This window comes from Mauremys reevesii, linkage group 3 (assembly GCF_016161935.1).
Source record: "Mauremys reevesii isolate NIE-2019 linkage group 3, ASM1616193v1, whole genome shotgun sequence".
In the NCBI taxonomy this organism is placed as follows: domain Eukaryota; kingdom Metazoa; phylum Chordata; order Testudines; family Geoemydidae; genus Mauremys; species Mauremys reevesii.
Window position 1 is genome coordinate 37198839 of NC_052625.1, and position 136445 is coordinate 37335283.

At 41.1% G+C, this 136445-nt stretch overlaps 2 long non-coding RNA genes across 2 annotated transcripts; both read left to right on the top strand.

Annotated features, from left to right (window-relative positions):
- The first annotated feature begins 16638 nt into the window (after positions 1-16638).
- Positions 16639-78403, top strand: LOC120400252. Its single transcript, XR_005595645.1, has 3 exons — positions 16639-16734; positions 32223-32274; positions 77542-78403. It is a non-coding gene; the product is annotated as an uncharacterized LOC120400252 (long non-coding RNA).
- A 33275-nt stretch (positions 78404-111678) lies between these two features.
- Positions 111679-120983, top strand: LOC120400255. The gene is made up of 4 exons (XR_005595649.1): positions 111679-111833; positions 112878-112990; positions 120678-120783; positions 120905-120983. It is a non-coding gene; the product is annotated as an uncharacterized LOC120400255 (long non-coding RNA).
- The last annotated feature ends 15462 nt before the right edge of the window (positions 120984-136445 follow it).

A 136445-nucleotide genomic window follows, 5' to 3' on the forward strand; every position in this document is an offset into this window, starting at 1 on the left:
CCATTAATTTTGGTTAGCTTAGTTTTTGGGGACCCAGTTGGAGACGCCTAAGGTGGGATTTTCAAAAGTACTTGGTATTAGCCTAACTCTCCTCCCACTGAATTTCACCATTGACATAATTAGGAGCAGAGTCAATCCTGAGCACCTTTTGAAAATCCCAACTTTACTGTGAAGGACCAGATTTTCAGCGTGACATAATACAACAGGATTGCCAATAAAATGCCCAAAGCTCAGGGGGTGGGAGTTGTGCACACATCCCTTTTTGCCTTTTTCTTCCTTTTCTCACAAGGATAAAGTGAAGAAAATAGGGAATGGTGGGAGTGGGTGTGGGTGTTAAAAAATGAAACCTCAATATTTCATATATTGGTTTGCCATCAAAAAACATTTGACCAAAATGAAAGATTTCCTCAAAAAATTAATTTAAATGAAACCCTATTCTTCATTTTAAAAGTTTTCATGAAACTATTTTGACCAGTTCTACTGTCTACTGTGAATATTTTCTGTTGTCCTCTAATGGATAGTGACACCTGCTCAACTATTTGCTGTCATCTCTCCAGCTAGTGGCTAGCCCACAAAGACTATATAAACCACATTACTGCTGAGAGGTGGTAAAGATTCTCCTTTTGCTGAAGCAGCAAACATGGTTTGGGAGCTAAACCACTAGTTCGAGTTCTAGTCCTTGTGCTGTATGTGTGCTTAGGCTAACAGACATGATGAATGTATATTAATGTGGCTGATGACATTAGCTAGTTGTTTTCATATTCCTTTATGATTCACTCTTCCCATCCAACAAAGCGTTTGTTCGTACCAGTGTTTATTAAGCAAAAGCTTATTTAGGGCCTATATAGAAATTTGTTCAACCAACAAAGTAAATCCTTTTAGTAACCAAACAAATTTAGCTTCAGATGAAAGCAGAAGTAGTTTATAAAGCGGTCAGATTATTCAATTAGTGGACAGAAACAATCCCCTGTGACAAAGATTATGTCCATGCTTTGAGCAGGTGATATGATTCCTAGCTTGAGGAGACACACCTGTGCTAGCTCTCATCAAGCTAGTATCCTAAAGTTAGAATGTAGCAGTGGGAGGCCCCTCAGTATGTGCCTGTTTGAGACCGTTGGCATGTACAAGTGGTGGCTAGCACCTCCCACTGTTTGAGCTGTCACAGCTAGCGCACTAGCTCAATGAGAGCTAACATGGGTATGTCTCTTCAAGCTGGGAATCACATGCCCACCTTGAAGTGTAGACGTACCCTTGGGTAATCAGTGACACAGCTCAAATAGCAAATTCCTAATATCACATCGAGTGACAGAATACGCAGTATAAACAGCAGTTCTGCAAACAGAAGAAGAAAGGACTACATTTGTTAATTACCTTGTTTGGGATGAATAGTAGTCTGACTACCTCTTCAAGGGATTCATTAGAATGCTAGAAAACTAGACTATACAGGTGGAAGTTTGAGCGTAAGTAGTACTACCCTATGGCACTTCATCACTATTCATCCAAGGATCTCTAAGGGTTGGACCTTGAACACAAAATGTGTGCAATATTCTGGGATGCTCCTGAGAGTCTTGTCTGACTAATCACTAATTTCTGAATCATTCTGACTGTGTAGGTACTTAGTCCTTGCCACAGTGTTGCATGTGACCACAGTGTGAAGTGGCAAACAGGCTGAGGAAGAATCAAGGTGGGGAAGGAGAAGTAGTAGAGGGGAGAGCTATGAATATAAAGCAGGGGTAAAATGGCAAGGAATGCAGAGTAGTATAATCAAGGGTGAGATACAGTGAGGAATAATGGGAAGAACCATTTTCACTACTTAGACACGTTGCTGGATTCTAAATGAACTGTCAGCACTTGGGTGAAAAAAAAAAAAACCCATTGTGGGCAGCATACTGAAAAACTTTGGTCAGCATGCGACAGAGGTCAAGACAGGAACTAAGATGTAAGCATGTGGTTTTTTTAAAAAAAAAAGTGAAAGAAAAGAATGCAGCAAATATCATAGTTCCATTATATGAATTAATGGTGAGCCTTCAACCAAACACACTGTTCAGTTCCGGTGCCTGCCTGTCAAAGAATATAGGAGAACTAGGAAAGGTCGAGAGGTAGGCCACACAAATGGATAGAGCCATGGAACAGCTTTCAAAGAAGGAGAAATTTTAAAATGGGATGAATTAAGAGGCAACATGAGAGATATGTAAAATAATGAATGGCACAGAGATGGTGAAATCAGGCACTCCTATTTATCCTATTTCATAATACAAAAGTAGGCGGCCATGGAATAGACACTGAAAGGCAACAAATTTAAAATTGATATAAGAAAATACTTTTTCCACACAATACTTAATTAACCTGTGGAACATCCTGATGTAAAATATTACTGAGCATGATAATTATTGGTCTTCCTAATCCAACCACTAACTTCTTGAGGCTGGAAGGAAACTTTCTCCAGAAAGGTATCACTTCACACTTGTCCGTTATGGGGAGGTTTATGTCTTTCTCTGAAGTACCTGGAACTGCTCACTTTCATAGACTGTCTGAGGGATCAGGTCTCTGATGCAGTCCTGCAATTCCTAGATTCCTATAACCTTATAAAAGTTCTCACCTGGATCAGGAGTCTCATTTTCACACACACTTTCCTTATCCTTCTGCTGTATCCATCTCCTCTTTCACAACAAGGAGATGACAAAATAATGTCCCATCAGTTTCATAAGTATGTCATCCCAGAGTACCGCTCAAGCCACTAGACACTTTCACTTTCTTGTCATTAATTTCAAGCGTATGAATGTGCATGTATTTGCTGACTACACCTCTGTTAATAGTAACAGGCTGGGTTTTGCAGCTACAGTCCAAGCTCTTTACAATCCTCCTGTCCTCCAGGGTGAATTCCATTGAATAAAAATTGTTTATAGTTGGAACCCCAACCGAAATCAGGACCACATTGTGCTAGGAGCTGCACAGAGTAGTAGATGGTCAGGTCTTCAGAGCAGGGACTATCTAAATAGATATGAGGGGAGACTTGATGATAGTCTTCATATATTAAGGGTTGTTATAAAAAGGATGGTGATCAATCGTTCTCTATGTCCACTGAAGGTAGTACAAGAAGTAATGAGTTTAATCTGCAGCAAGGGAGATTTTAGATTAGCTATTAGGAAACCTTTCCAACTATTTAAGTTTTAGTTAAGCTCTGGAAAAAAGCTTCCAAGGGAGGTTGTGGAATCCCCATCAAAGCTGGTTTTTAAGAACAAATTGGATATCACCTGTCAGGAATGATCTAAGTTCACTCAGTGCAGGGGGCTGGACTCAATGACTTCTTGAGGTCCCTTCCAGTCCTACATTTCTGTGATTCTATGTGACAGAGTTATAACAGAGTTCCTGTTATAAACAACCTCCCTCCCCCCACAAAAAACCCTTTCTACTTGCAAGAGAGGAGGGATTTTTTAACAGGACACATCTGTACTGAAACATCTGCACTAAATAACTTTGTATCCATCCACTCTGAACATTTTCAGAGCTCAAATCTCATCCAAAATGCCACGTTCTCTGGATGAGGTAGAGAATTTTAGGAAAGTGAATCCTATACACTATGGAATTCTAAACAGCCTTTCCACACCTCTAATACTTTCGTCTATTGAAACAACCATCAAAAACACAGAAAATACATTTCAGAATTTAATAATAATAATTGAATGGGTTTCAGAGTGGTACCTGTGTTAATCTGTGTCAGCAAAAACAACGAGGAGTCCTTGTGGCACCTTTAGAGACTAACAAATTTATTTGGGCATAAGCTTTTGTGGGCTAAAACCCACTTCATCAGATGCATGGAGTGGAAAATACAAAGGCAGGTATAAATATACAGCATATGAAAAAATGGGAGTTGCCTTTCCATGTGGGGAGTCCTTGCTAATGAGCCAATTCAATTAAGGTGGAAGTGGGCTATTCTCAACAGCTGACAAGAAGGGGGTCAATACTAATGAGACCAATGCAATAATTGAATAGTAGTTAAAAAAAAAAAACCCACAGTATCAAAACAACATAGAAATGCTTTTAGAACACTTGTGAGCTGGGTCTGCATTTCACCATTGTTATAAGTGAATAAATGTCTGAAAGGACAGGACAGCATTCATTAGATGAGCACAATATCACCTCTCCTCAAACGCCAACGTCAGGAGGGAAGTTTACTCTCAACACGCCTGGTATGAGAAAGTTACTGACACTGCAGAATAAACTGAACACACTCCAGGACATTGGCAAGCTTTTGTCAATTACATGAAGTCTCCAACAGCTCCTCAAATGGCTAGTTACTGAGTGCTGAACCTCAAAAGGTTCAGAGAGACTGTTCAGTTTGGATATGCATCCAAAAGTTATACTGCTTAATCAAAACCTATCCAAGCCTCTTTGGTCTGGAAATAAGGCTGGAAATGTTGCAAGATCTTATGAGATTTCCAGTGCTCACTTCTTGCTGCCAGCATAAGGATCCCGTGAGAACCGTCTCTCACAATATTGTATGTTGGTACTGAGGCTTCTGCTCTTGGCTGAAACAAAAATCAGTTAACCAAACTTTTTGAACCTCAGAAGAGGACTGGGTTTGGTTCAAAGCCCATCCCTAATAATTACATGGGGCAGATAAACCATACACCCTTATGCAATGAGTTATGTATACAATTAGTTTCTTGCAAGACTATAAAGCCACTTCCCCCTCCCCCCGCGCTTTTTTTTTGTGGGATTTAAATCCAATACAATTTTGTTTCAAAATCCAGCTTGGATGGAAATATTGTTCACTCATAAATGTAGTTGTGACTAACTTTACCACTACAAAACTGGTTTATGGAGTAAGTGTATAATTATTTCTGCTTTCTTCCCCTCCCCATCACACGTGCAACTTTTTGTGTGATATAATCATATTTTAGTCTACAATGTATATTTTTAAAATTAAAACTTTACTAAAGAGAGACACTTTGGAGAAGTCTGTCATGCATTAGGAAAGCAAAGACCACGTGCTCTGACAACTGCCTGACTTTGGTAGGAAAAAGAATTATAGGAAAGAAAGATTTTAAAAACTGGCAGAAGAAAAACAAATGAAAAGAAATACAGCTCCAGATTCTGATGTCAGTGACACAGATGACTGTTTTGTCTTTTCAGAGTTCAGATGAAGTGTTAGGGCATGAAATCTTTTAGACTCAGCTCCTGTGACACCTCATGATTGGACTCAAGAATTTCAAGTGATTGGAACTTAATGAATGAACTGTGAACTGAAGTGTTGCTCTCAGATGTATGTGACAGCTGGCTGCAGTAACTCAAACAGTTGCTAAAGGCTTGATGATGGCCAGTGATGTTTGTCTGTGTTCTGAACACATGAATGCACGTTTGTAATTCAAAAAGTGTTGATTCCTGCGCTGACTAAAAATAGGAGGAAACATAAATCACTGAGGCTAACTGATTTATACTTAAAGGTATGCAGTGTTATTGTAGCCATGTCAGTCCCAGGATATTAGAGAGACAAGGTGGGTGAGATAATATCTTCTTGGCCCAACTTCTGTTGGTGAGACAGATAAGTTTTTGAGCAACACAGAGCTCTGGGAAAGGTACTAAGTATGTCGCAGCTAAATACAAGATTGAACTAATTAGCATAAGTAGTTAGCATATATTCTAAGGACCCTTCTAGGTGAAGTGGGAGCATTAACAATGCTGTAATGATAGGCCAAAAAAGGAGGTTATGGCAGTTTAGCTATAGGATAGGGAATTTGAAGCCAATGCAAAATTAACTGGTAGTGGAGGCTCCACCGAGCCAATCAAAATACCCAAATATTTAATACACCGCAAAACCATTTGTGCAAAAGACAGTGTAATAAAAATACTTGGATGCTAATATCTAATCTGTATTAAATTGATACACCTAAATTTGGGTGATTGCTGATTACGCACGATATGTATCTATGACTTTATCCAAACTAATCATAACAAATAGAGTGCATTCTAGTTTAAATAGAATTAATGAGTAAGAACCTCACCCCCCACCCTGGCCCCTTTATGCCAGGTAAAAGAGCCAAAGTAATGTAAAGGTGTCCAAAAATCTCCTGTTCTGGCCGGGGAGGATTTTCCCCTGGTTCAGGTGCTGGAAAGACCACTTTACACTAACTTCTAAGGACCCCCTCACAAGCTCTGGTGTAGTAGCCCAAGGACAGTATGGGGAAGCCCAGGGAGGCTACTGTGACTTAGACAGACACCCTCTCCTCTTCCCCTCTCCTGCAGGCTGTCTAACTTATGCCAGGGATTTCTCCAGCCCACTCAGGAAGGTATAGAGATGGCTTTAAAGTTGCCTCAACTCCACTTCACCTGGGCAGCCAGTTGTGTGTTGCGCTTCTTAGAGGTGCTGCACAGAATCACCTTATGCACCCTTAGGCACAGCATTTTCAACGCCCCCCCCCCCCCCGCCTACAGCTGACCTTTATGGAATACACAAAGTATGAAACTTTTAACCCACTTTTAGGTGCTGCTAGAATGCCAGCACCCCAGGCATGTGCCTTCTGTGCCTAATTGGAAATCCGGCTCTGCACAGAATAATATCCAATATCTGTGAAAAAGTCAATGGAAAGATTCTCCTTGATCTCCACTGACATTGGATTGAGATGCTAGTATGCTGGATGATGAAGTCAGAACTCTTGCATTGAAAGAAATATCCTAGGCGTTTGAATTTCCAGCACCTACCATATGGTCTGTCCCACTCTGCTTTTCCCCCTGGCTTCCCCCCGCACTGTGCAACTCACATAAGTAAGGGCAGCCTTTATTTCCAAATATTGTCACTCCTAAGAAAGTGTTGCACTAGCTAGTCTAGACAGCATGCAAAATGTGGCCCATGTATATTAATTTGCCATCCTTCATGTCTGTTTCAATGTCATAGGCAATCTAAAACTATGGAAAAGACCTTGCCCAGACATTATCACAGTAAAAGACATTTATGTGCATATCAAAATGACATAAAAATGAAACTATTATTTCTGTCTGAAGTACATTTTTTTTCCTCTGGGAAAGCACATCAAAGCACAAAGGTACCATTCCCTCATGCCATTTCCTTCAATAACAAAGGAATGGCTGGCCCAAGATATTATGCTGCTTCTGGTCAAAACCAATATTTATAAAACTATGTTAATCCACTCTGAATCTTGGTAGAAGATTTTCACCATGAAATTCTTTTTTAATCTCTGAGAAAGAGAACAGAGATCAGAAATGCAAATACAGAATATGATATGGGTAAGATTAGTCCCTAGCTAATGTACCTGACTAATCACAGAATCAGCAGCAACAAAAGAAACAAATTACTAAGTTTCCTGATTTGGTCTCTATGGTATGGGCCAAATCCTGCTCATGTGAGAAGCTGATGAAGGAGCCATTTGGTACCTAGGAGGGATTGGCAGCTTGATTCCCAGTAATAATTGTTGTATTTATTTAAATCCATTGGTGGGGGGGGGTGTTGCATTTTTCTTGAAAAAAATCAATACTTACGCTTCAGGACTTCATCCCATCTCTGTAAGATAGCCAAAGAGAGCACCAGATACAACAGTCCTTAGACTTTGGGGAAGTTCAGAAATGGATCAGAATCCAGACCTGAACAGCATGGCTCATTCCCATGTTCTTGAAACCTTCTATCACTGACTCTAAATAAAATTGAAATGGACTCTGGTACATTAGCAGTTATGGCAGAAGTGGGCTCATAATTACTCATCTGAGCAGTTCCATAGAAGTCAATGAGATCACTCCCATGAGTAATGACTACTTATGTGAAGAAGGATGGCAGAATCATGTCTCTTGTAAATAAAAGCAGCAAAGAATCCTGTGATCTCTTTAAAGCCATGTGACATATGTCAGACTGAGTATTTTGAGCTGTATTTCCATATTGTTTCATCCATGAGGTGCTTACAAATGAGTCTAGTGCATGCATTTCACTATACAATACTGATACACAAAATAATTTTGATTGAGCTGTTTTTATATCACTCATATGGTTTTTTAACTGTAACCAACATATTGTGTGAGAGAAAGGAAAAGTGCCTAGTATGCTGAGCACACTTAAAGAAATATGAGGTTCAGAGGTTCAGTTCAAATAACCTTTCCCCCACGTTTGAATGCTTGAACCATTTTAGACCTCAGGACAGTTACTCGGCTTACGTAAATGTTCCGTTGTTTGTAATGGAGCTACCCCAAACCCAGGCAGAGGTGGGGAGGGGGGCAAAGGAGGGTGTTGCATCGGGGCAGGCAGCCTGAGTGTGCAATGCAATGAGTTCTGTAAAGGGGACAGGAGACGTGTCACGTGTTGCTCCTAGTTTGTGCCCCTGCAAGTCTAACACCAGCCCTGGAGACCCCATTAAAATGGGGTTGTGACCCACTGTGAGGTCTGACCCACAGTCTGAGGACCACTGGTCAAACCAATAGAAGGCTGAGAGGAGATGTGATTACTCTGTATAAATACATCAGGGGGATAAATACCAGGGAGGGAGAGGAGTTATTTAAGCATTAATGTTGACCCTAGAACAAATACATATAAACTGACCATAAACAAGTTGAAATTAGTTGAAGGTTTCTAACCATCAGAGGAGTGAAGTTCTGGAGCAGCCTCTCAAGAGGAGCAGAGGGGGCAAAAAACCTAACTGGCTTCAAGCCTGAGCTTGATAAGTTGATGGAGGAAATGGTATGACAGGACTGCCTATAATGGCATGTGGCCCATTGGTGACTGCCAGTAGCAAAAATTCCCAACAGCTGGAGACAGGACACTAGATGGGGAGAGCTCTGAGTTACCTCATAGAATTCTTTCCCAGCTATCTGCCTGGTGGGTCTTGCCCACTTGCTCAGGGTCTAACTGATCACCATATTTGGGATCAGGAAGAAATTTTTCCCTGGGTCAGATTGGAAGAGACCATGGAGGGGTTTCACCTTCTTCTACAGCATGGGGTATGGAGTCACTTGCAGATTTAAACTAGTGTAAATGGTGGATTCTCTGTAACTTGAAGTATTTAAATCATGATTTGAGGACTTTGGTAGCTCAGCAAGAAGTTAGGGATCTATTGCAAGAGTCAGTGGGTGAGGTTCTGTGGCCTGCAGTGTGCAGTAGGTCAGATCAGATGATCACGTTGGTCACTTCTGGCTTTAGTAAGAGTATCTGAGCAAGAATATACATTACAGTTTTAAACCTAACCAGTGTCCCTCAAGTGACTTGCCACAAGATGTCAGAATATATTATTAGAGCTGAGTGGGTCAAATATTTATTTAATTTTCTTTCTTGATATAAGAATTAGATAGTGCTCCTGGCATATACTTCTAAGTTATCTGCAAAAACACTAGAGTTTTCAGTTGCCTAAATAGCACCTGGAATCATAGCTAAAGTTGCCCCAATGGGCAGGCATAGAATTTGTCCCACTCCTATGCACAACCCCATTGGCCTGACCTGGAGCCTCCCCTCCAAATATAGAAGTCAAATTATGCCTGTGACCCCAAATTATACCAGCTGAGGGATATGTTCCCCCAGATAAATTTCAGGAGACACCAAAAGTTAATATTTGATAAGAATCTACCTCTCATGTATGTAAAAGGAAAGGGTGACTGATTTAACTATCATCTATGACAGGGGTTCCCAAACTTGGTTTGGGGCTTTTTCAGGGTAAGCCCCTGGCGGGCTGTGAGATGCTTCGTTTACCTGAGCATCCACAGGTATAAATATATGGAGACATACCTATATCTCATAGAATTCAAAGGGACCCTGAAAGGTCATTGAGTCCAGCCCCCTGCCTTCACTAGCAGGACCAAGTACTGATTTTGCCCCAGATCCCTAAGTGGCCCCTTCAAGGATTGAATTCACAACGCTGGGGTTAGCAGGCCAATGCTCAAACCGCTGAGCTATCCCTCCCCTGCTCACAGCTCCCAGTGGCCGCGGTTCGTGGTCCCCAGCCAATGGGAGCTGCGGGGAGCGGCGCAGGCTGAGCCACCCCTTCCCGCAGCTCCTATTAGCTGGGAACGGTGAACCACAACCACCAGGAGCTGCAAGTGGCCGTACCTGCGGATGCTTAGGTAAACAAAGCATCTCATGGCCCACCAGGAGCTTACCCTGAACAAGCTGCGAACCAAGTTTGGGAACCTCGATCTATGAGAAACTGGAATGGCAAAGTCTGGAATATTCTTTATTTTCTCCATTTTAACAATAAGATACTCATCTTGACATAATGAGGCTTGGCAGCACATACTTCTCTAATGGCATTCGGGAATGGTTTCAAAATACTAAAAATGTTTCTTTATGGTCCTTTGGGTAGGATGAACAGTCATTCTCTTCCCTGGTTTCATTTTCCATGAAGTACTAGCTCATCAAAAACATTCATGTAATCCGGTAGGTAGATTTACATTCAGGGTCGGAGAAGTGGAATGTTTTTATTCTAGGCTGAATTCAGGCAAGAGTCTAACAAGCTTTTGTATGATGACTAAAGTAGGTGAAAAACATTCCTAAAAATCTGTGTCTGTATTGTGACCTGGTAGATGCCTTTTCTAGAAGGAAAGGCCTAAATGAGTGGCCTAGTATGTTTTCCTTTTACTGGCAATAAGGTTAAAGACACTGCTTGCATTTGTAATTCATATCAATGAAGAATTTGTTAAGAATTACAGTTAATGAAACCAAATGACAGCTGGTAAATGGTGGAATCTGAGGGAATGTGTCTGAAGACAGATTATATCAGAATAGAGGAGAGATCATCTTCCAGATAAGGCAATGAACTGGGTTTCAGAAGATCTAGGTTCAGGTCCCAGTTTTTCCATCGATTAAGTTGCTTGCCCAAGATCTCTCAAACATCTCTCTGTGCCTCAGTTACCCATCTGTAAATTAGGGATATTATTTCCTTTCCCCCGTGCTATATTATATTGTCTATTTAGTTTATAAACTCTTCAAGGCATTGAATGGCCCTCTGTGTATAGCAACTATTATTATTTGCATTGTCATAGCATCTAGGAGGCCTAGTCTTGGACCAGGACCCAATTAGCACAATGGAGCCTTTAGATGCTACCATAATACTAGTATTATATACTAATATTACTTCTACTAAAATATGGTCACTAAAATAAGAACCCTGGATGGGTTTTTTTCCCCCTCAATATAATGGTGACAAATACAGATGCAGTAGAGAAGGTCATGTTCTGTAACCTACACACTTATCATATTAGGAAGGAATCTTACCAGACCTCCATAAACTAAACAGAATTATGCCTGGACAATACTTGGATGGAAACCCAGAGTGTTTCCAGAGCTGGATGAGTGTGATTTTTTTTTCAGTTCAGTGGCCAAAACCAAAAACTCTAATACACTTCATTTTCAGGTAGGGTTTTATTCCCCCCTGCACCCCACCCCCCGCTTTTTTTAATTAAATCTTGTTAAATTTCTAAACCAAGTGTTATTTTGAAATGAGAAGTCAATAAATATTTTAGTTTCTAAAATGATGAAACAAAATGTTTTGACTTTTTTGGAAATAATTTTTCCCATTTTTTCCCCAGACAAAACAAATTTGCAAAACTCAACAGGAATTTTCAAACAGTTTCAGTTGACCCAAACTTCATTCTTTAGTGAACAAACTAGTTGTCAAGAACATTTTGCCCAGCTCTAGTGCTTACAGAATGAGTTTCTGGAAATTCAGGAGGTTGTACTGCTCCCTCTGAGCGTCGGGCTGGTGGTGAGACCTGATAACAGATAACAAGGGAACTGTGATCAATTGTTCTCCATGTCCACTGGAGGTAGGACAAGAAGTAATGGGCTTAATCTGAAGCCAAGGAGATTTAGGTTAGATCATAGACACCCACCAGCAGCCAAGCTCCCCACCCGACCCCAGGTCATCTCCTCCTCCCCTGAGCATCCCGCGTCCCCGCTTCTCCTCCCAGTGCTTGCTGCCGCGAAACAGCTGTTTTGTGGTGTACCAAGCTGTGGGAGGGAGGAGCGGGAACACGGCGTGCTCAGAGGAGGAGGCAGGGAAGAGGCAGGGCTGGGGCGGGGATTAGGGGAAGGAGTCCAGTAGGGGCAGGGAGGGGGCGGAGTTGGGGTGGGGACTTTGGGGAAGGAGTTGGAATAGGGTGGGGTGGAGTCTGGGTGGGGGCGTCAAGCTCCCACCTGCGCCAGGAGAAGGCACCTATGGGTTAGATATTAGGAAAAACTTTCTAACTATCAGGCTCATTAAGCTCTGGAATAGGATTCCAAGGGAGGTTGTGGAGGGTTTTAACAACAGGTTAGATGTTGAGGGATGGTCTAGGTATACTTGGTCCTGCCTCAGTGCAGGGGGCTGGACTTGACTTCTTGAGGTCTCTTCCAGCCCTACATTTCTATGATTCTATTATATTGATTCCCTGTCTCAGCATAGTTTTTGGGGATTATGACAGGGTAATCTGCCCTTAAGGGTAGTAGGGCCTCGTGGTCAGCCCAGCCCACCCCACCACATGACCTGACCGTAGGGGTTTGAAAGGCCCTATCTAGATAGATCAATCAAGATAGAAGCACATAAGTGGGAAGCACTTATGGATCGAGAGGAAGAGGCCCGGGAATGAATGATACCTGGAAGGAAATCCTGTCCCTGTATCTTTAAGAGGCCAGGGCCAGGAGCATTGCAGAGAGAGCAAGGCAAGGTTCCCCTCTCCCCAACCAACTGGGAGGATGAACTGTGAGAAAGAGACCACCATAAAGGCTGCCTCCAACCTCCTAGCAGGGCAGACATAGGCTGGCCTGCTGAGCACCCTGAAATCTGATGGCTAATTTGTTAGATATATAAAAAAAAATCATCCCTTAATTTGGGCTCGCAATTAAGCCCCGTCCCCTTCTTTGGGTTTACACCACTTTACCAGTGGTTGGTGGGTTAGGCTCACTCAACTCAAAACATTTTGCATTGTCGAATTGAATCTAAACATTTTGTTTTGAGTTAGTTCGACGTTAATCTGTGTCCGCCCAAGCTGCTCTGGTGCCTCAAAAGAAGTGCCTCATGCCCCTTGTATCCTCTATAGCAGTGGTTCTAAAACTAGGGCTGCCTCTTGTTCAGGGAAAGCCCCAGGTTTGTCTACCTGCTGAATCTGCAGGTTTTGCCAATCGTGGCTCCCACTGGCCGCAGTTCGCCGCTCCAGGCCAATGGGGGCTGTAGGAAGGGCAGCCAGCTCATCCCTCAGCCCATGCCACTTCCTGCAGCCCCCATTGGCCTGGAGCAGCGAACCACAGCCAGTGGGAGCTGCAATCAGATGAAACTGCAGACGCGGCAGGTAAACAAACCGGCCTGGCCCCCCAGGGGCTTTCCCTGAACAAGCGGCAGCCCTAGTTTGAGAATCACTGCTCTATAAGCCTGGACTATATCTCCCATGATGCACTGTGTTTTCCCCTCTGGAGGAACTGTCATAGTGCATCATGGGAGTCACGTAACTGTGACAGAGCTTCTCCTCAGGAACTCAGAGGATTTTTTACGGTTGTGAGAGGGTGAAAGTGGAGGGTGAAAGGAGTGAGCAGAAAGAGCCCATCAGTTCAGAATGGCTCAGCTCCCTCCTCTCAGTCTGCTTTGTTGCCCCTTCTCCTCTCCATCCCTACAACACCAGACCTGAAAAGGAGGAAAATAGAGGTGAAGGATCCTTGGAACTCCCTGCCTCTGCCCCAGGCTTGAGCAGGGAGAGAAAAGAAGGATCCCACTGCAACTGTCCCCTTCAGGCCTAGGAGAGAGAAATAAAGAACTGCTGGAACTACACACAATGCACTGGTGGGCAGGGGGAGTTTTAAAAAATCAAAACAGATCAAAAGCTCAAGATAAAATTTAAATTTCTTTAAAAAATTTTGGCATCAACCTCACAAGGTCAAAGACCATGAGTCAGACAATATTGTCAACATGGAGTTTAAGTAGGATTTAAGTGCTGTAGAAGACTGTGCATTGGCCCACCACAACGAGGTGAATTATGTCCTGTACTTTTATTTCCAGCAGTTTTTAAAAACAGCTACAAATAGTGAAAATAAATGTACAGCAAATATTTCCAGTTCTACAGGATATCACAGGAATCACAAAGTGCCACTGAAGCAGGGTGGGGCTGTATCTTGGGTCTTCCACCACCTAGATGGGTGCCAAACTACCAGGCTACAGAATCCTCACCACTCAATGACTCTTTAATTATTTATCCACTGTGAAAGAACTTCAACAGGAGAGATTGAGAGCCTGTAGAGGGCAGGGCTCCCCTCCAGACTCCACCTCAAGTCCTTATACTGTCCTTCTCTCCCTGCCATTCTTGGAGCAGACAAACAAAAGAAAAGTCCTTTCCCCTTTTCTGTCTCTTATGGGAGAGGGGAATCTGTGGGAAATTAAAGAGAATAAGGGTGACCTGGAACTCAGGCAGTCTTCTTGGTCAGTCCTTTGGGCTTAGTCTAAATGAGGTCCACCTCCAGCCCCTCCAACTCCTCCTTGTGGGGCATACGGCTCTGAGGCTGGGTCCTTCAGCTTTGGGGAACGGTGAGGCTTGTTGCTGTCTCCCTCTCAGCAAGCCTGTCTCAGCTGTCTGAGGCGGGGCAGTCCTCTTCCTGTTCACAGCCCCTTCTTGTGGCAGGTTTTCTCTTTTAAGCTCCCCCCATCCAGGCAGAAAAAGCCTTGCAGGTGTGCCTCATTGGTGTTGAACAGGCCCAGAAGAGCTCGTTAGTCTCCTCTCTGTCAGCATGAGGGCATGTCCCTTCACAAAGCCCCACATCAGAATATCCCTTAGCCCAGTGGTTAGAGCACTCTCCTGAGACGTATGGGAGAGCCCTATTCAAATCCTTCCTCCCCAGCAGGCAGAGAAGAGAATTGACCGTCTCACCTCCATCCAATGGGAGTGCTGCATCCACTGGGCTAAAATTTATGGATGGGCACTGACGACAGCAGTACTTCTTCTCCAGCCATTTACTGTAGAATTAGGCAGGTGCCTTTACTTATTCGCACAAGAAACAAACGTAGGCGACAAAGCTACCTGACTCCGGGAGAGGAGCTGATTGTGGATCACAAGCAGAGAGGTCAGTGCCTCCCTGGACTTAACACTTCACTCTGTGAGAGGGGCACAGCTTGGGGCACACTTTCTTGTTGGCATTTCCCATTGGTTATCTTAGGTGGCTTCCCATCTAGCAGGCCGGCTTTTGTGGATTGAATTCTTAGGTGCCCATTTCTTCCCATTCATTTTACAGGAAGCCTACATGCTTAACTCAGGCTTTGTGGATTGCAGTATTGTTGCAGGGATTTTCTGGGCAAATGTAGGTGTTCCGATGCTGAGAATCATAACACCTCAGTCCCTTTGTGTTTCAGGGCCTCTATTACCTCAACATTTAAACTGCACATGCCAACTTCTGTGCCTCTCTTTCCCCTCGTCCTTTGTCAGTCTTGTCTATTTAGACCATAAGTTCTTCAGAGCAGGGAGACAGGTTTCAGTGGTAGCTGTGTTAGTCTGTATCAGCAAAAACAAAGAAGAGTCCTTGTGGCACCTTAGAGACTAACATTTATTTGGGCATGAGTTTTCCTGGGCTAGAACCCACTTCATCAGATGCATGGAGTATAAATACACAGCACCTGAAAAGATGGGAGTTGCCATATCAAGTGGGAGGTCAATCTAACGAGACAGTTCAATTTAACAGTAGGATACCAAGGGAGGAAAAATAACTTTTGTAGTGGTAATGAGAGTGGCCCATTTCAAACAGTTGACAAGAAGGTGTGACTAACAGTAGGGGAAAATTAGTATGGGGGAAATTAGGTTTTGTAATGACCCAACCGTTCCCAGTCTTTATTCAGGCCTAATTTGATGGTGTCCAGTTTACAAATTAACTCCAGTTCTGCAGTTTCACGTTGGAGTCTGGTTTTGAAGTTTTTTTGTTGAAGAATTGCCACTTTTAGGTCTGGTCACTCAATAACAGAGGTATTTTCTACTCCATGCATCTGATGAAGTGGGTTCTAGCCCACAAAATCTTATTCCCAAATACATTTGTTAGTCTAGAAGGTGCCACAAGGACTCCTTGTTGTCAGAGCAGGGACTCCTTCTCATGCTGTTCATGTACAGTGCATAGCACAAAGGGTCCCTGATATCAGGTGGGTCTCAGGTGCTATTCTAATACAAATAATTAATAATTACATAACACCATATTTTTCCTTCTAATCCTGAATATAATGAAGGAAGGTATGACAATGATCCCAACTATACATCAACAATGTATTGTTATTTATTGTGTTAGTACTGAGGGGCTCTCATCAGGAATCAGGAGCTCATGCTAGGCTTTGAACAAACATAACAAAAAGATTGTCCCCGATACAAAGATTCATTTTTTTTTCTCCAGTTTATCTAGGTCACCCACTTGGTATCATTTCTATTAGTGAACACATTCCCAACACTGAAGAGATTCCAATGCCTAGGGATTTTTTAATCATTCAAATATTTTTTCTTAACATTAAATTTAAACTAAATTAGCCCCATTTGCGAACTGGCCTATTTAAAATTCCTAATTGTAGTAGTTTCCAGTGTTCCAGTTTGAAACAATGTGTTGATCAACAACATATTTCAGAATCCAGGAAGTTGCTTTTCCATCCAAAAAAGAAGACAATGACCATGACCAAATTGTTTATATTCTATTGCCTAATGATTTTTCTCTCAGAGGAAGGTTTTCTCTGTAAGAAAGAATTGCTCCCTGCACAGCTGATGTCTAAGAGAGGCTGTGTCCTGATGACAAGATTCAGAAAGGTCGTGTAAATTATACTGGTAAGGCTGTCTCAGAAATGATTGCTATTAAATATGTTCTAAACTTAATATTCCCCATAAGACTGACTGCCTCCTAAATGACATTTTGACACATTATTTTAGATGTAAGTGTGCATGTGTTGAATTTTAAGGCCTCCCTGTTAACTTTCAAAAAGCCTCATGAACTGAAATGAGTCAGGTTTATCTTGCCAAGCCTCTGGTACCTTTATGGTTTCAGGGTCTGAGGAGGTAGGGATTTTGATCTTGGGAATGTAATTGGTACTGCAGAACCAGCAATGCTTAGGGCCAGATTTTTAAGCATTCAGCACCCAGCAGCTCCTTTTGGGACTGATTTTCAAAAGAAGGCACCACAATAAATGGCCATATTTTCGCAGAGAGAGCAATGTGTTGGCATACTTACCTCTTTTCAAAATCTGGCCAGAAGTGTCACAAAGGAGCTGTTGGATGCTGAGCATTTTGTAAATCGCCTTAGTTAGTTGCCTAATTGTGAACAGAGCTCTCTTGAAAATCTGGCTCCAATTGTGGGTGCTTTTGAGGTGGTGCCTCAGTGCAATGGCTCAGCTCCTAGGCTCACATAGCCTAGTCTGTTCCTGGGCCCAGGAATCTGAACACCCTTTCTTCTCTCCCAAGTCCATCAGGAGGTTAGTAGGGAAACCCGAGCCTTCCCACTCCACTGGATTCCAGCTCAGGGCCCTTGAGATAGATAAGTAGGATCAAGGTGTTTTTACTTTGACTGCGCCCCAAGCTTCATCCTATCTGCCCCTGGATCTCTGCAGGCTCTCCAGCCTATTGATCAGTTTGTCCCCTCTTGGGCTATTGTGAAGCTGTTAAGTAGTTTGCTGGCAGGGGCGCCTTTCTCCAACCTGCTCACTCCTGCAACCCTGCCCCTGTACTTCCCAGCCCTTTTATCCTCCTAGCTGCTGTGAGGCTTCCAATCAGCAGTGGCTGGAAGTACCTGTATTAACCCTTTGGTACCTGGGCCAGCGTACATACACCCCATGACAATGCTGAGCACTTGAGAATCTGGCTGATTGTGACACTAGTGACCTTTTTTTTTTTTTTTTTAAAGTGCATCTTCCAGAACGCTGATCTCTTTTGACAATCTGGCCATTTTCCAAAAGAAGGTCTGAGCTCTTTTGAGAAACTGGGCATTACTGTATGTATTTACTTTTGTAGCTCTGAAGCTGTGGAATGTCCTGTCTCCTGCCTGGCTTTTTAGAGGGAGCATGACCTGTAATGCAACTAATTTCTCCTTGTGGGGAAAGATGGCGAGCAAGAGGTAGATGCACATAGATCCCAACAGAGCAGGGAGACAGAACAAACTGCTGGGTGTTTGGCAACAGCAAAATAGTCAATTCTATAGCAACAAAGCTAAATTTTGTAATATCCTGGCGGGGGGGAAAAAGCTAAACTCCATGGCCATGCAATCACAGAGTCCATAGGGCCCTGTGTGAGATGACTGTGGCAATGCACACCTCTCAGGCTCTTTGCAGACTCAGACAGGCATCAGTTTACATTTTCAAGGTTGTCTCTGCAACCATAAGGTAAGGTTAGAAAAATAATTTTTATTTAAATGAAAGTGGAGGTTCTGAATCATGGTTCTGTGTCAGGGGGTGAATTCTGCACCAAATTCTATACAGGGGGAATCACAGACTACACAAGGAGCTGAGGATATCTTTCTTACCTCGCAGGGGTGTTGTGTGGATCTATTAATGTTTGTAAAGCACTTTGTGCATAAGGACTATTATATGGTGTAAAATAGTAATCCTATTTTCATCATCAAGTTGTAAACTGAGTACTTTTCCTAGTGTTGAAGGAAGATATCATGTAGGAGAGAGATATGGGCTACATATGGAGGTAATCATGTGGTCTTTAAGTAATAGAGAAATCACTACCCAGATGAAAGAGTTAAGAATAGCTTGTTTGTCCAGAATTTTTGGTCATCACAGCACTAAGAATCCAACCCAGATATTTTCTATCTTGATTACTAGTTAGGAATGCAAATAGCAACTACCAGCAACAATCTTACCACAAGTCTTACTAACCTGTTTTTTTGAGGTACCACCTCTCAGGGTGAAAGGATTGTTCTGTGTCTGTGCTCAATTCGGTCATTGGCTTGTTAGTTGAGACTTACAACAAAGGTGCCAATTGTGGTAGTGGTGTGGATTCCTGTCCATTAGGAATTGGGCTGAGACCACCAATTCATTTCATGCAGACCACTGACCAACCATGAGTTAGTAATGACTTTCCGTTAGTGGTGACCTAAGCTATATTTGAACTAGTGACCTTAATGTGAAAGGCTCTGTATCCCATTTCTAATCTCCCGAGGATTTCAGTTCTAACTTTTATTTTGTAATAAACTCTCTTCAACCACAGGTTTCTTCCTTAGTGGATGTTAAGGCAACAATATGTTCTTCTTCACCTAGAATATTCTGATACCTCTCTCACAGTACTAAGTGGCATACCACATACTACCTTTTCCATCATTTCATTCTGAAAGGATCTGAATATATTTTAATTAAAAAAACAAACCAAAAAAACCCTATAGACTCTCAGGGTTCTAATCAACTTGTGTTCAGGAGAGCAAAGAGAAGGTTCGATAAGCTATATTTTTATTACCGCCAGATAAAACAGTGGGCCCAATAGCACAGGCACAAATTCTGTGATCCTTACTTCAGCAACAGCTACATTCCTGTGAAAATCAATGAGCTCTTTACTTCAGTAAAAAAATTCAGAACTGGCCTAAAGTGTTTTGACACTTGTGCTGGTGCTAATAGAAAGTTAGCATGTAACAAAAGCAAATAAAAGAAAAAAACATTCAAAATTTCAAAAAAAAAGTTTGTTTTTGGTTCAGTCTGCAGAACAAGCAAAGATCTGAGTCATTTCCTACAGTATTTTATCATATCTGGTTAGCTCATCAAATTAGATAGGCCAAATTATCTAAATTAATATTCAGAAACCCACACTGGCCTGTTTGTCTAGAATCACATTTAAAAGCCCATATTGTCCAACCTTTTTTAGATTTATTCATATATTTATTAAAATGGTCGATTTTCTTTATCAAACCCTCCTGCGATTTGTTGATTACTGAAGAGGAATAAAACACTTTATTAAAACAAAAACATTAACATTTCCAATTTATATGAGCTTCTTCAAACAAAGAAGATCCTGCAAGAAGAGTAAGCGTCTCCAGTTATAAACAAAACTTGTTGTTCTTATGGTTGTTACAAAATATTTAAATCAGTACTTTTTTTTTTAATCAAGGCAAAATATTTTAAGGGTAAAATTTAATACTTTTTGTGGCGATTTAGCCATACAATTCCAATAACTGTTAATGAGAATAGGGCATTGCAATAAAAATGTACTCTTAAACTTTTTCTATTTTCTATTTGCATTTGGTTTACAAGAATTTAGGAAAAGATGAAACATAAGAGTTTGTTATGAAACCCAACTGCTTTGGTGGATGGATGATGTGTCCAGATCTATAAATCCGAGGGGGAAAAACCCACACCAGCATAAAATTACATTAAAACAGACTTAAATAAATAAGTGATCTTTGCTTAAATAGGGGAAGCAGTCTGCAAAATAGTGAGTTTAAATCAAGAAAATGGCACTACTCCCTTTCTTCTCTGAAGCCAGTGCTTTGTTTAAAAACATTTATGTAGCCAGACATAGAGTCCTACTTTTGTATAAATTATAACACAAACACTCAGATTCCCAAAGAGTTCCAGTACTCTCTTCCTCTGTTAGTGCTATTTCTCCATCTCTTTGATCAAAATGACCAGCCTTCAGTATATGGTCAAATACTTAACATATTTTGTATAGTTCATTCAGGAAAATACATGACTTTAATTACAGCTCCATGAGTCCCTTGTGGTTTAAAGGAAGAAATAATCATAAGCTTTACCTGAGCTCCTGCTGACAGGCAGCTGAAGGAAAGTCGGATGTAAAATAAATACTTACATATTGTACTGTAAATGTACTATTATTAACATCAGTTGTGGAAAACTGTTGCCCGAGTTCAAAGGTTGTAAATGAGCCTGGCAGTGGGACGTATGGCCCAAAGATTTGTTCTGAAGTCACTATTATTATGCACCACAGCTCCCTTTTCCAATATAAAGGGCAAACATTTTCCCTAGACACCAAAATGTAGTTTGTGTTTTGTGTTGTGCTTCTGAAAACATTTCCTACTCTATTGCTGCAATTTTGCCTTAATTCAATGTCTACTATACCCATCATATTAGAGCTGGTTGATTTTTTTTAAAGGCCTATTCTCAAAATAAAAAATATTTTGCTGAAAATGTTTATTTTTAAAATAATTTTTCAGTCTTTTGGCAGAAAAATCTCAAGCTGAAATTTTTGACCAAAAACGTGTCTTGCCAGTTTTCATTTCTTTCCAAAATTTTCATAATTTTTTTACCATTTTCTGACCAGCTCTATTGTGAAAGTTTGTTTATTTTAGGTCAAAAAGTGATGTGATGTTCTCAACCAACAGAACAACTCTAGCTGTAACATTAGCTGTATATACATAACAAAATCTCTTTTTTATTCATAACATTCTTGGGCACATCTCCTGTGACAACGTCTGAAAAATGTTCCTATTTTAGCTTACATTTTGCTTTATTATTTTCAAAATTGTTGTTTTCAAGAGTCTGGCTAGAGCTCATTGAAAGGTGAAGAAACTTGCCCCATATTCTGCCCTATCTGATGAAAACATTTTCTAGATAGTCTTCTATTTCTAGATGTTAGCCTGAATTATCCTGTGCCAAAGCGTCTGTATTTTAGTTCATAGTATTGTGATAGCTAATTGCTAGCTGGTTAATAGTTAAAGGAACCCGGTAAATAGTAGAACTCACAGGGTTCTTTCTCAGCTAATTGAGCTCATTAATAGTAAGAAAGCAATAACTATAGCAGAAACAACAGTTGACCAGAAGTCATTTGCGCAAAAGGAGCTTAGGCTCAGGCAGCTATGTGGTTTAGAGAATTAATAATAGGACACAGATCCTAGACCAGGGGTTCTCTAACTTCATTGCACCATGACCACCTTCTGGCAACAAAAAATACTACACAACCCCAGAATGGGGGATCAAAGCCCGAGCCCAAGTCCCTCCACTGTGTTTTGGTGACTTCCCCGCTGACCCAGTGGTGGAACCACCCTCAACTGTTAGGGCCCTTGGCTGTGACCTGGTGGAGTAGGGTGGACCCGGGTCCCCCTACCCCCTGCTCCCCCCCACCTTTGGGGGCTGGTGGCCTACTCACATAGGCTAAAGACTGCCTATTGCTCTGCCCCGCCCAGAGGGCCAGAACTTCAGACTGTGTTTGCTCCAGCCTGAAGACTGTATCAAAAGATTGCTCATTGTCTTGCCTCCCCCCGCTCTCCCGAGAGTCAGGGCAATAGTCTGTGTGCTGCTTTGCTCTGACCAGAGGATCAGAGTCTTAGCTTGCTAATTGACTCCATTACTGTGTTGAGGTAGTGAAACAGAGAGGCCTCCCTCCGAGCCTGATGAGGACCAAAGAACCACTACAATGGCTATGTATGTAAGAACTTCTCAAGTGTGTGACATCATGTCATTGTCTATTGGCTGGCCTACCCAGAGGACATAAGCCTAAATGCTTCAGTAGTTACAGATTTTCCTTTAGCTCAAGTGATAAAGGCCTGGGGGATATTGGCAACAGAAGATTTGGGGCCAGATCCACAAGCTGAGTTACAGCCCCTGTGTGCCACACTAGCCCAGTTGCACCACTTTCATATGGCAGCTTAATTAATACATTAACAGTGAGCACAGTTTTGCACTGAATATTATTACAAATTTTGGATAGTGCCACAAGTGTGAGATTGGTGCTGTAACTGTCTGGGTACAGTATTGATATAACATGTAGTCTTACCTAAAGTGCAAGTCCCACAATTAAAATTAGTGGTGAGTGAATTAAGAAAGAATTATTCACTAATATTTTATTAAGAACACTTCCATATTCAAAGATATTCACAGCTAATTCACACAGCTCTATATTAGTTGCTCAGATAATGAACAAAATGTTAACTGAATGATTTCTAAAAAGATAATAAAATATGTCTAGAATAAGTGTCAGTCTGATCACCAAAATGTCAGTGTTTTGAAACATTGCCAGATCTGCAATTTCTTTTTATCTGAAATATAATCAGTGTGCTACAGCATTTACTGTAAACTAGAAAATGGAACTGGATAAGCGCCCAGGTCTCAGAGCATTGAAAAAGAGTGCCATTAGAGTACAGGTCCTTTTGATACAGCAAGCCTGCCTTTATGTGGATCAGAGAGACTGACTGACTGACTAAAGTCACTTCATTCAGAATCCAGTTTGCAGATGATGCAACAATTTTCATGTTAAACGATAACTTAAATATTTTCTTTCTAAATGGCTTGTGTTTGAAATATCTGCTTTTATAGTTCAACTGGATTTGTAACTGAGCTGACTTTGTCATGGAAAATTTAGTTCTGTCTATCAATAGAGTCATACATGGTGCCTATAGTTTAGACATGATCTTTCATCTACCCTCTCAAAATTAGGGGAATGACTTCCATTGAAGTCAATGGCAAAACTCCCATTGACTTCAGCATTCCAGGATTGGGTCCAATATTACATCACCTCTCACCCTTCTCCTATAAACTGCTGTATAGGTGCAGATGATTTCTTAAATACTAATTTAAAATAAACCAAAATACTTACTTACTATTTGATCTTATAAATGTTAACAGAACATTGATGATTAAAAGCTAAATTAAGTGTTTGTATAACTCTTCTCTTTATATGCCCTGATAACTTTGTTCCATTATATTTTCACCACATATATGGAAATAGTAAATAACTATTGACAATTATTTTATACAGCATAATTCAGAAAATATTTTTTTGCCATAAGTTTAATATGAATCCCTTATATGGATTTACCGTGTGCCATTTAGCTCCCAACTTACGGTTTATACCCACATCTATTTTGCTATGAAGTTAAATAGGAAATCTTTTAATGTGCTCATAGATTCTTGGAATATGTAATTACATAGCAAGAAAGGGGTGGAGGGGAACTCATTACAAATAAATATTTGAAGCAGAGAAGGACTCATTCTTCAGGCACTACTGGTCTTATAAAGCATTTTTGGCACGACATTCTCTTTGAGGGAGTCAGTACTAAATACATAGAAGTTCAGAAAACCAGGTATGTAACTTTTTTCCTCTGGCCGTGATATTTCTCAGAGATCTGCAACTCCATTGGTCCGCTGATCCTGTGACCATGGGAAGATGGTGGGAAAAGAAAACACACTCACCAAACAGCAACTTTTCACACAGACATTTATTTCTCATGCCAGTTCAGGATAGTGAGAATTTTGTCACTGATGGTAGAGCTTGCTTTGGACATTGTATCTTTTCTCTAGCATTACATGAAACTTAAAGCTGTTCTGTACATGTCTCTGTCTCTAGAGAGAAACTTTTCACAATGTTGACATTAGTTGTCTCTTCCTATTATAATGGCTCCTTAGTTGAAACTGAAATTGATTTCCCTTAGCAAATCTCTCCACTCTTCACCTGCATGCTCACATCGATTTGTTATTGCTCTATAGGGTTGTTCTTCAATGCTGAGCTTATAATACTGAATATTTTTTTATTTTGTTTATGAAGACTATTGTGTACATTCTTTTGGGAACCCTCCCCCCCACATAAATAAAGCGTTTGCATATTTTGCACATAGAAAGGAAAAGTAGGTCATAATTGGGGGGTTGCCTGTCTTAATAGTGTCCCTGTAAGCAAAACAATAGCACCAGTTACTAATAGGCAGTTTTCTTAAAAGGTTTCACTATGTGAAATGAAACACTTTCTACAGAAGGATCCTTGCGATGTTCCAGCCGCCTTTCTTGCTCTTTCTGTCTTACTCCCTCTCCTATATGTAACCATTGTTGCATCTGACACTACAGTTTCTCTTCACCTATCATGCTGGTTTATCTGCTGAATATCAGGTGCATCTTCTACTGGGGAGTTGCTTTATCATCTTGTAGGAGAATTGACTCCATGATGTTCAGTAAGGGATTTTTTTCCTTTCTAGTTGAACCCTGCTATATTTTTTTCCCAACTCTACTATAATCCAAAATTGCTCACATGGTTTAGCATAATTGTGTGCTATAATCAGGACCCTATGTACTCTATAATTCTGTGGTCACAAAATCTGGTGCAGAATCCACCCCACTCCTTCAGTGTGAATGGGCTGCAATGAGGACAGGAGTGGCTACTGCATAATCTCTCAGTTGCGGGAAATGACAGAAAATGTCTGGCCATGCTATTCTACACAAGTGTACCAGTCCCTGGAAGATCATTACAAGCTGTCACCATTTAGAATGATTTAAGAATGTTCTAAATTGTGCCGGGGCTAAGGCCCAAATTAGAGTGATGTAAAGGTGAATTAAAGCCACTTTCCATCTCCCCATCTTGGTCCTGCACTTAGACACTCTGTCCCATTATCTTTATGGAGTTACGCCTCATTTACACCAGTGCATCTGAAATTGGAATTTGGCCCTTTATCTTTGCAAAATATATTCTGTACTTTCTTTTATATACTGTATTCCCAGGTCTAATCCAAAATCACGACGTCAGAAAAAGAAGTCTATTTTATGTCGCTGAACTGAAACCCTTTATATTCTCCAGGATATTTTTCTTTAAAAAAACATTGCATGCCAAAGAATCTGAGATTCATATACTGCAGGATATGGTCTCATCACACCCTCCGCCTACTCATTTGGAAGTGTCTCATGATTTTCCTACATCATTTGACACATCTGTAGTTGTTTAATTGTTCTAGCCTTTTAGACTACATTGTGAAACAATTGCTTACTGGACTCTTTTTTTGTTTGTTTTTGGTTTTTTAAATTATAAATATAGCTTTCCCATGCACAGCACCTCCTCCACAGCAACGCAGACCTTGGAAACTTGCATGTTATCCAAAAATATGATTTTCTAAACAGGACATTTAGATCTGCATCGAAAAAGGCAGATAGAATAGTCTGTGTATATGAACAATGTTTCTGTATGTTTAAACAAGACACTTTTGGAATGGGAGTGCATTGTATTTCTGGTTTACTTTCTTTTTTATTCAGTTATAGTCATTTATCTCAGTTTTGGCTGTAATTCAGGGAAGCACTTAACTACATGCTTAAGTCCACCTCTATCCAGGAAAGCACTTAAGCACATGCTTAAAATTATGCATCTACATAAGCAACCAGTGCTGTACAGGGATACTTGCTTGAACTGGGATCTTGGTCTTCATGAGGTGATCAGCATTTTAAGCCACTCAAAAAGAAAAGGTACCAAAGTGCACTTATTTCTCTTCACTGGTATTGTGTCATACAGTACAAAGCACTTCACTCACACATTGCCAAATGCTTGAAATTCCGCTTTTCCCAGCCTTACTCCTCAGTAGTGAGGAGAACTCCCCACTTCTCAGACAAAGACACCAAACATCTGTCAGATCTCTAAATCCCCATCTGTGACTCAAGGTCACAGGACCAGCAAATCAATGCATTATGGTGCTAAACTAGGACTCTAAGATCCCGTAATGGATGTATTTAGTTGCAAATGTTTAGAAATGGTCACAAAAGAATGTTAAACAATCTTAGTTGAAACAGGGGCTTCTGCAGATACAGGCAGTGAAAGCAATCAGAGAGACTGATGAAAGAGCTCCTACACACTGTATCACAAGAGGTCAGTAAGAACATTATTTGGTTTTTGAGAGGGGAAACATATGAGAGTCAAACTAAAATTAATTGATCTATAGACAAATCTAGATCACCAGCCTGTTTGGCTGGAACTTGTTTGTAAAGCAGTGTGGACTGTGGAATAGGTAGGGAAACCTGAAAGTGAAATAACTAATGGAGAAGGAGGAAAGGAGAAGTTTAAGCCCTTCACTGATATTTTCCACTTCCCACTTTGTGTGGTGAATGAACACAACAGTTTTGCTTGGGGTGTCAATGTTGCTGGGAATGTTGGTGCTTTGGAAAGGCCACACCAGGCCTGACTCTACTGGTGTAAATCAGGAGTATCTCTAGTGAAATATATTTTGTATATAACCAGTGTTCCAGACAGTAGAATCAGGCACACAGTGCCTGGTACTTCATGTAGAACTGGATGTATAGTTTTCTCAACTTACCAGGCAGAACCCAAATAATGAACAAGCTTCTACCAAACCAAATGTCTTCTTTAAAACAGATGTAAAGTGAATTGTGTTGTCGTTTAAGATGACAGATGGATGTCTATTCTACTCTGTTCATATTCTGATACCATATTCATTGTCATCATATCTAAGTGCCTGGAGACTTTGGTTCTCTATTTCTCCATAGAACAGGTACAGCGCTAGGAGCCGTCATACAGCCAGCCCTGCAATCCCAATAGTGTGTCTCTATTCTGCTCTGGAGAAATCACTTGTAGGGGTGAGACTAGTTCAGTTTCCATTTCCATCCAACCCTTGGCTGCAGCACACTGAGGCCGCCAGCAGTTTGTGCCACATGGGCCAGCACACGGCCATTGGGTAATAACAGCTTTTGATCATTACTGAATTAGGCTGCGTTTGATCCAGCAGAAAGCTTCGTATCCCATGGAAAAATCCTCTGTAGGTACTCAATTTCCAAATGTGTCTTTTAACATGTCCACTTAAGCTGAAAGACTGTATGAGCAACTTTGTCCATTTTATTATAAAAGAGAGAGATTTTTCATCACTTAACTTATAAATAATTAAAGTCTGTGGATGGACTTGAACAGCCACAGGAAAGTAAATACCGTACAGTGGCTTTAAAAATCCTTCCCAATGAGCCATCAGTTTAGTAGCATTTAATTACACAGTCACTTAATCATAACATAAGTGGCTTTTCTTTATACCTACTGTTATACCCTGTACATTATAAACTATGCCTGAGTGTTTTCAGAGGATAACCTAATTTCAAGTGTCAGGCTCCAAAGGGGGAATATTGTGTAGAGCACAGAACTTATTTTACTTCCTGTTTCAACTAGCTTTCCAACAGAAATGTGATGGAGACACTCTGATGATCAATTTGGTTATTATATTCAAGAAACATATTTGCTGAAAGCTCTTAGCCCCATTTGGTTTGACTAGTAAAACAATGTATGTTACAGAAGAAGAGCTAATATTAAATAGGAAAAATGCAAATGAATGTAGATGATTCAATCTTATGGCCATTTCCTGGCTGCAAGACTATAGAAAGAAACATCATTCTCATTTAAATGGAAAAGTTCTGAGCGGACTACAAAAGCCACTGGAGAAAAATGTACAGGTTGGATGTACTCAGCATTAAATGCTTTTAGAATACATGGAGTCTAGTGCTCTACTGCAATAGCAATGGAATTGCTTGGGTGTTGTCTAAAGGACTAACAAAACACAATGGACACACCTGCTGGAAGTGGCGTGGAGGGACCAGGGTGCATCAAGAGTGTCCAGGAATAATGATGATTCTGCCAGCACTTCTCTTGGAGGCTGCCAGGCAATGCACATCGTCATTAGAGGGTACACTGCTCTCCTTCCCCATCCAGCCAACAAGTCGAGCCAATGAGGAGGGAAGAGCCTTGGCCTCACTCTGTCCCCTTCCAGTTAGCCAGAAAGGCCTGAGCTCCCAGTCACATTGTGGCTATCTGTCTTGTTTAGGTCAGTGGCTCTCAAACTTTCATACCCCTTTCAGGAGTCTGATTTGTCTTGTGTACCCCAAAGTTTCACCTCACTGAAACTACTTGCTTACAAAATAAGACATAAAAATACAAAAGTTTCACAGAACACTATTACTGAAAAATTCTGATTTTTAACCATATAATTATAAAATAAATCAACTAGAATATAAATATTGTACTTACATTTCAGTGTATAGTATATAGAGCAGTGTAAACAAGTCGTATGAAATTTTAGTTGTAGGGCTGTCGAGCTATACAAAAAAAATTGCGATTAATCACATGATTTTAAAAATTGTAAATAACTGCATGATTAATTGCACAATTAATTGCACTGTTAATAGAATACCATTTATTTAAATATTTTGGATGTTTTCTACATTTTTCAAATATATTGATTTTAATTACAACACAGAATACAAAGTGTACAGTGCTCACTTTATAATTTTTTATTACAAGTATTTTCACTGTAAAAAAACAAAAGAAATAGTATATTTCAGTTCCCACATTACAAGTACTGTAGTGCAATCTCTGTATCATGAAAGTTGAACTTACAAATGTAGAACTATGTACAAAAATAACTGCATAGAAAAACAAAACAATGTAAAACGTTAGAGCCTACAAGTCCATTCGGTTCTACTTCTTGTTCAGCCAAACGCTCAGACAAACAAGTGTGTTCACATTTGCCGGAGATAATGCTGCCCACTTCTTATTTACAATGTCACCTGAAAGTCAGAACAGACATTTGCATGGCACTGTTGTAGTTGGCGTCACAAGATATTTATGTGCCAGATGCGCTAAAGATTTATATGTCCCTTCATGCTCCAGTCACCATTCCAGAGGACATGTGTCCATGCTGATGACAGGTTCTGCTCAATAACGATCCAGAGCAGTATGGACCAACACATTTTCATTTCGTCATCTGAGTAAGATGCCACCAGCAGATGGTTGGTTTTCTTTTTTGGTGGTTCGGGTTCTGTAGTTTCTGCATCAGACTGTTGGTCTTTTAAGACTTCTGAAAGCATTCTCCACATCTCGTCCCTCTGATTTTAGAAGGCACTTCAGATTCTTAAACCTCGGGTTGAGTACTGTATCTTTAAAAATTTCATATTAGTAACTTCTTTGCATTTTGTCAAATCTGCAGTGAAAGTGTTCTTAAAATGAACATGTGCTGGGTCATCATCCAAGATTGCTATAACATGAAATATATTGCAGAATATGGGTAAAACAAAGCAGGAGACATATAATTCTCTTCCAAGGAGTTGAGTCACAAATTTAATTAACACATTATGTTTTTAATGAGCATCATCAGCATGGAAGCATGTACTCTACGATGGTGTCGAAGCATAAAGAGGCATACAAATGTTTAGCATATCTGGCACATAAATACCTTGCAATGCCAGCTACAAAAATGCCATGTGAACGCCTCTTCTCACTTTCAGGTGACATAAATAAGAAAAGGGCAGCATTATCTCCTGTAAATGTAAACAAACTTGTTTGTCTTAGCGATTGGCTGAACAAGAAGTGGACTGAGTGGACTTATAGGCTCTAAAGTTTTACATTGTTTTGTTTTTGAGTGCAGTTATGTAACACAAATCTTCATTTGTAAATTTCACTTTCATAATAGAGATTGAACTACAGTAGGTGTATGAGGTGAATTGAAAAATACTATTTTTGTCATTTTTACAGTGAAAACATTTCTAATAAAAAATAACATAAAGTGAGCACTGTACACTTTGTATTCTGTGGAACTGAAATCCATATATTTGAAAATTTAGAAAACATCCAAAATATTTAATAAATTTAAATTGGTATTCTATTGTTTAACAGTGAGATTAAAACTAGGCATAAACTCATAGACCTGGAAGGGACCTCAAGAGGTCATCTAGTGCAGTCCCCTGCCCTCAAAGCAGGACAAAGTATTATCTAGAAAATATATATAGAAGAGTTAATGTGCCCACTGGAAGACTTCTACGTACCCCTGGGTTACAGGTACCCTTGATTGAGAACCACTGATTTAGGTGTATGAGGCTGGAAAGTAGCCTTTCTTGCTTTGTACACTCACAATGGACCCAGTCTCCATATGACCCAAAAGTCTAAGCTGCTACTGCAGAACTGCTCTTGGATCAGTTATGTGTTTGTAAATTCAAGTCTACTCCTGTTCCTCCCTCTATTTCCTTACTAGACAGATCTTATAAGGAATGGTGTGCTCTCTTGCATGCTCTCTCTCTCCATCTGGCTAGGTGTTCGGGTTTTTTTTGAAAACGATAAAAATAGAGATGCTAGCCCATTATTTCCATCATGTTGAACCTCCAAAAGAACACTTCTAACACACTTTATGTGAGCTGTGAAGGGGCATTTCACTTTTATTGAAGGTGACACAAATTGGATTTAGTGATTTTCACATCTGCTAGTCATTAAGGTTACAAATTTAAAAAAAAAAAGTTGGTCAGTTTGCCAAGAACAGCCTTCAGCTATTGAAAGTCTTAGGTGTGCCAAAGAAGGGTCCACATCCAGTTTACCTCTTCAAGGACACAAAGCCAAATATTCTTTTTCTGGTTTTCGAGTCTTCAAAGTACCACTTTCTTGGATCGTGAGGGAAATGCCATGAGAATGAGTGGCTTTGAGGGTTTCCTGTTTGAAATACTACAAAAACATTATTCTTTCAGCATTTTGCTGAGATGCAAGACCAAAGGCCTCAGGGAGATTCCTAGATATAGGAGACTAATGCTTCTCTCACTCCACCCACTTGCCTTCTGTGCTTCAGCACACTCAGTCCTGCCCTGGTTGGTCTAGAAAATAGCTGAACAATTCTAAAATGATTAAATTAGTGGTAAACCACAAAGGTTTACCAGTTTCCACAGACTGAAGATGATTACTCAAGTGCCTACAATAGTATCTTTGTAAATCAAAGTTATTTGTGTTCCTCTTTAAATTGTAGTCTTCATGTCATATTATGCTGTGTTATATTGCATCATCAGTAACATAATGGGACCAACCATACAAGGTGCTGAGCTTCATTAGGTCACTCAAGTCAGCGAGAATTGAGGGTATTCAGCACCTCATAGGATTAGGCTCCACAACACAGGTTTGAATGATAAAACCAATAAATAATTAATTTTAAAGCAGGACATTGGTGTTTTCTGGGCTGATAGCTATTATGAGATAGCAGCTGCCTCCCAGAAATGTCTAGCAAGCTAAAATAATGTCAGGATTAATTGGAAAACTGGTATTTGTGGAAAGTGGCTAGCTGCCAATGGGTTGAAAAAAAGCAAATAGTGTGAAGTAAGTTGGCATACCTAATTTTATCCTGTGCAAGTAACTACATTTCTTTACATAGTGGCTGCTTTATTAAAATAATAGGATACTGGAGAGTGCATAGGTGCACAACAGCCATACATTTATTAGTAAAGCCCTTTTCTACTTGATTCTTGATTATTTCATTGAAAGAAAAAGCTACATAATGCACTTCTACCCACTCAGATCTCCTTAGTGGATAGCTTTCTATTACTTCTCTCACTTTCCATTGTTTACTGCTTGTCTTTCATAGAGCTATTTACAGGGATGGTACTCAATAACTGGAGGACCATTCTACCCATGGTCTGATTTGACATTAAGATCATCTGTTGTTTGTAAGGATGGGGTGGGAGAGAACACTGTAAATTAATTGCACAAGGTGTTTGACTAGAAAAAGTCCTCCACGCGGTATGTAGCCAGAAAAGAGGCAGGAATGGGATGATGTTTTTTCACATTGGGACACAGAGAAAATTTAAAATCCTTTCCTATTCCTGTCATAGAGATGAAGAAGGCCTTCTACTTCTATCTGCAAAGCCTCAGCCAATGGATCTGGTGAGTGTCTAGGAGGAGGATAATTTGGTGAATCTGATTTGCAGTCTCCAGGCAGAAAAAGCTAAGTATTTTTTGCTGTCATGAATTTTGGAACACGTTCAGATGGAATTAACCATATCTGTCAATCTAGAACATTCATTTCTAAAAGAGTTAGATGCCACATTAGCTATAGCTGTGTTTTGTATGGCTGTACTCACTAGAGTTCTTGATATGCTGGGGACACTTTGTTCTGGTCTATGAGCGATGAACCCATGCTTCCCATGGCTAGTAAAATAAAATGGGCTGGGGAGACAGTATTAGTTCTTCCCCAAAGGAGGACAGCATCCCTCCAAAGAGATGGTCATTTAAATCCTGGCTCAAGAAGGAATCCATTAATGTTGACAACCTCACTGCTAGCGCGGTCTCTAACATGCCTGCTTGTATTCAAGGCAATTGATAAGATGCTGTTAGAACAAATGTGGCTGTGTCCCAAGTCCTTACATTTTCTTGATCACTGTCAATCTGGTTTCATGCCTGAATATAATACTCCTGGGCACCACTGCACAATGCAGAATTTTGCAGAAATTAATGTTGTTCGCACAGAATTCCCTTCCCCCACCCCTGCCAGAAATGGGCTGCAGTGCTGCTAGCCGCCACTAGGGGCTGCTGGACCCAGCAGAGCCCAGCTCACACATAGAAGACATTGAAGAAGGGATGGCAGGGAGCTAGAGCAGTGGTTTTCGAACTTTTGTACTGGTGACCCCTTTCACATAGCAAGCCTCTGAGTGCGACCCCCACCCATATAAATTATAAACACCTTTAAATATATTTAACACCATTATAAATGCTGGAGTTTGGGGTGGATGCTGACAGCTCATGCTTCCCGCCCCCGTAATAACCTTGTGACCCCCTGAGGGTTCCTGACTCCCAGTTTGAGAACCCCTGAGCTAGAGTGTTCCTAGCAGTTGCAGTTCCCAGCATTCCCTGAGGGAAGGAGAGGGAGGCGCACAGGAAACTCTGTGCAAGCCTGGGACTGAACATCAGGCTGTTTCTCCTTCTGGATCCCTGGGCTCAGGGGTGGGGGTTGCCTGGGCAAGGGGGGTCCCATGAATAGGCTCTGGGGAGGGCAAGGGGGTGGTTGTCTGGGCTCTGCAGGGGAGGGATTGTGGGTGTCTGGGCCCCCGGCTGGACTCTAGGGCGGGGGGGGGGAGAAGCAGAGAAACAGGAACTGGGTTATCATAGGGGTTTCTTTAATTCTCTACTCCTTGGGGAATTTGTGTGTGTGTGTGTGTGTTGTTACAGACATACTTGCTGACAGGTATTTTGAAATTAATTACCAAAATATATGAAACTGGTGTGATTATGCAGTGTTATTTGGACAAATAAAATGTGGACAATTTTTAATTTTTTGGTACAGAATACCCCAAGGAGTAATATTCTATGGAAACTGAACTCTTTTCACCAAATAAATCTGTTTTACCCTGTATAAAGCTTATGCAGGGTAAACTCATAAATTGTTGGCCCTCTATAACTCTGATAGAGAGATATGCACAGTTGTTTGCTCCCCCAGGTATTAATACATACTCTGAGTTAACTAATAAGTAAAAAGTGATTTTATTAAATACAGAAAGTAGGATTTAAGTGGTTCCAAGTAGTAACAGACAGAACAAAGTAAGTCACCAAGCAAAATAAAATAAAATGCGCAAATCTGTGTCTAATCAAACTGAATACAGAGAAGATCCTCACCAGTTCCAGAATGCTCCCTTTTACAGACTAATCTCCTTTTAGCCTGGGTCCAGCAATCACTCACACCCCTTGCAGTCACTGCCCTTTGTTCCAGTTTCTTCCAGGTATCCTGGGGTGTGGAGATGCTTTCTCTTTAGCCAGCTGAAGACAAAATGGAGGGGTCTCCCAGGGGTTTAAATAGACTTTCTCTTGTGGGTGGAGACCTCCTCCTGACTCCTATGCAAAGTCCAGCTCCAAGATGGAGTTTAGGAGTCACCTGGGCAAGTCACATGTCCATGCATGACTCACATTTTTTACAGGTAGCATCCATTGTTTACATGCTACCTTGAACGTCCTCAAGTAGACTTCTTATGTGGATTGGAGCATTCCAAGATCCATTGTCCTTTGATTAAGTACTTACTTTCAACCTTCCTTTCTCCAGGAACCGAACAAATGCTCTACTAAGGTTATTTAGAAATAAGGTGACCAGATAGCAAGTGTGAAAAATCGGGACGGGGGTGGGGAGTAATAGGAGCCCATATAAAAAGAAGTCCCAAATATCGGGACTGTCCCAATAAAATCGGGACATCTGGTCACCTTATTTAGAAATCAAGCCAGTACACAGCCAACATTCATAACTTCGAATACAAAAAGGATACATGCATACAAATAGGATTAATACATTCAGTAGATCACAACCTTTATGTAGATATGTTGCATTGTATATGTAGCATAAAACACATTCTAAGCATATTTCCATAAAGCCTTATGGGAGGTACCATCACAGAATCCAGGACCCATTTAGTGCTGGATTCTGTTTTTTCTCAAGGGCAAAATGTTTTTACAAGAAGCTTCTTTCTCTTGGGCCCTTAGCCCAAAACATAACCTGGACTTGCTGCTCCCATAAGCACAAGAAATCCATTTACCTAGTACCGAGAACAACATTTCCTTCTCCAGACTAGCAGGGGAGGCACCACACCTTTGCATAGGGTGGTGCAGTAGCCACTGTGCAGAGCTGTGCATTAAAGGACTTAATCCAACCCTCTCACAGGGAAAGCAGAGCAATCATTTGTAAACTTGCCAAAGGTTTGGAATTTAGGAAAAGCAGAAAAGCAACAAAGCTGCAGATATTTATCCAAAGCTTATCAGAACTACTCAAACATTTTAAGACTACAAAATTAGGTTAGAGAGGCATTCTCCCCATTACTTTCTGCACCTCTGTTTCCCATTCTAGGTAGATTGGGGAAAAAAAACATTTCTTCAGAAATTCTGGGATCACAAGAACATTTGGTTTGAGTCTGGTTCTTAAAATGGACACAGATTTGGGAGGGTTTATGGTGGGGTCATATCTAACCTAAACTTGTGTGCCTATCTCTGTGACTCCCATTAAATTCAGTTGGATTTTTTCAATTAAAATACCACGAAACACTGAAAAATGACCTTAAGAACAAATGAGCTTGTTTCTCTTTCCCAGCTGTCTGTTTACATACTGTGCATGACATTAAGGGTCTTGATTCAGAAACAAATTCTGATGGCTACTTATTGGTTAACACAGCTCTTTGATTGAACATCCTAGAAAAGAAAGAACTCAGTAGTCTGACAGCTGTGAGATTGCAGTGTCAGCCAGAGATTTGAATTTCAGAATAGTAGAAAATGTAGTCCTAAAGCCTTGGTATTTCGTATGGGTGAAGGCTGTTTACAGTATCACATGACAAAGCCACGGGCTAATTCAGTCTCTGAGGGGGGAAAAATACTTCAGCTTCTCCTATTAAGTGATACAGAAAACCACCTTTGTGTTGTACTGGGGAGACTTGTTTCCTAGGCCTTTCTCTGCTGCATGCAAAATGCTTGTTGCTACTTGAGGATGACTGCAAGAATGCTGGGCCCTCGCAGCAACTGGTTCATCCTTTATGCTTATAGTGTGTAAGTAGTAATTACAGTACAAACCACATGTTTGCCCTCACAGTTTACTTGTGAGACCAGTTTCTGTGACTCCAAAATAACAATTGAATTTTTATTGTCAGGCACAACCCCCTTCTCATCTCCCAACCTCACCTTGCCTTATATAAATCTAAAGGCCTTTTAATTTGTGTCAGTTCTGTAAAATAGGTCACACACAATTTTTTTCCCCTTTGATGATGGGAATTACATAATTATCAGTTTCCACTATCACTGCAAAGGAACTAGTTAGAAAGCAAAACACATCAACCACATAAAAAAATGTCAGGTATGTAGAATTAGCCAGGCTTCTGCAGAGAAGAATTACAGATCTGCTTAAAAATCTCTAAGTTCAAAGGTGTTTGGATCTGGGAAGCAGGGGAAGGGGGTTATTCTGCAAGTAAGGGTAATTTGTGACATTCAGATCTGGATCTGGGTTCAGATTTTAACATCTCTAAAGTTCAGAGGTGTTTATATCTGAGTCTTGAGTTTGAATCCATTTTCATGATTTTGTGTTGAATAAGAATCCTTATATGATCATATTCATTGCTTTCACTATACCATGCTGATGCTCATCCCTTTTTGGTAGCGTTGTTCAGCAGCTGATCACAATCGCAGTCCCTGCACTCTCCAGGATATGGCAGTGTGTGCTTTCCCATTTCAGGCCAGGCAGTTCCAAGCGGTGTCCATCCTTCCATAGGCAGAACTCTTCCTTGAGCTTCCCTAGGGGTTGACTGGCACCTAAACGGCATGAGTGAGCCCCAGGTGATCTTGGGCAAATTGCTTATGGCCTAATCCTGAAAGGTACTGAGGGTCTCTGAATTCTGTATATCCATTTTGAGGGAGAATTGGGAGGGTGGAGAGATAGGATACTTAATATCCAAGCTACTTCAAGCTTACGCCATTATAATGACGATTGTATTCTGCCCCCTCACTTACTCATCTCTAAAATAACTACACTAATACTTACCTCCCAGGGTATTCACAAGGTTAGTTACTGTTTGTGAAGTACTTGGAGCTCCTTGGATAAAAGGCAATCTAAAAATACAAATTAGTAGTACTGTGTTCTTGGGTTGCCCTTCCTCTTCTTCAGGACAGATAACACTCAGGAAACCAGTTTGGTTTAATGATTGTGAATGGTAAGGACGTCTATGTAATCATTACAGAAATAGTAACATTCTGTGTAATAGGGATGCATTCTGAGCAGCTAAGTGGTATTTCACCAGGTGTTTAAGTGCACAATTTTAAGCTCTGGACATTTAATATAGAAGATACAAAATAATCATATTCTGAGTAAAATTCAACCCTCGCAGCTGCAAACTAAGGTGCTACTTAAATCCTACCTAAGCTCTCAAAACAGGAAATCAGGAGGACTTTAGTGGTGCATAGCTTTCATTTTGACTTTCATTTTTGTTCCACGCGGTATTTTATTCCACTTAGTCTTTTCAGACTTTTGTTGAATAGCCTCTTCTCTGAGTTGAGACAATAATTAGGATGACAGTCTATGCAACAGGGTTTCCACTGGACACAGAATAAAAATCCACATTAAAAGAACATTATTAACATTGGAAAGTCAAGCACTCACAAGTCAGGGAATGTCAAAATTAAGGTTGCCTGTGCATATGCATTGCAGCACAGTCTTTAATTATATGATCATATTCTTTTTTTTTTTTTTTTTTTTTTTTTACAGAGCCCCTACCTCATTCAGTGCAAACTATTTTTTGGCTAAAACTATTTTGCAAATTCTTGACAAATTCATAAATAGTTTTGAGTCAACGAAAAGTGCATTTTTCAGCAAATAACAATTCATCTGAAAAATTGTGCCCACCCCTAGTTGGGAGGGGAATGGGAAAGGTTTGACGCAGAAGTTCAGTGATGAAACAGAAAGTGAGAAATACAGTCCAGCATCAGAGGAAACACTGTTTTCCTTTCAGTAAGAATGTTTCTTGTTCTGCATTGGAAGAAAATGATTCTTTTTGTGTTCTTTATCATTGGCATATGACACTACGACGGGGAACGGGAAGGGAAAAATGAAGTCAAAGGAGGACAAAATAGAGACCCGCCCTGGGAAAAGAAGATAAAACCTTAACACAACTCACAGAATTCCACATATCTCCATATTCACATTGTCCTGAACCAATGGGGCTCAGTTACAGCCGCTTATAGTATTCTGCTGGGCCTTCAGCCAGAACTCTTCCCTTCAGAAAGGACAAATGGTCCTACAGATCGCTACCTTGTCATCCAAACCTCTCCACAATCTGATCCAGCATTCCAGTGTATAGGAACTGAGCCTGAACTGCCAAAAAAGAGAACACCCACTGGAGTTAAGTGATGGGGCTTCTCTTACAGAGACTTAGAAGCCATGGGATTGAGATTTTACCCACGATCCTTCAAGTTACTGTAGGTGGGTGGATTTCTTCACAGATCAATTTGCAGAAGCAGGGCATTTGTTTGCACACATCTAGCTTAAACGACCTGGGGTCTGCTCTGTAGCCTCTCTTTTTTGTGATGTGGGATTTATAACCAATTGTTCTCTTGCTACAGTATTATCCTATTATATGTATTTCTATTATTAAGGACTCACCAACCCTTTCCCTGAACATGGGGCTACTCAGTTTTCCCAAGGGAAAGTAGGGCTTCCAAAACCGTTAACTATGCTTACAAAAGACTACATGCCAAGGCCTCTCGTGCGGGTTGGAGGTGAGAAGAAGTCTTGTTGTTTCCCTCATCATCTGATTGTGTGGTTGACTTTATTAATAATTCCCTTGTTCCTCCATTTTCCTATTCCTTCCGCACTTAGTTCTCCCCTTAATTCTGGGGGGGAGATCTGGAGTGAGAATGCACAGGTCTGAGGGACCTGAAGAGGTGAGAAAGCACCATGCGAATGCACAGGGCCTGCAGCTGCTCTGAAGGAAACATCAAGAAAAGAATAAAAGAAAGATTGGGAGACACATCCCTCTCCAGCAGGACTTTTAATATCATTTTGTAGGACGTATTTTACATCATTATGTTGGGAGTAACCAGGTGGTGCTGTTACACATTAGCTCCCAGTGTAAATGTAGCCTCAGATGTGATTTCCAGCCTGCATAGACTACTCAGGCTACCTTGATGCCATGGTAGCATGATCAGCACAGGCTAGCTGTCCTGAATATGTACCCAGAGGGTCCAGGAAGGTTTATACTCAGAGTGGCTAGCCAATGGCGCCGCTTGCCACTGCCCATGCTATCAAGGATTACTACTATTTTTAGCACACTAGCTCGATGGGAGCTAGCTTGAGTATGTCTACTAGAGCTGGTGTAGACATAGCCATGGTTTTCTTAGCTTTCAAGCCATTGTTCAATCTATGAAAAAAAAATGCTGCATTATTGTAAGTTTTGTGGCGTATGTTCTTTTTTGCGGCGCTGCTGCAAGCAGCGGGAGAGTTTGTGTTCCACCTTAATCTCTGTAACTAGTGTCAATCCTTGCAGCAGACGTGCTCCCTGGGAACCTGTTTTTGGTGCTTTGGCTAAGGCAAAGAATTGTTTATACAAATATTTAGCTTGCAACAAACTGGGGTGTAATTCTACCCTGCACTAGCCTGTCACTGTTTCTGTGGACTCTGCTGACACTACTTTAGCAGTTTCTTCAAGTGATTTGTTCTAGTCCGGTCTCAAAGAAGCCTGATGATTACTGAATGAGGGGATTACCTGTGTGCTATTTGACTACCTCCATTCAAGCACTAGCGTATATTTATACTAAAAGTGTACCCAGACTTTGCATCACTGATTTCTCCTCTAGTGAGAAACAACCTGAGTCACCAAAATCTGCTACTGCTCGGCAAAGGAGTGACAATTTTGAATGTATTCACACAGGCACGGTGGCACTCAGAGTGTACATGTCCCAAAGCAAGGTTTATGTCACCATAACCAAAAGTCCCCTCTTACACAAGCTAGGGGCTATCTAATGGGATTAAACAATGACAAATACACTTGCTATAAATAAATATATGTATAGACATTTCTATTATGTATTCTATTTTGCTTGCCAATTGTAATTCAATGTTTAGTCTGTTTGGGCACCAGGATGTATTCCTGAAGAAAATATGCATATATCCACCTGGTAGCCCTCTGTAAATAGAGAGAGCAAGTGGTGTTCTGGATTTGTGCTTCAACCTTGCATGTTTTTCTGAGCAGTAGTGTTCAGGAGTAAATATAATGTGTACAACTAACAAAATATATTGTTGAAGTTGCATTTCCATAAGCCATAGTCTATATTTTGCTATTTTAAAAAATTACATAAACAAAAGATGCTTATGGCAACAAGTGGGTGTGTACAAACTAACCAAGGAGCTTTGAATCCAGCTTTGAATCCAGTGCGCTGGATACTGGGTACAAAAATATAATATCACCATGTAGCATAAGTGAAAACTCTGAAGATATCTTGTTTGTTTGTTACTATTTTGTTTAATTTCATGGATACACATGTTCTTTTCTGGGTTCTTATAAGACTGCAAGATACGGTATTGCCACAGTAGGTTTTTTTTTCTTTTTGACCACAAATTATACTGTTTATCATGGTTATGAAGCAACAGTTGGTGGACAAATATGATATTAAAAATAGACTCGGATTTCCCAATCACCAGGAGTGCTGGCTTGCATGCCTATGCAGCAGTGTTGATTTGGGAGTAGTTAATTTTCTTGGCCTTTGTTTTTCTACTGTGTGATGCTCTGAGGTTATTTCTAGGCAAAATGAAATATATAGTTATACATAGTAAGAGAATTGTAATTGTATAGTAGAAAATGTTCTTGGCACACATGCATAAGTTAGGATGAGCGCATAACATGCATTTGAATGGAATAGCTGTTTTTTGTTTGTCCATTGGAAAGCCATTTTGAACTTAATTTTTACATTTCTTTTATTAACACACAGTGAAACAGCTTCAGATACTTAAAGCATCATTGGGCCAGAGAGAGAGAGGCTGGGGAGAGGAGAGAATGACTATGTAGCCTGCTGGTTAGGGCACCCTCCTGGGAGACGGAAAACCCAGGGCCCAGTCCTCCTGTTCCAATCACTCTTTAGTTATTTATCCAAACTAGAACACCTTCTATGGGAGAGAATAAGGGAGCCCCCACCAGAGCCATAGGGCAATGGTTAGAGCTCTCTTGCTGAGTGGTGGGACACTCCTCTTCAAATTCTTTCTCCCCTTCAAACAGAGAGGGGATAATTCAACTCTGGTCTCCCACAGTCCAAGCAAGTGCTCTAACCACTAGGCTAAAAGTTGAGGTGGGCACCATGGCCACTTCCTCCAGTGGCCAGATTTTGATTGGGACCTGATCCAGTTGGTGGCCTCTTGAGCAGATTGAGCCCCTCACACAGCTTAGCATCTGAACCCCTATCTTTCCCCATTCTGCAAATCTCTCTGGAGCTCAGGTGGGAGACTGGCATCTAGAGGCCCACTGGGAGGGAGCAGTGAGGAGGCAGAACTGTGGGCACCTAGGGAAATTTTACCCTGAAAAATAAGGTTTGGGGTGAGTCTAGGCATCTACAGAGTTTGGTGGGAGTTTGTGAGTTGCAGTAGAGCCTAAAATTAGGACTTAGGCACCTAGGCCAAGACTGAGATGCCTAAATTTTGGGTGGAGGTACCTAAATTTGTTAATCTGGGCCCTTCTGCCTACAGGATGAAGATCCTCTAGTTACCTTACAAGGCTTACTTCTACCCTGCTGAGTATATGATTTTCAAGAGTAATCACTTAACTTGCATGCTGATACAACCTGATACATCCTCTTCTATCTTATGTTAGGCACAGGGAGTCTCCAGCACAGATCAGGAAGAGTCAATGTGGAGTAAGGACAGATCTTTGTATCTTTTGGATTCAAGCCCCAGGCTGGAAAAAAAAATGTTAACAGGTTGCAGATGGCCAGATGACTGTTGTTGCTGTGATAAAAACAGTGCAGAGTTCTGTCTGCCCCTGCTCAGGCTGTCAGACAGGTTTTCCTGAGATGTAGGAAACAAAAGAGTTTAAGCAAACAGGTAAAACAAGGAGATCAAAAAAACAAAGGGAAATGGGAGTGGTAAAAATAAGGGTGAAATACCACCCTCTCATCATTAACTCAAGCATAAAGTGTAATGTATAAGATAAAGCCATAACTGGCCCATTAACATGTATACTGTGCACAAAATGTTGTAATCCCAGTCTCCCCTCCCCCACAACCAGCTCTTCAAAATTAGCTGTAATTTGCATGGTTCAGATAAAACATAACGTGAATAAGGTTTGGTGGATAGTACTAGCCCTAGAATTAAGGATGTTTCTCAATGAAATATGCGTATTATGATCTTAAATAAATATCCATGGCCAAAAATATACGCTAGTGCTTGAATGGAGGTAGTCAAATAGCACACAGGTAAATAGCCAGGTCAGACCAGATGATGATAGGTAAGAGAATGGAGAGGAGTGGGGGGATAGTTTGGCTCATTCTAGGGTGTGCAATACAAGGGAAAATTGAGAGAGAAGCTTGAGAGATAAGATGGGGGAAATAAAATAAAGGATTAAGGCAAGAAGGATGAAGGAAGGTTATGCTTAACTCCCATTTTCTTTTCTTTTGTACTCCCTGTTTTCCCCTCCCTCTTCTTTGTCTTGCACTGTTTTGCACTCAGTCTGTCTCCAAACCACCCTTTAATGCCTCCTTCTCTTTTTCAGTTACCTCCCATTTTTCTACCTTTCCTCCCCTCTCCTTTTCCTTATTCCTCCTCATTTTTTCTCTGTGCCCCTTTACCAGCCATCTTAATTAACAATAAATGTTCCTTTTCCCATAAACTGTCTTTCCATCTAACAGCACTATTGCTCTGCTGGCAGAGTTCAACTCTGTTTTCATGTTGCACTCCTACTGAGAGAAACTGGGTATTGGTTAACACGCTGATACAGCAAAGTATTTAAACACATGCTTCAGGGCCACCTGGGGTGGGGGGGCAAGTGGGGCAATTTGCCCGGGCCCTGCAGGGGCCCCCACAAAAGTTTTTCGGGGTCCCTGGAATGGGGCCCTTCACTTGCTCTGGGGGCCCTGGAAAACTTTTGCGGGGCCCAGGCCCCCAGAGCTGCTTCTGCTCCAGAAGGACCCCCCGCCGCCAAAGTGCCCTGAAGACCTGCAGCGGGGGGTCCTTCCGCCCTGGGACCTGCCGCCGAAGTGCCGGGTCTTCGGCGGCAATTCGGCGGCGGAGGGCCCCTGCCGCTGAAGACCCAAGGCCTCCTGAATCCTCTGGGCTGTCCTGACATGCTTAAGATTATCCCTGTTCAGCAAAGCACATGGGCACATACTTAACTATAGGCCTGTGCTTAAATACAACATAGATGTTAAATTCATATATGCCTATTTCCCAATGAAGCTTAAGCACATGCCTAAGTGCTTTGTTGATATGGATGAACTGCTAAATGAGGATCTAAACTAAGTGCCCCAGCAGGCATCTTTTTGGGAATTCCTTTGCATTGATCACTGCATGGGTGGCTTTTTCCATGTTAGTGTGGATATTTGATTTTGACTGAACAATGATATCACATAAACTCATATGACCTTTGTAGATTCATAGATTTGAAGGTCAGAAGGGACCATTGTCATCGTCTGGTCTGACTTCCTGAATCTCACAAGCCATAGAACTTCCCTCAAATAATTCCTATATCTTTTAGAAAAACACCCAATCTTGATTTAAAAATGGTCAGTGATGGGGACTCCATCACCACCTCTGGTAAATTGTTCAGATGGTTAATTACACTCTCCGTTAAAAATGCATGCCTTATTTCCAGTCTGAACTTGTCTAGCTTCAACTTCCAGCCATTGGATCGGGTTATACTTTTCTCTGCTAGATTGAAGAGCCTGTTATTACATAGTTGTTCCTCATGTAGGTACTTATAGAGTGTGATCAAGTCACCCTTTAACTTTTTCCTTGCTAAGCAAATGTGTACATAATAGCTTATTATTCCATCTATCGCTTACATTGTTTCTAGTCTGTTTAAAAATGGACATCTCACAAATTACACTCCCCATACTGCACAGAGGTTCAGCTTTTCTCCAGAGTGTTCACAAACGTTTCCTTTTGCATCTGCCAAAACTCACTCAGGGACTCTCATTCATCCACCTCTGACTCTCCCCACCTGCCAGCCCTTTCCTTTTTGCTCCCCTTTGCTCTCATCTCCTTCAGAAGTTGAGAAACACAGGAAGAATCCTCCCTTTGTATTCTGTTCTTTCCCTCTCTTCCCCCTCCCTTTGTTTTTTCCCTCTGACCTCTCTGTGGTTTTCTTGTTCTGGTTATGAAGCCTTTGGGGTCTTTTCATTATGAGTATCAAAGTTCATTGTATGTTCAATGTACTATACTAGTTTAAGACGTTTGGGGCCAAATCCACAGCGGGTGTAATTGGTATAGTTCCACTGAAGTCTCTGGAGCTATGCTTGTTTATGCCAGCTGGTGATCTGGCTTTTATTTTGTATGGTGTATAATATGCAGAATTGCTAGTCCATGATCTTAGGGAACAAAATGTTATTTATTTAATAATGACCACGGGAAAAAATAGAAAATCTATGAAGAAGTGACCAATAATGTTCCCCTTAGCATCATAAGAAGCAGTTATAATATCTCTCCCACTTCAGTATCATGATCCTGACAAGTGATTAACCATATAATCTAAATGGATGGAATTTTCAAAAGCACCTAAATGATTTGGGAGCACAAGTCCCATTGAATATCAGTGAGACATGTTCATAAGCCACTTAAGTCTTAGGCTCTTTTGAAAATCTCACCCTACATCTTTAAACCTTGTTGGTTTAATTTTCGTGAAAGCTGCTTTATATTTTTCAAAGATGCTCATCTATTTTATCTTTGTATTTGGCACTGGTATGATGGCTACTGGAAATCGTGTGTCCAGTTCTGGTGTCAACAACTCAAGAAAGACATTGACAAATGGGAGAAGGTTCAGAGCAGAGCCATTAGAATGATTAAAGATTTGGAAAACATGCCTTAGAGTAATAGACTCAAGGAGCTAAATCTATTTACCTTAATGAGAATTTTAAAGGTTCAACTTGATCACAGTCAATAAGTACCTACAGTGGGGAAGAAATATTTAATATTGGGCTCTTCAGTTCTAGCAGATAAAGGCATAGTATGGGACAGTCACTGGGAGTTGAAGCTAGACAAATTCATACATACATTTTTAGCAGCAAGGATAATTAACCACAGGAACAATTTATCAAGGTTGATGGTAGATTGTCCATCACTGACCATTTTAAAATCAAGATTGGATCCTTTTTCTAAAAGATCTTCTCAAGGAATTAGTTTGGGGAAGTTCTATGGCCTCTGTTAAGCGAGAAGTCAAACTACATGATCACAATGGTCTCTTCAGTCTTGGAGTCTATGGATCTATAATTTTAACAGTTATCAGTATGATTTAATTGTCACCATGCTCGCTTCTGGACCAGAGTTTGCTGACTTGAAGTCACAACAAGTCCTAGACCCATACCTAGCAGTGTGTTTTTAATTTTCCAGGTAAAAGCTTTATGATGCTTCATTTCCCTACACAAGGCTTGATCCAGTATCTCTGTGCTCTGCACAGACCTGAGAAAGCTTCCTTCTGCAAAGGAAGTGTGGATGTGACCCTCTGGTGTGAATGTAGAGAATGTTGCTGATAGCCCTGCACATTTCAAAGGCTATGCAGCCTCCTTTTTTGCACAGTTCTGACTGGAGTCCTCAGTTACTGTCACAATTTGCACCATCACGATTTAGCTCCTTGCTTTGTCAAACACTTTGAGATTCCAGTAATCTGAAAGATGCTACATAAAACTATTTCTTTGTAGAATAATTGTCCTTTAAATCCAAATCCAGTATTAGGATCTGGTAGACCCTAAATCACAATTTTTACTTCGATAATGTACAAAATTAGCCCTTAGTGATGATGTAAATATGCATAACATGAATCATTTTGCAAAATCCTTTACAAACATTAACTAGCTAATCTTAACAGCACTCCTGTGGGTTAGGTATGTATTAACCCCATATCATAGATAGGGAAAGTGAGGCACAAATTACCTAATTTGCCCAAGGCCACAGCTCTTGTTTATCAGAACCATGATAGCTAATAATGAAAGTAAATTGAGAGAGTTTCTGGCTTCCTCCTCCATTCAGATAATGCCTCTTTCATACTCACTATCCCATAGTCAGAAGGCATTCAAGTCCAAACCTGTAAATACTTAACCCAATAAATAGTCCTTAGTTGAATGGTCCATTAAGCTATCCCAACTGATCTTGGGTGAATTTGCCTTTACCGGGTTCCTTTGCTATGGGACTCAATAGGATATTTGTGTGAGCAAGAACTACTCTTCAGTTGGGGTTAAAGATCCCATTTGTGGTTTTATAAAACCACAATTCAAAGTTTGCATCTTGAAATGACTAGGATCTTTTCTAATTTTTTTTGAAGCCAATAATCTCATCCTATAGTTTTGTTTCAATTAGAGTTAATCCCATATTACTGTTAATTGACATGGTGTTTGCTTTGTAAATGGTGCCAGTAAATCAAAGTGGTAATTTCTGTTGTCCCCACTGTTTAATTTTGTTTCTGTCAGATGACTATCTGCTCCATACATGCCAATGTCATTTCATATCTTGCCATTTGTCTCTGTCAGAGTTACAAGGCCCATAGCAATAACACTCCCCCGGTCCAAGATATTTGCACTGACATTTACTGCAGCAAGTTTTATGGTTTTTAAAAAAAAAGTCTAAAAGATATAGAGTTGCAAAAGGGAAGAAAACTTTAAATATAACTGTACATTAAATATGGTTACTGAGTCATTGTTTCGGTTTTATACAGGACATATATCTGGCCTGTTTAAAATGCACTGAGAACCAAAGCTAAAAACCATCTGCACCTCCTGTTTCCGTCTGAGATGTTATTTATGTTTTTGGCTTGGTACCGTGAGCTAAATACAGAATGTGTAAAGACTGTTAATTAACCCTTTGAGAAATGAGTTTCCCACCAGCATATGGAGCAGGAATATGTTTTTAATCAGGTAGTAAAACTCCCAGGATTTATACTGTTTCAAATGTTGCTTCTTAATGAAACCAAAGGGAATACATGTTAAATACATTAAAAGAATTAGCCCCAAACCTATTTTTAAGCAAAGTTAAATTTGTGACCCACACCAACAAAAGCCAGGAAATTCAAATTTAAGGCCAATGGTCCAACATTAACCTAACGTATTTTGGATAAAATGCTCAGTGAAGTAAATTTTAAAAGGACAGTGTCTCTCATCTGTTACATTTTCTTTTCTGTCTGGTTGCTTCATTCCAATGTTGTTTAAAGATTTGTTTATACATATACATTAATTTTTGAAAGTTGGCTAAAATGCCCATTATTTTCCTGATACGATAGATTGGAACATCAATTAAAGAAGAAATTCAGACTAAAGCTCATTTTGGCCCTGATTCAGCAATGTATGTGAACGATTGCCTAACTTTAAGCAAGCAAATAGTCCTGTTGAAGCCAGTGAAATTTCTCCTGGGCCTAAAGGTAGTCACATGCTCAAATACGTTGCTGAATTTGGGCCTAAAAAAATTATATTATTTAATGAATAAAACAAACCATCACGGCTGGAATGTGATTTAACCTCCTCCAATTGAAGTCAATAGGAGATGAACCCCAGACTTTAATGGGAATTCATCCCGTAGTATTATTTCAATCTCTAGCATAAACTCGTGTGTGTGTGTGTGTGTGTGTGAGAGAGAGAGAGAGTGAGTGAGATAATAATTATATGGATACCTGCAATAAAAAATGTTATGAACAAAAATGTATTGTCCAAGCACGGGGCCTGTTTGTGTGCTTTTCAAATATGTGCAACTTGGCCAGTTTAATTGAAGGAGGCATTTTTGGAACCGATGGAATTAAGGGCCTGGAAAATATCATGGTTTAAATCAAAGTCTGTGTGAATTATACAAGTGCATGTACACACACACTCAGACAAACACATTTCAAACTGGGAACTCTACTGGTTTGTCCTTTGCACACGTTTGACTTAAAAATAGTCACAATGGATTTTTTTAAAAGGATTAAAAAGCCAACAATCTTTAACAATCCTGTGCCATAACTTTATGTGCCAAGTTTCAGGCTGAGTGAATTTTTATGGCCAAGGGATAAACCCCTAAAAATAGTAGTTTAAAATATATGGCCTGAGTCCAACTGAAAATAGCCTTGTCAGCATAACTTCTGGCCCAAAGAAGCTTTGTAGTCCTGTTGTGCTGTAATGCTATAGAGGATTTTTACCATCCCTTGGAGAAAAAAAACAGGCTTTTCAGTGGCTGAGCCTGTAAAATATTAGTTATTATTAATTGTATTACACCAGTATCCAGAAATCCTGATCTGAAGTAGGGCTCCACTGTGCTAGATTCTGTACAGATAAATAAGAAGACGTAGTCCACGACCAAAGAAGCTTACAAACAAATATTCTAATCCTGTAAAGATGTACGCGCAGTCCCATTCAAGTCTATAGGCCACACTGTGCACTGTGCATCATTTACACCAACACCAAACGGCCTTAAATCATTACCATTCTATTTTGTATCAAGTTTACACCACCTGTGCACTGCTGTAAATGACACCACAAGTTGCAAGAATCCAGTCCAATGGAACTACACACAAGGTGAAATATGCGTGTCTGAAACCTGGCGCATAAAGATTAGGGTCTAATATTGATGTTGATTCTGCCTTCAGATCTGCAAATGGGGATTCCTTCACCAATACAGAGGCCTACTAGAGAATCAGGATCTAAGGAATACCAGGTGTTGGGCCCAGTCCTGTTCTTGTGGAAGTTGATGATCACTCCTTTTTTATGTGCCAAAAAGATTTTGCGAAACGAACAATAATAGAGGACCTATAGGAGAAGTATTTTAGGGCCCAAAATTCAGATCTGGAAAAATTAGAAAAACTAATGTCACTTAATGAATGTCTTTAAGGGACTCAGGCCCAGATCCTCAAAGACATTTCAGCTTCTAACTTCCATTGAAATCAATGGAAATTAGAAGCCTAAATATCTTTGAGGATCTAGGGAGAGACAATGGAGAAAGGAGTGCTATTAAGATGGAGACAGGATAGAACTTCATGAAATTTTGCAATAAACATTTGGAAATTTAAATAGCTATCTCCTAGCCCCCAAATTTTGTATTCTGCAGAATGTTTGCAAATATGGCAGTTATTGCCTTAATGTTTTTCTTTAAATATGAAGTTCCATGAAAACTAAACAGATCTATTTGTGAGAGAAAAATGTGCGATTTGTCAGGTGTTGTGCAAAACTTAAGTGTTTGTGTAATCAAAATGAAACATGAGACCTCAGATTTAAAAGTTTTCTTTGCAATTTTGTATGGCCCTGTTATTAACAAAATTTGTTTAAATAAAAACATTTTTGTTTAGATTTAAAAATCTGCTCCAAAATCTGGATATTAAATACTGAAGGTGAGATTCTGATATCCTAACTGCAGGTTATTAGCACATTATGCCAGAAATTTTCCCATTGGCTTCACTGGATTTGCCTGTACAGTATATAACCTTTCTCACATTCAGTAGTTATCAGAATCTGAAATATTTTGCTGCTACATGAAAACTGGAAGGTGAAACTGAGAGGCCATTGACTAGTGGCAAAAGTGCCGTTGACTAGTTATTTTTATTGTTCAAGCCTAGTGGAATTTAAAAAGGAAACAAAGCATAAATGGTAAATTCTTCCCATTTTGATATGCAAAGGTATTATTAGTAACACAAATATGGATTTGTAAAAGATATCTAAATTTAAAACAAGTGCATATTTAAGTGCTTGCCCTCTTCAGACACACACAACCCTAGTACATATACACAAGTCAGGGTTTTATGCATGCATGGAGATATACATGTGCACAACACCAACCTGCACTCTTACAATGAGGGATTGTCACACCTAAATCAGGCAGATTTAAAGTGAGCATGTACTTGTTCTGAAAATTTGAAACAAGACTTTAATCTGAGACTCTCTTACACTGTACATAATTTCTTGGCAGATATTTTTATTTCTGTTGTTGGTACTTCAGGTTGTTGTGTACCTTGCACATCATTTGTAGCCTGTTTATAAACATGGATACAGTTTCTTAGATGCAATCTTTAGAGATCATCACAGACCTAGAAGAGCAGTAATTAAGCCATCTCAAATGCGAACTTCAGGGGCCTCATTCTCCAGGGACTTTTTCTTGCATGCTCCTTTATACCTATCCAATGTGAGTGCAAAGTAGTTGCAAAATGCTACCAAATCAAGTGGTAATGTTTGACACTCCCTTTGCACAACTGTAAATGATCACACAAGTGCAAAACTGCAGAAGAAAATAATAGTTGGAAATGGTGGTGCTTGTTTTTTCTGAACTGTGCATGTTTTCTTTGCTCAATGCCTATAGAAGGCATTCACTATTCATGGAGTATAAGGGACCATGGAGGAGAAAGACCATGTATTCTGAAGGGATGACACAGTGTTTTATGTTTACTTGGGGTACTACTCGAAAGGCCTCTGAAGTGAATGGGAGGTTTTCCATCAGGCACACTGTGAAAGTGTGGTATTGCACTGTCTCCATTTGTCCATTACTTTGGGTTCCAATTTCAGTGGCTGCAACCTGTCAGGGGATAGGTGAAGGAGAGCAATGGTTACTTTGCCATTTTTTTCTTCGTCTCTGACCTGAAGACTGTTGATGGACATGCAAATCTGAAAGACTACAGTTTGGATCTTACATCCTGGTATTGAATTTGCACATTAGAAAAACTATCATGTTCCTTGTAAACTGAACAAATTGGATTTGAATACAAGCAACAAGCATCCAAGTCCATGATGCCATTTTTATCAGATTTCTTCTGAATGGAACAAGATCTTAAGAGCCTGGGTAGTCAGAGGATTTAGAAGGGAACAGTACTATTGTGATTGGTTAGGGATTGTTTGCAATAGGATGCCTTGGAGTTACTCTCTACTCCCCCTACCTCAAAATACACCCGTGTTTGTATCCATTTCCTGATTACTAAATTCCCAGAACTATACAACTACTTTAAAATGCATTCAGATGCTAATTGAGCCTTTGATTCCATAGCATTTTTATTAGGAAAGGAGAAAGAATTTCAAGGTACCCAAAATATTATTTATGAAGAATCGGAGAAAAGAATCTAGGCTATAGTCAGCACACAAGCAGATCCCAGAGAGGGGTCACTTCTCAAACATTGGAAAGAAGTGTGTATTTAGAACACTGCTATGTCCTCTGGAGTTCTTTAGGTAGATGGATAACTGGGGCTCAGAGAAAAATTGCAGTTTAGAGGATTAATAATGGGATACGGCGCTGCCTCTAAGTCACATGTTCAGTTCTGGTCCAGGTGGGCAGGGTTCAGAAATTGTTCCCATCAGATGACTGTTTGGTGGCCTATGTGAAATGAGTAGGTGACTTTAGTCTATTCCCTGATGTCCATGTAAAATCACAGTTGGCACCTTTGATGGCATTATCAATGAAGATGTCAAGGGCTAAATGAATGAGTATGGGGAGCTGTGCTTTAATCCTGAACTTTGGTCATTCTGTGAATATGAAAATGCTTCCACCACTACTTGCTCAGCTATACTAATTCTAGGACTAAACAGAGCACTCTGGTCTTGAAGATTGTCAATCCATTTGGACCTTGCACTGCTGAATAGTGCCACATTCACTTAAATTGCCTTCAGAGTTAATATTTTTTCTTTGTCAAATTACATCACATAATGAAACATATATCATAGTATAATATTTCATAGGCCAAATTAAAGAACAGGGTGTAATGTCATGTGTCACAACCTGTTTGGAAAAAAAAATAATACATATAATATATGTAATTTTACAGATTCATTGAAGTTACACAGAAAGGGGAGGAATTCACCTCCACATGTTTCCTTGTATAGGAACATATTATTTACAGCAGGCAAATCAATGTACAGATCTAAAACATTTTTCCAGAGAAAATAAATAAGTAGAATGAATAAACCTTACTATAAACAAACTCCACATCATCCACCAGTGTCTTCATACATCATATCTTTGTCAGTGGCAGTGAAGCATAACTAAATATGATTATCCTAATAAATCCAAAATCAATATAGGTCAGTATTGAGAAATTAAAATCTCATAAAATGTTCATCTGATGTTTTTAAAACAACTAAATTCTATCAAATACTACCACAATCTATGTAATCTGAACTAATCCATATAATGGATAGCCAGATTATTTTTATTTTTTTTAAAGAAGCCACTGACATTTTCAAATAATTTCAAGTCATTACACAAAGGGAGAGGGGGGCCGTTTAAACCTATCACAAGATACACTGATGTTCTTTTTGCAGGGTTCATGTCACTTCTTTTATTTATCCCCATGAGTCGTCACTAACATCCTTTGTTTTGCAAATAAATATGTGTAAATTGAGAGGGGTGTGTGTGTGTGTTTGTGTGTGTATGTGTGTGCACGTGTGAGTGCATGCACACACCACAAACCAACAAATGTAAGGCAGGTGGTGGATATACTGTATGTGTGAATACAACAAACGGACAGGCTGTGTGGTCTAGGGAATAGGATAGTTGACTGGAAGCCAGGAGATCTGTGTACTGTTCCTGGCTCAGCTACTTACACAGTGGGTGAGTTTGGTCAAGTCAATTAACATCTAAATTTTTCCATCTGTAGATTACCTGCCTTTGTAACCTGTTTGGAGAACAGTGTATGAAAAGCATTATTTAAAGTGCTAGAAATTATTAGTATGTTAGTAGGATTGGATCAGCAATCAACAGGGATTATATATTACTTTCACATGTTGCCACTGGGACAGTGGAAAAAGGAAACTTCTGAGAGCGCCTACAGCTATTAAAGCAATATTAATGAGAAGTGAGCCAAACAGGGCTAGGAATAAGCCCTCTGCTCTCTTTCTGGACCTAAGCTTCATATTATCTTACATTTTCTCTCCTACTTGCTTTATCTTTTCATGAGCTCATGAAATATGGCCACCCTTTCTCCCTTCCTCCTTCAAGACTTCCCCAGGTGCCAGCCTAGCACCCAGCCCACACATCGCATCCCCATAGCCAGGTTTCCCTGCCAGGTCATGATCCATTCTGGGACACATTTGAACGAGAAGCCTCAGAAGCAAATGTGCTTTTGAACGAGTAGCTGCCCAGCTCAACAGAGAGATGAAGACCTAGTGGTCTCTACAGTGAAGCCTTTGTAAAGGCCAGAGGGCCTAGATAAGTGTGTTTGTGGTAGGATGCTGCTGAGAAAAAGTAGTGAACATAATAACATAAGACTGGCCAAGGTACTAGATGTTTCAGAGGGAATGAACAGTACAGGGCAATTACTGAGTGATCTTTCTTCTCTTGTCCAGTCCCAGCTTCTGGCAGTCTAAGGTTTAGGGACACCCAGAGCATGTGGTTTTGTCTCTGACCATTTTGGCTAATAGCCATGAACTTATCTAATTCTTTTTTGACCCCTGTTATGCTTTTGGCCTTCACAACATCCCCTGGCAATGAGTTCCACAGGTTGACTGCATGCTGTGTGAAGTACTTCCTTATGTTTGTTTTGAACCTCTTGCCTATTAATTTCATCAGGTGATCCCTCATTCATATGTTATGTGAAGAGATAAATAACACTTTTTCTCCATACCATTCATAATTTTATAGACCTCCATCATATCCCCCCTTAGCCATCCCTATTCTAAGGTGAACTGTCCCAGCCTTATTAATCTCTCCTTATATGGAAGCTGTTCCATACCCCTAATCATTTTTGTTGCCCTTCTATATACTTTGTCCAACTCGAATATATATTTTTTGAGATAAGGATGACCAGAACTGTACATGGTATTCAAAGTGTGGGCATACAATGGATTTATATAGTAGCATTATGATATTTTCTCTTATTTTCTATCCCATTCCTAGTGGCTCCTAACAAACATAGTTTTTTTGACAGCCACTGCAGATTGAGCAGATGTTTTCAGAGAATTGTCCACGATGACTCCAAGATCTCTTTCTTGAATGGTAAGAGCTAATTTAGACCCCTTCATTTTGGATGTATAGTTGGGATAATATTTTCCAATGTGCATTACCTTGCATTTACAAACACTGAATTTCATCTGCCAGTTTGTCACCTAGTCACCCAGTTTTGTAAGATTCCTTTTTAACTCTTTGCAGTCAGTTTTGGACTTAACTACTTGGAGTAATTTTGTATTGTCTGTAAACTTTGCCACCCCACTACCGCTTTTTCCAAATCATTTATGAATATGTTGAACAGCACTGGTTCCAGAACATATCATTGGAGGACCCCACTATTTACCAATTTCCTCTGTGAAAAATTCCTACCGTTGTGGAGATGGGCTATAACAATATGGTGAGGACAAGGAGCTCAGATCAGACCCTATCTGTGAGCCTTCCAATTGAGCCCATCCTCCACAGTGAAGGATGTACTAAAGTATTAGGTGTGATCTTAATTTTTTTAGAATGAAGAGTATACTCACTTTTGGCGGGAAATTCTGAGGAACAAGGTTTTAAGGATTTGGGGCCTGATTCTCTCTTCACTCATGCCCACTGTACACCAGTGTTACTCCATTAATCCCAACTGAGCTACTCCAGATTTATGGACTGATCCAGGGCCCACTGAAGAACTTCAGTAGTCTTTGGATCAGGCTCTTACTGTGGTGCATGTGAGAGGAGGGTTGGCCTGTAGATTCTGGTCTCCTCACTACCAGATATACCCTTCTGCCAAGATGACAACTTGCAAAAAAAAAAAACAGTTTCCCCCAAATAAGTCATGTTCCATTGATAGGACACGGGCCTGCAAAGCTTCAGTGTTAAGAACACAATATAAAATATACTCACTTCCAAAAGTACAAGTTTACACGGGCCCAGGTGTATAGTCCTAGTTCCTGATTCTCCACAACCCTGTACCTTGTGTAGTCACGCTACCATTGGTGTCATTCTGATTTGGTAGCCTTTTACAGCGACCTTGCATTCACTTCACAGAGGTGAAAATGATTACACAAGGAGCCAGGCAGTAGGGAATGTGGTTCCTAGATCAGAAAAGAAGTATCTAAGTGGGAAAGAGAACAGCTTCTAGAGCTAGGAAAACAACCTGTCTGTTTTTGCTCTATAAAATGTTTTTACATTTTGAAAATTTGCAAGAGGAAACCAAAGTTCACTGACAAAGGTATTTCATCAAGCCCGGGCCTGTGAGTCAGAGTCTACCTGATGACAGAAATGAGCCAGCTAACTAGCTGCCCACATTTCAGGTTAAAGTGCAAATGCACCACAACGCTCACCAGCCACCTCTGGCAAACTCCACAATCTTTCTTGCAATTATTTTTGAGTAGAGCTCTAGGAGTGCCTTTTCTTTCCCTTTTCTCTCACCCACACAGGAACATGTTGTATGTTGAGCTATTGTCGGAGTGGAACTCTGTTTGAACTTTTGTCTAATCCAAATGTGAAAACATAAGTAACCAGGAATTCAATCGGCAACTACAATAAGATAGTTCCAGTTATGCAATCCATTCAGTTATGTGCCAAAAAGATCTGCAAAAGCCTATGTGGGAGAGGCATTCAAAAGTTTTTCCTTTTAATAATTAATAGAAACTGCTTTGTTGGTATCTGATATGCCAGTAAAGATTAACTGACAAAATTTATTTATGCACATTGTGGACCAAATTCAGCTCTGGGAAAACTAGATATAACTCCATTTGAATCAATAGGAATTGTGCCTGTGTAGTTTAGAGCTAAACTTCACCCTATATGTATTATTTTTACTCTTATCAGTCACGAGTACAAGCATATATGTAATCCAAACCTTGAAATTCTAGCAGGAGTATTTTCATTATCAAGTAAGATCATCACTGTGTCTCCCGTTTGGATTAATCAAAGCTTTATTGTTGTTCGTCTGCTGCCACAAAAGTCATTGTCACCAACTTTAAAATGTAGAGCTATTAGAAATGCCAATCTATATTAGACTAATGGACCATCTGGTTCTACATATATATCACACAGTACATGTGCCCTAATTAACTGGCTGGTTTCTAGTAGGTGTCACAGTAAAAGTGGGCCTTCAAAAGGGATTTAAATGCAGAGAGTATAGTGACCTTGCAGGCTGGCTCAGGAAAGGCGTGATTTGCATGGGGGAAAGCATAGAAGATGACATGGAAATGTTTATGGGAGAAGTGGACAAATGGGGTGTTGAGGCTGGCATTGCTGGCATAGGAGATGAGGGTCCAAAGATGTAAAAAGAGAGAACCATTGTACATAGTAAAGTTGTCCTGCGCATCCCTAAAGCCACTAATGGTACATCTATACTGCAATTAAACACTCACGGCTGGCCTCGGTCAGCTGACTGGGGCACACAGGCCTCAGGCTGCAAGGCTAAACATTGCAGTATAAACGTTTGGGCTTGGCCTGGAGCCCAAGCTCTGGGACCCCATGAGGGGGAGGATCCAGAGCCTGGGCTCCAGCCTGAGCCTGAACAGCTACACTGCAATTTTTAGTCCCACAACCTGAGCCTCATGAGCCCAAGTCAACTGACGCTGGCCACCCGCAGCCATTCACATGGGTCCCTTAATCCAGTGTGGATGTACCCTAAGGGAACTAACTGCTATACTTGCCATTTAGCTGTTTCGAGCAACGCTATCTAACGTATTAAAATACTTTGTTCTGAACCAATGCTCTGGGTCTGAATATGCCCAGAACTTTGAGGAAGTTTTGGATCCAGATATGAACTGTTTAGCTCAAGCCCATCCCAAAATGAAAGTTGTGCACTCAATCTTCAATTGAGCCGTATATGCTCGGCACAACTGAGGTGGTGTTGTGGGATAAAGGTGGTTAAAAGCCACCTTTCTGCTCCATCAATCCTGGGCTGTCCTTTGCCCCAAAAGGCCTCCAGAATAACTTAGAGCAACCCTAGGTCTACTCATGGCTGCAGTAGTGAATTTCAGATCATTGTCTCTGCCCCAATCCCCTCGCTCCTCTGGCAAATTCTTTATGTTCTCCATCTTTTATGGGAAGAGGGGTAGCATGCGACCAACTTTGCACAACTTGAGGGTTTCCTTCATCAGGGGAATCTTCAGTTGCTCTTTTGGGACAAAGCAACCAGAACCAAAGCCAAGAATTGATGCCATTAAGTGTAACTTCTATTTAAATTGTGGGGAAACTGGTAAAGTAAAACAGAAGATACGTCTTTCCCTCTTCCTCTCCCCCTCCCTGCCTTTATATTATTCTTCCTCCATGAGTGTGGATATGAATGGATCTATTCAAGAGCCTCACTTTGGTACTGCCTGACATAACTGCAGCATTTGTGGCCTAGATGTATTTGTGTGAGAGGAGATAAATCAGCATTTCTACAAAAGCAAAACATTCTGGCATAGATGAGTCAGCTACATAAGGTGACAGCACGCAGTAGCTTGAATTTAGTGGGAGAAAGGCCTGAACTACAAAGTTTATATTTGTACTTTCCCAAAGTTCTGGGGTCTGTAAATCTGGCATTTTGCTCTTGGCCCATTTTTGTGTGAGACATCGTGAGAGGCCAACCAAAGACAGCCTACTCTGATGAATGCACAGTGTTGCTAGTGTACTCGGTAATTAATAACCTTTTTATTAAAAATCATTTGGCAACACAATTGCATGGGGTTTTTTTTGTCTTCCTCTGCAGTGTGTGGGTGCTAGTCACTTCCCAGGATTATTTGGGTAGATCTCACTTAATCATTTCACTGCCACTGCAGGGGGCTCAGGCACTGGTGCACCTCGGTCCCGTCTAGTCTCTTCCTGGGACACATACTAGTCTAATCTCCTGTCAGCTATAATATTTTGTTCTAATTTTGATTGTTGGGTTTATTGTGTGGGTGCTGGGTGATGTTGGTGGCCTGTGAGATCCCGGAGGTCATAATAGGTGATCTGATGGTCCTCTTCTGGCCTGAAACTCTATGTTTCTGTATCTCCTGAAAAATGAATATCTAAAAACAAATCAATAAAATAAACTAATCCTATTGCTAGAGTTTATTTTGCATTTATTTCAGAATGAGTATCTTTGTCTGACAATATAAAAGACAATATTTCCCATTCTGATGTCTACTTCACTAGTTTTCCTGTATTTTCTCCTCTTGGTGGCAGCACTACCGAAGTTCCTGGAACATATCCTTATTTAGGCAGAGGGTCTGTATACTTGTCATTACCTGTGGGGGGAGGGAGTGGATGAGAGAACTATTTCTGTGGATTGTTGTCATTTATTTTCATTTTGACACAAGTTTTCTTTCATTGTACTAAGTCTGATCAATTCCTCTGTGCACTCAAACAAATGTATGTGAAGAGTAAGATGTCTGGGCTTTCACGTGGACTCCTAAATACCGGTTGCCTATAGTATACCTAGATAGATCAGGTTGCAGTCTCTAAATTGTAGGAATCCAACTTTACTGGCCTGCGGTTTCTAACCTGTTTAGAATGAGATGCAAGGATCGATCGACAATATGGACTTTGTTCAGATCAAACAGATTTTTTTATTTGTATCCATTATGTCTCCTTTCCCAGTTATATTGTGAACTGAGTACTTATGCACATTGCTAAAAGAGGTAGTACGTTTTTTTTGTTTGTTTGTTTTTATATTTGTGGCCAGATCCTCAGCTGGTGTACATGGATGCACCAAGATCTGATGTCATTTATACTAGCAGAGGATCTGAGACATTTTCCTCCATTTAATGCTGCTAATTTTTATATTACCGCTCAATATTTCTCTCAACAATTATTTTATAATTCTTAGCTGACTTATATGTGAAGAAGAGACCAATATTATTTGCTCACTTAGATAAATGACCACAGTTTGAAGAGTTCTTTTCCAGGCGTCTTACTGAATCAGGTACACAGAACATTATGGAAATAAATCAATCATATATATATGTGTGTACAGTATATAATAATACATTATTTCTTTTTAGCCCTACTGTGATTAAAACAAACTCAATGTAAATGTAAAATATATTTCCTGAGTCTGTGAAAGTAAACAGAACCTTCTACACAGGGCTGGCAATTCATGCAGAGATGAAAATACAGATGAACTGTAGAAGGTTCTGTTTACTTTCATAGCATTTTCCACCAGTCTACAGCAGAAGTTTCTGCTGGAGTCATGATTCATGTGTTCTCATATTTAGATGGCAGGAAAGCCTGTCTGTGAGCCACATGCACACTGTCCTGATTTTGGAGAGTGTCTGTGTGTGTGTGTGTGTGCGCGCATATACACATATACAGGTTTATGTGCACACATATTTCTAGGTGCATTTGTGTATGTGCATGCGCGCGCGCACACACACACATACACTAACGCATGTCTTAACACTTGATGTAATGCTTACACTGAATTTAAAAACAGCCACTCCCACAGTGGACATAGACACCATATTGGGACAGTAATAATAAAACTGATTTATTTTTACATATATACATTTTTTTCCAGGTTCTAGTACTTACAATTTAACAAAGTAGACTACATATATAATCTACACACACACACCCATATAGCACACATACACCAATAGCTTACTTTATTAAACTATCGAAAGAAAGTAAAAACAAATTAAATATTGAATGGATTCCCAGTATTGGTTGCTGTAGCTTAAATCAGTACCCCCTTGCAACCAGTGCTATCCCCATTAAACCCCAAATACAACTTCACAGCCATAGAGGTCCCTCTACTGGCAGATCCAAACTCTTCCGGAGCTACCTGTACATCAATGCACTGAGAGCAGATGTGGCTAGGAAGGTGAGGGATAGGACTTTAAGATCCTCTATTTATGGATCCTTTTGTATTTCCCAGACCCAGCTGTGAATTACTTACACAGTTCTGCTTAAATCTAATTTTCTTCTCCTTTTATCTTTAAGGCCCAATATGGTTGCTTGGGTTAGGACTGAATGATCCAACCATAATCATCCCCCTAGTAACCAATGCATAGTAGACTTCACTTATGTACTTGACTCATGAACTATACTCAGACAGCTGAACATGGAAGATTCTGAGATGACTCATGACTGAAACCTGTAAACAGAGAAATTGAAGTACTTAAGCTGTTGTTTAAGCTCCCCAGTCAGGTTACACTCTGGCTTCCTGTGATACTCTGGGTATGTCTACACTGATACACAAGCATGTGCTTGAGCCCAGGCTCAAGCCTAACCCCCTTTGAGTCTGCACTGCAATTACACTAACCCAGGGCTTGGTCCCAGGACCTGCAGGGCTGGAGGGTCCAAGCTCAATTTAAGCTAATATCCAGGGATCCTATAGCTTTGCAGCGTAGGTGCCGCCTCGCTTGACTTGGGTCCTTGGAATCAGCCAGAAATATCCCGCAATTCCAAGGGACAATTCCTTAGTTCTCTTCTATCCCAACAATCTGCAACCCACTCTATTGAAAATGGAAGCCACCCTACCTGTGCAAATGGCAGCAGCTTGGGTCACTGTTAACCCATTCTCTTCTGATCACTGATCTGCAAGCACACTGTCCGAGAGCCTTTGGGGTTTGCAATGGAAAGCAAACCCAATCAAGCCTTTTGCAAAAGTGAGCTGCTTCAAAATTTCAGTGTAGCCATACCTTCTGTGGTCATGAGATTCTAGGATGCACCATGGTGGATTCAGTTATGGAGGAGCTGTGCTGCATCCTGGGAGATGTAGTCTAGTTGGGAGCAACCCATAGAGGAGAGGAGGGCATGAGGCACGAAAGCTGCAACTCCCATGAGCTATAGTTCAGGCAGACACAGATTACCGTTGAACTGACCCAAAATGAAATATTTCAGTTTGGTTCAACAAACTGAAATGTTTGCCTCAGCTTGACCCAACCCAAGCTGAAATATTTCATTTATATTTTCCCGATGGAAAAACAAAATAAGTTTGCAAAATCGCTATTTCTTTTCCCTCTTATCCTGCCCCTACCAATCCTTCCACTTTAAACTATGAACGGATGTTAAAGATAAATCCTCCATACTTGTTTTTCCTTTCTGAACATTTCTGGCCCTTTCATAAAGCTTTTTTTAGGAACCTTGGAAGCCCTCACTGACTCCAGATGGTACTTACTGTTTGTTAGATTCATTGTTAAAGAAACAAGGAATATTTGAAGCGATCAAGGCACAAACTTTAAGACCCACCTGTAAAGATACAAGGCACAAACTTTAAGACCCACCTGTCCATGCTACACTCTGTGTGGGCCAGACTATGACCCCCTTACTCACCATGCTAAGCAGTTACCCACCCAAGACTTCAGTGGGGCTACTCATACAAGTAAGTGACCAGCGGTGAGGATAACAGCTCACAATAATGAAAAAAGGAAATATTGTCATTTATTAAAATTTCTCATTCCTACTCTTTGTTCTTTGTTAACAAAAATATATACAAAGAATTTGAGCTCCCACCTTTGGATGCCCCTGTCAATTCTCCAAAGGAAGATTTCATCTAGTAGAAATGGCTCCAGCTGACTGAAGGTTTATTTTTCTATTTTTAGAGTGTTTACAAAAATGAGGGTTTTTTTTGTGATTTCATTTTTTCCTTTTAATATACCATCTCCAGCAGCAAGTCTTTCCTTTAGAAAATTCTATTGCTATAGCTTGGCAAATCTGGAGCAGATCTATTTGGACAAAAATAGCTTTATATGTGTATATATATATATATATTAAGTAAGGAAGCAAGTTAATGTAAGGTGGCTATAAATAGGTTTATCCATAAAAAATATAGTGACTGTTGGCCCACGCCTTGTTTGTGCATTCATTACCAAATCTGAACATTTAAAGACAGGACACAATGGGAGAATTAACATTTTTGGAGGCTTGACTGTTGCACTTAGTTTTGAAAATGTAGCTCTAACATGTTTATTATTCTGACCCAAAGGGACATTGTGATACCATGTTAATAAATATGGTATGGGTCTGATCCAGCTTCCATTAAGGTAAAACAAAGGCTTCCATTGATTTCAATGACAGCTGGATTGCATGCTGTAAGAAAAATGTAAATTTTCCAAATGTTTGGTGAATTGAAAATCCTGAAAAAGTTTTGTTTCAATTTTTGGCATTTTTCTTTAAATATAAAAACAAAGGAATTTTGGAAATGAAAGGTTAGAAAGGGGACTTAGGTGCCATTCACAAAAACAAAGAGGAGGAGGTGCTCCTGGCCCTGAGCTGCCCCTGGTAGCTCAGTGAATTGGGCTTTCACCTGGGACATGATGGAGCTGTGTTTGAATCCATGCTCTGGAGTAGGGACTTGAACCAACACCTCACCCTCCTTAGGTGCCCTTGTGACTAGGCTATCGGGTATTCTGGGGTGGTTCTCTCCTTTTGAAGCTATTCCACTTTGTATAAATATTCAAATATTAATAGGACTGGGCTCGGGTGTCCCTCCTCGCCCCGAGGTGAGTGCAATGGGACAAGAAGTCCTACTGGGAGTATTTAAATGAGTAAAGCTATGCACAAAAGGTGAGATTTTTCAAAAGGGCCTAAGTGACTTAGGGACACAAGTCCAAGTGACTTTCAGTAGCACCTGTGTTCCTAACTCCCTTGGGCTCCTTTGACTATCCCAGTTACATGTCATTGTTTGTTGGATCAGGCCCTTATTTGGCCTTGCTGATTCTTTAATTGTGATACAGTGGAGAAATTCAAACTGGCACGAATGAAAACACTGGCAGCTATAAATAGAGACATTTGGGGGCAAAAACATAAAATTTCATTAAAATGCATTTGATTGGAAAATCCGTAGAAGTCAGTTGGAATCTTGGTACTGACTTTCATGGGAGATGCATTCAGCCCAAATTGCTGTGGAATATCTGTGGTAGAATACTACATAAAAGTGAAACTCCTCACAACAAAACAATAAAACACCTTAGTGTGAGGCTGCAAGTGAGAATCTCATCAAATGACTCCAGTGTGATCTGAAAAAAAAAATCAGATTCAGTTTTGATCTGTTTCCAATTTATTCTTACAATACTGTTAGTACATTTCTGTTAGCACAGGTTTTCAAAATGGACTCTTTTTAGTAAGAATAAGAATAGTTTCACTGATTTTTATGAAAATCCTTCTCCTTCCTCAGCAGAAAAATGATTTGAAAGTGAACTCTCTGACCATCTATGAAAAAGATATTCAGAGTTGCCATTGCTCCAGCACTCGCTGTGCTATTATCTCTCAACTTTTAAAATTCCTTATTGCATAGTCACAAAAATGGAGCTTTCAGTGTCAATGCACATTCAGTAAGAGTGACAAGAGTGTAATTCATGTGTCCTGGCCCTGCCACCATACTTTTTAAATCAGTGGTCATTCTTCTTTGTGGTGTCAGACAATATGCTCTAAGAAGCAAAAAAAAGGCAGCAAATTTCTTCAGACATGCTTTGTGTGAGGGACTATGTTCCCCTCACTCAGGCTTACACAAAAGGACTTTCACATCACTCACACAGGAAAGTGACCTCCTGATCTGGTGCTACGGCCAAAAAATAAACCAGTGTTAGCCCCTAGGCAGTCCGTGTGTGAGTACTGAGCAGACCTTCACTCTATCCTTTCCATGGTTTATTTATAGATAGCCTTATTTGTTTGCATTGTCAAAAAGCAATAATTCGTAGATTATTTCTTAGAGTCAAGAGAATAAAGATCAAATGCTGCCAAGTGTACACATGACAGATAAATGAGAGTATAACACCAGAATCCTCCTTTATCATGGAAATTGTGCTGGTTTCCTGTTAAGCAAATGAAAAGCAGATGTTAAAAACATAGCCAGTTGTGCATAGTTATGCTGCATTGAGATGACTAAGATTACAAGATGGTAAATGATTAGGGGTTTTTTTTGTTTTTTTTTTCTTTAAGTAGAAGGGTAAAAGTGAAAGATATTTGCCATTCAGTCGACTTTAGTAAGTCTAGAATCTGCTGTTTTCAACTCTTTTTTACATGAATGTGATAGGAGGCACAAATTAAAGTTAATCTTCCTTTTAAAGTGTGTGCGCTTACAGTGGTACTTGGAATTTTTGGTTGTATATCTTTAGTAGTACCGTTGTTCAGAGATTTTACCCTTGGGCTACCTTTAACTGGCAGTCTTATTCCCAGGATTCCACATTAGCTTGTTGAGAAATGAATCAATTGTGTCTTGCCACTGTGTCTCCCTCATAATGTCATCTCAAGGTATGAGGCTGGGGAAAAAAATGTAAAGCCTGAAGGGGGAAGGTGGGGGAAGACAGATGATTTATTACAAGGTGCCTTCCTTGCTGGAAATGTTCCCAACAAGTAAAGAATGCTTGAAACTGTTTTGTGAATTGACTCTGTGTGTGTGAGAGAGAGAGTGTGTGTGTGTGTGAGAGAGAGATCCACCCCTAGGAAAGGGCAGTGAGAAAATGTGTTCATTTACAATGCCACTCACTGGGATAGTTTCATAAAATATACATTTCCCTGTTGTGACGATATAAAGCTATGTGGGATGTAGAATATTCCGATTTTGTGGGAAAGTCCTGATTTCCAAATGATTCCAGGTTGGTCTGCAGACTTTTTAATGACTTGTTTCTGCAGTGCTGCTTCCTGTTTGTACAATATGCTGACAGTGAATTTTGAAAGAGTGCCCAGTCTTCCCTGAAATTGATATTTAAAAAAAAAAAGGGAAAGAAATAGCGAGGATGAAGCACACTTCTGCTTCAGCTATCAAAGCAAGCTGCCAAAAATACTGAGAAGTTTCCCAATAATGAACGATTTCCAGGGACATCACCCCAAAAATGAAAACGCAATAAGATTTTGCAATGGGCAAAATGGCAGACTTGAACGATAAATAGGATTTAAGAGAATAATTAATAGGCTGACCACATCTGCTGTTTGTTATGAACCATGTAAAAACCCCATCAAGGCAGTGCTTTCTCAGTAACATGGTGGGCATGAAATTCACACTTGACATGAACTGCACGAGTTTTCTTTGGCTACCAATACTGTGGCTAATCTGGCAGTCATTGAGGACCCAGTCCTGTCCTCCTTACTCAAGCAAAACTATCAAAGTCAATGGATGAGCAATCCCACTGAAGCCAAATGTACAACTAAAATGAGAAGTTACTGGAACTAATTACATGCTTAAAGTTAGGCATATGCTTAAGCAACTTGAAGAACTGGAGCCTTAAGTCCTGGAAACAGATGAAGAGGATATGAAATATAATCATGCTCCTGGACTTACCCATTAACATCTGTCATTATTCAGGAGTTTAAAAAAATCACATTATCTCCAAGGTAATTTTTTTTCTGACAGATAATTTTTCTCCCCTTTACAGCTCCCTTCTGTGTGTTCCTCCCCATGTGCTCCCCACAATTTTATCCCCACTGTATGTAACACAATTCTCAATCAGTTGCATTCCTCAGTGGGTTCTGGTAGCAAGAGGCAGGTGGTCCATTACAAGTTGGAGTTGGCTCCTACAAAAGCCATTGATCTAGGTGAACTACATATCTTGACTAAATGTTTATAACACCAGGTGGAGAAACAGATTTAACAGCATTATCCACAACACTAGTTTACAAATTCACTTATTTCCCTATGGTAACATACAGATGCTGACTGCAACGTGCAGATTCTCCCAGTTCCAGTTCTTCTGTTCTTCCTTTACTTTTTCTTATCCCTTCAATACATGCAGTCAGGAGACTGGAATTCCAGATTAATTGATCAATTTAAGGGATCATACCCTCTGGAATTATTGCCATTTCATTTCTAACTTCAGGACTGCAGAGAAGAGCAAACCTTGAAACGTTCAGAAGTTTGTTTCTGATGAGCACCCAGAAATGTTTGTTTGAATCAGCAGATGCTCTAGCATCTGCAAAACTGGACTGGAAATTCTTTAAGAATGTTTTTTCATTGTGAGATTTTTCATCATGCTTTCTACTTCTATTCAGACCACAAATATATAAAGAACTGCTTTAACCTTTCAGCACTTCTGCATCTAATCCAGGTGGAGACTGGAAGTGGAGAGCTACATTAATCTGGGTGTGACTTTTTGTTTTTAAAGTTATCTGGTGGCCTGTGTGAAATGAGTTTGGTGACGATGAGAAACTATTGTGATGGGACCATTATTGTTACAAAATATTATAGCCCTTCAGATACAAATTCTATCAAATCTAAATACTATAAAATATTTTACATGACCTATAAGAAATGATTTTCTTTTAATTCCTGCTTTAGGCTTATATAGCTGTGAAATTACTTTTATGAAAGAAACATTTTGTCTCTGGTTGAGTAAAGATGCCAGGAGAATTAATTTCCCTACATCAAACCAAGCAATAAAGTAAACTCATTTTCTGACTAGAAAAAGCTCTGAAAACTGAAAAATAATATTTCCTCGTTGAATATTCTGCTCCCTGTGTGGTCAAATTAAATTAATTTTAAATCATTTCCATGAATTATAAAAATGTGATCTTTGTGTCCATCAAAGAAGACAGAATGTGTAGATATAGCATGTTTATGGAAGTGAAAAGAAGCTGACTGATTTATCTTTTACTGCAACTCAGGAAACATAGGAAGGACTGGTTGCCAGGAAACATTAGGATGTGGGACCAGTCCACATCAGCTTCATAGTCCAGACTAAAATGCCTTTGGTGCTGCTAGCCAGAATTCCATGCTGCACTCGACATAGGCAGACACTAGTATTCACTGTTATTTCTCAACAGTTTCAGAAATTGCTACTATCCTACTTGACAAGAAGGTGGCACCATCACTCTGAGATTGGTATTTCTCAAAGGTTGCAACTGCAGATCCACATTGGTACCTTTAAAACAATCTCCATAGGATGCATCAAGTGAATAACAAAATAGCAACTTCCCTGCAGCTGCCTTATGTGTTTTTTTTGTTTTGTTTTGTTTTTTAAGAAACTGCCACACTGAAGTCCTGCTCCCTTGAAAGTAATGAGTCCTCCTTTGTGCTTTCCATGAGAGATGTACTGCTTCAACTGGATCACTTCATACCCCACCTTCTTTGTATCCCACCACAAAACGGCTTTCCTTGGTTTCCAACTACAATGAGTTTCTTTGTAACTAGGGTGCTTTGCTGGTGACCTGCCTGAGCAGAGTTTCACTTCAACAGCATTGAAGGGACAATGCAATGAAGAATCAGAGCTCCCCCACATTTGTATCAGCACTCGGCTTATTGGTGCTGCTGTGACAGATGCTCGATGCAGAAATCTGAATATAATTCTTAAATGCCTTGGCTGTACTTACAGATTACCCCTTAGTGACCAAATCAATATATTAAGCTAAACTTCATAAAACTACCTTCCTTTCTGAGCCGCACGTGGACAATGTTTATGCCAGAAGATCATGTGGACCCACTTTCATGACTAATTTTATGCTAATTGTAAAGGTGCAGGAATTTATCCTCCCCCTTAATGTGTGGGCATATAACTTCCCATAATGTTAGTGAATGGTCTGCACATGCATCAAAGGGTAAATTATTGTTCCTTGTTGTTTGCACTGTGCCATAGGTGTGTATGGTGTTCTACAAACAAATAAAACTCATGCTCCTGCTTGTAAAGGCATTCAGTATATTAAGCAGTTATTATACAAAAGCCCTTCTCTTAAGAATCACATTTGCATCTTTTGTAGTGAATACATGTGACAACTTTCACACACCATAAACTAGAGCGTATAGAGGAGATGAAAGGACTAAGGCTTCTTCCAGTCAGTGGCCAAATGTTCTATATATATGTCATATAGATACCTTTTTTTTTCCCAACCAAAGATTTTGAATTTAGCTAGGGAGCTTTAAATATCAAAGTTCTCTTTGAGTCCTGGATTTGTTTCACAAAGGCAGTGGTTTAATAATCAATGTGAAATGCTATCCTATTCATAGATCTACCCGCGCTACCTAATCCCTGTTACTTTCTCTTTTAATAAACATGGGGGTGAAAGGGGTGGGTAAAGTTTTTTCAGAACTAAAAGCTGCTCTCTGCAACACAGCCAAGCCCTTCCTGACAGAACTGTGGTTACACTGCTATGTAATTTGTGCAATACAGGGAGGCAATTTTCATCCTAAGTGGTAAATACAAAGGCCTCACCATGCTGCCCACTAATTGCTAAATACTCAAGGAGTTTTTCAGACATTTAACACTAATTGCATTTGTAAATATCCTTTAGTTTACAGTGTGTGAAAGTTGCAATGAATGCCTGTGACAAAGGATGTCAAAGTGACACTTCATAGGCGGATATGACTGCAGCAACGTTAAGCTCCTTTTCAATAATATTAATCATTTATTAAAACTCAGCCCAGCAGAACAGGCCAACAAGTAGATGATGAGCTCTTAATTTCCATGAGTGATCTGTAGAAAGCAATCTCCCCCTCTAAAATTTTCAAAATATGTAATAATTTTGCATATTAAATAAATGGTTTTAGCCTATGAATTATCACCTTAACATGTTAGTAATAATAATAAGGTGACTACAAGTGGGGAAACCTTGCTACAGGTTTTGTTTTACTTACACAAGGCAAAGAGCTCAATGAAAAGACAAACACCGGAGGCCTTTTGGATTGGATTGTTGTCAATTAAATTTAGTATTGTGGCAGTGCCCCAGTCATAGATCAGGGCCTCATTGTGCTCAGCACTGTGCAAACACATAGTAAGAGAGTCCCTGCACCAAAGTGTTCAGAATCAAAATAGATGAGTTGTGGGAAGGGAAACCGACTTGGTAGAAAGCACTAGAGCAGGTCAGAGGCAGAGCTGGGAATTAGGTCTTTTGACTCCGACTCCGAGTCCAGTGCCCTAATTGCTACAGCACACTGCTTTGCCTTAATGGGCTCTGTGCTCCAATCCCAGCACTGCTGGGAAACACAGCTGTGAGGTGGAATGCTGGGCATGCAGATGAGAACACAAAAACCATTCTGGCATCTGAGTACTCAAGGAACAACCCTAAAGTCATGGGTTCTCTCTCTGTGTCATTACTGAATTTCACATGGCAATATAGCTCATGAAATCACACAATTAAAGGAAATTATATATTGTGTTTCTAGAACATATAATCATGTGACATATGTTTATAGATGGGCTTTGCTTCATGGTGCTTCCTTTTCAAGCCTTGTAGTTGGAAACCAAGGAACAGGGTCTAACAAAAAGGGTGTGTATGGTGTGCATGAAAAGGAGGTACTAAGCCAGAGTGCAGGCAGGCTATATTCAGCCTTCCTCCTTCAAACTGGCCAGTAAAGCTCATCTGCGAGCTGAACTCACACACTTTACCCTGTTGATGCCCGCCAGGGACTAGGATGGGATGTGACCTAAAGAGAATTTGACTGCAAATCTGCAAAGATAACAGTTGTGTCTGAACTCATTGTGCCACCTAGTTCCCCTTACAAGATGTTATTAACTATAAGAATAGGGCTGAGTGAAGCCAAATGTTCAGAGAGAGACAATTTAAATGTTTATCTGATTGATTCATTTTTAAAAATTTCATCCTGAACTCCTCTGTCATTCAGTTTTGATTATTATCTACATGTACCTAATCCCTTTATTCAGGAAATCAGGCCAGAGCTTCTGTGAAACGGAGTTCCCTGTGGGACGTTTCAGCCTGATTGGTTTCAGCCCTGTAAGGAATAGCATGAGATCGGCTTTCCGAAAGGTCTGCTGAGCGGTTAGGGCCGTGGTTTGGGAGACCTGGGTTCAGTTTCTTGCTCTGCCACAAACTTCCTGGGTGGCCTTAAGCAAGTCACTTATCAAACCTTACACTTCTCACTATTGAATTTCATCCTGTTACTAATCCAGTTTACAAGGTCATCTAAATCTTTTAAGATTTTTCATGACTTTTGCATACTACAGATGTTAGACTAACAGGCCTATATAAAGATTATCGCTAACGGGCTAGCAATATCCTCGCCAATTTCCTTAATATTCTAGGATGAAGATTATCTAAATATGTTATCCCAGTCCACTTCCCTAACTAGTCGCCTTAATTTAAAAAAAAGCTTGCTTTTGAAAATCATAGTCCCTAGTCTCAGATGCACTATTTTATATCCCCATTGTCCTCAACAAGGTCCTCGTTACTCACCAAAAATCAAATCTAAAATGGCATCCCCTCACGTTTCAGCAACCACTTGAGAAAAGAATTTTTTAGCTATCACGGTCTAGAAAAGCTGCCCCTATTATTATTACTAGCATTTGTTTCCCAATCTATATCCGAAGTTAAAGTCCCCCATTATCAGCAGCATTAAAGAGCTCTCTATCCATCTCTAAGCTAGATCCTGGCGGTCTATAGCACACACCCACTACTCCGTGAGGTCTGGCTAGTTTTTTTCCCCCCCAATGTGACCATTGCCCAAACAGACTCTGTATTGTCCGTTGCAGTGCTTAGTTATTTATTTTCATTATTATTCATTATTGATATACACACTACTCCACTTATCAAATCCTCAGATCCTCAAAGATCCTTAGGCATCTACCTCCTATGGATTTGAATAGGTTAAATACCTTTGAGGATCTGGGCTTTAGCCCCTCTGTTCCTCAGTTCCGCGTCTGTAAAATGATGATGATTGTACTTCCCTACTTCACAGAGGGGTTGTGGGGATCTTAATGTGGAGAGGACCACATTAAAGATTGTGAGGTGCTCAGTTATTGTGGTAATGGGGGTCATATCACTACCTTTTGTAGATGGCAGAACTCTGCCCTCATGTGTGTGGGTGTATCAGAGGGGAAGGAACATGCAGGGTGCTGCCTGTCCACCTGCATGGAAATTTGGTAAAATATAGATACGGTTCTAGCTCTCCCTTGAAAGGTAGACTGGAGGCCAGCTAATGCACCTAACAGCATATCTGTGCCCTGAGGGTGGTGAGAGGGTGCTCTCCTTAGGAGTATGGCTAGACCATATGTCCCGCTGTGCATACAATTCCAGCCAGCAGCTGGTGCTCCCACAGCACAGGCTGCTCCCCTTTGGAGCAGAATCAAGGGGCACTGCTGTATGTGCTATCCAAGGCTTATCTGAGCAGGCAGAATGGCTCAGGAACCATGTGCTTGGCTATTCACACTACATTCTCCACTCTTCCATCCACATGTTTCAGAGGAGCAAGGGCTGAAAGTACAACAGAAACCAGGACATGAAGAGGGGCATGAAAGTTTAAAAAAGAAAAAGAAAAAGAAAGGAAGAAAAAGAAACAAAAGAAAAGTTCACCAAACTTATTTCAGCTTCAGAAAATGTTTGTATGAACTTTGGGCTAGGATTCAAGCCAGCTCTTTTGTTAGTCTGAAAGGGTTCACCCATCCCTACATAACAGTCTGTTAAACAGAGCTGTAGGAAGAGCTTAGTACATATGGTAACGAGAAGCTATCACATTTGCGGCCTGATCAAGCGCCCTTTGAAGTGGAAAGATTCTCATTGACTTCACTGGGTCAAGCTCTTATCTTTTTGTCAGTTTTGGAAAAAGGTGGGGTGGGGTAGTGGGGAAATCACTGGTGTACTTCAATTTTGCAAGTTGTAGCAATCAGCCCGTTCCCTTCTTTCTCCATTCCCTCAAATCCGTGTTTGAAATAGAGAATTTCTTCACATTTTGGGAAAAAAAAGAAAAATGACTGAACAATTTACAAGATATAAAATACACTTTGGAAACTAATTGCAGATTTGTGAAATATTATAGAATGAACTTAAGCACAGAAAATATGCTTGTGCAACCAGCTCAGCTTTAATGCATGTTGGTGGTGTCTGATGGCTGCATGATGGTCTAGGTGGAATAAATTGGTGGTGCCAGTCCACTTACCAATAGACATGGATTTTCATTGCCACTGGAGTTGGCATTAATTGGCAGCCTCAGAAGAGACCAACAGTTGAAAGGGCTAGGAATGGAGAAAATAGGTCAGTTAAAATGAGAACAACCCAAATCTTTGCACAGTCCTGGAACCAAACTGAATTCAATCATTTCAGAGCTTTGTGAAGGGCTTGTTTGTCTCCTCACTCACTCCTTTGGTAGGAGTGGAGTGCACTGAATTTGCTATTATCTGGGGCTTCCCACATAATGACACCCCAGAGGCTATAATCCACACAGGAAACTGTACAGCCTAGGTTCTCTCTACTAAAGAAGCCCTAAGGTGTGAAATTCCAAAGGGTCAGCAGCAGCTCACATCATCACCTTGTATTGCTCAGAAAAGGCCATAAACCAATGCCTTCCACAAGGCGAGCACTGAAGGTGGTAGAAGAGAGCTGAGCATTCCCCAAGGAGACTCCAGGGTGGGAGGATACATGGCCACTTCTAGAAGAATTACTGCCAGTATGGGAAGGAGGGCAAAAGTTCTGGAGCCTCCCCCAAGAAGACTACCTACAGCATTGCCAAACATCCTGTGAAGAAATGCTGCTGCCACCAAAAAGGAGAAGAAAACCGGAGTGAAGGAAGGAAGTATCAGAGACAGGCCTCACTCAGGATGGTCACTGAGTTTGGATAAGGTTCAGATAGGCACTCAAACTTCCAAGTGCGTCCTCAGACTGGACCTGGGAACCTTTTAATCACTAACAGAGATTTAATTCTCCCCTTGTACAGAAAGGCCATTTGTTCCAAGTGAGGCCCACTTGGGCTTGATTCTCCACTGCCTTACACAGTAACTGGTCATTTCACCTGCACAAAGTGGTTGTAAAATGCTCTCAGGTCAGAATTCTCCACTCACATGCAGATGTGGCAGCATTTTACCTTCCCTTTGCCTTCCACAGGTATAAATTAGTACACTAGGTGCAAAGCAGTAGAAAGTCAGGCTCATTGATGGGAGAGACTGAGAAAGCTTGCACCACTGGTCTCTCTCTCTCTCTCTCTCTCTCTCTTGTTCATTCATATGGCATCTACAGAGCAACATGCTGTGGATGCAATTGTAGGTCCATAAGCCATTTCAAGGCCTCCTCTGCGACATTGTTGATATCATCCAATTCACTTTTGAATCCATATTTGAGGCATTGTGTTATATGTTCGATGGTTTGGATGTTCTCACTGCGGTCCAAAAAGGGGAGTCTCTGATTTTCCACTTGTGCATCAAGTAGCCACATCATCCATGGTTTGTCCAGATGCAGTTCAGTGTGGTCCAATGTCTGCGTGGCAAGTCTAAACTGTGAGGGCGGCTGGTTAGGTCAATAATAATGTGCTTGTTTGGAAGAGTAGATGAGGTCCAGATACTTTGTTATTCCTTGGCCAGATCGAGAGACATGCCAGTGTTGTGCTGTAACCATTCAGCAACCATACAAAGGCTTTTCATGTCTAAGGCTGTCAAACCAGTACCATTCAGATGTATTCCATTCACTTTTCAAAAAGTAGCCAACAATGTCTTTGGAGTTAACAATATTTTATGCCTTTAAAAGGATACTGTGAATGTCAGATTGTCCCAAAATGTCAGGTTTATAAAAACAGGTTTTTAAAACCTGAGATCTATAAAAATATTCCCATAATTAAAATTAAAAATGCCAATGAAAAGAAGTGTTTTAAAATAAACAAACATTGCCTTGTGATGTTTTTAACCCAAACATTCCATCATCAAGAACCTGAAAGAGAAATTAACTGCCCTGATTTTCATTGTCCAAGACAAAGGAAAATCAAAATGTAACATAGATCATAAATAGTGACACGTTCACTGGATTTTTGAAATTCCTTTAATTTGTAATAATCTCTGGTATTAGTAACACAAGCAGACTGTTTGTTTACAACATAGCTACCTATCTTTGAGTCCAGTTCTGCTATTCTTACTCCCCTTGAGTAATACCTCATTGCAGGACCTATCCCATTGATTTCAGGGAGACTACTCCTGGAGTAAAATGCTATTCAAGCTGAGTAAGGATATCCAAATCAGGACCATAGTACTTTCTAAGACACCTAACACTGTGGTATCTTAGCCAATATGATTAAGTTGTCAGTGCTCCTTTAATGTCATTATTGAAATGTTATGAGCTATATACAATTTCCCAATGCTATGGCTAAGTACAACTCTAACATAACAGGGTAGGAATAATTAGGGGCTTTAATGCAGGGCTTACAATGGAAGAAGCCTTAATTGATACTTGATTCCCCCAGTCCCGCGCTGGGCCAGGTCCTGAGATGCGTACTCAACTCTTACCCAGGCAAACTCCTATTGACTTCTATGGGCTGATTACCAATTCAGGAACTGGCCCATTTTTTACTGCTGTATTTTAGGGATACATGTAATCAAGAAAGATCAGCAAAAAGAAGGAAATTCCCAGGATTCATCCTTCTCTCCTTCCCATGCACACCACAAGTGGGGAAGGGGAATCACATTTCAGATAGTAGGAAGTCACACTTGCCCTGTTTGTTCTCTGATATAGACCTATAAACAGAGCCATTCAGTCTGTAAATAAGTCAAACTTTCAGAGTGGCTGAAAGATAACAGTCCTGGTGTGCGCAAAAAAAAAAAAAAGGTTGGGGGAGGACTGACAGAGGTTGCAATAAAAACAGGAAGGTCTCTGTTGGTCCTCTTGAAGTCTGTGGTTAAAAACATCAAAGCATGATTTTTTTCCAACCAGACTGTTGTGTCACTTTATAATTCTTCATAAAGTAGCCCATCCAGGAACTAACATACTGCAACTGTTAGCTGAGGCTCTGCTTTGATTTAGAGAAATTGTAGCTAGCTTCAGGCAAGTGAGGTTTAGGAATCTCTTGTAGGTTTACTTGGCATGGCGTGTTTCGTTGAAAAACTAAAACTTTTCAGAGCTGACAATTACAAGCTCTTCCTTTCTTTTTCATTTTTTTTTAAACTCCCAAGACCGTAAGAGGTTTTTAATGATTTTGAGAATTTCTTACCTTGAAACTTCAAACAAGCAAGTTAGCTGTAGTGTTCATATCAAAGCAAAAAAGTATATATTCTCTGCTCTGTTAATTATTCAGCAGCTGTGGGGGGAGGTGTGAGGGAGAGATTTTCAAATTCTAAGCCAGCAGGGTGCATCAACCCTCTATCTTTGACAGAGGAAAGAGAGTTGGCTGTCATATGAAACTAATTCTTATAAGACATTCAGAGAACAGCATTGAGTTTTGTTTCTTGGCTGCCCTTGGGAAAGTAGCCAGATAGAGAGAGGTGGGAAGAGACGCTAATCAGGAAAAAACTTGTAGAGTAGGAAAAGAAACAGCATTGTTCTGCAAACGGGGCTAGTGAACTCTCATGTAAACAGGGTTAGAGGCTTCTCTGTACTACACAATACAGACAAAAACAGATTGATTTATTATGATTCCAGAGCTGACATATTTAAATTAAGCAGCATTTGTTTTCAGATCTAGCGTAAAAAGGACAGGCTTCCATTTGCTGAGCTGATACCAGTAACAACAATTCTGTACAGATGGAGCTTCAGAAAACAGAGAGTGATCCGACTTTCAAGCATAGGGCTGAATGTAAGGAATATAGCCCTACAGTAGTGCAGACTGGTTTTGGAATCAGAGGTTAGGTTTTATCATCCCTTATAGTGGAGTTGACAGTATAAAACTGTTGCAACTACCGTAACTCAGGCGATTTATTTAAAGCCGTGAAGAGTTTTTGTAATGCCTTTGGCTTTCCATGGCAACATATGCTTGTCCTGTGTCTGTCCACGCTTGCTGTTGACTACAGATGGGTGTGGACAATAAATAGCTCTCCCAACAGGAAAAGTATCTCAAAAATAAAGACTGGACCCAAGCTTATCTATATCCCTATAACTGTTTTTCACTTGTGCCCACCACCAGAATTATCGATTTACTTGGGTCCAATTGAAGTCAGTGGCAAAATTCCATTGACTTAATGAAAGCAAGATTTGCCCATTGTTGTTTTGCTTACCAGTCCAGGACCAGGAAACATGGGAACTTTGAAGAAAAATCCTGTACTTTTGAGATTTCCATGATGATTTCTAAACTAGATAAGTTTAGTTAAGTTTTGAACAAACATCCAAATTTGGGGGGTCTTATTCAGACTGAACTGAACCAAACTCCTGACTTTAAGTCCAGAAGCCCAAAATGAGAATTGAGATCATTCAGCACCTCAGAAGATTGGGTCTCTTATAGAAGTTTCATAGCAGTATACAGGAAGAAATCTTCATGTGCATTCATCAAATAAAGGCTGTGAAATCACTTCTGAATCTTTATATTTGCTTTTCATGAATATTCGTATATATGATGTTTTGTCTAGAAGAACGTCCCACAGAAGGAGAAATGTCTAAATAGTTGTATGAATATATTTGAGAAAATAGTCACACCACAAGTGGCTTATTCATTTCTTTCCCATGGTTATGAAAGCTTGTCATCCAGTCAAAGAACACAAGGAGTGAATACTACAAAGCACTGGCTGTAATGAACATTTGGTGAACAATTTTTATTCTAAGATGCTTTAATATAAAACACTTGTAGAAAAATTTGGAACAAGTAATAGCTTAATAAAAAAAAATCAAAGTTTGTTTGTGAATCAAACAATTTGCTGTCAATACTTCATCCACCACTATGTTCAGTCATAGTCATTAGCACTAAAAGTGAGCTAAAATGCAGAGGGTGCTTTAGAAGTTATAGGGCTTGCCACTTAGTTCACAGGAAGCCTGGGTGTGAATCTACCCCACTCAGCCTGCTGCTCGCTAGCTGTCCCTGTGGACCTTCCTGCTGCACACTAAAAGTTCTGTAGTGCATGTTGGTCCGCCCAGCTTTGGAACGAGACTGGATTAAAGCCCACTAGAGAACTTTGAGTGCGTGGCAGCAGGCTCCACATGAACAGTTAAGGCGCAGCAGGCTAATATGGGGTAGATTTACTCCCCAGCTTGCCGTGAACTAAGTGTTTGTATAGATAAGACATTAGCATCAGATTTAATGTATCCAGCATTCCTTGAACCAGAGTTTTATGTGTGGCAGCATTGAACCTTTTCATCCTTCCAAGGTAAACACATTAAGTTCCATGTAACTTAGTTTGAAGATATTTCAGGTAAGAACTTAAACATGTATGTGCTCTCCAATAACAGAGATTCTGGGCCAAATTCTCAGCTGGTGTAAATCACTGTAGCTCTATTGACTTCAAGATGAACTATTCACAGCAGACTTAAATGGTGCTAAGTCAAATGTTACCAGTTTGAGGTTTGGGCACTTTCTGTAACAGCAGGGGGTTCACCAAAAGCCTGATCAGAAATGTACTAAAATCAATGGGTGTCTCTGCAATGACTTACATGCACTTTAGTTCAGGCACCAGGTGTCCTAGTGACCACACATTTCCCCTCTGTTTTGCCTGGCTAATGTCCTTACCCACTGTGGTGGATGCATTTCAATGATGCTAAATAAGCCCCAATCCTGAGATTCTCTGCGCAGAGGCACACCACTGCACCTGCATGGAGCCTCATTAACTTCAGTGGGTCAATGGGCAGCAGTGCACCTATGTGGAGTGAATTGCAGGAGTGGGCACTTCATTTGTAAAAGCACTTTGAAATTCTGAGGCATGTAAGGTGCTATATAAACACAAAATACTATACACTGTTGTTATTCAGTAGCAATCTTCATTGTCCCATGAAAGTTTATGAGAACCTTCTCATTTGGAAACAGGCATGGCTTGATCACTTCTTTTCTTAAACATGATATGTTTTTGAAAATTAAATAAAATGCATATTTCTACTTGTCACTAACAGTTTTATTTAACTGAAGTAATTAACAGTGGCTTAGTATGAACTATGTTTTTCTTGCTTCTCAGCCTGAAGTTTCCAAGATGGCATCACCTGTAAGAGAGAAAAAATGTCATTGAATGGAGGAGATGCTGATTTCTATGTGAGTGGACATGAGAACAGAGAGTGCTTTGTGGCTGAAACTCAGTTAACTGGAAACCTCGGGAATTGCAAATTTTACATGACTGTGGTTCAGTGGATTGGAGTCTTGCGCTGATAACTCAGAGATAAATGACTAGATCCTGGTTTGGTAGCTGGTGCTGGAAAACATGACCCTCTTCATGGACTGATGCTATACAGACTCTGGTTGCCCTGGAGGAGGCCATATCCCTCACTAGCTTGTGCTGTGCTGGAATTAAACTAACTGGCAAGGCTGACAGTGGGAGGAAAAGCATGCTGTTTGTGCAGTGGTGTTGTTCCTACTGATCTGTTAAACAAAAGCCTGCTTTTAAAATATTTTCCTTGTCTGAAGTCGAGTTTGCTCCAAGCATGAGAAAATGGTGAGCCTTTTGATGTGCCAATTGACTGCTATTGTCAATGTCTGAATTTCTTAGATTTCTTAGTATTGATTTAACGAAATCCCTTGACAGCCTGGGTTTTATCTCTTCCTGATGACATTCTGTCTCTTTTCTACTCAAAGAAATGGCAGGTGTATTATATACAGTATCATCAATTTATACTTCACAGCCATTTATCAGCTCCTGCTCTTCCTCAAATTCTCTATTTATTGATGTACTTAAGGACCATGTTATTCAGACATTTCTTCTCAATGAAATGCAAAGATTTGGTTTAAAGCAGGCTATAGCTGAAACATGGCGTTCATCAAACAGTAACATCTTTGTCAAACTTCAACAGAATTAACCTTTACTGCCAAGGAAGTTTTGACTTCCATCATAAAAATGTTTGATTAGTGTTAATAATTTATTAAATTGGTTTGTCCTGACATTGCCAACATGCTGGAAATCTCTCAACCATTAAAACATTAACAGAAGCTGTCATACAATGCTTCCCCTGTTCCGTGTTGTATTTCAGAACCACGTTCTTCTGAGGCTGGTTCTGCGGTGTTCCAATGTGCACTCATTAGGACTGCATTAAAAGATGAAATATAATGAATATTAAAAAGTGTGGCAGTAGGAAGCAGAGCATGCTGAGCGTACCTCCACAGACAGTTTGGCTAGGATTAAACCAGGAAAAAGCAAACCTTTTGTCAAAATATGGGGAAATACAATTGTGAGCTGAGTATCTTTAGGAGATGGATCCTCTCTGTTGGATTACTGGTGTATTTTAAAAATGTGGGTGAGACATTATTAGAACTACATTGAATAGTGAAAGTGATAGTTGAACTGTTTATGTTGAGGCATATCACTAAATTGTATCCTTGGCAGAATTCCATTCAATAAATGCACTCAGACCTTAAGAATGGGTTTCCCTACTCTTTCTTTGATCAGTTACAACCACAGTTAAAATTCCAATAGTTGGAGCCTAACCTATAGGAGCAACACCTGCTTTACCTCATGCAAAATGGAATTGTGTGTGTTGTTATTATTTATCGATACAACCCTCTTAGTGTGCAGAAGGCTTTTTTTATAAACACATTGAAGACAAATTGCTAAATCTATCCATTGTGTGCTTCTATTACCTTCAGTGGAGCTACACCAGGAATGAATTTTCCCCAAGGACTTAGTCCCAAAGAATTTACCATTTCCTTTAGACATACCAGTATATGGGACACAAGGTGCAGAGTCACATTGGAAGGCTGTGTTGAAAAAGTACACAAGTGTTCACTTATGCAAGCTAAACCTTTCTATTTGAGCACACACTTTGTGGACTGCATTTAGGTGCCAACCTTGAAAATTTGGCCCAAGGGTTTTTAATGTGGGAAGATGTTCTATTCAAAAGAAATTCATAGCAGCTGTGGTTTATTTAGTGCCTGTGATACCCAATGTGATGGGTGCATTAGAACAAGAAGCACATGTCTATTTTTCCCCCCTTAATAAATAAACAAACAGAGTTTGGAAGACATGTCCTAAATGCTTATCTATTTTTGAACTCATGACCCTTAAAACAGGTTTCATTAGTGTCTGGGTCTTGCTGTTCCCAATCTACATCAACGCTATGAATCAAAGTCTGTGCTCAGTTACAACAATATACAGTATCTGAACTGAAGTCAGTGGAGTTACTCTGGATTTACGATAATGTAACTGAGGGTAGAATTTAGACCTGTATTTCCACTTCTGTCAGTGCTCACTGGCAATTCAGGGAATACATGCTTTGTATTGTGAACTTCAACAGAAGCATCCCATGACATCAAAATATAAATCAAGCTGTTGAATTCTCGGAAGTTTAGCGATGTGTACTGTTAGCACTGAGCTGAGTGCATTATGTAAAAGGGAACAATGCCTTCATACACACTGTTTTATAATATGATGGCAAAAATTGCATAGGAAACTATGTATTACCAAGAAAAAATAACCAGTTGTTCCAACATCAGAAATTCATAGTCCTTCAATTTGATACATTCTGACAGATATGTCATTTACATGACTGTTCTGGGAACAGTTTTTAAATAAATCCACATACATCTTAAAACACTGACTCTGGAAGTGATGAAAATAGAATCTCTTCTGTATCAATGTTCACAGCTTTAATGCTTTCTTAAATGGTTGCTGTGATAATATTAAAAAGTGTAAAACAGTCTGAAATTTAAAAAGAGTCCTGCATTCATAAATTATAAAATGGAAAAAAAAATGGGTCTGACTCTGCAGATTACATGGGATTATTTTAATCTTAGGTATCAGGGTCTCCTGAGAATTATGCTGTCACTGTTGATGGAATTATTTCCTTATAATTCACCAGCCCCATCTACTGTTCTCTATGGGATAAATCTTGATTTCCTATTTCAGTTTTTACTCCATTCTTAGTCAAGTAAAACATCCATTGACTTCCGTAAGCTCTTGAACTGACTATTGTCCTAGGGGCAAATCGTGCTAAGTGCTGAGAACACCCTCTTAGGCCTGGTCTACACTACAACTTTAGGTCGAATTTAGCAGCATTACCTCGATTTAAGCCTGGACCCGTCCACACAAAGAAACCCTTTTTTTCAACTGAAAGGGCTCTTTAAATCGATTTTGTTACTCTACCTCCGACGAGGGGATTAGCGCTGAAATCGGCCTTGCCAGGTAGAATTTGGGATAATGTGGATGCAATTCAATGGTATTGGCCTCCAGGAGCTATCCCAGAGTGCTCCATTGTGACCACTCTGGATAGCGCTCTCAACTCAGATGCACTGGCCAGGTAGACAGGAAAAGGCTCGCGAACTTTTGAATTTCATTTCCTGTTTGGCCAGCGTGTTTGTAGAGCTCATGCAGAGCTCATCAGCATGGGCACATTGCCGGGGTACATTGCCCAGCCCATACTTTGTGAGAAGTCTATGACCATGTCCCTCTCATCACTGCGCTGACATCGCCTCCTCACCTGGTTTTGCGCAAAACAATTGTTTTGTTTTGTCTGCCCAGGCACCCCTGACCAATCTCACTGAAGTCGGCTAAAAGAGCACCCAGGAATATGATGACAATGCACCGTCTGCTGCCAAAAGGCAATGAGCTGCTGCTGTGTAGCAATGCAGTCCCACGTCTGCCAGCACCCAGGAGACGTATGGTGACGGTGAGCTGAGTGGGCTCCATGCTTGCCGTGGAATGGCGTCTGCTCAGGTAACCCAGGAAAAAAGGCGAGAGATGATTGTCTGCCATTGCTTTCATGGAGGTACGGAGGGAGAGGGGGGCCTGATGACATATACCCAGAACCACCTGCTACACTGTTTTTGCCCCATCAGGCATTGGGATCTCAACCCAGAATCCCAATGGGCAAAGGGGACTGCAGGAACTGTGGGATAGCTACTCACAGCTACCCACAGTGCAACGCTCTGGAAGCTGACACTAGCCTCAGTACTGTGGACGCAGTCCACCGACTTAATGCACTTAGAGCATTTTGTGTGGGGACACACACAATCGACTGTATAAAAACAATTTCTAAAAAAATGACTTCTATAAATTCAACCTAATTTTGTAGTGTAGACATACCCTCAGGCTCTGAGCATCCTCAACTTCCCCTAACAATACCCCTTGAATCAGTGCTTCAGGGTTTGTCCCTATAGAATGAGCCAGACACATGCATGATATACATAAAAAGACAAGAATGGAAATTTGATATTAATGGTTAATAAACATCCCATTCAAACTGTGACACTGGCAGACCAGGTGCCAGCTGATGCCCAGGCCCCCATGTCTGGCTCACCTGTTTGTTAGTATTGTTAAAATAGGTGTTAGAATGATAAGAATGTGTTGAGTGTTTAGACTTTATGTAATGCTTGTAAATTGCTGCATACATTAATCTCACTTATAACATCTGAATACCATATTATAAGGTAATATCTGAGTATTTGCATTATAAACCTCTGTAACTGTGTAAATCACCAGACTGGAGAGAAACATTAACTAGTACAGACCTCCAACAGAAGGTGCTACATCCTGGCCAACAAGGATAGACACGAGACAGACTAGAGTGTGATATTAAAGAGGACAAAATACTTTTTTGTTTATTCTGCCTCCTTCCCTCCCCTGGAAGATGAGTCTTGCAAGTGAATTCTTCCCATCAACTGAGTTTGCAGCTCAAAGCAAAAAGTTGGAAGGAAATAAAAAAACCCTGACAAGTATGAACTGTATCTTTATGCTGCTTAGACTCTGGAGGGCAAGAATTACTAGGCATAAGCATAAGATCCCCAGTGCTTAGCCTGGGTTAGCCCTAAAGGACAAGATCTTGCTTATCACAGAAGCCTCTTTTACTTTGGAAAATTAACACTGTAACTCATTTGTGTATGTATGTTTACATGCTTTAACCTTGTAAATATCTCTTGCTTTCGTTTCCTGTTAATAAATCAGTATATAGTTTATTATAGGACTGCTACAAGTCTTGTCTTTGGTGTGAGAACCTTTAAGGTGCAATTGAGCTGGAGTAAGAGATTAGTCCTTTGGGACTGAAAGTAACCTGAATATTGTTGTGATTTGTGGTGTAAGGGACTATCTGTCACAAAGATAGGCTCTTGCGGATGGCAAGACAGATCCGTATACCCAAGGAGACTGTCTGTGACTCCATGTTAAGGCTGTTACAGTGCCTGAGGAGTTTTCACATAACTGATCTGTGAAAGTGAGGTATAGAATTCACATCCAATTTGGGGTTTGTGTTCTGGTCCCCAACAGTCTGCTCTGAGGTTGGTACTTATGCTCTTGAGCCACTGCAAGACAGCTTGACACAAACCTTCTCCAAAATAAAGAGGGTCATGTGATCTTGAATTACGTTTGTAAGCATTTATTAATTATAATTCTACTGCTGTTTCCTTTCGAAATAAGACCCCTGTCTCATTGCATTTGTAAATGCCCTGCAGAAACTTCATCCCAATTGGGGGGCGGGGAGGTCACAGGGTGGGAAGTGAGATCTCATAGGTCATCTTGGGAAATTAAAGGGACAATTATCTCTTTCTTTCCAAACTAATTGCTCTTATTTTATTAGAACAATCCTTACATGCATGTTGAAACCTTCTTCAATGGCACTATTTTCCTGTCCTCAGCTTTGATGTTTAAAAAAAAAAAGCATCAGGAGCTATTTACTGAGCATAGCACTCAGTCACTGAAATAGCTGCTAATGATGGATTTTTATAATATTGTATGATTTAGCCAAATCTAACAGAGGGGAGAACTATGCTCATCACATCAAAACAACACCATGTTTGCTGCTCTGTCTTCCCATTATCTGGACTCATCTCCAATCTGTCTCCTTCTTCCCAGATACACTACTCCCCTTATATACTGTGTGTTGATCTTCAACCTGCTTCAAACTTCAAAAACTTCAACCTGCTGTAGGTCTGCAGAGAATCTTGGATATCTGATTGCCCATGAAGTACTTGATTTTAGTTTGAGTGGATGGGGTAACTTTGTTTTATCCCACCATGGACCTCCTTGGTGAGTCAGATAGCCTAGATTGTATAGGGCATGCCCTTTTCGCTATCAGAAGTGATGATAAGTTAATGGATTCTGATGTTCACTCCTTTTCATTTGATATTTCTGATCTGATCTAAGTATTATAACATTAAATCCTTTGGAAAACATGCCCCATCATTAAGTGCAAATGCAGTATGCCATAATAGCAACATTCAGTATTAGGAAATACTATCTCCTGGCATCAACCAAGAAAACAAGTACTATAAATTATGAGATCCTGGGGAGGGCATGGAGTTGGTACTCCTGGGTTCTATTCCCAACTCTACCACTGACTTACTATGTGACTTTGGCAAGTCATATAACCTCTAAATATTGTATAGCGGGTAAAATCATTGTCCCTTACACCTTGTGTAGCCATTAATGCACTCAAGTTTCAGTAGAGAATCAGGCAAATTGCATCAACCTTTGACATATTCCATTTTCTCCTATCTTTTTAGACTTGGCTATCATTTTACATAACTAGTTACACCAATACATTACTTTAGAAGCAAATAGAAAGCTAAAATGTCTTGGGTAAAAAAGGTCCCAGACTGATGTTTGTATTGTAAAGTGCCGTAGAAAAGTATTATTTAAACAAAACTGTGTTATCTGAATATGTTTTAATATTTGCATTTTAATGTGTTTGCAAATATGTACAGGAGGCAATATGTATTAATATTTAAGGAATTATTTCCATGAGAGTTAGGTGTCTAACTCATTTAGGCACTTAAAATCCCACTAGGGCCCACATCCTCAAAGGTGTCTACATACCTTTGAAGATTTAGGCCTATTTGCCTATCTGCATCATTAGACACCTAAATACCTTGTAAATCTGGCCCTGTCTCTTTTGAAAACGGAACTTAAGTTCCCAAATCACTTAGGTACTTTTGAAAATTTTACCCACTCAATAACCACTAATGATTTTCTATAGGGATTCAATAAACAAGCCATCAACACTTTCATTTGATAGAGTGAGTAAATTATAAACTATGAAACCCTGGAAATTCAATGGCAAATCAGAGCAGCAGTGACTTTGGAAAGCAAGGAAGCCAAACTGATATGCTAAGATTTAGAAACATCCAACAACAATGGGTAGTGTCCATGTTGTACATGACTAAAAACAGAGAAATTCCCATTGTGACTTCCTTGTGATACTCCTATGGGCAAAAATGCTATGTATTTCATCTATTAGATTTGTAGATTTCATGACCATTCCTTGATTTGGATCTTAACTTCATGGCCAGCACATGCTCAGACAGAAGTGAAGGTGGTAGGAATTAAAGGAGACATCGGCTTGAGTCACACCTGTAGCCAGTTTTATTTATCATTTCTAGAAGTAAATATTTGATGATTTATTACTCACTATAAAATGTCACCTTTCTTTTTGTCCCACCTGCCTGATCCAGTCAGTTATTAAGTTAACAATTTCTTTCAGCAGCTGGGTGGGAAAAATAGAAATCCAGTAGTTTAGTATTGGCTTCTCAGTCATATCTTGGCAATTTTTCCTCACTGCATTGATTTTTTTTTTTTTGAGGCAGTGAATCAACCTCTCCTTGGCAGCAGAGGTAAACAGCACTGAGAAAGACAACTACTCAGGATGTTTCTTATACTCAATGTCCCTTTCCTCAGCATAAAGGTTTGTGTCTGCATAGCAGGTGCAGCTTAGACCTTTTTTAAGATAACTACCTCATATGCAAAGAGTTCAAGATTTAAAGGTGCTCCACAAACAGTCAATATTTGGCTGTGATAGCTTAAATTGCACTGGTATCGTATGATCATCATCAACAGGAAATGAAGGACTTTGTTCCTTCATGATAAAGATTATATCTATATTAAAAACCAGTCGGGCCTCCTATGTGCCTGATTTTTCATATGCAACTGCTTTTGACTACTTACCTTTTAGCAATCTTCCTTGTGCCAAGAAATAATTTAATACTGTAGCCTGGTAGAAAGGACTTTGTTTTACTTCTCTAACTTTATTCCGGCTCACAAACTGAAAATCACTTCCCAGAACACCAATGGGAGGGAATGTTTCCAGAGATATAACCACCAGATGATTTACACATTTCATTATGGTTTGATATAGCTCATAAAGATAGGGGCTCTTTTCAGCATGGTTACTTAAGTATCCAAATATTTACTTTAAATGTATTGTACCTAGCATTGCGCTATAGTACATTGGACAAGGTGTATATTGTGTGGGTGGGTGGAACCTGGCAGATATCTTCATCTTGAACCCAGGCCTACTTAATGATAACACTTGGAGGGAAACAAGACTTATCACCCCATGGGAAACTACAGAAAACGTTTTATGATTGTGGGAGTATAATGGCAGGTGGGTTATCATTGGGGCAGGTGTTGAAAGTACTGCACCCTTTCTGGAGCAGCTGAAGGCATAAAGGAAGTACTTGTTACAGAATTATAAACCCCAGTGAGCCTGATTCCCCTCTCATTTACACCAGGACTAAATCCACCCAAGTAGGGGTAAAACTGATGTGAGCAAGAAGCGAACCAGATGCATTCATTTTGTCATCTCCCCTCAACTGGGTGGAGGATCCATGAGGCAAAGAGGGTGAGGGCCAGGACTATCCTGGGAAGTGGGGTAGCCAGTGGTGGGAACTTTCAGTGCATCACCTTCAGCTGCTTCTTCCATCTGGGCTCCTGTGGACCTCAAAGAGATTATAAAGCCACCCTCCCATGACAGGAACCCTAAAAGAGGGTAGTTAAAAATATACCTGCTCTCCGTTAAGGTGAATGTTTCTCTCCATTAAATATAAAGCCCAGTCCTCCACAAGCTTTAAGGCACCTTAAGTACCTTTACTTCCCCTGATAATTCTTTACATGTCTGTAGTATTTTCCATTCCCATATTGCTAAGCACTTTAAATAAGTGGTTGCATGATGATATCCCCTTTTACTGCTGAGGTCATGAGCGTGCAGAGAAGAATTGAGGTGCCCAAGATCACAGGCAAGTTAGTGGGAGAAGTGGGAGTTGGATCCAGGTCTCTTCACTTCCAGCTTCATGCTAGATTCCCTAGGGCCTCAATTTAGCAAAGCACTTAAGCACATGCTTAACTTTAAGCATGTGATTATTCCAGTTAACTTCAATGGGACTTGAATGGGACTACTCACTGCTTAGTTACTGTCCTAAATCTGGGCCTCCATAGAGCTAACCTGCATTTTTCGGGTTAGGCCTACACATGCATACAAGTAGGGTTATGCCAGTGCTTACCTATGAAAATTATAACCAAATTACCTATATTTTTAAAAAGAAACATAAGATTTTGTTTTAAAACTGCAATTGACTAGAGAACTTTACTCCTCTGGCTACACATTATCTTGCTGGGGGTGGAGGTGAGCGGGTAGAAAAAAGTATTTTAGAGCAAGAAAAAGAACATACATTTTTAGTCTTAACAGCCAAGAAGTAAACACTAATCATAAACAAATGTAAGTTTGAATACAGAGACAGTGATTTTATTGTATTGACATATGGTGCTCAGGAAACAATGGAGGGTTTGTTCTTTTACATAAGTCAGGGCACACTGGCAGGCAGACCAATCCTGTGGCCATTGCTTCCAGATAGCATGTGTCATAGCTTGAATTATAAAATGGCTAGGAATGTACAGGCAGGAGTGAGGAGAAAGCTTTCTTTAAAGGGAAAAATACTCTCTTCACTTTAGGGCACAGATGGCTACTATAATGTATCATACTGAAAATCAAAACAGAACTAAGAAAGTGCTTCCTTCTCATAAAGTAACTGCTCTGCTTCTGCCATTCTCTAAAGGAATTGTTTGATTTGAACTCTACAAATCATGTCTGTATGTGATGTCTCAAAGCATACAAATACAAAGCCTGTTTTGCATAGCTAGGCAAACCGTGAAGAAACAAATGTTTTTGCAAGTTGGCACTGCTGCTCAACACAGTAAAGTAATCTGTCCCGATGTTTCAGACCTCTGCTCTCAATGCCATTAACTTTAGTGCCCATCCGGGCCCTAAACAGAAGATCATACTAGTTTCTAGTATGTTTCCTGATGTGGATCACAGTGGCAGGTGGTGATTGTTCTCTGTGATAACAGCAGTTACCCTCAGAGAGGGACATGTTTTTTATTGTCCCCTGGCACAAGATACATTGCTCAAGTGATCAAAAGCAAACAGTGACTATGGGCACGAGAGAGCCATTTTGAAGTTGGTACCTGTAGAAGGTGTCAGCTTTGTGATGATGTGTCTCGGGACCCCTTAGAGAAGGCATTTGTAAGGGAAATACTGGCTACTATTTATTTATTGTTTGTATTTATTACAGTGCAGTAGTACTGAAGGGCCCCGCCAAGACTGAGGCCTTTTTATACTAGGTGCTGTATAAATGAAAAATAAGAGGCAGTTTCTGCCCGGAAGAATTTTCATTCTAAATAAAAAGACAGGCAGAGAGTGGGAGAAAGGTATTATTAATGACTATCATTATTAAATGATTTGACCAATGCCATTTAGGAAGTCTGTCCCAGAGCTGGCAGTTGAAACCAGATCTTCTGAGTCCCAGTATAGTGTTTTAACTAGAAGATCGTCTTTCCTGTCTTAAAAATTGCAAATAATGTGGGGGCGGATGAGCAAAGGAAAACACTTTGAATGATTAATTATGGAGTAGCAGTAAAGGAAAAGCAAAAATATCTCCAAAATCTTCCATTTGTTAGATCCAAGGTCTGAATGAATGTAATTGCACAAAATGCATTTAAAAGGCTGTTTTGTTTATTTGGGGATTTATAGATGCTGGATTCAAGAGTTTGTCAATGCTAAGATTCTTCTGCCTATATTTCTAAATATTTGTATTATCAGCCAAAGACTAGACAGTTAACACAAAAGTCTATTAATCTATCCCTAAACTTTCTCTCGTTCTAAGTAGCATATTCCACCCCAAGCATTCACTGCTAACCCAGGGGATGGAATTATGCTATTCTACCACAAACATAAAGGAGAACCCAGCCTTTATAGCAATGCAAGAAGGAGAAATTACAAAGGCTGCATATTCCTCTTCTCGGTAAAATGTTTCATACTCCAGAGTAGTATTCCTAAAAGGAACAAATAATCTCATTAGAGACCACAAAATTGGGCATTTCTTCATTCAGTGATAGCTTCAGGGGATTCAAAGACACAATATCAAGGAGTTAATGTTTTAATACCCCTTGCAAAATATATAGTGCTACACAAGTGCTAAACCTTAGTAGTAGTAATGCAGTTGTTGTTAAGAGCAACTTGAGTCACTTTTCCACGATGGCCTCCCTTGTACAACACTGTGCTAAATCACAGCAAGGTAGCAGCAATAGTCCTTTCGTCCAAAGCAAAAGCTCCGTTTAATCTGTAATGAATATGTCCCAGTTTTCAAGCCACCAGGAAAGACTGGACTCAAGGAGTAGGTTATTTTCTTGGTGGAAGAGGAATGCATTGGCATGGATGCAGGATACTGTTTTCTAATGTAATTTTTGGCAGGTATGCAAACTCTTAACAAGGATGTTAGATGCCAAAAGCAAAGTGTGGCTCATTGCGCTCTGATGTAGCAACAGAAAGAGTTTTGTGTTCCAACCTTCAATCAGCTTGTGTTTCCATGGCTATTTGTCAGTGAATAGTCAGAAAAAATATTTGTGAACGCTTCTGTGACTTCTACATTGAATTTTACTTCAACCATGTTTATGTACATTTTATTTACTGGTAATGAACATTTGTGCAAGTGAACTGTTGGTCACACAACTATTGGAGACAGCAAATTTCAGGCCCACGGCTGAATTGAAATTCATTTAATCACAAAAAGAAAATCATCTCATGATCAAATAAAACTTATTTTGTGATAGCAGAAGCTGTGTTGCCTTTTTACCAGTGGCCACTGCATGTGTAATAACAGACATATGCAATAGGCTCGCATTTGATTAACAAACATTGCTAAGGCTGGTCTTCAAAAGGTCAATTTACCAGACTTAGAAACCTTTTTCTTTCCTGCTGAGAGCTATAACCCATACATTAAAATAGAGGAAAACATGAATTATTTGCCATTGCATCATTTTAGGAGGCCATCACATCAGCAACCTTCACTTCCAATGGGAGGGAAAATATAGATAGTTGAATTATTTCATAGGAAAGATGTGAACAGTCACTTCAGCAAACATGGTCTCTTGATTAAAAATTCCTGACTGCATCCTGTCTGTCAACAGCTCCAGTCTTATTTGCTTTGGTGCAACCTGTCTTCCTTGTAAACAAGATTTCAGAGATGTTATGAAGACAGATGAATGTCTAAACAGAGAAAACAAAAACCAATTGTAGGTAAATAGACTCAAACATCTACCTTGACGTTAGACCCGTAAGACTCTGCTTGAATGAATAAAGCTGTTGTGCTATAGTTTTCTTTTCATATACCTGGCTAAGTGCCTTCATTTGTTACACTTTGTTTCTTTCACTCCTCATCCAGATTGCTGTAGTTATATCTTGTTGAATAAGGGAAACTGGTAACAGCTTTGGTATTCTAGATCCACTGCTTAGAACAATAGGGAACCAAGACCCTTTCAAAGTTGTGTTTGCCATTTGGCCAGCCCTTGCAAACACCATCAGCAGAGTTATTTAGAATTGTCAACAAGGCTAGAAGATGCTTTGGTTTTCTCTTTCTAGCTGGATATTTTTCCAATGGTATTTACTTGCCTACAGGGTCAATGACCACATTGTTTATCAGCAAAACCCATCTTTTATGCCCTCCTTTTTATACCATTACAGGACACATGCAGGAGTCTCTGATTTGCCAAACCTCACAGGAGGAGTCCACACTGGGAAAAGTGGGGGCCAGTAATTCTCCATGGGCGTAGCTTGACCCTGGGTAACAAAGATGGAGGTGGCAATGTAGACAGATCTTATGTAACCTTACTTGCACCAGGTCTGGATTACACCAAGCCAAAAATGTCTGAGCCCTGCTTACACCACAGATTGACACATTGCTACCACTAAAGAAGCTACACTCGAAGAATTAGAGGGCTCAGCTTTCTTAGCGTAGACAAAACCACAGTATTATGGATGTTGGTGTCATGAATGGGGGCCTGCAGCTGGGCTTGGGATCGGCTAGCTAACTTTGGCAGAAACTACTAATTGGTCCGACTGCCTGATTGGCTGAGTGGTAGTGCTGGGATTGCTCTTAAAGCCAGTAGTAGGACTTGACTAGTTCCTGCTCAATATTCACACCTGCAAATGTGATTACTCCTGTGCCTGCCTTGTTCCTAGCTTTCCTCCAGTCCTGTTCCTGCCTTCTTTCTTCGGCTGCTCCTGCCTTGCTTAGATTCTGACTCCTTGTTCTTGAGCACCATGGCTCCAATCATTAGGCCTGATAGCCCATGTCCCAGTCTGTGACAGCTGAAAAGTCCAGGGCCACCCACGGGGGGGAGGGGGGCAAGTGGGGCAATTTGCCCCGGGCTCCGCAGGGGCCCTCAAGAGAACGGCTGAGGCTCCCGGCCTGACCCCGCCCCTCTCCCAGAGCCTCAGCACATCCAGGAGCTTCCCTGAACAGCTGCAGTGTGTCTCCCGCGGGGCCTGAGCTCCGCCCCGCTCAGACCCGCGTGGTAAGAGGTCGGGGCTGCGAGTTCAGGCCCCGCTGGAGCTCTCAGCCCTGCCCCCTTACCACGAGGCTCTGATTGGGGAGGAGCTCAGGCCCCGCCGGAGGCACGCTGCACCGCTATTCAGGGACGCTGTTGGATGCGACGTGCTGAGGCTCTGGGAGAGGGGGGAGCTGGAGGTAAGAGGCCAGGGCCAGGGGGTTGGATAAGGGGCAGGGAGTCCCGGGGACAGGGAGGGGGCAGAGGTTGGGGGGATAGTCAGGGGACAGGGAATGGGGGTTGGATTGTGGGCATTCCAGGGTCTGGCAGAACTCAGCAGCGGGTGGCTAGGGGTTGGGGCAGTCAGGGGACAGGGAGCAGGGGTGGGGTCCTGGGGTGGTGGTTGGGGATGGGGTCTCTGGGGGATGGTGAGGGGACAAGGAGCAGGATGGGTCGGTGATTCTGAGGGGGGCGGGCAGTCAGGGGGCAGGAAGTGGGTGGGGGTCAGATAGGGGGCAGGGCCAGGCTGTTTGGGAGGCACAGCCTTCCCTACCCTAAAGCTCATTCAGCAGTTTGAGGCTTGCAGAAGAGCCAAGCTGTTAGCTTTTCCATTAGGGCTACCATCCCTTTCACTTCTCAAATGCCAAATTATAGTCTATATTTAATTTCAGTGCCATAGGTAGATTCATGTCAGGGGAGGGTAGCTTCATTTAAAATTACCCACTGGGGGAGGGATCGCATGAGAAGAGCAATATCCTACACCACCTACCTCCTTCCCAACCTTACCAAGGGAGACCCCCCTCCTCCTCCCCTGCATTCCCTGAGGCTTCAGAGGGGTTAATTCAGTGGTTCTCAAACTTTTGTCCTGATGACCCCTTTCACACAGCAAACCTCTGAGTGCGACACCTCCCCACCCCCTTATAAATGGAAAACACTTTTTTTATATATTTAACACTATTATAAATGCTGGAGGCAAACCGGGGTTTGAGGTGGAGGCTGATAGCTCGCGACCCCCAGCAATAATCTCGTGATCCCCTGAGGGGTCCCAACCCCCAGTTTGAGAACCCCTGGGTTAATTTAATTTTTAGCACCCTGTGTCCATTCACATGCATGTGCTATTTTGAGCATTTCAGTTTTCACAACATAGGCTCATCCCAAATTCTGGAACAAGCTCAAATGCTCAGTTCGTAGAGTATGTACATAAGCTATACTAAAGACAAACCCACAGTAACCGTCTCCAGTTTGTGAGGGACCCCATGGAGCTAGTCTCTAGGAAACAGATAAATCCATGGAGGTTAAGTCCATTAATGGCTATTAGCCAGGATGGGTAAGGAATGGTGTCCCTAGCCTCTGTTTGTCAGAGGGTGGAGATGGATGTCAGGAGAAAGATCACTTGATCATTACTTGTTAGGTTTACTTCCTCTGGGGCACTTGGCATTTGCCATTGTTGGTAGACAGGATACTGGGCTGGATGAACCTTTGGTTTGACCCAGTATGGCTGTTCTTATATTCTAACCTAAATGAACCCAAAGTTATGGAGACAGATATGAGTCAAGGAAGCCGGCAGAGTATCAGAAACCTGGAAAAATCTCTGACTGGATGGGCTCAGGCATTTGGTCACAAGTTGAGGTGGTTCAAAAGTTTTGGATTTTTTTTAAGCAGAATTTTTTTTATTGTTTCTTTAAACAATCAAACACAGCAAGCAGCAAATATTTGGCCACACACTTCTGAAATCCCAAATCATATTCAGGTTTTGGCAGACTAATTTCAGTTTTTTCAATTAAAAAAAAACACAACAAATTTTGAAGGAAAGCAGACATTGTCCGAGATTTTTTTCTGCTTTTTAAAAACCCCTAGTTTTCGATCCAAAAAAAGTTTTGACTGAAAATATTTGTCCAACCCCTTTAATGAGCTTTAGTGCCTTTTAGCACTAGCTGATGCTGAGAACCAATGATACCTTGTAAAGAAGTTTTCTTAAAACTGGGTTTGTGCCGAGATGTGGAAGGTTTATTTTTCCCAGGGCCACCCATGGCGGAGGAGCAAGTGGGGCAATTTGCCTGGGCCCTGCAGGGGCCCTCACGAGAATATAGTATTGCAATTTTTTTATGGAAGGGGCCCACGAAATTGCTTTGCCCCACACCCCCTGAATCCTCTGGGCGGCCCTGGAAAAGTCTGCTTTAAATATGAGAATTCATTCCCTCATTCCTGTGGGGTTGGTTGCATAGGTCTGACATGAATTGTCAGGGTTAGTAATTTAGACTTAGGGTACAGCTACACTACAAAACACAAAATGAAAAAAACCTGCAGCAGTGAGTTTTAGGGCCCAGGTCACCATCTCAGGTTTGTGGGGCTTGTGCTATGAGGGGTAAAAATAGCAGTGTAGATATCCAGGCTCAGGCTAGACCCCTGGCTCTGAGACCCTCCCCCCTCACTGGATTTCAGAGCCGGGCTACAGCCCAAGCCCACTGCTGTGTTTAGCCCTGTAGTGTGAAGCCCATGAGCCGAGAAACTTTACCTGGGCTCCCTACCACATGTCTTTTTTTCCAGTATAGATGTACCCTGAGACTTCGAATCTCCTGTGCATAGTAGCACATGAGGTCACCCAATTTCCCACTCCTGTCTATCCAGAACAGGATGTTTATCTCACTGCTGTCTGTCCAGAGTGACTGATATCCAGTTTGGCAGTTGTCCTGCAATAGGTTCTTTTTTTGTCTGTGCCTTCTCTTCCCTTCCCTTAGATTGGAATCCAATCTAAGATGTACTTTGCTTCTGCTATGGGATAGCCTGATGATAAGGCTAAACCATTATAGCTGTCTCTGTCCTCCCCTAGGGATTGCATCTTGATGTGGAAGGAAAGCTTGTGTGCATTGATGACCCTGTGAGCTATGCTGATGGGAGTAGAATTCCTGGTAGGTAGGGCCACCCAAACCACACAGGTCAAAAGGTAGGAGCCAGACTAAAGGCAGTCCACCACTCGTCCTGGTAGGGGGTTCTGAGCAAGGCTAAGACCTGCCCAGCCAAGAATGCTTTCTGTTATGGAAACAGTGCAGCAACAAGACCAGTGTTAGTAAACATCATTTTTAATGGTGTAATATGGGGCTCTCTCACCATTAATAGTGGTAGATGAGATGAACCATAGCCACAATGTCCAGATATGGGCGCAGACTTTCCTAAAGTTCAGGCTTCTTTGGATTTGATTTAGGCCTGTCTTTAACTGATAGGATCCCCTTTCCTTCTCTTCCCTTTTCTTAAGCCAAAACCAACTATGTGTTTCTTCTTTGGGGATAGCATATCAGGCCAGAGAGGCTGCTATTATTATTTTATCACAGTAGCACAGTGCTGAGGTGCATACCCCCACACATGCCCTGAAAGGCTTAGTGTGGGCCTGAAGGGTACCTGGAAGGAAAGGCAGGCTTAGTTAAGCAAGAGGCTCAGCTGGGCCAGAGTAGGCTGGATTATAAAGCCAGGGAGTTTGCAGCAGAAAGGGGACTGTAGGGACAGAGTTTGCAGTCACTCTGTGGGGAGGTGAAAACCTGGGGTTATAGTTTTAGAAGAGGGGTCAACTCCAGAGGAGCAGTGGGGAAAGGAAGACAGAGGGCTACTTACGAAGAAGCCGGGGGAAACAGTAGCAAGGTATTGGCTCTTTGTTGTAGGGTCCCTGGGCTGGAATCCAATGTAGAGCATGGGCCAGGCTTCCCCTACCAGCCCTGGGGCACAGGGGCACTGGAGACGCTGCCTGGAGAGACTTTGTTATCCTAGAAGGGGAGGTCTACAGTGATGTGGAAAGAAGACTGAGTCACAAAGAAGCATCCCAAGTCCTGGAGAGAGAGGGGCCAAGATGTGAGGAAGGGGATCTCCAGAGGGAAAGTTGGCTGGTACAGGCTGGATGGCATAAGAAGTAGCTGCTGGTACCGGCCCGTACACAGCTCACGTTAAAACACTGCCGTGGCAGCACTTTAATGTCATTGCCCCTTCCCCTCCCAGGGCACCTGACGGAGCCCCAGGCCGTTTAAATCACTGCCGGAGCCCCAGGCAGCACGGGCCGGGCCGTGTGGAAGGGCTGGCTGGGGGAGGCTGACCCGCCCCTTCCGCCCAAGGCCCCATCCCTTCTGGGGGCTCTGAGCCAGGCTCCCGTACCAGTAAGTAATTTCTTACTTTCTCCTCTGGGGGTATCAGCCCTGAGTGGAGCTAATACCCAGATGCGGCCCCAATGAGGCATTCGCAGCGGTGTGTGAACACCATGACAGGCCCCTAAATACTAACTTACATGGGGATCCCATTGAGTTAGCACATATGACCACAGAGTGAGAGAGAGTCCCTCTACCAAAGAGCTTACTGCTGGGAGAAAAATTCTGAACAAACAGTCTCCTTGTGGAAAGTACAGTTATGATAACATTGAAATGCTTTGTGAAATCCTGCTGATTTCACTGAAACACTGTTTTAGATGTGGATGGGGGAAATGAAGGGGGAAATAAGTTCTGAAGATGTCCCATTTTGACATTGTTAGTATAAGTTTTGATTTTTTCATTTTGAAACAACTTTTTGTTTTGAATTTTTTAAATTGTGTATATTATAAAATAAAGGCAAAATGAAAGGCTTCAGTTTTGTCACAAAGAAACACTGGCGGAGGGAGGATTTTGCTAGAGGAGGATTAGAGAAACAGAAAGGAAGGGAGAGGAGACATTCAAGTGTGAGAGGCAAGAAGGGAGGGAAAGCAGGGTTGGAGCGTGGTCATGGGTGAGGCTGAAGTGGAGTGACTGTGCAGAAGTAAATCTCCAGTCAGCACAAAGGAGAGAAATGGCCAGAGTAAAAGCTGGGGAAAGCATCTGAGGATATCACTAATGCCCTTTATTGCAGCTGCTTCTGGGTTTGCTACCCACTGGAGTCTCTGGCTGGCTCTTCCCATGAGTTTCTCTCAGTCTCAAACCAACCTGGTCAGTGGGGGCCCTGGTACCCACAGAAGTAGGGGCTCGCCCTTTTTATACCAGATTTGGCAATTCTTACCAAGATACTTCTCATGCTCAGAGCACTGTACCGACTCCTCCTACACTACTGTGAGAGGAGGGTGGTATTATCCCCATTTTACAGAGGAGAGCCAAAATGACTTACTTGGGGTTACTCAGCAGGTCTGTGGCAAAGCCAAGATTAGAACCCAGGAGTTTTAGACTCTTGTTTTAACCCTGAGTTTTCTTCTCAAGACCTGCTACCTTTTAAAATATGACATGCCATTGACAGTGCCTCATTATCATGACTGCCAACCTCAGGGAAGACTGTCGAGAAGCAGGGCAAAGACCCAAAGTGGTGGTATGTTCTATAATTAGACTACCAGCCCAGTCACAAATGTGAACTCTTGAAGCACTACCAAGTCTTACCATGGAGTCAGAAACACTGGACTGTCCAAGGGAACTATCTTGCCACCTAGGCAAGCTGCACTTAGTGCTAGTCGGTTGCTATACCCCAAAGATCACAAAATATTCAGGTTGCTCCCAGTCCAGTCACTTATCCCAGGTCAATTTTACTTTAGATCTCTCACAAAAGACAATGCTTGTAGCCAATCCTGTAAAAAATCAGAAATCTATTGTTAGTTTTAGAAAAAAGTTATTACAAGGTTTAAAGCAGGAAAGAATATGTACACAAATGAGTTAGTCTAGAGTTTTAAAAGGTGACAGAATTGTAGTAATCTGTCAGTTCTGAATGTCTTTCAGGGCTAACCCAGTTGTCTTTCAGGGCTAACCCAAGTTGACCCTGGGAATCTCTGCTTCTGGTTCATAACTCCAGCCCAGTGAGAATTCAAACAGCAAAAGAGAGAGATCAACATTTTTCTTGTCAGCCGTTTCTATTTCCTCCTTCGAGAATTTGAGCTGAAGGGACGAGACCTTTTGCGTACAGCCTCTTCATCAGTGTATTGTGATGTCCCAGAATGGCCCATTTAGCTTTGGTTAGAAGACAATCCTTCATGACTTGCTTCACAGTTTCAGAGCAAACATTTTTTTACAGTTATGAAGCAAAAACTTAAATATTACCTTAAAGCATGGGAGAAAGATACTACAAGTAAGATTAATGCATGCAGCAACTTATAAGTATTTCATAAAGTTTAAAAACATTGTTATAAGTTCAATACCTATCTTAACCATATTTAACCATAGACAAGTGAAAGAGACTGGTGTCCAGCAATGAATTTGACCGTGCTCTGCTGAGGCCTAAAGTCCTGGCAAGAGTTGGCACCTGGTCTGCCAGCGTCACAGCCATGACATTGTGAGATCAAAGACTTTGGCAGCTCAAACTTTCATAACTCAGTCAGTGATGTTGACTCCGGCCCTAGGAATAACGACGCCTGGTCAAATTCATGCCACTGCATCTCCAGTGATTGGATTTGATCCACTTGATTTTTCCCACTGCAAACTAAATGATTCCACCAAGCCCTTTTTGGCCTGATTCCATGTCCATTTCCACATTTTGCATCCTCTACTCCCTCGATACCTATCCCTGAGCAATGGAAATGTCATATTTATCCCCTCTCCCGCATGCTGCCAGCACCCTTCATCTTAAAGAAAACATTGTTTTAAAAAGGATTCAAATGAGGAGTTAGTATTCTCCAGTTTGTTTCCAAGCATTCACTGCTACAGTTGGATCTTGCAGTGGGGTCAGATAGTTTTACAACCTCTGCTGTAAATTTGAGCAAGCTACTATTTTAGTAGCTTGGTGCATTATTTTAAATTGCCTGGATTTTCCTCATGATCAGTAGGGATGGAGGTGAACTCAGCCTGTAAAGGCACATCTGTTATGCAGGATATTTACGTTCTGTCAGCTCTAAAAAGATCTGTATTCTATGATACAGTAGTTGGTATGACAATGCCTGGAAGGGTTTTATACAGTGAGACTCTAGACCAGGCCTGCACAACATACGGCCCGCGGAGCCTCACTGTGCGGCCCGCGGGGGGATTCTGAATCCCCTGCACACGGCGCTCTGCGGGCAGCCTAGAGCCCTTTAAATCCCAGCCACGGCGGAGAATCAAAGGGCTCTGCACTGCCCGCAGCGGCGGCGGGCAGTCAAAGGGCTCTGGGCTGCTCGCAGCAGCGGGGAGCCCAGAGCCCTTTAAATCTCAGCCACGGCTGGGAGTCAGAGGGCTCTGGGCTGCCTGCAGTGGAGGGCAGCCCAGAGCCCTTTGAATCCCGGCCTGCGGCCGCTGATTACCACCTCCACGGACCCCTGCCCTAACTGCCCCCCAGGACCCCCACCCCCTATCTAACACCACTGGTCCTTGTCCCCTGATTGCCCCCTCCCCCGCCCCCGGCTCCTAACTGCCCCTTGGGACCCCAGCCCCTATATAAGCCTCCGTTCTCCTTGTCCCCAACTGCCCCCTCCTGAGACCCCCCCAACTTCCCCTCAGGACCTCACCCCCACCTGTCCCCTGATGAACCCGAGACTCCCATGCCTAGCCAATTGCTGCCTGTCCCCTGACTGCCCCCGTGAACCTCTGCCCCATCCAACCCCCCCTGCTCCCTGTCCCTTGACTGCCCCCCGGAACCCCCTACCCCTTCTCCAACTCCCAGCCCCCTTACCATGCCACTCAGACCAGTGTGTCTGGCTCCATGCAGCTCCAGACACATTGCTGCCATGCTCCCCCGCGGAGCCCACAGCCCCCACTCCCCCCCACCCCGCACCTGCCTTCCAGATTTGAACACCTCAAAATTCAGGAGTGCTCAAGCTCAGTTTGGGCAGCTGTTACTTCATTTCTCCCAAATCAAATATACTGATCCACTGTAACTTGCTGTAGAAAAAGTAGGATAAAATTGAGCAAGAAATGCTTATTAGGACTGGAATTGCTATTTTCAACAGCCATTGCCTTTTTGTTTTTTTAAAAGGAAGACAGTGATATTGCATTGGCAAATTCCCCATAGAAAGAAAGAGTGGAACAAAAGAATAATAAAGGCACCTCAACTTTTCTTCATTTATGGAGGCCAGTCTTATAATATGCATCCAGATATCCTCCAATCACACAAGCTGAAAATTGTTCCACTTTACTGCAGCTCTGTAACCATATGGGAACCAATCCTGTCTGTGTTCTGTGCACATCCAAAATTCCTGCTGAATGACCCACCCTGGGAGCGAGTTACCAGTGACCCAGGGCTGGAGCAGCAGGAGGTGGGGGCGGGGGGAGGAGGCATTGGTGGGGGAAGCCCAGCGCTGGGGCGGCGGGGGGTGTGGGTGGGGGGAGAGCCCAGGACTGGGGCAGCATGGAGGGTACAGGGGGGAACCCAGGGCTGGGACGGGGGGGCAGCCAAATTTTTTTTTGCTTGGGGCAGCAAAAAACCTAGAGACGGCCCTGACGGGTTCCCCCAGCTGCCGGAGCACCGGGCCCTTTAATTTGCCCCTGAGGGCTTCCAGCCACTTCTTCAGCTGGGAGCCCCTGGTTGATTTAAAATAAAGTATCACCTCCCCACCCCCAACCTTCCTTTTTGGCCCACAGCTGTTTTGGTGGAGCGGCGCTGGGGAAGGAGGGTTTGTTTCCGCAGGGCTGGGCGGCCCTGGGGTGGGGTGTTTCTGTGGGTCCGGGAGGTTTCGGCCCTCAGCTGTTTTCTTTGGAGGAATATGGCCCTCACCGCTTTACGAGTTGTGCAGGCCTGCTCTAGACGGCACCAAGATTGCTGAGGTAATTTTTTTTTTAAAGTGAGAACATTTTTCTTTTATCATTATTCTTCTGGATCAGCTTGATAGAGTTATCCAGCTCCAGCCCTGTTTGTTAGTGCAAACTGGAATTGAGAGCAGCTTCTTTCTCATGGGCTTATTGGCTCAGTTCTGCAATATGAAGGCAAATGAAGGGAAGCAAGAGCTGGGCCTGAGAGGTCTTTCCCTATCTCCCACCACCTTCAGCTCTCCTTCACTAGAGAAGGATCAGGAAGAGTTAGGTTGCCTTTCTTGTCCTGGATTCTGCTTCAGTGTGCATATAGGGGTGGGAAAATAGAAGGAAAATGAGCTATGAAAAGAGCCACCCAATTATTCTGGGAAGATAGAATGACAGGCTGGAAGAAGCCATCATGCTTCACTTATCTTTTTCAGTGGAAGGGGGCAGTATGGTGATATCCAAATACCATAGTGATGAATTGATAAAATCTCTGGCCACATGACAAAGTTTGAAATCTACTTATCTTATATAGTTATTCTCATGACTAAAAACTAAAGGGGAACCCACAGAGGATAAATTAAGCAGAGTTCTCAGATATCATAGGCCATGTGCTAATGGCTCATCCAAGGTAGAACCATTTTCAGATCATGCTTCAAAACAATGAAGCACATCTTCTAAATAAAATATCTGAGACAGATCTCTGCATGCAGGAAATCCACTGGGCCAGAAAGCGGACACATGACATCTGTATTTTAGTGGGTGGTTGGTGCTTTGTTAGGATGCTACGGATGTGTAAATAGTATATGTGTATGTCATGTGTGTATATAATTTATAATTGCATGACACTTTTTTATATTCATTGCTGATTAATTGAATGTATATCTTGTTTATCTTCAATTTGTATTTGATTCTGTATTTCTGTGGGATCTTAATTCTCTAAGCATTTGGGGCAAAAAATTAGGCTAAATGCTTGGTTGGAGAAAACAGGTATCGTTCAGTTGAAATCAAAGGAGACACACTGTTTTACAACAGCGGAGGAGCTGGCCTTCAAATATTTTTCAGTGAGAGATCATAGTCTTCAATTAAAAACTGAATATGCTGCACTAATGTGCTGCATAGACTGAACCACACCCACTAACTGCACCATCTTGCAAACTTGTGAAACCCACTAGTCTGTGTGTGAAGGAAATCCTAATCCAAACATTTTATTTACATCCAAATATACACAACTCTTAACTTACCATATTGTTTTTTAATTGGCCATCATAAGGAATGAGTGTTAGGATCTGAAAGGGATTATAAATCTAAAAAAGATCTTGGATTAATTGCATCATTTTGTTTTTATTAGTGTTCCAATGGATCTCTCTCTCTCTCTCTCTCTCTCTGTGTATTAGTTACCACCCAAAACTAAACTTCATTATGATCATCCTCACTATACCCTCACCTTGTACTACCCAAAAGGCATTGCTCTGAAACAAAGATAGCATAGTGTATTATTTTTAACTCTGATCTAATTAATATTGTGTGTACATTATTGGAATCAGCACAGCAAGTCCTTTGTTCTTTGTATTTCATGTCACAGTGGATGTTTGCTGTGCGCTGTCATTGTAAGGAACACATTTCTTGCACATGTCCCGTATGATCGTAATTTTAGAATGCTTCTCATTGCACTAGAGCTTTCTGTGGCATCACAGAAAGCACAACTCTAATTGCCACGCAGGATGGTCTCATTTCTGTTCAATATAGTTACATTGCTTGAAAAATTGTGTGACTGGTGGTCTGAACGCCAGTTCCCAGTGGAGAGGTGTCCACTTAAAAACTGCCACCACAACTGCTGCCCTATTGGCAGTCTCAACATAGAAACCAGGGCTTGAATGACCAAAGAGATTTAACTCCCCTTCTGCACCCAGACGTTCCAGGTCTGTTTGAGTCACAGAGGCAGGGCAATATGGGGAAGCTACCACTTCCACAGGCTGTGCTACACCTGTTCAGCCATAAATCAAAGACTGGCAACTGTCAGAAGCACTCAGGCTTTCACTCAGCCCAGTACACAGGCATGTGCATAAGTCCTATTGATGTCAATGGGACTTACGCAGGTGCTAGGGTTGCCAACTTTCTAATCACACAAAACTGAACAACCCTGCCCCACCCCTTGCCTGAGGCCCTGCCCTTGCCCCGCCCCTTCTCTGAGTCCCCTCCCCCACTTGATCCATCTCCCCATCTCCATCACTCACTCTCCCCCACCCTCTCTCACTTTCACCAGGCTGGGGTGTGGGAGTGGGGTACAGGAGGAGGGTGAAGGCTCTGGCTGGGGATCTGGGGTGGGGCCAGAGATGAGTGGTTTGGGGTGCAGGAGAGGGCTCCGGAGTGGGTTCTGGGGCAGGGAGTTAGGGTGCAGGAGGGTTATGGGCTCTGGGCTGGGGGTGTGGGCTCCAGGTGGGGCCAGAAATGAGGGATTCAGGATGCAGGAGAGGGCTTTGGGCTGGAGCAGGGAGTTGAGGTGTGTTGCGGGGGAGGACTCTGGCTGGGGCTGCAGGCTCTGTGATGGGGCCAAGGATGAGGGGTTTGGATGAAGGAGGGGACTCCGGGCTGAGGCAGGGGTTGGGGTGCGGGAGGGGTTTTGGAGTGCAGGGTCCTGGCAGCACTCCCAGGAAGTGGCTGCCAGGTCCCTGCATCCTATAGGTGCATGAGCAGCCAGGAAGGCTCAGTGTGCTGCCCTCGCGCCCACAGGCACTGCCCCCACAGCTCCCATTGGTCATGGTTCCCGGCCAATGGGACCTGCGGAACCAGCACTAGCGGCGGGGGCAGCATGCACAGAGTCTCCCTGGCTGCCCATGCGCCTAAGGGCTGCAAAGACCTGGTGGCCGCTTCTGGGAGCCACGTGGAGCTAGGGCAGACAGGAATCTTTTCAACCGGGCATTCTGGTAAAAAACCAGACGCCTAGCAACCCTAGCAGGTGCTGAAAGCTAGCAGAATTGGGATAGGTTTATACGCATGCTTATATGCAGCATACGTTTCAGTATATTGTTGAAACAGGGCCTACATTTATAAGTAAAATGTGAACAATTTTTATTTTTAAACCCAAAATGTAGACCTAGATTACATTTTAGTTTTCTGTAATCTATTAGAATAGCAGAACAGTGCTGCAGCATCTAGTTTATAGCAAGATAGTGCTTAAGTGGAAAATTGTGCCAATGTTGCTCACACTGAATAATACCTTACTCAACAAGATGTCTAGGGTTACCATATATCTGTCTTTTCCTGGACAGAGCCTTTTTTGAGCCTCCTTTCTCTCTCCAGGGGGATTTTAAAACAACAGGAAATGTCTGTGGTTTTTGCAGAGCAGAGAAGCTGCAGCTCAGAAAGAACCCCAATAGGTCCACTTCCTAATTGGTCCTTCCCCTGCCTCTGCAGATGATTGATCCATTCCCCTGCAAGCCAGAGCTTCTGGATTCCGCCCACCTAGGCCCTAACTCCCAGCCTTGGGGATGGGGTCCCACAGGGAGGTGCTGACTGATGGCTGGCACTGCATCCTGGGCTTGCACCAGCCACCCTGCTACTGTGACAGGGGGTGACACTGCCCCCCACCTCTAGTGAGTACCCCGGCACAGGTACCCACTCCAGCTCCCTCCAGATACCCTTCCCAATACACACACACTCCAGGTACCTGCCCCTGCCCCCAATTTCTCCCCCAGAGGTGTCCTGTTTTTGGGAACTTGAAATATGGTAACCCTAAAGATGTCCCATTCACTTGAGTAGAACTAATCTGCAAGAGTCACAGTGACAGCATGAGGTCCATTTTTGTAACTGGGGTGATGGAGACAGAAGGAGGTTAAGAAATCTGACAAGGGTCAGAGACTAAGTCTCTCAAACTAGATTTCAAAGCCAGGGGTCTTACCATTTCCATCCCTTTTCTGTGACTACCTCCTGCAACGTAAGGCCCAGATTCTGCAAACTGGCATTACTCATGTGAGGATGTCAGAGGGATCGTTTGTAGTAGTGAGAGAATCTTTGAGAGATTTAATTCTAAATACACAAAGGAGGTGAGACGCCGCTTGGATTTCTTCCATGCCTGTCCAGCCCCTGCTGTTTCACTGAGGTCACTGAGATCGGGTGCTGTTAGCACCTGGTATTTTTAGTATTAGGGATCAAGTTGCACAGTTTTGGAAGTCTTGTTCATAATGAATCACAACTCTTTGCTCAAATTGTAGTAGTGCTAACGTTGTACAGTTTCACCAGGGGTCATTGACACCAAACAGACTTGTCCTGAGGAGTAAAGAGGCTTCAGCTACAATGACCAAATTTCTCCTATGTAACAAATTTCACTTTGAGAATCTTACAAGAAACTGCTTGTGAATAAACACTGACTAGGGCACAGATTTATTTAGCATAAATGAATACAGCAATGAAGAAGTTTAGCATTACTTTGGACGAGAAGGTTTCTTAGAATATCATATTTAAGGTAAGCAAATTACACATTCAGCTTACAGAGAAGTTACAATAGCTTACGTGGCTGCACATGGAACCTCAATGTGCAATTATAGTAAACCCAACCCAAAATTCAGCATTTTTCAACCAGGATGGCTTTTCTCCCCAGACGAAGAATGCCAAGGTGTCTTTTTGGACCCTTAGCTATATTAGACCAGTCCTTTGTTCATTACCTGTAAATGGAGTTCCCCTCTCCCACTGCTGTTCACCTCTTTCTGTTAATTTTTTCCCCCTCTTTAAGACCCTGGCAATCTCTTCATCAGCATTTGACTCAGTATGCAAACAGACTCCCTGGTGGACAGTCCCACGCAACTGTGCACCAGGGAGACAAGTATCTCCCACCCTTCTGGTTTGGAACTTGTCTTAAGGAATGCTACTTCTGGGGGTATGTCTACACTGCAATTAGACACCTGCAGCTGGTCCTTGCCCTCTGATTTAGGCTCACAGGGCTTGGGCTAAGGGGCTGTTTAATTGGAGTGTTGACATTCAAACTCAAGCTGCACCCTGAGTTCTGGAACCCTTCCCATCACAGGATCCCAGAGTTTGGGCTCCAGCCCATGCCGAAACATCTACACCACAATGAAATAGCCATTTAGTCCAAGCCCTGTGAGCCCAAGTCAGCTGGCATGGGCCAGCCACAGGTATCTAATTGTAGTGTAGATGTAACCTGGGTGGACCTGCCTTTAACTACAAGGCCTTATGAGCATAATGTCAAATATATATTGTAGCCTTTATGGTCTAATTGATAGGGTTTAACAGAGTTGGGGCTTATGCTTATGAGGTGATGGTTGATGAGGGTTTGGTCTCCTGATTGGCTACAGTACTGAGAGCAACAAGGTGAATATCATCACATCTTTAGAGTGAGAGACCCTAGGAGCACATGAGGAACAGTCACAAGTAATCACACATCCTTTTATTAAGAATTTCACTAAGCAGGTAAATACCACAATCATTGACCCATAACAGAAGAAAATGGGATAATATAGAATGTACAGCATTATTACTTGCATTACTCACATCTCTATGTTGGATACACTGGAATGTGGATGATCATCAGGTGGCCATCAGTTGAGCATCTCCTGATGCATTCCCTCCCAGCACAGACACAGAGTGGTGTCTTTTATTATGAGTTATACTAACGCCCACTGAGGTTCAGACATATGCACAAAAGGTTCCACCTCTTTCCCTTGTTTGTACTTCCACACTAACTTTGGGGTGCCCCATTTTTCATAGGCTAAATATTTAATTCTTCATGTACTCATTAACATTTACATCAATTAATCACGATAGCAACTTGAATTTAAGTTATTGCTAACACTCTATATCTACAAAAAAATCCCCCAAACATTACAACCCATTTTAATTGGCATCTTGCAGTTTTAACTGCCACATTTTCCCCAAACATAAGCCCTTAACAAAGACATTTACTGTAACAGCACATTTTATCATACAAAGTTATCCTCATGTTAATCTATTTCTAGGCCTGAGGTCTTGTGTTCCTTTCTTAATCTATACTAAATCATTTGTTTCTGTAATAAGCCAATACACACCTGTCAATCTTATACCCCACTACCATTCTATTTACTCCTAAACACACAAGCTAATAACTTAAATGACAAATCATATTACTTGCCTCTTAGCTACCATGTACATAACTATTATGTTGATCCGGGTGACACAGGCTTTCAGTAGAGACTTTACATGATGCTTTTTGGTGAACTAGTACCCAGGGGATCTCTATATCCCTTATGCACCCTGAGTCCTCTGCCAGTTGACATCCAGAGATCCTTGGGTCACACATACATATAGTCCCTACTCATACCAATTGCCTCTTTTGTAGTCAGTGGGGTACTCAACTGACCATACAACAATCCTGTAAGATACTGGCTGAAATGTCACTACCTCTCAGGGATAGGCTGCAGAATCCATTTAACAGGCCCACTGTGATGCTAAATTAAATAGCAGTTTTGAATAAGTGAAGTCCTGTGCAATTAAATCACGCAATTCAAACCAAATCCTGTTCTAGTGAAGTCATTGGAAGTTTTGCCATTAATTTCAATGGCATCACAATTTGGCCTTGTATGCATAAAGGACCTGAGTAGGGCTGGTTGAAATTTTTCTGTCTAAACTTTTTAATGGAAAATTGGATTTAAACATTTTTTTTCCAGAAAGTATCTCCTTTCCTTTAAAATTTTAGATTCATCAGCAGAAAACTGAAACCCCCAAAAGGGTGGTGATGGTGTTGCTGGGGTTTTTGTTTTTTCCATTTTTCAACTAAAAGGCAAAAAAATGCTCACAGGACAAAAATAATGTTTTTCCAACCAGCACCATTTCACTAAAACCCTTTTTCTTCCTTGGAAACGCAGAGTAAAAAGAATAGGAGTTGTTTATAGGAAAATACTAATTTGTCACATGAAAATTACTGAACAAACAACAAAAGATGACAAATCCACAAGCAGCAGTGCTTGCAGTCTGTCTTAAAATCACAAAGTATTACAAGCAGTGACATTGCGGCCTTGATGTATTGCAGACAGAGGCACTCTTCCAATTAACCTTTCATGTCACTTTGCTCACATCAAATGCTCCTTGATGCCAATGCTTTGCGAATGTTGTTGTTGCAGATGCAGGCATTGCACATTGTTGAAAACAACCATTTTCCCCCCTCCCGTGTTTCACCAGCAATGAGCATTTAAGGATACTAGTAATTTGCAAATGAAATCTGAAGCTAGTTATTCCTTAAATACACCTGAATATATTCATTCTTGACATGCTAAGGGATATTAACATAAGCTCCAGATTGTATCTGTGCACCTTCAATTACATAATAGGGTTACTGGAGAAGTTAATTAAAAACAGTGTAAACATTGTATGCGGTACTTTATAGAGACACACAGAAGGGGGAATGATCACGCAGCAGGTGGGTAGACCTAGGTCTCCAGATTCCCAGTCCAGAGATCTAACGACTGGGCCCCTGATGCCTCTAGTTTTGAGTATTTGTTTTTCACTAGTTTTTTCTTTTTCAATTTTATCCACTAAATATAAGATCAATATTATCTTAAAAGTAGAAAACTACTCCCCTGTGGTGGGGCAATGACTCACCAGTGCGGCTCCTCCTGCTGGTTGTCCAGGGAATCAGCTTTCCAGCCTCTAGAGCGCCCTCTGCAGGACAGTGTCTCACCTGCTGTTGGCCCCTGTGTCCCTCCCGGCCCCCAGTGCCCTTCTGGATTAGGGTTCTGCCCCCTGGCAGTACCCCCTCAGTCTGGGTCTCCCCACCCAGGGGAACCCCCAACCCCCATCCCTCCCTTGCCTCAGTGGCTACTGCCAGTCACTAACTAGCCCCCGCTCCCTTGGGTAGACTGCAGTCTGCAAACCACTCATCATCGGCAAGTGGGGTTTGGACCTGCTGCCTTTGCCTAACCCTGGGCTGCACCCCTGCAACCCCAGTACCTTTCCTGGCCTTTAGCAAGGCCTGCAGCCTGGGGGTTCTCCAGGCTGGAGCTCCCCAGCTCCTCTAGCCTTTCCCCAGCCCTGCTCCGCTCTAGGTACCATGCTCAACCAGGTCCTTCTCTCTCTACCACTAGAGAGAGTGTCTTTTCTAGTCTCTGGCCCTCAGCCCTCTTATAGGGCCAGCTGTGGCCTGATTGGGGTGTGGCCTCATCTGTGGCTGCTTCCCCAATCAGCCTCTCTTTTCCCCTCTGCAGCCCTCTCCAGGGCTGTTTTAACCCCTCCGGGCAGGAGCGGGGTGATCATCCCACTACATCCCCACATTGGCTAAAGGGCCTAGTCTATTATTCTGTGTTCATTATGCATATTATACCACTTATTCACACCAGTAAAACAGGGAGAAGATTCTGACCAATCTGTTACCCATGAGTAGTTTGACTTCATGGAGACTCTTTCTTTGGTCCTAACTATGCACATCGAGACCCTTCATTATATGATTTAAGGAAAGGGAGAAAAGAGATGGGGAAAAGAAGAAAAATCACAGTATAGCATTATATATGCACTATTCTACAGAATCACAGCAGTTTATTTTCATACTCTTGGAGTTGCCACACTTATTTTTAATTATTGGTATTACATTTTATGGACAATAGATGTTTCTAGCACTTTACCGTTATTGCGATTTGTTAGTTTGTTTTCTTGTTTCATGGAGGTTTGTAGTTTTTGTCTTGCTTGATTGTTTGCACAGTTAGGGTTACTGTCACTGAGGTATCCTGCAATAGCAACCATCCTGTGGGGTGGTTGAAAGGTTTTTATTTAACTGCCCAAACAGCAGTGGTGATAGATCAGTGGTGAAATGCTAGCCACGGTCTATACCAATGCCATCAGTGGCAAGCTGTGCTTAAAAAAAATCCATGGCATAACATGGTCCCAAAAAGAGATGGACTTTGAGGAGCGATTTGAATGAGGAAAGTGCAGTCACATTGGAAGGGATAGTAGCTCCAGGCATAGGAACAGTTCCAGAGAGAGTCACGAGTGAGAAAAGGAGGCAGAGGGACATGAAGGTGATTACAGTGTAGAGCTCATAACAGAGCACAGGAAGGCCATATCAGATGCAGGCAGAGGTAGATTCACGGGGAGCCTTGAACTAAGGTTATATTATTAGTTTGTCTTACACTGAAGTGCATCTGTCCATTACTGAGTGATGAAAGCTCAAGAGATGCACCATCCACGCTAGATCCGTTTTATAGGATCAGCGTGCGAAATTCACTGAATAGTTCAACTCGCATGAAATGTGACCATGCCACTACTTGTATAAAGAGAAACACAATGGAAAGTACACATGGAATACGATCAGGCATAGCTGATACAGAGTCCTTGAAAGCCTGTAGTAAATACACTCATTTAAAGACTTTCACCTGTTGCTGCAAATCATTCATACCAATGACATGTCTGTTGACACTCTGATCCCTGATGCAGAGTGAAGAACATCAAAGAAAGATGTGAGCAGATCAAGTCTCAGGTAGGCATTGCATCCCTGTTACGGATGAAAGAAATGTCAGGAAGTTACAAAACAGGTGGGATTAGGAGATCATCTCCACAGCACTAGTGACATGACAAATATTAGCAGATTGAGCTATTGGCTCATGTACAGTCACAAAGGAGGTGTTTAAAAAAAACCCATTTTGAAATGTTTTTAAGGTGCTGTTCTGCTGCTATAATACCGTGTGAAACATTGTACGGAACCTCTCCTGCGATCTTCACTCAAATGAATCTCCCATTGATTTCAATGGGAATTTTACCTGAGCAAGGGTTGCAAGATCTGGCCATACAGATGATAATAGATTAAAGTGTGTGCAATAAAATGCCCATGAAACTAGTCAACTTTAGTCAAAAGTTCAGTTGCACTATCTCTTTCATGTATTATTCACCATACACATTATTTATAGCCACCCATCTTCTTCCCCTCAAATGTCTATATTTCTGACATGTAAACATGCTATCCTCCCTTCATAGTTATTCTGCATTTACTTTTAAATACAATATACACTCATTTTAAACAGGAGAGGTTTCACCTTATGTGTGAACTGCATTCTTAAAATGAAGGCAAGCATATTTATGATCAGAGCCAACAAGTCTGCAAACATATCATTTGGAAATCTAATATCAGGTCAATTTTGGTAATGTTCATCTGCCTGAGTGCTGTATAATCTACAATTATTGAACCAGAAAAAATCTATTAGAAAGTGTGCTGCAAAACACTATCATTTCAAGGCCACCAAATTATAACATTCTACATGTTAACAGTATGAAAATATATGGAAACTGAAGTCAGCTTGCAAATCAAATATAAAGACAGTACAATGTGTAGGTTCTTCTGATTTTTTTTAAATATAAATTTAAATTTAACAAATTTCCTTACGATGATGAAATAAAGGGTTTGACCCTAGTATCACCTCCATTAATTTTAGTTTTGTAAAACTCCATTGACTTCAATGGAGCGATTCCTGATTTACAGCTGTGTAAGTGACATTAAAACCAGGCCCAAAGAATTCCATAATTTTACAACATTCACTGTGATTCAAAGACTAGAACAATGTTTAAAATGTAAGCCATAAGAAAATGTTCCTCCACATAAGCAAATGTTTCAGAGAACATTACCTGAGGTTGAGATTTATAATGAATCCACAAATCAGGTGAGCCATATTTCATTACAGTTTTGCATGGTTTTACTCATCTTATCTACATAAGAGTTTTATAGTGCCACTAATCACCATAGTGTCTGAACACCTTCCATATAAAATCAATAGCAATAATGAAGTCCCTGCTGAATTTTATGGAGTCTCTGGTACTTCTCTGCGTTCAATAGGTTTTGTGGTTTTGGTTTTAAAATTTTATTAATGTTTTTGTATGGTGGTTTTAGCTGGACTGACTTCATTTTTTTTAAAATCTGTTTGCTTTTTTGGGGGGTGTCAGTGATGCGTGATTCTTATGATGCAGAGGTCTTTTCAATTCCTTTCCCATTTTCAAAGAGGAAGGTTTTGCAATGTTTCCTAACAGTCACACTGTGGATTTACCTACTCTCCTCTAGAAGTTTGTGCCATAGCAGGATCCCTTAACTGAGAACGCTGTGTCCCCATCTCTTATGCACTCTGTCCTGGGCTTTGTGAACTGCATTAAACCAGAAGAGCACAGCTGTCACAGCCATTCATCGATTAGAATTCGGTCTTTGATGCAGCTGGGGCTTGATCCATTAATTGCCTTGAAAATAAGGACCAAGACCTTGACCTGGCACTAGAAGCTGAGTGAGAACTAATGGGCCAGATATTCTCACAACAGCCTGAGCCATGTAGAAGACAGGCAGCTGCATTCTCCACCAGCCGGAGCCTGAGAGTCGTCTTCATATTTAGCTTCAGATACAGTGAATTACAATCTGTCCTGGAGGTTACAAATACATGGATGATTGTAGCCAGGTTTTATTCTGGGAGGAAGGGACAAACTTCCCTAGTAAGCGAGGTGTCAAAGGCAGCAGTTTTAGCTCCTGATTCTACCTGGTCATCCAAGCTTAATAAAGAGTCAAACAAGACCACAATGCTTTGATGAATGGGGCCTGTGAGCCTTCAAGGAAGGTGGAGACAAGGTCTCCGCTAGCTGTCGTCTTTTACACATTCTGATATTCTAGTTGCGTCAGGGTACATCACTCTCTACCCTAGGCTGGCGGTACATAAAGAGTGCTGTGTGCTAGGGCTAGACAGCTTTGGCCAATAAGACTTCACAGGCACAGATGTCTTGCTAGGGAATCCTGATGCAGCACTGAGGCTTTGTAGGGGGCCTTCCTAATGTCCCTTTGTAATGTATGGTTTGTGCATATTAGGATCCAGTTCTTGTTGTGCTGTCCTAATAAACAATAATGAAGCATGATGTTCATACAGATAAGGAAGCTTTGCCATTTTTTCTATATTCTGTGGTAATGTTTGTGAATTATTTTCATTGCTCCTTTCTCCTTCTTCACCTGTTACAGCTCTCAGAAGTGAAAGAACTTGATTCAGCATGTGAGGAATGTCACAGGGAAGAGGCACAAATCATGAAGAGGGGGACAAAGCATGGGCACCTTTGAACTAGAGCTTGCCATGAGCTGCATAATGTGATCCTGATGTAGAATCTCACCAAAGTTCAGAGGTATTTTGATTATACATGAGTCAGCTGTGACACTGGGACCCAGATTGCAAAGCTCTCCTGCTCCTAATTCTGGTGTATTCAGCGCTGAGGGCACTAAATTGGGCTCATTTCCACTCTGAACAGAGCTGTTTCAAGGTCTGCCGATAATGGAAGCTGGGAATTTGGTCTACCACCAAAACTGTGTCTGCAATACCATCATATACTTTTGATCATCTATTTTCACGTCACTGCTGATTATCACTGATGTTGGCTTGAAAGCCATTCTCCCTTGTAGTCGTCCCAACACCATTGCTTACAGACCTCCCCACCTTTCCCCCGCCATATTGTGCTGTGCACATGTTTGCAACTGCTAGTCAGTAATGCAGGCAAGTTTTATGGCTAATGGGTTGGTGCCTAGAGCCCAAACCGCTGGCAGGAATTGGGAAGTTAATTATTTTCTATTAAGTTGAAATCCTGCCTCAGTGGGAGTTTTGCCATTGACTTCAATGGGGTTAGGATTTCACCATTAGACTGTCAGAGATTGTGTCTAACAAAAGAAAATGTCGCAACTTGATGTACTGCCAATTTGTGAAACTTTGATTTAAAGTTGCTGCAGCACTATTTTAGCACCCTTATGTTAGCATATGGGCAGCCCCTTGCAGCAACGTTCTGACCCCATCCGCCACCTGGGCTTGCTATCACTCTTCTTTTACCTAATGAGCAATAAATTATTATTTTTATTGACTGACTTATGCTCTAGATATTCCACAGAATGTTACTGGACACTTTCCTGTGTTGTGGGAACTTCATATTTTATTTTGGAAACTTGGCTAGTGGCAACTTAACCACAGAGGCTAGGAACAGAAATAGCAACGTATGTGCACTTTAGAGAATGGTTTGACAAAATTACAATAAATTACAGGAATTCTACATTTCTCACATGAACAAGCAGGGACTTTATTTGTTTGTTTGTTTTTTTGAACAGCCAGGAACAAAGATGTCATGGAAACTTTTTGTAATAGTAAAATAGTTGTTTAATTAAACTACTTGTCATTTTTCTTTTAGCATGAAAAGACTGGAAAAGATCATTATACATTTTCGTCTTTGATGGTGAACTAACAAAGGGCCAAATTCTGAGCTTTGGAAGTAGTCTTGTTGGCATTAATGGGACTATTGCTGTGAGTAAAGTTGTGCAGGATTTGGGGGATTGGGTTTTCTGTTTAAATTCATTCTTTATTCTAGTAAAACATCCACTTAAGTCATTGGGAAAGTTTCCCTGAGCATGGACTGAATACAAACTGAATAAAGACTTGAAGATCTGGCCCGTGCTAAATAGCTCTACTCCCTGGACACACATAGCTGAAGGTTCTGGACTAGCCAAGACCAATGTGTTTCTCATTGGAATATTTTCTTTTTTTGTTGGCAAAATGTACCTTCTAGTAATTCACATGATAAAGACCACTAGGGTGGTACTGGAAAGAAATATGTCTCCAACTGATGATAGGTGGCTTCAAACTATAGTTAATATAGTCCAAGTTTCTCTTTGAAATGTGTTTTATTCATATCTGGTCCTGAGTGTTGCTCAGCTTGTCCCAGTTCTTTTCACTTGTGGTATACAGAGACAAGCAAGGCACTATGTTCTTCCCACAAGGTTTTTCCCTTCAAAGGACAGGGCTGAAATTGAACTAATATCCCAAGGACATTTTCATTTCAAATGCTAATAAAAGAAAAATATAAAATTCACAAGAATCCAGGAAAGCAGCTTTCTCTGATTTTAAATATTTTGGCCAAATTCTGTCCGTAGTTTGAAGTCAATTTCTTCCATAAAAAAACCCCATCCTATGTCTGTTTGGGTGTTTTTCTAATACATTACCCCAGCCAGCACCCTGCTGTTCTCCTGCTGGCTTCTGAGACCTACTGACCACAAATTCTAACCCTAACTTACTGCTTCTGGCCCTCATACTCATCTACAGTGTAGCTAGATTCTAGCATCTTATGATTCTCATTCATATATATTAAGCACATACTGTACAGTGCACTAGTGCTGTACAAGGCACAAATAAATATAGTTCCTCCCTACTCTGAGCTATTTCACTAAAGGGTAGAATTCACTCCTGTGCAAAGAGCCAGCACAAGACCTATGCACCATATTAGCTCTATTTGCAGGATTTATGTGACTCTGGAAGCCTTCTCTATACACACAAGTTTCACCAGTTTAACTAAAAACAACTTACTGCCTTAATCTAAATCAATATAAGTTAATGTAAACTGATTGCAGAAGCCAGGGGTTTGTATTCTTTAACTAAATTGATTGGGGGGGGGATTACTTATACTGGTAGAATTTTTGTGCATAAATGAGGGTCAAGTGACATGTAGGCCTTCTGGGGTTTCCCTGCACAGGGATGAATTTCGCGCAGATAAGCGATGGGACTATGTACAAAACAAAAACCTGACAATCAAGAAAGCCACTTTTTAACGGGGGAACTGGATGACTCAGTAGGAAAAGAGCCTTTCTTCTCTTAATCACTTGTTCAAATCCAACATGTTTAATATGAGAAGTATTATAGCATTCAAAAGTAACATTTGGATGACAGTGTATAAAGAGCATGATCCTGTGCTCACTGAAGTCGATGAGCGCACGATCTGACCCAAATGAAGTAGGTTTTTCCAGTGAAGACAGCACACTGTGTTTATTTCTATTTTCCTGGTCTTGATGACAGCAAATGAGATTGGGATTTTAATTTTTTTTAACGTCGGAAATACCATGTTATCTTCATAACAGCAGATGTCATTTTTTCTGGCAAGAAAGGCACTCTTTAATTCACTTTGCTAAACACACTTATGGTTTGATTGGCAGTATGTCAGGAAAATTAAGTGAAAATGGTTATGCAAATGCCAAAACTAAAGAAGACTTGGATTTAAAACATCCGCACCAGAAATCCTGTACTTTTCAAACCATTATTTTTGAAGATTTTCTTTTTCTTTGGTTTTGGTTACAATAAATAGAAGGTCAACAAATGCTTTAACAACGTAGGGCCAGATTTCCATGGGAGCTCAGCATATTCTGTGCTGAACTTCTTTGAAAACCTGGCCATAAGTTCTGCCATGGGAGTGCTGGGTGCTTAGTCCGCTTCAAATTCTGATCCTTATATAAGCACTTAAAGGGAGCTGGTTTCTATTGAAAATCTGGCCCCAACTGACACATAACCTCATGTTTCAATGTCTGAGGGTCCTCTGGGTGGGGGGAGGAATATGTGAGGCAGGAGCCCATCATTCTGAATCGAAGCAAGCTGGAACTGGGGGAGTAAAAGGTTATGTTTGTGTTGGGTCTACAGGAGCAACTAGCAGACCAGCTCCAAGCAATTTAAAGGACAACAGAGCACATTGATAACTGTCACAGATTACTTCTAGGATGGCTTGAAAACAGGGTTGCTACTTTTTGCAAAGACCCTGTAGCAGTCTCAAGAAGCAACGGGTATGAATCAGAATAAACAAATTCCATCACGGTTGGGGGGAAGGTTCAGCTAACTCCAAATATGCACCCTAAAGAAACAAGTTAGTAAATGCAAAACAAAATGCATGGGTGGGGGGAAGGGAGGGGTTGATATTAGCTAGAACCAGGTGCTCAGACTATGAAAGAACTGACTGAGTTATATTTCAGAAGGATCATTAACTCTCTGGTTCACTGTGAATCTAGGGAGACTTTAGCTTGAATTACAGTGTTAGAATGTTAAAACAAAGATATTGCTTTGAGAGAGAGGACAAAAGGAAAAGTTCCTTTTTCATTATCCTTCAAAAGAGGGTTTTCCTCTTCTTTTTTTGATACTGTGCTCCCCAAAGGCCCCACATTGTAGTCACCTGCCTTGCAAATAGGGTGATCAGACACTCAATATTAGGGGTTTTGTCTTATATAGGCAACTATTACCATCACCCTCCCTGTCCTGATTTTTCACACTTGCTATCTGGTCACCCTACTTGCTGAGAAGGGCTGAATGGAAGTGTGTAGCTTAAAAAAGGATTTCTGCAGAGTGCTCCATCCTCACGGGTAAGGTAAAGTCTCCTCCATGCAACCTTAAACACAGAAGTCATGATTCTGCTCTCACATCAGTTTTAAACCATTGTAACTCATAAGAACATAACATAAGAACATAAGAATGGCCGTACCGGGTCAGACCAAAGGTCCATCTAGCCCAGTATCTGTCTACCGACAGTGGCCAATGCCAGGTGCCCAGAGGGAGTGAACCTAACAGGCAATGATCAAGTGATCTCTCTCCTGCCATCCATCTCCATCCTCCGATGAACAGAGGCTAGGGACACCATTCATTACACATCCTGGCTAATAGCCATTTATGAACTTCACCACCATGAATTTATCCAGTTCTCTTTTAAACACTGTTATAGTCCTAGCCTTCACAACCTCCTCAGGTAAGGAGTTCCACAAGTTGACTGTGCGCTGCGTGAAGAAGAACTTCCTTTTATTTGTTTTAAATCTGCTGCCTATTAATTTCATTTGGTGACCCCTAGTTCTTGTATTATGGGAACAAGTAAATAACTATTCCTTATCCACTTTCTCAACATCACTCATGATTTTATATACCTCTATCATATTCCCCCTTAGTCTCCTCTTTTCCAAGAAAAGAGACCTAGCCTCTTTAATCTTTCCTCATATGGGACCCTCTCCAAACCCCTAATCATTTTAGTTGCCCTTTTCTGAACCTTTTCTAGTACTAGAATATCTTTTTTGAGGTGAGGAGACCACATCTGTACACAGTATTCAAGATGTGGGCGTACCATGGATTTATATAAGGGCAATACTATATTCTCAGTCTTATTCTCGATCCCCTTTTTAATGATTCCTAACATCCTGTTTGCTTTTTTGACCGCCTCTGCACACTGCGTGGACATCTTCAAAGAACTATCCACGATGACTCCAAGATCTTTTTCCTGACTTGTTGTAGCTAAATCAGCCCCCATCATATTATATGTATAGTTGGGGTTATTTTTTCCAATGTGCATACTTTACAATTTACTCAATTGACTTCAACAGTATAACTCCTGAGTGACACTGGTGCGAGTGGGAACAGAATCCAAACCAGATCCTCACAAGTGTCCCAGGCAGTTTCTCTTATTAAGTGTTTGCCACTGGCATCCTAAGCAAATCTCTTGAGACCTTATGACTTTGTCAGCCCAGCTGCAGAGCTGGATAAAACTTGGAAAATGCTTGGGGCCAAATCTTTCAAGCCTTCAGTGGGCAAAACATCCATTGACCTCATTGGGAGTTTGCCTGTGCAAAGACTGCAAGATATGGGCCTAAAGGTAAAAACATTTGAGCCAATATGTCCCAAGTGAGTAAATTCCAATGAACAAGTACAATGAAATTAAATCATGTGCATTTTCCTGTCTGTCTGTATCTCTGTGACTAGAGCCTCATGATCTGATGGATTCTTCAGAAAGCTGTCTCCCTTCGGAAGAAATAATGAATGCTTATGGGCAGGCTCTTTTAATTTAAATCTAGCTTTGGCTAAAAGAACTACGGCAGTTAAAAGTGTGGTCAGTATTTCAAAGTGCTGTAGTTTAACCCACAGATAATGCACAAAACAGCCACTTAATTCTTGGCAAAAGCAGAAAGCCCTGTATATACAGTAATATATTTTTTATTTTAAACAGTAGTGCCGCTGGTAGTGTTACCTACAGTATCACTATGTTAGCTCTGTTGGAATTTACTTTTGCTACAGTTGTAACTTTTCAGAATGCCTATTACCTTTGCTAGAGTGTCTATCTCAGAACTGATATGAGCAAAGCAAAGGAGAATGTAGGAAGTTAATTTTGTGTGTGTTTATTTTAGAGCCAATAGCTCTGAATCTGAAGAGCAGGAGCCAAGACATTGAACAATGAATGCATTGTAGTGATAACTAGCAAGTTTGCTGTTAGTACAAAATCAAAAAAGACTTTGGTGCTACCTTTTTATCTTTTGCCATTAAGTGCTTTTGCCAAAATGCTGGAGGTGTAATATAATCCCCTGTAATTACATGTTTTTGTAATAGAGCATTCCTTGGCTGTTTATACAGATTAAAAATTGACTTAGAATGCTGGAAGGCATTTCAGCCAAAATAGTAAACAAATTAGCAATCAATATTGTGCTACAGTTTAGCAGTCATTGTTCCGTTCTACTTTGCTATTAAAGTACAGCTATTCAAGTAATCTATGAATGGCTTCATAGTGTCTTATCTCGTTGCTATGCTAACTTCTTTGTTCCATGCCGCTTTTTTCTGTTTGCAAAGAAACAGCAATCAACGAAATAAAACAGATCTAAGGCCTGATCCTACTCTCACTTACACTGATGTAAACCAAGAGTAATTCCCCTGTAATCAGTGGACTTCCATATGTGTGAAATCAGAATCAGGCCTCTCATGTTGGCTTTACACTGGCATAACCCTACTACCTTCACTGAAGTCACTCCTTTTAGCAACTCTGTAAGAGCCTGATCCTGCACCATATAAAACAATGGAAGCTTTGTTGTTGAGTTAAATGAGAGTAAGGTCAGACCTGTATAAGTGCCACTATAAATCAATGTATGAATAAATCAATCAGGGTTCTATTTTACAATGCACTCTCTTGCTCTTAGGGTGCTATAGAAAACCATAGAATAGATGGATGGATGGATAGTAGAACAATACCCTTCACAAGATCCATACAGATACAGTGTGGCACATTTTTCTAATAATTTAATCTGTTTGGCTGAAAAAGTATGGAGGCTTATTTGAACTATATCCAAACAGAATATGTGTGAATTAAGGGTTTGACCCAAACCCAATTTTTTCAATTGACTTCAGTGGGCTTCGTATAAGTCCCTAACAAGTCTTCATAGTTGGTCTGGAAATCTTGCCTTTCTCTCAAAATTTCTATCACTACCAATTTTTGATCCTGTTTCCAACCCCAGAACCAGGACATGCAGAGACATCTGAACACAAAAAGTAATGGCTAAAAGAAAATGGCCCTGGCTTCTTTGAAATGGTTAACTAATGACAGTTTTTCTGGAAATGTTTCAGAAATAATGGAGAATGGAGGCTGATGTTGCTCTTGTGCTGGCTTTACACTGATTGATTTCAGTGAACTTACTGTACTCTGGTTTTGTACTGACGTAAATGAGAGTAGAATTTGGCTTTGGATCTATGGAAATAAGACAGCTTTGTGATTCTCAGCTCCTGTGGCCATTTCCATCTCCAGTTTCTATTTCCTTGGAAATGGACAGCCACCTGGCAAAAATAAGGCAAGATTTTAACAAAAAATGTTCCCCATACCTGTTTGCAGATCTGAACTCTGTTTACATGAAAATGGACTTGGAAAAGCTGCCAGTCCCAGATGAAAGTGAGAAATAGCACTCTCGGTGCTAGCTGTCAGCTAAAAGTTAAAAGTGTTGGTTTACAAAATATTGTTGGTTAAAGCATTTTATAGTTCAAATAGAAAAGAAAATTCTAATAGGCAGACTCTTTTTATTAAGTGCCTTCATACCTAACATAAATGATTTTTAGTGATTCTACTTTCATGGGCACTGGTTTTACTCCATCAACTAGGGTTTCTCCACTCCAGCTGGCCTTCCTTAAGTCCCCACAGAACTTTCTCACTAGAGAAGTCCCTCTCCAATCAGGTCCTAGAAACCCTACTCAAAACATCTTAGGTAAGAATGTGGGATCTCTAGACTTTTTGAGAGGAGGAAATGGAGAGAAAGGTCTGAGATGGGAGCGTTGACAGGTATTCCTTGGAGTTTTGCATTTACTGAACTTGACCTTCCAAGAGAAACAGTTAGAACTGGTTTGTTTCCAACTAACATCATGCAAAAATATTCCCAGTGAAAAGTAAAGCTGCTTACAACATAAGACCTATTTGTCATTCTCGAGTCTTTCTCACTTTCTCCTGAGCTGCAGAGGACATGAAATGGAATCAGTATTTTGTTCTTCAGTATTTGGGGACCTCAGGGTGTCTCCTCAGCCCATGGAAACCACAAAGCTCAGTTCCATGGCACCTCCTGCAGCTCCCAAAGCAGTTGATCCATGCTAGATGGATCCACTGACCATTGCACTCTTGAAATCACCATAGGGGTATAGACTGCTGCAGCTTCAGGGCTGCAGTAGCAGTTGAAAAGCATCCCTGTTGCCACTCCACAAACTAAAAGGATTGTTCTGTTCCCAAGCCTCCCAGGGAGCCCTCCGCATCAAGCCTAACAACATTGATTTTGGACTAGGATCAGTATGTAGCGTAAAGGAAATTAATATATTACTATTAAAGAGGCAGCCTGGTTTAGTGGTTAGGGCACTGGTCTGGAAGTCAGGAGAACTAGATCTATTCCTTACCACTAATCTATTGTGTGATCTTGGACAAGTCTCTGTGTCTTGTACTTTACCTGTCTGATCTATTTAGGCTTTGGGGCAGGGACTATCTTTTTTACTATATGTATGTACTATATCTATGTCTTATCCAATGAGTCCTCATTCTCATCTGGGGCCTCTGGGCACCAATGTAATACAAACAGTAACAATGTATGTGAGTGCAATATATCACTTAATAACATAAGACACTAAAAAAACTAGTAGTAAACTGTAATACACAATGCCTCATTTATGAGTTTGGAGGGTGACACTCTCCCATCAAGTTCTTACACTTAAGAAGCATTCAAAATTCGATTGAACCAAACTTCTGTTTCCCCTACTTGTTGTCCGTCTGACTCCAATTGCTAATCTGGATTTAAACTTCTGTCCCCAATCACGCTGTCTTCTCATTAGCCTCATTTTAGTAGCATGGTGTTACAGGAAAAACGGGTGTTTCCTTTATCAAAAATCTATTGCCATTTTTTCTTTTCTCATTCAGGGTATTCAAAATGATGTGAATGAATATAAAGCTTGCTAGTGCTGAGAATGTCCCCTTTTGTTGTGGTACAGCAAGTGTCTGGAGTACATTAGAGGATTGGAACAAAGTAAGTTCTGGTATTGATTTTGTCAGTAGTGTTGCTATGTCAGACGCAATTTTCCCATGTGTATGGAGAAGAGGGATGGTCAATTTAAAGGCAGCTCCAAGTTTTTATTTTTCATCCTTAGACCTGAGGTGATACTGGCAATTCCCTGTGGCTTCTGGTGCTAATAGCGATGGCAGCTTGAAGTAGAAATATTAAAAAGTATCCAGACAAGATACTTTCTCTGGTTATTCTAAAACCTTGATCCAGAATGTGGAGGGAATAACCACACGATATGACAGTCTTCATGGGTGAGTTGACAGATTCATCATCCAATGAGTATTCTCTGATCATTCCTGCTGGCTGAAAAAGTATTAATTGGGCCAAACAATTAGCGCTAACTGTTTTGAGGTTTATCTTCCAGTAGTAATGGACAAATCTAAGAGTTCAATGGTTTCATTCATTTTATCTAAGAATGTTTATTGGAAACTTATCCAAAATTCTGTGGGATAAAAATCTCCTGAGATTAAGCATTTGAAACACTGTTGTTTAGGTCTCAGGAAACTGGGTGTGATCATTCCATTATGCACCAGTTTGAAGACCTGCTAACTCTTCGTTATTCAAGTGAAAAAGCACCAGAAAAATTAACCAATACTGGGCTAGATTTTGATCTCACTTACATGATATAAATCCAGAATCACCTATTGACTTTAATGGATGCACTGTGGAACTGAGATCAGAATCCCTCCTGTAGTCCTCAGTCACTCCAGAATGAGGAGACCATATCTATGTTGTACTGCTAGCCATCACCCAGACAGACCTTTGGGGTGGGGAGGGAGAGAGAGAGAAATCTGGTAAAGTTCAATTTATTTTGCTAGAATCACAGATGTGGTGTTAAAATGGTGGCTGTCTCAGCCTGCAATGGTTTGAAACAAGAGCTTACATTTCACAGTAGTTAACCTTGATTGTGCAAAACAATGATCAGTGTACCATGGAGAAGTCCCATAATACACTTCAATTTAAAAGAAGCAAAACAAAATCTGATCCACTGGTAATCTTAGAAGTTATTTGCTCTAGCAGGTCAGACAATTGCTCCAGTTGTTGACTTTAAAGACTTACATTTGCCATTCCAAATGGTTTTAAATATAGATGGTGCATATGTTATAAACTGCAAAACAGTTTTTCAGTTTCAAAAGCTTTACTTTATACCAAATGAACTTCACTATATATTTAAATAGTGGATGATACTGTTGTTTTTTATAATGTTGCCAATTTTTTGGACTACATGAATACCTGAAGGGTGAAACACCTATAAGCTCAGTTAAGGGTGTACAAAATGACATATTTGTATTCACTTTTTCAAGTGCATTTAGTGCTCATGAAAGATATCAGGGTGACAGACTAGGCCAGTGAAAAGTTATTTAATTACATACACAGAACAAATATGACATGGTAGCAGAAGTGCACATTTCTCCCAACCTGTCTTGCTATATCTAAAGGGAATTATTCTATGACTGAGAAAGCGGTTCAGTATCTATGCCCATTCAGTTTTTGGCATCCCTACTGAGACAGTCAGCAAGGGTTGGGATTTTTTGTTTCTTGTGTGTGTGATATAGACATTTAGGCCTGATTCAGCAAAGCTCTTAAGATGTGTTTAAGTCCATCCCTGTTCACCAAAGCACTTAAGTACATGGTTAACTGTAAGCAGAGGCTTAAGTCCCATTAAATTCAAAAGGACTTCATCATCTGCTTATTATTAAGCACATGCTTAAGGGTTTTATTGAATCAGGGCCTTAAGCATTAGGAAAGAAACAGAAACCTCTGACTTATTTCACAGGGGCCATTGAACAGTCTTCAGATAGATAGTAATGACTCTCACTCACTTCGGAGCAGGGTTGGCTTTAAACTGGTGACCTAGACGTGAAAGGCTCTGCAGCCCATTAACAGTCCCCTGAGCAATTCAGCCCTATTTGAGTTCAATAATTAATGAAGTAAAATCAAGCCAAAATGTAGCCCCATTGATTGCCGTTTTTTGGTACTGTTTCCAAGTCAGTATCAATAATTTTTAAAATGCTACAATAGAAAAGCCTATGGAATCAGAGCTGCCCACATGTTTTCTGGCAGGTTTAAACAAGGGAAGTCTTGCAAGGGCAGTCTTAAGAATTGAACTTGTTGATTAGTCTCTGAAAATGTTTCGAAATTGACCTTTCCACAAATGTTGATAGCAGCTATTCATTAAGGGAAGCTAATTTATGTTGTAGTGAATTATTTAAGGGTCTATTCTCCCCATGATAGGCAGACATAACTTGCATTGACACTAATGGGAGATTCATATGTGTGTGTTGAGGGGGGGATGAAATCTGTAGAGAGTATTTAGAGTATATTCTTTGGGGGAGGGGAGGAATTATCAAGATAAACATGAATTTGTCATTCTTTCATAGGAAGGGATGTGTGTGTGTGTGAAGCCCCTTAACTAAAATATATGCAGTTCTGAAACTACATGTGCAAGGTGGGAACCCCAATTTTAAAATGGGTGGCTGCTAGAACTAGGAAATGAAAAACCTGCATTGTGGCTCTCTGTGTTAGAGCGTAACCGTTAATGTTATGTGTCCCTTTTGTGGGACTTGGACATCTGGCTATTTGTGTACCCATGTTCAAAACTACAGCAGGCTTATTGTATGTTGGTATCTGTCTGAAATCTATAATTACTATTTGTTTTGGCATAAAATAGCAGATTGCAATTAACTGTTTTATATGTTTCAGCTTTGATCTTTAACAGTGAGCTTGCATAAGAGAGATAGAGTTCTAAACCTGAACCTTTTATCTAAAAGGATAAGTTATTTTAGGGCAGTATTAAGGCTACTGCATTTAATGGCATCATTCAGCATTTTCCAATCTGAGTTTCAAATACTGGTTTAAGACAAAATTAAGAGTCAAATTCCACATTTCTCCAATATGCATATACCTCTTCCATTGATTTAAGGGCCAAATTTTGCCCCAAATCTCTTGCAAATATTTGTAAACAACATCAGGCTACATGCATCCCTGGTGTAACTGCACTGACTTCAATGGGATTAAATGTGACTCTAGAAAATCTATTTATGCTTTAAGAGGTTGCTTTAAAGCAACACTGCCAAAAACTAAAATTTAAGACCAAAATATACATTTTGTAAATAGATATTATATACACACGTATATATTTAAAATATGTATTTTATCATTATTACTAATATTATATTGTTTGTTCCAGGGCCGCCCAGAGGATTCAGGGGGCCTGAGACAAAGCAATTTCGGGGGGCCCGTCCATAAAAAAAATTGCAATACTATATTCTTGTGGGGGCTCCTGCGGGGCCCGGGGCAAATTGCCCCACTTGCTTCCCCCACCACAGGCGGCCCTGGGAAAAATAAACCTTCCGCATCTTGGCACAAACCCAGTTTTGAGAAAACTTCTTTACAAGGTTTCACTGGTTCTCAGCATCAGCTAGTGCTAAAAGGCACTAAAGCTCATTAAAAGGGTTGGACAAATATTTTTCCCTCAAAACTTTTTTTGGATCGAAAACTTGGGGTTTTTACAAAGCATGGACAATGTCAGCTTTCCTTCAAAATTTGTTGTGTTTTTTTTAATTGAAAAGCTGAAATTAGTCTGCCATAACCTGAATATGGTTTGGGGTTTCAGAAGTGTGCGGCCAAATATTTGCTGCTTGCTGTGTTTGATTGTTTAAAGAAACAATAAAAAAATTCTGCTTAAAAAAATCCAAAACTTTTGAATCACCTCAGCTTGTGACCAAACGCCTGAGCCCATCCAGTCAGAGATTTTTCCAGGTTTCTGATACTCTACTGGCTTCCTTGACTCATATCTGTCTCCATAACTTTGGGTTCATTTAGGTTAGAACATAAGAACAGCCATACTGGGTCAAACCAAAGGTCCATCCAGCCCAGTATCCTGTCTATCGACAATGGCCAATGCCAAGTGCCCCAGGGGGAGTGAACCTAACAGGTAATGATCAAGTGGTCTCTCTCCAGCCAGCCATCTCCACCCTCTGACAAACAGAGGCTAGGGACACCTTTCCTTACCCATTATGGCTAATAGCCATTAATGGACTTAAATCTCCATGCATTTATCTGTTTCCTAGAGACTGGCTCCATGGAGTCCCTCACAAACTGGAGACAGTTACTGTGGGTTTGTCTTTAGTATAGCTTATGTACATACTCCACGAACTGAGCATTTGAGCTTGTTCCAGAATCTGGGATGAGCCTATGTTGTGAAAACTGAAATGCTCAAAATAGCACATGCATGTGAATGGACACAGGGTGCTAAAATTAAGTTAACCCAGGGGTTCTCAAACTGGGGGTCGGGATCCCTCAGGGGTCATGAAGTTATTACTGGGGGTCACGAGCTGTCAGCCTCCACCTCAAACCCCACTTTGCCTCCAGCATTTATAATAGTGTTAAATATATTAAAAAGTGTTTTCAATTTATTAGGGGGGGGTCGCACTCAGAGGTTTGCTGTGTGAAAGGGGTCACCAGGACAAAAGTTTGAGAACCACTAAATTAACCCCTCTGGAGCCTCAGGAAATGTAGGGGAGGTGGGGGTCTCCCTTGGTAAGGTTGGGAAGGAGGTAGGTGGTGTAGGATATTGCTCATGTGATCCCTCCCCAGTGGCTAATTTTAAATGAAGCTACCCTCCCCAGACATGAATCTCCTTATGGCACTGAAATTAAATATAGACTATAACTTGGCATTTGAGAAGTGAAAAGGATGGTAGCCCTAATGGAAAAGCTAACAGCTTGACTCTTCTGCAAGCCTCAAATTGCTGAATGAGCTTTAGGGTAGGGAAGGCTGTGCCTCCCAAATAGCCTGGCCCTGCGCCCTATCCGACCCCCACCCACTTCCTGCCCCCTGACTGCCCGCCCCCCTCAGAATCCCCGACCCATCCTGCTCCTTGCCCCCTCACCGTCTCCCAGAGACCCCACCACCACCCTAGGACCCCACCCCTACTCCCTGTCCCATGACTTCCCCGACACCTATCCACCCCCCCACTGAGTCCTGACAGACCCCTGGAAAGCCCACGATCCAACCCCCCATTCCCTGTCCCCTGACCGCCCCCCCAACCTCTGCCCCCTCCCTGTCCCCTGACTGTCCCCAGGACTCTCTGCCCCTTATCCAATCCCCCCGGCCCTGGCCTCTTATCCCCGGCTCCCCCCCTCACCTGGAGCCTCAGTGCGTCGCATTCAGGAGCGTCCCTGAACAGCGATGCAGCGTGGCTCTGGCGGGGCCTGAGCTCCTCCCCGCTCAGAGCCGTGTGGTAAGGAGGTGGGGCTGCGAGCTCCAGGCTGAGCTCAGCTCCCTCCTCTCAGCCTGAAGCTTGCAGACCCGCCCCCTTACCACGTGGCTCTGAGTGGGAGGAGCTCAGGCCCCGCCGGAGCCACGCTGCAGCACTGTTCAGGGACGCTCCTGGATGGGCTGAGGCTCTGGGAGAGGGGCGGAGGTGGGGTCGGGCCGGGGCCAGGGTGAAAGCGTCAGCTGTTCTCTTGGGGGCCCCTGCAGAGCCCAGGGCCTGGGGCAAATTGCCCCACTTGCCCCCCCTCTGGGCGGCCCTGGTTTGTTCAGAACCACAGATAAGCATGATCTCTGCCTTAAACAGCATGCGGTTTCGTTTTCATCTGGCCAGTGTTGTATGATCTAGAGGTGTTTCACTATGATCATTATTACATTAATATGAAAACATTTTACCTTTAAACTTGATGGGGTTTTTTTTAGAAATGACTCATTTCAAAACATCCCAGTTTCTGATAACACTCCCCTTTAAATAGTATTTCCTGGTGGTTTTAATCTGCTGCTCTCTTGAGGTCACATTCTGCCAGGTTCTTACATGGGAGCTGGGAGGAAGTAGGTTATAAGGGGCCTTCCCATGTGTGCTCCTAGGGTCCAGCCCAGTTGCAGCCTCAGCCCCTGTGGTCCAGGAAGTAGAGAGGCTGCCTCTCCTTACTCCACTGGTGGTGGTTCATGATCCAAGAAAGGGAGAGGCTGAGAAGAAGGTACCGTCATGGTTCTACCTCACTATCATACTGGCCATTAGAGTCAGCTGGCTGTGTAGTGAGTGGGGAGAAATAGTGAACTACAGGGGAGTGGCAGTGGGAGCTTTGCTTCTTCATGCCTGGATCCCCTGCTATGTATTCTGCCTCTGTCATGGAGAGTATCTACGGGGCAGTGTAGCCCTGCACTCCTCACAACACAGGATATGCCCAATAGGCACAACTGCAACCTTGATAAAAGGGTATTTCCAGCAAAGGAAAAACAGTGTAGCTAACTGGATATACAGAGGGAACTGTGATATTGGCACAAAGTGTTGTTGGGTGCAAAGTGGTAAGTAAGTAAGATTCAAGCTTTTCAGCGCTGCAGTAACTTACTTCCCTTCAGTGCTCCTCCTAGCATGTCACAGCTCCTTGAGCCTAAAGGCTCAATTTAGTAATCTTAGGCCCTGCTTGTAACTCTAGTAGGTACAAAACTTCCAGACAAATGTGATTTTCAAGTTGGTTGTGTTCCTTTACTGTAAACACTTCTCCTCAGTGCTGGAAAGCCCAAAATAACAACACCGTCTAATGCACAATTACTGGAAAGTGAGACTGGCTAGAAACTGACCTGAAACAAAAATAAGACTGAGCAAACTAGTTACACAGGAACAACATGCAAAAGAAACCAACAGAGTTAACATTGTAAAGTAAATTGATTTATCAAAACCCTCTGTTTAATTAAACCAAGATGATATCAGTAATTCACAGAGGAACTATTAGAAAAATCCATTAGCTTGACAGCATGTCCGTTACGGTAGGAAATTGGAAAACCCAGTACAGAGAAAAGAGTTCACCTAAATAGCACTTTAATATTTCTAGGAATAAAAAGTTTCCTAGCCTGAGGGGATTGTAGGTCATTTTAGCCTTCCTTACTTTACAAAAACATTGAGCAGTTGATACAAGTCTCCTCTCTCCCTTGTTTTATTATATTTTATATGCTGATGAACTAGAACTAGACGATATTTATCACTTTCTCCATTGTTGGATTTGCAGGTTGACATAAAAGTGTAAATTCTCCCCATATGAGAGAAATATGAATTCAGATATGGTTAGTAGAACTTGTTGAAAATATTTCATCATAACTTTTTTTTAATGAAAAACAGCTTTTTGATCACATGGAAACTTTCTCATGAAAATTGTTCCATTGTTTGATGAAAATTTTCAGGTTTTCATTAAAAATTAAAACTTTTTTTTTTGACAACCAAAACCCTGACTTTTTTTTTGGAGGATAAAGAGTTTTTCAACTGGATAGTGCTAGGTCTTTGTTCATTTGCATTGTTTATTTCTGCTTACAGGATTTAAGATTCATTGCCTGACACTGAAGAGTGATTATTTTGAAACTTTATTGAGTAATCAAGCTGGAGACTCAAAGTACCATAACTCACCCTATCATTGTGATCCACTTTCATGGTGCTGATGTTTCCAGTCACTGTTAGCAGACCGCAGACAAGTATGCAGAAAACTATGGATTGGCATTTCTCAGCAGGGAGTCATATTGGTATTCTTAAGTATCTTATCCCTCATCGATCACTCTAAGTAACATGGGAGAATGCTGCACTGGAATGCTGGTGGCTTTAAAACCAGTTCATACATCAAATAAGATGTACACGGGGCATAGAAAATTATTTCTCACTTCATGTGTAAAGTATGTGCATAGCAGTCTTATGAGGTCATGGAGTTTTACTACCAAAATTACTTGTTTTCTTAGGTCTTACAATGACCATCACACCAGGACATGTAGGCCAAAAGCCTAATGGGAAGAAATTACAGTCAGATGGGGCAGTACCCAGTCTGGACCATTTGTGTGCCTAAATATCAATACATTTTAACTCACTAACACAATGTCTACAAACAATTCTATTACAAAGGACAAGGTTGTTTTTTTAGCACAAAACCTATCTTTGCCTTTTGCATTTATGGGGGCTCTCCCAATAATAGAAGAGCACAATAGGGAATGGTTGCTCAGCTCTGCAGGGGCCTCTGGGGACAGGGAGACGTTGAGGAGGGGAGGACTAGCGCTAGAGCTTATGCTGGTTCAAGATTTTTACCATCCTCTTCCTTATGGCAAGAACATATGATTCTCATGAAGGCTTCTCTAGCTCTGTGGCCTGGGCACTTTGGGTAGCTACTTGTTGTGCAATCAGGGACTGCGGCATAGTGCAGCCTGTGTGCATTTTGACCTTATTGAATATTTGTCTCTGCCCAGTAAGAAATTGAATATGCATCACTACACTTGGACTGGTAATGGATTTATTCAAACCTCTTTTGCAGCTGGCATTTTCAGTGCTTTGGTCTGCAGCTCCTTAAGAAAGACATATGCTGGGATTAAAGGATCTTGAACTAACCTCCCAGGTTAGTCATAAAGTACATATCAAAAGTGCTACAAGCTCTCTTTCTCTTTGGGGAATGGAAAGAGAAATGTTATAAACAAAGTAATACATGGTAATTTTTAATCTATCAATATAATATGTGCACTACTTTTCCATTCCAATGGAACTTAACTTAAAAATTTGCTAGCTGCAGAATTCTTTCTAGTAACATGACACCAGTTATCTTCTCTTTCAAAAGCTTTTATTTGTTAAAGGAACTCTCAATGTTTTATGTCATGTCTAACATTATAATGTAATTTAGACCCTTGAGATTCATGAACTTTAATTTTTCTTTTTTTAAAATGTTTGGAATCCTTTAAAGAAAATCCATGTTAGGAGAGTAAAGTTCCTAAAATACTTATTCCCCCTTGCATCAAACAATAATATATTAAATAATGAATTTGTACCCTCCTAGAAAAAGTTAACTATAAATACACTTTCTGCATATACTGAGACTGTTTCCTTGGGTTCTGTTGCAACCTTGTTTTCTTCTAAGCAAGTTGGCTCTTCATGGTAGTACGGGTGGCTCATTGCTTGGCAAGAATCCCATGTTTAACGCAGCCCAGTTTCTGAAGTTTGGTTCAGCCGTATGGGAGAGGGATTCACCACATTTATTTACCTTTTGACAGTTCCCAAGACACTCCCTTAAATATCCACCTCTGGTTTCCCTTTCCTACACTTGTCAAATAACAGATTTGGAACAAATTGTGTAGAATTACAAGTGGCACAAATGCAGAGTATAATTACCTACCTTACTACCAAAAGACAATCATAATTATATTGTTGTTTTTTTTAAATCACACTGCAGGGGTAACTTGGTTTCTGATCGTTTTAGTGTGACCATGACCATAATAACACTTTAGGCTACTAATTAAGAAGTGTGGTTTAACTTTTTTTTTCCTCCTGGAGAAAATTATGGCCTAAGAAATAGTAGGCAAATGCACACTTTATACATTGACACATACACAAAGCTCTTGGAATTGACTATATTGGAACATGTATTTCCATATATCTAATGAAGGTCTAGATAATAATGGGTAAAGTTTCCATGTGGTGAGTGGGATATTAATCCTGTAACAATAGTGGAATGTGTGTCTACATTTGCAGCATGCACTAAAAATGTATCTCTTGCTTAGATCGCTGTGTTTGCAAACTGAATACTCAGCCGAATTTTAAGGAAAGAATACGTACAATATGGCAACTTCAGCTGAGGCGGGGGGGAGGGAGATATGAGCTGTCAGTTGGCCCAGCTAGCCCTTATGGCAAAGATGTCAAACTGTACTGCCTCACACCCTTTACACATGTCACACTATCTACTGTTGTTTATTTGCTGCAGTCTTGGTCAGAGCCTTGGGACCTTCATCCCACCTGTTCCTTTTCTCAGCACATCAGACGTGCTATTGCATCTGTGGCCATGTAATTTGTTCCTGTCTGTTAAGACTAGCTCTCCAATCATCAGCAAAGCTTATTGGCCAAGACACCATCCGTGAGAGAGGTAGCCATATGGAATCACACACTGTTTTCTAAACATTATTATAAAGTATGTTGAGACAGAGATTTCACACTTGCTGTTGCCGGATATCAACAACACTGTTCTTATGCTATGCAGTAGTTGGATGTTAGAAAATCTTGTTAGGACAAAATCCTAAATGTGCAAAATGTTTTTGGTTTTCTCTAAATAACTAGGATATCTATTAAAAGCAATCATAAAAGAAACAGTGAGAAGTAAAAATGACTTTCTCCCAGAAAGACAGAGGATAAGAGAACATTGGTAGGAGATGGACCCAAAGGAACACCCTCCCATTGCCCCATAGTGTTAATATTAAGCAATAGAGACCATAAAAGGTCTGCTTCAACATATGTTAGAATAAAATGTTATATGCAATACTCCAATGTAAAATCTGCACTTGCATATTAAAGGTCAGCATTAGCATTCAGAAATAAAAGCCTTGAATGCTGAAATAATGACCCCCCCCACAATTTCTTTTCCTTATCCCAGTGACTGACCTCTGACCTTTTCTATTTTCACCCTCTGACCTTTTCTATTGTCTCTTCAATCTGACCTGTTAAAGGCCCAAATCCTCCTTGCATGCTAGAAACACCTCTTCTGTTTATTCTACATCCCTACCTTTGTAGGGATGTGACACACCTCTATGTAACTCTTTGTAACTCAATAGGCTCACATTTTAACAAGTAAATGTACTCCTTTGCCACCTGTAGATGTTAAACACCTGTGTTAGGAAGGCACTGAATGTTTTCAAGGTATTCCTGAATAGATTTGTGAATAAAGGTATCTCCTCAATCTCAAGACATGAAAACAATAGTCCCACTGAGGCAGAAGCACTGTATTAAGAAATTTAAATGTGTTTTACTTCCACCAGTCTCAGGAAAAATCCTCTTTCTTTCAGCTGTGAAATCCCTCTTTCAATACCTCAAATAACTCTCCTGAATGAAATCATTCCAGCAGAGCCCTTGCAATTAATTCCATTATGTAAACCTGCATTGTACACACTAGCCTGACAAATGTTTCTTCAGAGCTTTTTCCTAAATTATAAATCCTCATCTAGACACTTTTAAAAAGGCTGTTTTTCCTATTCTGTAATATAAGACTAAGCACTATGGGCCAAATTAATCTTGGTTAAGCTTTTCAAAAGTTATGCTCCTAACTCCATCTTTAGAAACATATATAGTTGGCCTCATTTTCAAAATTGCTTGGCACCCAGAAGAGATCTCAATGCAAGCAGCTGGATTTGCAGCACTTTTGAAAATCAGGCCACCTATATCAGAGTACTCCCTAAGTATCATCAGCTGGGTCATGCAATGTGCTGCAGATTGGCCATATTCCACCTATGACTATAGGAGAGATACTCTGTGTTAACCTTCACTGGACTAGAAAGGTGGGCATCAATCATCCAGTAAAGTTCTTAGTTCTGCTGGGCCAGTGCAATGGAACTTTGGCAGCATGAGTAGTGATGGGACTTTCCAGAGGCTGAGTGGTCAAGGTGTCCTCCACACGTGTGGGGCTGAGGCTTTAGTTGAATGGATCCCTAAAAACAAAAACAAAATTATCAGAAAATGTCATAAGGAAGTTTTCAAGACAACCCTGGATGAAATGATAGATTGCTCACAATTTATTTTTGTTTTGTTTTTAAATTTTCATAGAGAGCATTTGCCCTGACAATTAACAATAATTGCCAAAGAGTGTGAGAGGTAAGAGCAAACACCTAGCCAGTCATTGAAAGAACGGAATTTTCCTAATCCTCTTACAAAGACGCTATTTCATGCCAAAGTCTCCTTCTGAATAAGGCAGTCAAACTACATTTTTTAAGTCAATGAAGAGTTGAGAGGCAAGAGTCTCTGATGCAGATATCAGCTTCCGCCACAGAAAAGAGTTTAGTTTGCATCTCGCTATATTGCATCATAGATTAATCATGGGTCCACATTAATTTGATACAGCTAAAACTTACTACTTCTTCATTCCTTGTGAGAGTTTATAACCTCTTTAACAAATTGTCATGTTTTATTTTACAATAGAAACACCTGTATAGCCTCTAACTGGCCTCTAATTTTTCTTGCCCTCTTGTGTGTGTGTAGCAGTGATTCTTTCTGCAAACGTGGTCATGAAACCATTTTGTGCATAGCTAGCACAACAGACACACTTCAATGATGGTTTGAATATGCAAAACAAAGGCAAGCAATTATGTTATTTACACTTTACAAAGGTTGATAAATGTTATTATTCCCATTTCATTGGTGGGGAAACAGAGGCACCAGAAGAGTTAAGACTCACCTTTTTAAAACGGAGGTGCCCAAAATTAGATACCACTTTTCAAAACTGAGCCTAAGTCATTTGCCCATGGTCACAAAGAGAGTCAATGGTGGAATCTGGCCTGGAACCCTATCAAGAGGACTAAGATTGAACAAGGCCATGGAAATCAGGCATGCTGCTCTCTCTTATTGTATTTTAATACAATTAGAATGTTAAAAACAAAAACCACAAATGCCAGTGAACATTTCTGTGGTAGATTGTTTGGGTGGGAGGGGGGTATTTACTTTTCCTCTCTAAAAATGTAATATCCTGTCTTCAATTAAGGAATAAACAAAAGACTGGCCCATTTAGAGTGAGATGTAGGAGAGCAATGAATGAGTCAGTTGTTTCTAACTTTACATAGCACAAAAACATCAGCCCTGCTGTGGGATAAATCCCATTCTGTGGCATGCTGTTGTTCAAGGTCTAGAAAGAGGAATTAGAGTTTTATCTTCATGCACGTGCAACCAGACAGAATCTCTTCATAGCACATGGATACAGTCAATTCATATGCGTGGATACATAGCAAAGTTCTCGGCAGTTTTTGGCTTTTTTACATATATGACTTTATGAATTACATCCATGCAACAACATGAGTTTTCAGCTAGTATATTATAAGGGATCATCACTGGATGATTTCTTTTAAAAGGTTCTGTAATTGCCACATGAAAAACATTCCATTTGGGGAAAAAAGGGCACTTCTAAACTGCCTGCACTAAGCCTATAGTAGTTGGTGACTCTTCGGTAATGCAGCTCTGTGAAAACATCTGGAGTCTCTAGGGATTACTAGAGTGGTTTGAGACTCATCAGAAAAGTCTCCCTAGCTCAAGCACACGAGCCTTTGACCATGATGCTATCTAGTTACACAGGCTTTTTGGCATTATATAAACCACAGAGCACACACATTCTCATCACCTTTGGTAGCAGAAGGGTGAAAACATTCACTGTGATAATTTGGGAGCTGGCCTGTATGAATTTACCCAATGACTGGAAACCTAAATTTTACCAAGTAGTGGAATTAAAACCACAGGACAAAAGAGGCGAGACTACTCTAAAATAAGTAGAGCTATCAGGACTTGTATTAAAAAGATTAAGTTGGAGGCAAAAAAAAAAAAAGCTCTCATTTGCTTTTCTCTGGCTTTTTCCAATGCATACAGATTTTTTAGATCATGCAGAATATTAAAAATGATAACTTTATAGTCCTGCATATAAAGAGCTAGTGTGGTATTGTGGGAATACTCTTGCACAGTTTTCAACATTGGCAAAATAGATCAAGACACCCATTTTTTAAAGTTTTGAAATAATAAGTCCAATGTGTATATCAAATGCTGGTTCTCCATCAAGAATATGAAGCTAAACTCACAATGCACATTTGGCTGCCATGTGCTAGAGATGCTGTTCTGCGAGTGGATCATCATGCATGGAAATATTTGGGTCCCTGGAAAGTCACTAAAAAGCCCTCCATATTTGTTATTCCAAATCAGATGTAAAATGTAAAGTGGTATAAATTAGTCACTCCTTATTTAGACAACCTTACACATCAGTAGAGTTGGTGTAAGTTTAAGGAAGTCTAAATTCATGTCAGAGAGGCTAACTTACACCACTTTACACATCACATCTGAATTTGGTCAATTGATTTCAGAAGCAGTTCCCCATCTAAGCACTTGCAGGATTGGCTCCAAAATATCATTCCATTTCCTTTGAAGGGTTTCAGAGTAGCAGCTGTGTTAGTCTGTAACTGCAAAAAGAACAGGAGTTTGTTCCTAATGTCAATATAAGAGACTGAGCACTTTAGTTCAAGCAGTAAAGCTAGGGTTGCCGGTTTTGGTTAGATGTATTCCTGGAAGTTTCATCACTTGACATAATGTTTAATTGAAGGTAAACCTTTAATTCCTGGGACTCCAGGATAATCCTGGAGGGTTGGTAACCCTAGGTAAAGGCCAGAGGTCCCAGATTTGGTTCCCGCAAAGAAACTAACTAGAAGTCCCATTATACCAGGACCCACATAAGTTATTGAGATGTACTAATGTTCCAACAGTATGTGGGGAGAGAAAAGAAATTGCTGCAAAGTCAAGGAGCTATGCTGGAAACCGTATAGAGCAATGAATGAATGGAAATGTTTATTTTGTACGGGAATAAAAAATAACCAATCACGGGCTGTGCAAATTTTAAAAAAAATTCACAACGTTCAGTTTGAGTGGGCCAGTGCCCTGTTTCCATCTTACAGCTTTGTTCAGCAGTGAGTTAAGTTTATCCCCTTTTTGGTTTTGTTTCACTTCATCATGTTTCTTACTGAGAGGCCATCATTATAGGCCTGACTTGAATACCAGAGTTATGAAAAAAGAGCAATGCTGATGGAGGATAGATAATGACAAAGACTTCATTCTCCTGTCCGGACCATCAGCTGAGAGAGACCAGTTATCAGCTGAAACTGAGCCTTGAATTGCATGTTTTCAGTGCTGCAGGCAGGAGATGGTCTTGAGTTACAAAGCTGGGTCTCACATCAATTAAAGTCTGTGTGCGCAGCAGCTGCATTCAGAAAGGTGGAGAAGATTTAATCTTCACCTTTCACCTTGGTGAATACAAGGTCAGAATACAAGGTTACCAAAACAGACTGTTATTAAAAATGGATTGCTTCTTCCAACTTAATGTTAAATGTTCGCAGGTATTAGTAAAGTGCTTTATTACTTTTGGCCTTTATTAAGGTGGCTTGCACTTAAATAACAAGGAAGTAATAAAACTGTTGAAGGGGGAAAATAAATAATTACAACAGGCTTGCCATGTCTTTAGCAGTTTTGCTCTTTCTTCTTGTTGCTCATCATCAGAGGAATATTTTCCAGTGTACTTTATTGACAGGTAGATTAACTGTGCTGCCTAACTGTATGGAAAACCTATAGGGATAAGGCATTGGATGCATGCTTAGCAGCTCTCAATGGGTGGGTGTTTATGTGTGAGATAACGTTGTGGGCAAGAGGGGTAAATTTAAGAAAGAAATGTAGTGGAGGTTTATGGCATTAGCATTTTGGATACAATTCCAGAAGTCACGAAGGCCCAGTTCCTCAAAGGTGAGATGTTCAACTCCCACTGATTTCAATGAGAAATCAGATACCTAAACACCTTTGAGGATCTGGGCCTAATGTCCCAATCCACCCCCCAATGAAGTCAGTGAGCATCTTTCCCTTTATTTGTACGGAAGCTGGATAAGGCGCTAAGAGGAACATATATTACTGTTCTGGGATCCTTTGACCAGTGTGCACTAGTGCTATGCAAGGTGAATACTCTCTTTCTGGTCTGGGTATAAATAGCCTTGATCTAGGATTCCGGTTTGAGGCCAAGCCAGAGCCAAATGCCTTCAGATTCACGTCATTAAACAATTGTGTCCTTCAATTTCTCCTTTCACAGAAAAGTAGATATCTTCATAGGGCATAAAACACT